At 45.9% G+C, this 144,179-nt stretch overlaps 1 protein-coding gene and 1 non-coding gene across 2 annotated transcripts; both read left to right on the top strand.

Annotated features, from left to right (window-relative positions):
- Positions 1-51,331: 51,331 nt before the first annotated feature.
- On the top strand, positions 51,332-51,402 carry TRNAG-CCC (transfer RNA glycine (anticodon CCC)). The gene has a single exon. It is a non-coding gene; the product is annotated as a tRNA-Gly (tRNA).
- Positions 51,403-51,829: 427 nt separating this feature from the next.
- On the top strand, positions 51,830-115,199 carry METTL26 (methyltransferase like 26). Its single transcript, XM_069210488.1, has 6 exons — positions 51,830-52,232; positions 60,995-61,157; positions 82,229-82,288; positions 88,728-88,795; positions 91,453-91,531; positions 114,067-115,199. Exons 1-6 carry the CDS (start codon positions 52,036-52,038, stop codon positions 114,112-114,114), a joined length of 615 nt encoding a protein of 204 aa, XP_069066589.1. The 5' UTR covers positions 51,830-52,035; the 3' UTR covers positions 114,115-115,199.
- The last annotated feature ends 28,980 nt before the right edge of the window (positions 115,200-144,179 follow it).

Here is a 144,179-nt window from a genome sequence, read left to right as displayed (position 1 = left end):
TGATAAATAAGGCACCCGGCACTCCGTGAATGTGCTAAATAAGGTTTAATGTAACCACACAGGAACGCGTTTCGGTGTCTCCGCCTTTCTCAAACGCGTTCCTGTGTGGTTACATTAAACCTTATTTAGCACATTCACGGAGTGCCGGGTGCCTTATTTATCAATAAGGTGTTGTGTTTATGTTAAACGCGGTGGCGCGCGTTGTACCCAGGCACCATTGGCGGTCAGGAGCGGCAAGGGAATTGCCGTTTTCAAGTGTTTATATATATATATATATATATATATATATATATATATATATGGGAGTTAAGGTATAAACACAAGGAAACAATGCAGGCATAGAAGGCACCCCCATATATTGCAGCAATTGGCTCTTGAGATAAAGGAACCCAAGTACATTTAATCATGATTCCTAAGTCCAATGATAATCAGATCACAAATGTATTCTGTTCAGCAGATTCTTTCAATGTACATCCCCTGCAGGAGCAGGCACATGGTGCCAGTAATTCTTATTACACACTAAGCATGCTAATGCAAATAATGTAATCAACATCCTGTGAGAGGGATGGGTGGAAATACGGTTTCGGAGGCTTTGTGATTTTGTAAATTTTGGCCGATTTATTGAATTCCTTGATAACTTGACCGGCGTAGTGATGTGCTTCTATACTTTCTTCCAGAGCTCGGAAGATGGTCTCCGCCGCCAGTACCCTCAAAAGGAAGTCAGACGATGCAGTAGGTAAATGCTTGTTTCTAAGATTTCTATTCCGTCACCCTGTAAAGATTGAGCGGAGAGCCATGCGGGCTCTCCGTGCTTAAGAGCGTGCTCGGCGTGTCCGGGAGGGGCACGGAGCACGAGCCTATAAATAAAGAAGGAACTGCGGTGACGCAGTTCCGAGTGTGGCAGCAATTAACAAGGTCTACGCGTGGTTTGTTTCCAGCGCTGCGCCACGTATCTACAGTGGCGACGAGCGGGATCCGTTGACATCGCGTTATCATTAAGCACAAAGATAAAAAGGAAGGCATAGCGGTGAATAACGTACCCGAAGCATGGTGCAGTGTCGGCCGTTTAAAAAAAAAAAAAGAAGACCACGTGGTGCGGTGTCGGCTGCGGTCAGGAGTCAAAGGCCACCGGTGGAGCCCGATCGCCTCGTGTTGCACATCGCGTCTGAAGAAGGTGGCAGCTCGGCTTCCCGGTCGGGGAAGCCTAACACGGTGAGCCCTGCCCCGCCCCCAGACGAGGATTGGCCCGTGGAGCGGATCGCTCCGTACAGCGCCCTGCCTTCGGGCGTGTACTTGCTGCTGAGGAAACAGCTGATCGCTCCGTACAGCGCCCTGCCTTCGGGCGTGTACTCGCTGCTGAGGAAACAGCTGAAACTGACGCGCTGTAGCTGACGCGCGTGTTCTCTCAGCAGAGCGCTCTGCTTATGAGCGTCTCTGTGTTGAGAGGACAAGGAAATTCGACTCGCGTCTTCCCCGAGGCCAAGAAAACCTTCGTTAAAGAAGGGGAAGGCGCGTAGAAAAAAAAAAGAAAAAAAAAGGGGAAAGCAAAGACAACGGGAGTGCAAAGGAGGGGGTGTAGCTGCCAGGTGGGCCCCCAGAGACAGAGGAAAAAAAATAATAATAATAAAGAACAGTTTAAAGAAAAAAAAACAGTTAAGGAAAAAAAAATATAAACACATAAGGAGACATCATTAATGCTTGCAAGACACGGCGTTGAGAGAGTGCGAAAATGAGTGCCCCACAGCAAGACAATGCTAATAATGCCAATCCTCCTCAACCGCTGTGGTAAGCCAAATCATTTTGCTAAAGTGTGCAGGTCCAGGAGGACCAAGCCAGGAGAACAGAAAGGAAGAGACACGAATGTCAGAGCTGTATCCAAAAGTGCGGAGGAAGTAAGGGATCATGCGACAGCGAGTGGTCCGGTCTTGGAGGAAGATGAAGAAGAGGACATTTTTGTAATATCCTTTACGGGAGGGAAACCAGGAAAAAAAAGGACCGCCGCCCATGAGTGATGTTCACGTCAATGGCACACTGGTCTCTGTACTCATTGACACAGGAGCGTCTGTCAATGTCATGGATGAAACCCTTTTCAAAAAGTTAGTACCCGCCCCGCCACTCACCTTGACAGCTACTAAAATATATAATTATGGGGGGAGAGACCCCCTTCCCCTCAAAGGAACCGTGGAAGTGGCTGTAAGCAGTGGAGATAGATCAACAGAGGCAAAGTTTTATGTTGTGGCTGGGGATCGTGGCACCTTGCTAGGATGTCACACGGCTGAAGAGTTAGAGCTAGTGTTCTTTGCGCGTCAAATATATGACACTCAAGTGGAACGCCTTCTCCATGAATTCCTGCAACTATTCGAGGGACTAGGATGTTTGAAAGGAAAACGCATCAAGTTGCACATAGACCATAACGTGATTCCAGTAGCTTTACGACATCGTCGGGTGCCATTTCATCTACGGCCGGTCGTTGAGAAGGAGTTGCAGTTGTTGGAAGAACAAGGAGTCATTGAAAAAGTGGATGGGCCTACCCCCTGGGTGTCACCTTTGGTGATAGCACCGAAACCGAAACAGCCGGGAGCGATTCGTCTCTGTGTTGACATGCGCCTGCCAAATAAGGCTATCCGGAGAGAGAGGCACATAACACCCACTATGGACGACATTATTGCGGATCTGACTGGGGCCCAGTGGTTTTCAAAATTGGATCTCAATGCGGGGTATCATCAGTTAGAACTGGAGCCTGAGAGCCGGAACATTACTACCTTCTCGACACCTGTGGGGCTAAGAAGGTACAAGAGACTACGTTTTGGAGTGTCGTCGGCTGCCGAAGTATTTCAGAACGCGATTCGAGAAACGTTGTCAGGATTACCGGGCGTAATCAACTTAAGTGATGATATCTTGATATACTCCAAAACTAGAGAAGAGCATCATCGTTATCTAAGGGCGACATTGAAAAGGTTGACTGAAGCAGGGTTAACACTTCATAAGAAGAAGTGTGCCTTCTATCAAAACTCGGTGGAGTTTTTCGGATATGTGTTTTCAAAAGATGGTCTGCAAGTGGACCCACGGAAAGCTGAAGCAATCCGTCAAGCGCCTGTTCCGCAAAATCCAACGGAAGTTCGCAGTTTTCTAGGGATGGCCACTTATTGCGGAAGGTTTATACCACAACTTGCCACCATGTCTGAACCTCTTCGACAACTCACGAAAGGGCAACACCGTTGGGACTGGACTCCAGACGCGCAACAGGCGTTTATGGATATTAAAAATGCGTTGCTCGATAAGGCGACTATGGCTTATTTCAACCCCAGTAGGAAAACTGAAGTGGTGGTGGATGCTAGCCCCGTTGGGCTTGGAGCTGTGCTCTTACAGGAACAGAGGCATCAAGAGTGGGTCCCTGTTGCATACGCCAGCCGGGCATTGTCGGCGGCGGAAACACGGTATGCGCAGATCGAGCGTGAAGCCTTAGCCATTCGATGGGCGTGCCGCCATTTCCACCTGTATTTGTATGGGCATGAATTTCAAGTAGTGACTGACCACAAGCCTTTGGTCCCATTGTTTGCAGGTAGCACACGTCTTGCACCTCTGAGAATTGAGCGATGGACTGTTCTACTTCAGCCTTATAGGTTCACTGTTGTATATCGGCCTGGTGCTAATAATCCTGCAGATTATCTGTCTCGACACCCGTCTCCGCAGGTGTTTGATGTTCATCAAGAACAAGATGAAGAAAGTACGGAAGTTTTTGTTAACATGGTTGTGCAGTCGGCATGCCCCAATGCTCTTCTCATAACTGACATTGTGAATGCTACCCAAGAAGACGCCATGTTAAGTTATGTCAAAGAAGCGTTAAGTCACCAAAGGTGGAAACATTTTTTAGAGAAGACCCACATGTCCTGTCCTGATCAAAAGGTGGCTATGCAGAGTATCTGGAAGGTGCGCGATGAGCTGTCTACCGATAATGATGGGTTGGTTCTGAGGGGAAGGCGAATCGTCATTCCACTTATCTCTGGTCAAGAGTGATCGAGTTGGCTCATCAAGGGCACCAAGGAGCTGCTAAAACCAAAGCGAGATTACGTGCTAAGGTCTGGTTCCCGGGTATGGATACTCAGGTTGATGAGATGGTAGGGAGATGTCATTCTTGCATCATTACGTCAATAGAGCCTCCGAGTTGTCCAGTGGTAACTGAACCGGCCACTATGAAACCCTGGACTAAAGTGAGCATGGATTTTGGGAGTTTCCCAGATGGGAGATTGACTGCTGTTCTGATTGATTCGTATACCAAATTCCCAGTGGTGGAAGTTGTAGCATCCACAGCCTTTGAAAATGTACGGCCAGTTCTACAAAAAACGTTTGCTTTGTTCGGTCTGCCTGACGAAATTCGAACTGATAATGGTCCTCCGTTCCAAGGGCAAGAGTTCAGGTCGTACCTTGACGGTCTATCTATTCGTCATCGGAAGATAATGCCTTACTGGCCTCAAGCGAATGGGGACGTGGAAATGTTCATGCGAACTCTGAACAGGGCTCTAAGGATTGGAGTGGAACAAAAGGAAAACAGTGAACAATGTCTGTATCAATTTTTGAGTGCTTACCGTCAAACGCCTCATAGCACCACTGGTTGTGCTCCCTCCTCTTTGATGTTCAAAGTATCTCCACGCGATTGTATTCCCGCAGGTCCTAAATGGAAACCTCCTGTTTTGGACACAAAGGCCACTCAAAACCGGCGTGAAGCTACTAATCTGCGGGCGAGTGCCCAAAGGCGAGCTAAGTATCGAGGGTTTCAAGAAGGAGATCGAGTGGTAGTAAGATGTCGGCGAGGAGGTGGGAAGTTTAAAACGCCATTTGAGCCGGATGTGTGGGAAATAATTGGCATAAAAGGATCCATGATAACTGCCGCGAGAGGGAGACAAAGAGTGACACGAAATGTATCACATTTTAGGAAGGCTGGTCTGAGAGAATCGACCAGTGAAGAAGGAGAAATCGAAGACGTAACCTATGGTTCACCGCCACTGGCTGAAGAAGGGAAGGGTGCTGCTGAGCCAATGATGATCGAGCAAACCCGGCCTAGTCATGTCCTTGAACATGGAAGTCGTAGTACTAGAAGTGCGAGATATGACCTGCGCCCTCATCCTGTGCCGAGCAGTTAGCTGAAAGACTTTGTTGTCGAATAGATTGTTTGGAAAGTAAGTGTCGGTGTTGTCTGTTGTTGCAAGCACACTGTGGGAAGAACGATGTGGACAGTGTGAACTGAACTCCAGCCGTTTAAAGCTGACTCTGTGAGCGACACGAGGATTTAGGGAGTTAAGAAACAAAAGTTAGCGGGTTTTCAGTTATTCGTTATTTGGAATATTTTCTTTCAATGTTATTGTGAAGCTTTTCGTGTGATCATATTTTCATTGATGGTTTAAGTTTATCTTGTCAATCCCTGTCCATGTGGAGTAAAACATGGGGGGGATGTAAAGATTGAGCGGAGAGCCATGCGGGCTCTCCGTGCTTAAGAGCGTGCTCGGCGTGTCCGGGAGGGGCACGGAGTACGAGCCTATAAATAAAGAAGGAACTGCGGTGACGCAGTTCCGAGTGTGGCAGCAATTAACAAGGTCTACGCGTGGTTTGTTTCCAGCGCTGCGCCACGTATCTACACACCCTTCACCCATGTATTTGTGAAGCTGTGATTCTTTCATGTCCCTGAGACCCTGCTATTGATGGTCTTTGCATGAATTCCCCCAAAGGGCCTTCCCACCCGTGCCTAATACCTTGGCAAAAGGGGAAAAAAAAAAAGATCAGAAAAACTAGAAAAAATACATATGAAGAATCAAAGTGCCCTGTGCGGAGTGAACAAAGAAATCTTGAGCGAAGAGAGTTTGTCTGTGTTATACCACGGTGTCTCCCGTATCTCTCTTTAAGACTTATCACAATCCTAAAAGAATAACAGTTCTAAGATCCTTCAAGTGTGTAACCTGTTCTCCAGCGGTAAAGGTATTCAGTCCTCTCCTCCCTTCCACCCTCCTCTGTCACAGCTCACTCATCGCATTGGGCTGCTGCGTCACTTCTGGCTGCACCCACCATTCCTCCGGCCAGGTTTCCGGGAATTCCTCTGTCCCTTGGTTTTTGGCAAACCCTCCTGTCTCCTTCTCAGCTGGGCTCCTCCTGGCGTCTTCGCTGTCCGACTCCCCTGTTCTCCAGCATGGCATCTCTGTCTCCTCACTGCTGCATGGAGTCCCCGGACGTTCTTGTCGCCGCAGGTGGCCAATCAGCTGTCTTTTCCTTAGACATGGTCCCGCCTCTATCCTGTAAAGAGAAGTCAGTTTTTAATGTCGGGTGCTGGAATATGAGGTAAGCGGAAGGAAAGGCGGGAGGCAAACCCCTCACACATCCCTTTATACAAGCTGTCACCTCTGACTAGATCAGGTAAGGAAAATACACATAGTTAGATACATAACATACAACTCCAGGTCACCGCTCTACAAACAATGTGCTATATAGTGCTGTTAAACAATGACAGTGCCGCCTCGAGCTATGTCAAAGGTAACTCTAGACCACACTCCACAACATCTCAAACCTCACCTTTCATTATTCGCATATGGTGGGGCCTCCGTCACAGGTCCAGAGCTTTTGGAGATGTTGACTGCTGTGTGGTCAAGGGGCAAAAGAAGGAGCTCTTTTGTTCCTCAGAGTTCTTAAGGCCCTGCTGTCTTTGAACCCCCTGATGATGTGACAACTCATTGCAAGAAGCTGCAATGAGTAAGCTCCTGCCTATGCCACGACTAATGGCGGCCCTCTGTTTTGTGCAGGGTACTCTAGCTCATCTGATTGCATGGAGAGGAGCAGGGCCGTCTTTAGCATATGTGGTGCCCGGTGGACAGTCTTTGTTGGAGCCCCATATGACCACCTCCTTCATGGATTCTCTCACTACCACCCTTCAATGGAACCCAACCTCTGTCCGTTGCCCCGCTCTCAAATGTATTTATTTTAATACTGCTAATTATCCCAACGTGGACTGTCACAACACTTTGTATCACAAATATATTATACAGAGACAATGAGTCACACAAGTGTGCATATCAATGTATAGGACATTTTACAAAAGACAATAAGGACTTCAAGGTGTAGGAGTCACATGTCTTTCATACTGGTGCACATTATATGTTAATCCTTGTCCGGGACTCAAAGTGTCAGATTAACTAACAGCGGGTATGAGTTCAGGCGGTCAGACCGCCCGAACTCCAATATGGCAGTGGTAAGGTGTCCGTCAAGCTGGTGGCCTCCCCACCGTCGTATTACAATGTTTCCACCAGGATGACCAGCGGAAACGTATTATGATGTTCCCACCGGGCAGCCCAGCAGAAACAATGCAGCAGCATTGGCCTTGGTTCCCTGATGGAGCCCTGCCAATGCCGTTGCACACTGCACCCTTGAAATACGCACTGTCTGTCATAGCTGACAGTGTGCATTCAACGGTGGCTGACAAGGGGCCCCTGCACTGCCCACGACTTGGCCATGGGCAGTGAGGTGGCCCCCCTGTGGCACCCAACTCTACCTTTCTGCCAGCCCTTCCCATCATGAAAAGGCTGGCGGAAAGGAAAGTCGTGATCAGCACGCCGGTGCTGAACTCGGCACCGCCGTGGTTGATGGCAACTTTCACCGACACCAACCCATCGGGATCCCTGTTCCCGGCAGAGGCGGTGGTCTCCTGGCGGTCCTAATGCCAGGATCATAATCCAGCAGTTGAATCACCAGGATTGCGGGGGTCGGACCGCCAAACCCGTAATGAGGCCCTAAGTTTTTACGATATGTAGTAACCAAAGTTGCTGGGCTGCATTGCATGAAAAGGAGGGAGCACTACAGCACCATATCTAAATTTCTCTCCTCTACTGCTGGTGTGCCTTAGGCTACCATGAGCCAATGAACACAATCATAGTGCAAGGGTGTTTGCGTGACGTCAAGCCTAGGTTTTGTACTGGAAGGGTCAAGCATGAAATTCTGTTTTTACAAAGTTTAGCTCTACCATTTTTCTGTGTACTGTACGGTGCAGGACACGTGCAAAGTTGGAAAGGTTTGGAGAAAATAAATATTTTTTCCAACTTTATGCTTGCCTTAGGGAGGTGTTATTTTTTATGCCAATCTCTTTGTACTAAAGTTAGTAGATAGGGATTAGTATGAAAATCCTCAGTGAGTGCATAGGACAGTTCACTCATGGTATGCCTCTCTGACATAAAGTAGCATATAGTGCTACTGTGTGTTATTTTATGGATGCTGTCCAATGCACTTCACGATTTGCACTACAAAGTAAGTCCCAACTTATGACCTACAAGTAATAAAAGGATCTCTGTGACAAAAGTAATAACCCATTGAGATAGCTACATAAAATACTTATCTGTATGTTATACATTGTATTTGCAGCAGGAACATTAACCCTATGTTCTACTATATCATAAGTCAAAACTGTGACTAGACAAATAGCAGATCTTTCCCTCAAGTGCATTAACCCAGAGAGTTATCATGCCGTTGTAATTATCTTCCGAAAAATGGTAGGCACACAGCGATCTCTGCAGATGTATCTTATCTTGGATCAGCTTGTCAAGCAGAGGGCTTCCCTTGACCTTGGCCCCGGGATGACAGCACCATTCACACTGCTCCAAACTATCACTGGCGAGGAGTCCCCAACACAGAAAACAGTAGACAGGTAAAGGCTGACAGTGAAGGGGTTTAACGGAAGGACCTGGGACCCTAGGAGGGGAAAAAGAACCCTGGGCCTAAGTAGTGAATTGGCAGCTATGTTAGTGTGAGCGGGACAAACAAATAGAACACAGAGAAAGGAGCACTGTGAAACCCAGGGGGCTGTTGGTGTTAAGATGTTGACCCTCCCAGTGTCCTTGGAATAATAAATAAAGATTACCTGAGCAAGCGAGGGGTTGCATTGTTGGCTAAATCATTGAAGAGGGGACACTGTGTGGCAGGCATACATAATTAACCAAAGTGAGGCTACTGGCTGAGTAATTCAATATCGGTTGATGCCCAGAAAATAATTTTTGGGGACACACTACACAAAGCTCTTAGGGCGCCTCTAGCCTCAACTAACCAGGCAGTCCATGATGGGAAAGATAAAGCAGAGAAAGAGAGAGCAGGAGATCCACAAAAGCAAGTGTGAATTGATAAATATACAAAGCGCAGCAAATATGCCCACACCCCCTCTGCATCCTCCAATATGAGGGTGACACGCAGTCCAACAAATATGAAAGTGACTACAGACACAGTCCTCAAGGGACACAAACTGGGGAAGTTGCAGTGGATGTTTCACTGCTCCAAAATGACCTGTGGGGAGTGATAAAATTGTTCACCCTGGAAGAAGAAAGATTGTCCGAGGCAGAAGACACAATTATGACCCTGCACATTAAAATAACTCACCTAAAGGCTGAACTTAAGTGAAAGACAGGCAAGGATGTGCTAGAAGAATAATGGAAGAGTTCTAGGAATCCCAGAGGGAGCAGAAGGCACTAAACCTGAACTTTTTCTGCAACTATGTCTGAAATAGTTAAAAAAATATATTTTTATTCGTTTTTACAACAAAAAACATAGGAATAATCATAGGGGGCACAAAATGGCTCTCAATTGGAAACTTGTAACAAGTCAGCGAGACAGCATTTTATTAAAGCAGTTGCTTTGTTAGTCAACATGAGTGGGAATAGCATTTCAATAAGTGGGATGTCAACATTATATAAAGCTGTTACTACTATGACATGGTCAGTCGTACGATACAGTAGCATCGTCCTCCACAGCGTCCAATCCATACAAATCAATCCAACTTCCCCAAATTTTTAGAAATTTTCATGGGCAACCTCTACTTTTCGAAGTCACTCTTTCTGCAGCCATAACAAAATCCATGGCCTTCTGCCATTCCCCCATCGTAGGTACCTCGGGTGAACCCCATTGCTTAGCAATGTCACATTTAGCAGCAACCTGACCCATGTTACACAGAGGAAGTTTCATTCTTGGTATGCCCACCTCACTCGGTATTCCCAGCAACAGATATTTAGAGTCATTCAAGAGTTGTAACCCTAGGGTGGCGCCAAGCTCAGAGAGCATGCGGTTCCACTAGGATTGTGAAATTTGACATTTTTAATTGTATAAGACGTAGTCTGGCTCTAATCACCACTTTGCGGGGGGAACATCAGTGATGCCTCCCAATCTAGATTATCGAGTGTACTGATGTCTGTCTTCGATAGAGCCCATGATTATGATGTTATCGGGCACGTTATTATTGATCGTTTTATAAGTGTAGGATGTTGCTTTCTCTGGTATTTCCACCATTAAGAGCCTATTTTACAAGATGCATACTCTGGGATGTCTGGGGGGATGTGTTCAGCCAGTCAAGCATGTGAAAATTGCAGGTATTCATAATATTGGCAGTCATGTAGTTTGAATTCGTTCTTTAGGGAAACAAATGGCATTAGGGTCCCCCCCTCTAAGACGTCTCCTACTTTAGAAATCCCTATTTGGTCCCAGGATTTGAAGCCCTTTAGCTTGGTAATTTCTTTCAGGATCTTGCTCAGCCATAGCAGGATTTTGATGGTGATCTTGTGTTTACAACCCATATACGAGGTTGCCCTATCCCAGGCCTGCAGCGTCACTTTAATGGCAGGTAGCAAGTCACTCTGCCCTCCACCTCCATAAAAGGAGTGTTGGTAGGGCCTGGGGTAAAATTGTAATATTTCCAGGGCGTAGGTGGTTGATCACCTTCTACAGAAGCCAGTCATTGATGGCTACCAGGTTGGCTACCCAGTAGAAGGCCTGATGTCAGGAAGGGTGATGCCGCTGTTGTAGGCATTTTGTTGGAGCTTACGGAGGGCTATTCGGCTGTGACCATGCGCCCATAACAGTGTCCATAATTCTCTGTCTATTTTGGAGAAAATGTCATCTGGAAGATTACAGTATATGTTCTGTAGGGCATACAGGAATTTCAGGAGGGTGATCATTTTAAATAGGGCTGCATTGGCCAACAGTGCCAGGGGAAGGTATTTCCAGCTGTGTACGTCTGCCTAAAATTCAGTTAGGATGAGCATGGCAATGCATTTCACAGGGTCTGGTGTAACATACATACCCAAGTCTGGAAATTCCTCTTTGGTTATTTTAATTCTCTGAGGAAGGGCTGTTGAGTCAAGACTTTCTCCAAGGGGAAATACTACAGATTTTTCCCAATTAGTTGTATAGCCGGAATGCGATCTATAACGCTCAAAGGAGCAGACCTGTGGGAGTGAATCCTTAGGATGGGAGACGTAGAGCAGGATGTCATCAGCATATAAAGAGATTTTTTTCTTCTGGAATTGGGAAGCCGTGGACCTGGAAGCCTTTTATCCCTGGGTGGGCACGCACCAGGCAAGCCAAGGGTTCCACCAAGTGGGCAATGAGGAGCAGGGAGAGGGGGCATCCCTGTTGGGTTCCTCGCGTAACAGGAAAGTCGGAGGACAGCCGCCTGTTCACCCTCACTGTAGCCAATGGGCCCCTTTAGAGCAAAGATACCCAATCCCTGAAGTGTGGTCCGAATCCCATTTGTGCCAGGGTCTGAGTCATAAAGGGACAGTGGATAGCATCAAAAGCTTTCTCAGCTTCGAGGGAGACCAGTAGGTGGGTATCTTGTCTAGGGATGACTGTCATCAGCCAGTTATGAAGCCTACACAGGTTTCCCCTGGTAGATCGATTCAGCATGAAGCTTGATTGGTCATTGTGTATTAGCGAGGTGATCACGCCAAGGATTCTGGTGCTAAAAGGTTGGCTAGGACTTCGGTCTCTACATTTATCTGTGAAATCGGTCGGTAGGAGCCACAGGAGGTTGGGGTTTTGCCTGACTTAAGTATGACTACAATCATGGCCTTTTGGAGGTCGGGGGGGAGTGTCCTGTCTTCTCACACTCTAGAGCAGAGGTCTTCAAACTGGGGGGTGGGCCCCCCTAGGAGGACCTCAAGGGGTCCCGGGCGTGTCGCCAAACTCTGGCCAAAAGAAGCATTAAACAGATAACAGGCCTTTGTTTTAAACAAAAGCATGTTATTGCATTTAAAAAAAGGTAACATCACCTGACTGCAATGCTTAAATAGGTCTGGACATATTTAAACATTGCCATCTTTATAAAATATTTGTGAAACATTCTGAGGGGGGGCCATAGATTTTTGTTTTTCAACTGGGGTGGGGCGCGGCATTAAGAAGTTTGGAGACCACTCCTCTAGAGTGAAGCTGGAACAGGTGGGGGCAAGTAAATCTATCTGTTTATTGAAAAATTCAGCTAGAAGGCCAATCGGTCTCAGGGTTTTCCCAGATCAGAGGTGACGTACGTATAGAAGTTTGGACTTCTATTAAGGTAATATCTCCGTCCGGGAGATCTACATCTGCAAGGTAGTCTTTGATCTGGGTAGCGTCCGCTTGTGGAAGAGCCTCATAGAGAGCTGCATAGTAAGATGCAAATGCTCTTGTGATGGCCTCATCAATCAATCAATCAATTAAAAAAAATTATAGAGCGCGTACTCACCTGTAAGGGTCTCCAGGTGCTGGTGGAGGGGGGGGGGGCGATTACTGTTCGAACAGCCATGTTTTGAGGTTTTTTCTGAAGAGCAGGAGGTTCTGAGTCTTGCGGAGGTTGGTGGGGAGGGAGTTCCAGGCCTTGGGGGCGAGTTAGGAGAAGGATCTGCCTCCGGTGGTGGGGCATTGGATGCGGGGGACTGTGGCTAGTGCGAGGTCTGCGGAGCGGAGTTGGCGAGTGGGAGTGTGGAGGTTCACTCTTTCGTTGAGGTTGTGTGCGTGGAGGAGGATTTTGAAGGTGATCCTCTTGTCGATCGGAAGCCAGTGAAGGGATCTGAGATGTGAGGAGGTGTGTTCATGTCGTGGGAGGTCCAGGATGAGGCGGGCGGCTGCGTTCTGGATCCTCTGGAGTTTGCGTTTGAGTTTGAGTGTGGTGCCGGCATAGAGGGCGTTTCCGTAGCCTAGCCTGCTGCCGATGAGTGCGTGGGTGACGGTCTTTCTGGTCTCTATGGGAATTCATTTGAAGGTTTTTCACAGTATGCGGAGGGTGTTGAAACAGGAGGAGGTGATGGCGTTGATTTGCTGGGTCATGGAGAGGGAGGGGTCCAGGATGATGCTGAGGTTGCATGCGTGGTTTGCAGGTGTTGGAGGGGGACCTAGGGCGGTGGGCCACCAGGAGTCGTCCCTTATGGTTTTGTTGGGCCCGAAGATGATGATTTCGGTTTTGTTGGAGTTGAGCTTGAGGTGGTTTGCTGTCACACATGTGGCGGTGTCAAGGATTCCAGCGTGGAGGTTGGTTTTGGTGTGGTAGGGTTTCGGGTGAGGGAGATGATGAGCTGGGTGTCGTCTGCGTAGGATATGATGATGATTCCGTGTGGTCGGAGGATGTTTGCGAGCGGGGTCATGTAAATGTTGAAAAGGGTAGGGCTGAGGGAGGACCCTTGGGGGACTCCGCAGATGATTTTGGTGGCTGTGGAAGGGAGGGAGGCAGACTTTCTGGGTTCTTTTGGTGAGGAAGGAGGTCAGCCAGTCTAGGGCCTTGTGTTGAATACCTTCGTTGTGGAGGCGTGTGTGGAGTGTTTGGTGGCAGACAGTGTCGAAGGCAGTGGAGAGGTCCAGGACGATGAGTGCGACGGTCTCGCCCTTGTCGACTCTGGTTCTGATGTCATCAGTACATGCGATGAGGGCGGTTTCAGTGCTGTGGTTCTTGCGGAACCCAGACTGGGTGGTGTCGAGTGTGTTGCTTTCCTCTAGGAAGTGAGACAGGCGGGTGTTCACTAGTTTCTCAGCGACCTTGGCGGGGAAGGGGAGGAGTGAAATTGGGCAGTAGTTGGTGAGGTCATCAGGGTCTGCTTTGGGCTTTTTCAGGAGTGCAGTGACTTCTGCGTGCTTCCAGGGGTCTGGGAAGGTGGCGTCATCGAAAGAGCTGTTGATTATGTCGCGAAGCTTGGGAGCGATGGTTGGGCTGACTTTGTTGTAAATGCGGTGGGGGCAGGGGTCCGAGGTGGAACCTGAGTGGAAGGAATTCATCGTTTTTTCAGTTTCTTAGTCGTTGGTAGGGGCCCAGATGAGTAGCAGGTTGGGGCGGGGGGTCTTTGCTGATCGAGTCGGTGAGTGTGTGGCGTGTGGTGTGAAGCTGTTGTGTATGTCTAAGATTTTGCGGTGGAAATGGTTGGAGAGGTAGTCGCAGAGGAGTTGTGTGTGCATGGGGTCGATGTTGCTGGCTTTGGGTTTGGAGAGCTCTTTGATGATGGTAAAGAGTTCCTTGCTGTTGTGTGAGTTACTGTCTATGCGTTCCTTGTAGTATGCTCTTTTGGTGGTGCGTATAAGTTGGTTGTGTTTGCAAATGGTGGATTTGAGGGTAGAGAAGTTGGTGGTTGAGGGTTCCTGTCGCCAAGCTTTCTCTGTTTTGCGGCATTCACGCTTGGAGTCTTGGAGTTCAGAGGTAAATTAGGGGGCGTTCTTGATGTTGCGGGTGGTGATGTTTTCCTGAGAGGGGCGAGTGAGTCTGCGCAGGTTGTGATCCATTGTGTGAGGTTATGGGCAGCAATGTTGGGGTCGTTGGTGTTGGGGGTTCTGCGCAAGTTGGGAGTTCAGGTGTTCTGTGGGGATCTTGTCCCACATGTGGTAGGGTGTGGTGTGTTGGTGGTGGTGTGTGGGTGATTTGGAGAAGGAGAAGTGGACACAGTGGTGGTCAGTCCAGTGGAGTTTGGTGGTGTGAGTGTAGGTAATGTGGTAGCTCGAGGTGAAGATTGCATCTAGTGTAAGTCACCGAGGAGGATGTAGTCTGTGGAGGTGAGGGCGTGAGGGCTGATGGTGTCGGCGATGGCGTCACATAAGGGGGGGCGAGGCCCTGGTGGTCTGTAGATGAGGGTTCCTCTGAGGGTGGTGTTGTCATTTATGTGAATTAGGAAATGCATGTGTTTTGCACTGTCTAGGGTGTCGTGGGTGTTGGTGGTGACCTTAATGGTGTTTTTGTGTATAAAGGCGATGCCACCTTCTGGTTTATTTAAGCGGTCTCTGCGATGGAGTTTGTATCCATTTGGGGTGGCTGTGGCTATGTCAGGCTCAGATGAGGGGTTCATCCAAGTTTCCGTGAGGAAGACAATGTCTGGTGAGTGTGATGTGATAAGGTCCCAGAGTTCAATGGTATGCTTGTGTAAGGAGCGGGTGTTTAGGAGTATGCAGTTAAGGTAATTGTGGGGGCTGTTGTTGTTGTGGTGCGCAATGGTGTTGGTGTGGGGGGGTGTTAGTGGGGTTGTGGGGTGTGTTGGTGTGGGGGGTTTTGGTGTTGCTGTGGGTTGTGAGGGAGCAGGAGAACCGGCAGGCGTAGCAGGTGAAAGGTCCTTGCGTGTGTTTGGGGTTGGCTTGGGTGCAGGCGGGGATGGTCCTGGGTTGAGGGAGTGGAGTGTGGTTGTTGAGTAGTGTTGTCTGGGGAGGTCTGGGTTAGGGGGACCAGGGGGACTGGCGCTGGGCATGGTCCAGGCGCGGACGGGCGCTGACGGGCTTGCCTCTGGCACGCTTCCGGTGCGCCCGCTACGCTCACCCGCCATTAAGAGGGTGGGGTGGGAGGGTGGAGCAGCTGGGAGGCGGGAGGGAGGGCCAATGGGTGTGCGAGGGGGGCGGGGCCGCAGGGGAGGCAGCGGCAGGGGGAACAGTGACCGGCCAGAGCCGGTAGCAAAAAACAGGCGGTGAGAGACTGCTGAAGCGTAAGATATACAGAGGGGGGCAGGGGGGCAGAGACGTGCAAAAAACACAAAGGGTCATGACAGATGCAAAATACACGGCGATAAAAATACAAATAACAGCAGCAACACAAAGGAATACTCATGCGGCAAAAATAAACGGCGATGCAGATAACAGAGACAGAAACAGACACAGAAACAAATTAAAGCAACACAGAAGGAATACTCATGCTACAAATGCAGGGAAAGCCCACCACTAGGCACCAGGGATGAGGTGCAGGCGGGTGCCTGCAGGTGGAGGAGGGCCTCAAACTGCTGTCCAGGCGGCAGTCCACAGTATCAGGGGCACGGGGCAGGCTGGTGGAGCCAAGTGAAACTCCTGGCCAGAACCCGGTCAGGGAGTTACACGAGGCTCTGCACAGCGGCCCCCATAAAGAGGGTGGGATGGGAGGGTGGAGCAGCTGGGAGGCGGGAGGGAGGGCCAGTGGGTGTGCGAGGGGGCGGGGCTGCAGGGGAGGCAGCGGCAGGGGGAACAGTGACCGGCCAGAGCCGGTAGCAAAAAACACGGGCGATGAGAGACAGGTGAAGTGAAAGACATATGGGGGGCAGGGGGGCAGAGACGCGCAGAAAACACAAAGGGTCAGGACAGATGCAAAGTACACAGCGATACAAATACAAATAACAGAAGCAATATTATAGCAACACAAAGGAATACTCACGCAGCAAAAAATAAACGGGGATGCAGATAACAGAGACAGAAACAGAAACAGACACAAAAACAAATTACAGCAACACACAAGGAATACTCACGCGACGAACGCAGGGAAAGCCTACCACTTGGCACCAGGGATGAGGCGCAGACGGGTGCCTGCGGGCGGAGGAGGGCCTCAAACTGCTGTCCAGGCAGCAGATCACAGTATCAGGGGCACGGGGAAGGCTGGTGAAGCCAAGTGAAACTCCCGGCCAGAACCTGGTCAGGGAGTTACACCATCAGTGGTGTGCAGGGAGCCCTCCCCGTCTCGTATTTGTCGAACCCATCGAGTCTCCAGCTCTCTGTGGTTCAGCCAGGCCAGTAGTTTCTCAGCATTGTCCCCTGCCTCGTAGAGGCGGTGATGGGTGGCCATCATTTGGAACAGACTGCAGCAGTGGTCAATTCCTAGTATTTGTTGCATAGGGCTTCTAGTTGTCTAGTCAGTAGTGGGTCAGGTGAAATGATATGTCTAGCTCCTAATGTTAGGAGTCTTTGTTCTATGGCTTCCACTGCTTTGGTAGCCTTCTTCCTCTTAAATGCGACAATATTTTGGAGCCTGTCCCTCATCACTGCCTTGTAGGCTTCTCGTAGCATGGCGGGGGATGTCACTGAGTCATCATTGATAGTGAAATAAAGCTTGGTTTCAGTATGCACCTCAAGCATCGTGGATTTGTTGGTAAGTTTCAAAGCACTGAGTCTCCAAACACTGGAGGTGTCCCAGGGTTTTGGCCCTATTGTCACCCATAGGGGGGATTGGTCTGCGAGTCCTTGTGCCAAATATTCTTCCCTGGGTACCGGAGCTACCTCCCTGCCCTGTGCTAGGATGTAGTTGAGTCTGCAGTAAACTTGGTGTGCCCTGAAATAGTAAGAATAGTTGTAACTATGGGAGTGGAGGCGTCTCCACTGGTCTGTAAGGCCCAGTGTGTCAGCAAAGTGAGCTAGGGGTGTGTTTCTGGGCTGGTGCTGTGTCGCAAATGGTCTATTGATGTTGGGGGATATTACCTCTTTAAAATCGCCTCCCATGATATGTAGCACTGATTGAGCTTCAAGTAGAATATTGGTGAGTTTAGTTAGTGTGTATGCTTGAAGGCGAAGGGGGAGCATAGGCACTAATCAGGGTCACTTGTCCTACCCCAGATTCCCTGGACTGCTACATAAGTTCTAATGGATTCAACCAGAGTTTCTGCACCTGGAATCAATATTACCACTCCCCTCGACCCAGTCGTAAAAGCCAGCATGTGCCAGTACAGAATATGTCCCTCTACCCAAGAAGAGACAGGGTGTTCCCTTGAGATGGGTCTCCTGCAAGAGGACCACTTCCGGTTTGAGGTGTTTAAGGTAAGCTGTGACCAGTCTCCTTTTGATCTTGCTCCCCATCCCGTTTACATTTCATGAAAGGACGGAGTGCTGCTACGAGCGCCCCTCAGTGGAGTATGCCATGGTTAGTCGGTGATGTCTGTCGTCTACTCTCAACACAGTGGCCCTCATTATGACTTTGGCGGTCAGCTGACTGTCACGCCGGCGATGGCAGTAGTACCGCCGCCAGGCTGGCAGCGAAGACCGCCATATTATGACCACGGCGGTGATCCTTCCCACATACAGCCAATGCACCGCCTGAACTGCCAGTGTGGTCCGGCCACCAACCACTGCAGTCGCCATCTTTAGCCCTGAGGAACACCATTTACCGCCCACTATATTAAGACATGGCAGATCGCCAAGATTTCTGGGGAGGGACCACCGCCACGAAAAGCCTGGCGGAAACGATCCATATAAAAGGACACACTCACCTCCAGGGACACAGAGCAGTCCGCAGCCGCCATGGTACTTGAACTGGAAGTCCTGCCGATACTGTATCACGCAATGGTAGTCCAGGAGCAGCAACACTGATGAAGACGACGACGGTGAGTACACCCGCCTAGCACACAAGGGAGAGAGGGGAGAGTGACACACCAACACCGTACACACATACCACACACGGAGACCAATCCGCTGAAAAGTACAACATTAACATAAGGCTGAAAAGTACAACAATAACATAAGCCAGAAGTAAAGAAAGCCAGGACAAATACCTGTGATTCAGCCACTGTATTCCAGTGGGAATTGCAGCCATGAAAAAAACAGAACTATGTACAAAGGGCCATTGGCCAATCCAATTGTCCATGGCAACCCACAAGGCAACAAAATAAGCCCAACTTGACTCCTGACAGCCCAAGTGACCCCACTGGGCAGGGAAATCAATGTGGAAGGCAGGCACCTGTGCTCTGTAGTGGGAGGTTTTTTACAGCGGGTGGGACATTTGCAACACCGGGGGGCCATGAGAGGACTGGGAGCTGGAGGGACTAGGCTGAGGGAGCAGGACCTTATGTTTTGGGACAACACGGGGAGGGACAGGAGTAGGGAAGAGGTCAAGGTGGGAAAGGAAATGTTTTTTAGGTACAGTTGGGCAGAGTGTTGGAGGAGGTTTGGGAGTGGAGGTAGAGGGAGTGGTTGTAGAAGGTGGAGGTGTGCTGGACTGGATTGTAGGTGCATGTACAGTGTGCATGTGTGAGGTGGATGGCTGTTGAGTGTCTGCGTTGGGAGCGTTTATGTGTTTTGGGAGAAGGGGGCTGAGAGGGAGGGAGAGGACGAACAGGTCGTGTGAATGTTTGTTGGGATGGTGTCTGAAAGTAAGGTGGGTGTGCTGCTTGAGGATGTGATGGTGTTGGTGGTGACTGCGCATGTGGTGAATAGGGTGCTAGTCTGTGTGTCTGCTGTTGTGGTGACTGTGGGCAAGGCTGAACAGGTGGCAGGATCTGTGACTGAGGATGCAGTGCTTGCAGGTGTGAGTGCTGATGTGACTGTGAGGGAGGAGGTGGAGGGGGACACAGTGGAAGCAGTGGCTGTTGTTGTGTGTGCTTCTGTGTGTTGGCTGTGTGTATGCTTGTGGTGTGATCTGTGGTGCTTGTGCTTGTCTTTGCGAGTCCTGTCTGTTGTCTTGGGTGCATGCTTGTCTGATTGTGTGCTTGGGATGGGTGGGGAGAGAGGGCTCTGGGACTGGGTTCAGGTAGTTGGAGGGGAGACAGAAGAACTAGGGACACTTGCTACCATCAAAGAGGAGGCCAGACCCTGAAACAATCTCTGTAGGCCAGACAAGCCACCGTGAATGCCCTCAAGGTAGGCATTGCATTGCTGCATCTGGGTGCCCCTCCTCCTTCACCAGATGATGCTAATGCACACAAGGACAGGAGACGAAAGGAGGGAAGGTGGGGGAGAAAGAAAGGCACAGTGTCAATAACAGCGCATATGGCATACATATCACAATGACTCACTGGTAATTACACTATGTGGTAACAACCACAATGCCACACCATTGTCTGGGAACAATGACTAAAATGAACTTTGCAGACACAACCATCTGCACACCTACTGAGACTAACTAATACATGTATGCCTGTTGACAAAGGCACAGCTACTCTACTCCGACGAACTGACTGCACAACGTGCAATTGCCAGGTCACACCACCTAGGTAGTGGACATCAGAGCATCACTCCAACACTGGTGAGTCAGGATGTAGGCCCTTACTGAGGCTGGAATACCAGCAAATGACCAATACCAATTGTACATACCACTAACCATAGTTATGCAGAACTTAACAACATAACTTATAAGGGCATACTGAGGCATACACTGACTATTACCTTGCCATCCAAAGACCATGCCAGGCATTAGGAAAGAAATGTACACTCACCCACTTGTGGCTGCTGTGCTGCCCTCAAGCGCCCATCCAACTCTGGGTTGGCCACCGCCAGTATGCGGGCCTTTAGGGTGGTCAGGGTCCGACGGGCATCCCTCCCTCACTGGGAGGATGTCCCCAGCTGGGCCTCAGCGGTCTTATGAGGCCAGCATCGCAAGTCCCCCCACCCCTTTCTACAGTGGGTGCTCCTCTGGCTATGGACCCCCAGGGTCCGCATGTCCTTTGCAATGGCACGCCATAAGCCTTTCTTCTGATGAGTGCTGACCTACATAGGAAACAAAGACAGAAGGACGCCATTAACTACACACTACATTCTGTTACAGCAATGGACGACATACTGCATTGATGCCACATTCATCTTACAGATCACTCGTACCTCTTTATATATATTTCATACAGCAAACAACCCTCCGTAAAGGACACACTGCATGCACACACATACATGTAGATACAGCCATGTTGCATCCAAAATATCTAAAAAATATCACCTGTTGATCTGGTGGCCCATACAACTGTCTATGTAAGGGTAGGACGTCATCCACAAGCTTCTCCAGTTCTTTGGATGTGAATGCTGGGGCCCTATCCCCTGTAGCACGGGCCGTTGTGAGTTCTAGACACAGGACACAGTACCTCACGCAGTGGAGGACTTGATAGGGTGAAGTCAGTAGACCAGTGACATGGGCATCTGAAAATGGCGGTCACGCCCACGCCAGTAATCACCATCACCGCCGGCAGTGATCATCATTGGCTTCTGTTCTCCATAGACTGCAATGTTAACCAATGAGGAGGTGCACGGCGGTTCAGACCGCCGTCGGCCATGACATCAAACACCAGCTGAGTGAGGTCACTTCCACCTTTCCTCTGCATGCAGGGCAGGTGGGTGCCATTTCATGATGACTGTACTCATGGTAGTCAATTAAATGTGTGTCATGGGTGCCTATGGTACACACCAAGGCAATTGCAACACGTCTAGATTTTAGGTTTTGGGGAGACTCTGGCTCTTCAACGAGAGCTCATACCAGTGCACTGCTTGCAGAGGAGTAGTTGACAAAACATGCTAAATGTGATGGTACAAATCATGTCTCACAACTCCGACTGCATCTGTGAGGCAGTAGGGCAAATGAATGAGAAAGTATGGTTTCAGAAGTCCATTTGCGTGTAGAGTACACCAGAGCAGATTCCAATCATTGGTTGCCTGAAATGTATTAGACAGCTCTATTCCAAGAAAGAGGGGGGGGGATATATAGGGATGGTGCTCACAGAAACTACACCATTAATTAGTAATCAAACAATTATTGATATCACAGTGCTCTTGGAAGGAGGGTCCTCCCAACTCCCACAAATTTCTCAAAGAGAAAATAACACAGATCAAATGAAAATCCAAGGCACTCGGGACTGTTGGTTTGGACTACGGTCAAGGTGAACATTTCAGAGAAAATAAACAAGAAATTGGACTCAAGCTGCTGTCTTTTGATTATACTTTTTTTGCATTAATTCCAATGACAAGAAGAAGATGTTTGATTACACTAGTCATGGACACTAATGTTCTCTTTATTTGCATGAGTGCCTATGATTTTCATTTCATCTGTATTAGACAGCTCTGTTTACGGTGATGTGTGTCTATCCTTCTTGCTATCACACACTTGTGATGTTTGGTTTGTTCAGATACCAACCACTTACGGAGGAGGAGGAGGAATGCACCCGTGTACAGACCCTTAGTCGACTTGGCTACACTGGAAGAACGCCATATAGTTCTCACCTGTCGTCTGGACAGGGCCACAGTTATTGAACAATTGGAGCCAGATCTCATTCCTGCTTTTCGTAGTCCTACTGCTATACCTCCTACAGTACAGGTGCTGTCAGTGCTCCACTTCCTGCCCAGTAGATCATTTCAGGTGACAGTGGGCTTGGCTGCAGGTATGTCACAGCCAGGGTTTTCTAATGTGCTGAGTAGAGTTTTGACTGCCTTGCAGAAACACATGAACAGCTATATCTCATTCCCCCAAAGTGATGACTTGCCCACTGATAAGGCTGCTTTCTATACAAAAGGACACATTCCACATGTGATTGGGGCCATTGACGGTACCCATATTGCTTTGGTTCCGCCCAGGATAAATAAGCATGTGTTCCGAAATAGGATGAATTACCTTTCTATAAATGTGCAGATGGTGTACCTTGCTGATCAGTATATTTCCCACGTTACTACCAAGTTTCGAGGATCTGTGCATGATGCCTGTGTAATGAACAGGGGGGTCCCACAGATGATGGCACAACTGCAGAGAGATGTTTCGCACAATGTATGTCACTGTATGTCACCTGGAGTTGTCCTCTATGCTATTGTACACGTGTAATGTGTGTTTCTCAACAATTTCCAGGTGACTCCGGCTACCCAAACCTATCCTGTTGACACCAGTGAAGAATCCGAGGACAGGGGCAGAGAATTGATACAATGAGGCACATGGACAGACCAGAAGAGTCATTGAAAGAACATTTGGGCTCCTGAAAGCCAGGTTCGGTGCCTCCACATTACTGGTGGATCACTACTCTACTCCCCTGGAAAGGTCTGCCAAATAGTGGTGGCCTGCTGCATGCTTCACAATTTGGCCCTCAGACGGCATGTACCATTCCTGCAAGAGGAGGGGGAGAGACAACACCTGTGGCAGGAGAGTACACTCAAGACAGGTGAGTGAAGTGATGAAGGTGGGGAGGGGGAGGATGTGGACAACAGGACACATCTGATCCACCAGTACTTCCAATGACACTCAGATAAGACTGTCTTTCTGTTTACACCACCATTCCAATGAAGAGCTGTGTGGCAGCTATGATGTACCAAGCACAAATGTGTGCCTTCTGTAACCTGACACTTCCATCTGTGGTCAGTCATGCCAGTGATATGATGATTGTGAAATTTTTATTCTGCCTATGCAATATATCATCTGTTTTGCAGTTTCAAATACATGCCCACATCAAACTGTGTCCTCATTCCATATAGTACTTAGCATTTGTTGCTGGGAATGTTGTGTGAGTTACAATGTGCTTACACAACCGCTCTGTGACTTCTTTGTCCCTGACAGTTTGGCCTGGACTAGGTGGTCCAGAGGAGGGATTGGCATAATGACAATACGGCATGGCTAAAACTGTGGTATCTTGTCTGAGGCCCTTACATAAGTTGTTTCACTTCACTTCTGGTTTTGAGTTGATGTGAGAGATGAATGTAGGCTGTTATGTTCACGGGGATCATGTTGCTTTACTTTCTTTAACTTCTCATTTGAATGTCACAAATGGTTTCCGTTTTTACAGATGTTGGTGTGGTCACTACTGTGAACTCATGTAATACCTACAGACTGCTTTCACAAAGTTTGTTGGATGGTGACTTGTGGCATGCTCTTACACTGGTAATGTATACCCCAAGCTGACTGTACATTGGATGGATTCACACTTTACATTACATTTGCACAGGATAATAAAGGTCAAGTCATTGCATGTTGATGAAATAACAGCACAAATGTTTCAGTTGTGTTTAAGTGTGTTTATTGAAATGACAAAAAGGAAAGGATAGTGCAGAAGAGTGGGGTGATGGTGGACACAGTCCTCAGTGTAGATGCCCAGTTAGTTTGTAGCACAGGTCCAGTATCCATGGGGCTATAGGAAATTGGAGCAATAGCAGTCCAAAGTAAACACGGTGTCTCAGTGGCACACAAGGGAGACGTGTAGGAGAGGCTCACTTCCTGGTAGTGGTTTGGGTCTTGGCTACAGTCTCTGGTGGATGTCTGGGTCGCAGGGAACGTTTGTGGGATGGTTCTGCTGCAGAGGGAGGGGTGCTGGTGGTCTGTGAGTCTTGTGGCAGGTCCCCCTGTCCACTAGCTGCAGCAGATGTGGAGGGCTGGTTAGTACACTGACTAGTGGAAGGGGCCCGCTGGTGTGTTGTGTACTCACGCATGATGGTAGCCATATCACTGAGCACCCCTGCAATGGAGGCCACAGTGGCATTGAAGGCCTGCAACTGTGGCAAAACCTCCTGGTGGTGTTCCCCCTGCAGCCTTGGTTCTCTTGCAAGATGGTAAGAACCTGGCCCATCCTGTCTTGGGATTTCTGGTATGCTCCCAGGATATGTGACAGTGCCTCTTGGGCAATCGGGTCCCTGGTTTGGCCGGCCCCTTGGCGTAGAGATATCCTCCCCTGGCCCTGGCCCCCTGTGCCTGTGCCCCCTGAACTGTGTGCCCGCTCAACTGACACCAGGACCTTCTTCGTCTTGCCAGTGAGCTGATGTCTTGGGTCCCTGTACAGGTGGGCACACTGTTGATTGACGTGTCCTAGGGACGAAGGTTTGGGGACGTTGAGTGGCTGCTGTGGTAGTGGAGTCCACTGTGGGGTGCTCTGAGGTGGCCTGTGGTGTCTGACTGACCAGTGGTACCGGATGGGCCAGGGAGATCTTCCAGATCCAGAAATCCAGAGTTGCTGTCATCACTGGGGCCTTCTTCTGATGGAGGACTGGGTTGACGTGGCACATGCTGCTAGGTGACATTGGCTGGGGTACCTGTGGCCATGTATGATATTTGTTTATTTCATTCTCAAATACATATTCAACATTTATGGGTTACTCTCTGGGATGGGTGTGGTTTTTCCACCTTTGGTTTGTGTATGGTGAAGAATTGTGGGATTTGTTGTGCTTCATGCTGACCATGCATTACTCATGTGTGTGAATGATGACCTTGGAGAGGTGTACTTGAAGTGGGTAGGGTATGCAGGGGAAAATTATTGAGGGTGATTATGTGGGTGGTTCTCAGTTTGGGATGGATTTGGGTGAAGGGAGATATGGTGACGGGGAGACATGCTATGCAGGTGTACGTGGTGGTGGTGAAGTAATGGTGGCTTACCAGTGTCCAGCCCTCCATTGATTCCAGTGAGGCCCTCAGGATGCAGGATAGCCAAGACTTTCTCCTCCCATGTTGTCAGCTGTGGAGGAGGAGGTGGGGATCCACCGTCAGTCTTCATTACGGCAATGTGGTGCCTGGATGCCATTGCACACACCTTCCCTCGTAGGCCGTTCCACCTCTTTCTAATGTCATCCCTTGTGCGTGGATAGGTTCCCACGGAGTTCACTTTGTCCTCTATTCTCCGCCATAGCCCCATATTCTTGGCAATGGATATCTGCTGGACGTGTGCACCGAACAGCTGTGGCTCTACCCTAACAATTTCATCTACCATGACCCGCAACTCCTCATCAGTGAAGCGGGGTTCTTTGTGGGGACATGCCGTTTGTGTAGTGTGTATGTTGTGCAGAGAGTGGAATGTTGGGTGGGGGTGCAGGTTGTGTGAGTATGTGGGATGCTGTGAAGTAGTGATTGAGTGCAGTGTTGTGTGTGTTTGGTGTTGAGGTATGATGTGTGGTGTGTTATGCGTGAAGGGTTTATAGGTGGCTGTGGTTTTTGTGTGCAGTCCTGGAAATATGTGAGCTGGCAATGTGTAGCAGAATTTTCGAGTTTGGAAATAATTGTGGTTTGTGTGTGGTTGTGTTTTATATTGCTGTTGGTGGGTGTGCACGGTGTGTGTATGTGTGTCAGGTGTGGGTTTTTCAATCTGGCCAATGTTGGCTTCTGTTGGTGTGGAGTGGCAAAATTGACCGCAGTGGTCCGCACCGCCAATGGGTAACCGCTGTTGAGTGACCCCTGTGGTAAATCGTGGGTCTTAAATTGGAGGGAGGTTTGTTGTAGGTGTGGCGGGGAGGTTGGTGGGACCGATTCTCTCCTGCCTTTGTTGGTTCTGGCGGGATTGTAATTTTGGGTGCTTTCTGGCGGTTTTGTGTTTGTGACTCATGATATGGCGGGTGGATTACTGCCTTCGCAGTGGTGTTTTGGCGGCCATCACCGCAGCGGTCTTTGGTAAAGACCGCCAAAGTCATAATGAGGGCCAATGTGTGTGAACTAAGCCGTCTTAGCAATTGTCTCATTGGTTGATGCCCCACAATACTGTTTCAACAAAACAAACATTATTGTGTAACTGAAAACCCCCACCACCCATCCCGCCCTCATGCAAAAACCCAAAACATGTAAGGGATACACGAGGCAGGCCCAACTTGGGGGATCTGTCGCCCTCCCCATCCCAACCAGTTAAAACAAAATTTTAATTACTGAAACAGAATGGAGAGGAGGGGGTGGGACGGGATCTGGGAATGGAGGAAAAGAGGCAGAGCCCGGGAAGGGAGGAAAGGCAGGAGAGGAACAAGGATGAAGTTGGTGAAGAAGTCGGGAATGGGAGAAGAAAGAAAAGCAGTGCTTGCAAGTCAACAGTGCATTGTGGCAAAACAAATGATTCTAGAGGGGAATGGTGCCTCCGAGCCTTTGGCTATTCAGTTGCCACTTCTGGAGTTTGACGCTTCGTGTCCATAAGCTGGATTTGGGCTCGCCGGGCATCCCCTCTCCACCCCCCTCTAAAGCTCCCCCACCCTGTCTTTAATTCTTTGACTGGAACTGTTGATACCTAAGAAAGAGTGTGTGAAATAGTTGTGTTGGTTGAGGAGGGTGCAAGCCCTTCTCAAGCAATAGCAAGGGTGAACCACAAAAGTCAGTAAATTAACCTGTGCTTAACCCTTTAGTAGCACGGAGAAAGATGTGGCCCATGGTTTTAGAAAAGGGCAAAGGAGACTGCCTTCTTTTCAAGGCAATAACTATCAATAATGAAGAAGTAGCAGAGGGACTGGGGCCATGGACTGTGAGGAGCCCACTACATCACAATTACAACTGTCTGCCTTTAGAAAAGCAATCAGGCTTAACATGGAGGTGATGTGTAAACTATTTCTGCAGTACACAAACAGTAATAAAGTGAAAACACAACACAAAAAAATGCTAGCATCTGTTTAGAAAAAAAGGGTAAATTTTAATGAAATATTTAACCCCAAAACGAAAAAAAAATCAATCAGTAGAAGCAGAGATATGTAATTTTAAGGATTTCAGGTAAGTATAGCGCCTAAAAGCATAACGCACCACTCTCGGTTAGCTGGTGATGCGAAACCAGGTGAAAGTCACAAGTTCATGCCAAATGCAATGGAGACGGTTGAATACAGGGACGAAGTTAGTCCTGTTGAAAAATGTACCTTCTATAGCAGAGGTCTTCAAACTTCTTTTTGCTCTGTGCCCCTCTAAGCAAAATGTTTTGGAATCGGACCCTACTCCAAACTTTTATGGCAAGTATAGTGAGAGCAGGAGGGGCCGGGCTGAGCTCTGGGGAAAGGAGTTTAGATAATTTCATGGGTATTTTATCTGTAGCTGATAATCCATACTATATGAGAGACTTATAAGTTTAGGTACATCAAACAAAATCAGAAATTGACCAAAACACTAAGCCCCATAATTGAGGTGTTGTGAGCCTGGGTCCCAAATTAAATGCACTGGGTGCACTAATGTTATCAGTGGTCCTGAGAAGCAGGCTGCCTCCTCTGTCACTTTCACGACTTTCCCTCATCCCTGGACATCACTTCAATCTTGAAACAGATTTTCTGCCTCTGAGTAAAAAATTAGCTCCCGTGTGTTTTCTCCTCCTTGCAGCAAGACTGCCCTCTGCTGTAACACTAGCAAGGAAATTAGGGCCAGATGTACGAATGTCCTGAATAGCGACTCGCAATTTGCGAGTAGCAATTCAGGATGCAGGATGGTGTCCCTGACACCAAGTGCGACTCGCAAGGGGGTCGCAAAGGCCCACCTCATTAATATTAATGAGGTGGGTCGCAATTTGCGACCCCATTGCGGCTCGCAGCACTCACAGGGATGGTGGCCTGCTGGAGACAGCAGACCACCATGTCTGTGACTGCTTTTAAATAAAGCAGTTTTTTTTTGTAATGCAGCCCGTTTTCCTTAAAGGAAAACGAGCTGCATTACAAAATGAAAAAATGAAATGTTTCAGTTTCATTTTTTCAGAGCAGGCAGTGGTCCATCAGAGGACCGGTGATGCAGTTCTTTGGTGCCTGCGGTTGCAGGGGGAAGATTCCGTCGACCCACGGGAGATTTCTTTGGAGCTTCTAGTGCAGAGAGGAGGCAGACTACCCCCACAGCATGCACCACCAGGAAAACAGTCGAGAAGGCGGTTGGATCAGCGTTACAGTGTTGCAGTAGTCGTCGTTGCTACTTTGTTGCAGTTTTGCAGGCTTCCAGCGCGGTCAGCAGTCGATTCCTTGGCAGAAGGTGAAGAGAGAGATGCAGAGGAACTCTGATGAGCTCTTGCATTCGTTATCTAAGGAATTCCCCAAAGCAGAGACCCTAAATAGCCAGAAAAGAGGGTTTGGCTACTTAGGAGAGAGGATAGGCTAGCAACACCAGAAGAAGCCTATCAGAAGGAGTCTCTGACGTCACCTGCTGGCCCTGGCCACTGAGAGCAGTCCAGTGTGCCAGCAGCACCTCTGTTTCCAAGATGGCAGAGGTCTGGAGCACACTGGAGGAGCTCTGGGCACCTCCCAGGGGAGGTGCAGGTCAGGGGAGTGGTTACTCCCCTTTCCTTTGTCCAGTTTCGCGCCAGAGCAGGGCTGAGGGATCCCTGAACCGGTGTAGACTGGCTTATGCAGAGATGGGCACCATCTGTGCCCATCAAAGCATTTCCAGAGGCTCGGGGAGGCTACTCCTCCCCAGCCCTGACACCTTTTTCCAAAGGGAGAGGGTGTTACACCCTCTCTCTGAGGAAGTCCTTTGTTCTGCCTTCCAGGGCCAAGCCTGGCTGGACCCCAGGAGGGCAGAAACCTGTCTGAGGGGTTGGCAGCAGCAGCAGCTGCAGTGAAACCCCAGGAAAGGCAGTTTGGCAGTACCCGGGTTTGTGCTAGAGACCCGTGGGATCATGGGATTGTGCCAACAATGCCAGGATGGCATTGAGGGGGCAATTCCATGATCATAGACATGTTACATGGCCATATTCGGAGTTACCATTGTGAAGCTACACATAGGTAGTGACCTATATGTAGTGCACGCGTGTAATGGTGTCCCCGCACTCACAAAGTCCGGGGAATTGGCCCTGAACAATGTGGGGGTACCTTGGTTAGTGCCAGGGTGCCCACACACTAAGTAACTTAGCACCCAACCTTTACTAGGTAAAGGTTAGACATATAGGTGACTTATAAGTTACTTAAGTGCAGTGTAAAATGGCTGTGAAATAATGTGGACGTTATTTCACTCAGGCTGCAGTGGCAGGCCTGTGTAAGAATTGTCAGAGCTCCCTATGGGTGGCAAAAGAAATGCTGCAGCCCATAGGGATCTCCTGGAACCCCAATACCCTGGGTACCTCAGTACCATATACTAGGGAATTATAAGGGTGTTCCAGTATGCCAATGTAAATTGGTGAAATTGGTCACTAGCCTGTTAGTGACAATTTGGAAAGAAATGAGAGAGCATAACCACTGAGGTTCTGATTAGCAGAGCCTCAGTGAGACAGTTAGTCATAACACAGGTAACACATACAGGGCACACTTATGAGCACTGGGTCCCTGGCTGGCAGGGTCCCAGTGACACATACAACTAAAACAACATATATACAGTGAACTATGGGGGTAACATGCCAGGCAAGATGGTACTTTCCTACACTACCCGGGTCAGTTCTAATGACATAAATTCCGCCGCTGACCCAAGGTTTTTACCGCCCACTCGAACATCCTCTACTACTATCACCCAGGCCCCTTCTTCACTGGGGTAGGGGATTAAAAATCTTTGAGCAATGGAATAGGTGGTAATGGACAGCGAGGACAAGGAGGGATTAATAGCCCCGCACCTAGCCTGCAACCCCGAGCAATGGCGAAACAGAGGCCCTGCAGCTCCTGTGGTGCGTGAGGGCCCCAAGCTCCCAGGGGCTCCCACAGAACAGTACAGTGGTCTGGGGCCTCCCGATGGAGTCTATAGAGAAGGCCCCTCGATTTATTGTGCAAAGGCCCTCCTCAAGTTTCGTTACACCACTGCCCGGGACAATTTCACAGCACTGCCTCTCCCGTATCCAGCCCTGTTTGAATCTGCCCCCTGATTGCTATCCCTACATGGTGATCGTGATTGGAGTTCCACCTCCTCCTTCTACTGGGGAGAAGTTGTCTTTACAGCTCAAAAATAAAGTATGCCACTGGTTGACCTGGTACACTGTCTTTCACATCCCAGAGTATAATGACTTTATTAGTGAGGAGAGTTGGGTGGATTGGCCCTTCAACTAAGCATGTATAAGGGGACAGTGTTGTCACAAACTGCAGACATCCAGTTTTGGCTCTGCACCTATTTCATTCTGGACCTAGGATCAGCAGTTGGGAGCCACCAGCATTGTTTCTTTAAGCTTCTTCTATAAACCTGTCTCATCCAGGCAGCTGGATGGAAGCAGGTTTTCGCCAGCTCGGATGGTTGTACATGGGGTTTTTTCTGTCTCCACTTCAAATAGATACCTTCCCTTAACAGGACTCTACAGCACAAACTAACTCTCCCCTTCCTTGGAAGAGGGCAGGATGCTGGCCATCGATGAAGTTACAGAAGTGGGTTCCTGTTCTAATGCTTCACTATGTCCAGTAGTTCATGGTCTCCCGCACTCCTTGTGTGATGCTCATAGTCCAACATCTACTGTTGACTTCACGGCCATCGCCTCCAGTCATACAAAGATTGTCTCTTTGAATCTTGCTGGCATTAGGAATAAACTTTCATGCCCAAACTGTTACAAGTTTGGCATTTGTGTATTCCAGGAGTCCTTGGCTATATCCCCTCAGTTTCAAACTGGTTTTACTAGCTTTGACTGGCCTGCATCTGCTTCTTCATCAGGAAAAGCCAGCCTTCAGGGTGTCTTGCAGTCTGGACTAAAACCCTTGTTTTGTATGACCAAAGTTATTGATCCTGCCTCCTCTGATGTTTTGTGTGTCATTCTGCAGTTCCCTTCTGGTGACACAAGAAGGGCGGAAATCCAGCTGTGGCCATACTGGCAGACGGAGTAATAATGTGGCGGTATGTACCACCAGCCTGTTGGCGGTACTACCGCCACATTTACACCAACCGCCGGGGTCATAATGACCCCCTATATTTTGTTGGATATCAGACTATGGCCTTAAATTATAGATTTGGAAGTGATCTCCCAGCAGGATGGCGATCACAATGACTTGGACCTCACCATGAGACCATTGGGTTCTATTATCTCAAGTTCCAATACCGAACCGTTTAATAGAATGCTCACACCCACCAGCAATTGCCGTAGGTTAAAATGGAGCTCTGTGATTGATTCTCCAGCTATTTTGCAGTAGATTTATGAGGTGGTCGCTTCTGGCCTGGAAGCTGTGCAGGCAAACCTTCTAGACTCTTGACTCCCTGGCAAGATTTAATGTCATCCACAATTCAGTGTTCTCTCCCATTAAGAAAGTGTTGTTGGTTGAATCTAGTTCCCTCCCCAAGAGGGCAAAATTGGCATCCTGGAATACAAAAGCATGTATAACTGCAAGGCATGCCCTAACCTATGCAATTTAGATGGGAACAGGTCTCTAACCCTAAAAGCTTGGTCCTTATATAAAGCTTTGGTATAAAGGGCCAAGAGAGATTCTGAATTAACTAAATGGTAGGCTATCAGTGGTTAAAGGGAAAGATCATTGGGCCACATGTAGGAAACTCCTAGATTGCGACTCGGAAATTGCGAGTCTGTCCGACTCGCAATTTCCGAGTCGCAATCTTGGATGCAGAACGGTGTCTCAGACACTGTCTGCGACTCCCTATGGGGTCACAAAGACCCACCTCATCAATATTCATGAGGTGGGTCGCATTTTGCGACCCCATAGCGAGTCCCTGCAGTCACAGGGATGGTGGCCTGCTGAAGTCAGCAGACCTCCATGTCTTTGACTGCTTTTTAAATAAAGCAGTTTTTTTTTTCATTTTGCAGCCCGTTTTCCTTAAAGGAAAACGAGTTGCAAAATGAAAAAACTTCCAAAACCAATTGGTTTCGTTTTTTCAGAGTAGGCAGTGGTCCATAGGACCACTGCCTGCTCTGAAAAAATATTTTTGTCGACATTCACAAAGGGGAAGGGGTCCCATGGGGACCCCTTCCGTTTTGCGAATGAGTTACCACCAGTGTGACACTGGTGGTAACTGCGAGTTGCTTTGCGACCGCATTCGCGGTCACAAAGCAATTCTGAATTGCGATACGAGTCGCAAATAGGAAGGGAACACCCCTTCCTATTTGGGAGTCGCATTCACAAATTGCGAGTCGGTACCGACTCGCAATTTGTGAATGTGCATTGCGTTAGGCCGTTTGCATGGCGCAAACTGCTATTTTCGCAGTTTGTGTCATGCAAACGGCTTGCTACATCTGGCCCATAATTCCTTTTGGTGTATTTTGGGTAACAGGGGCTCGGAGTATACTACTCCAGTGGCTAGTAATATCTCTGCAGCTCCTTTAATAGACCACTTTTCTAAGCTGCACACATATGATACGGATGTGGACCACTTTGCGTGTGAACAGTTGGGATAGCTCTTTCTGGAAGGAATAGCTGTGCAACTGATGCTCATCCAGACGTTGTGGGTGCTGTGCGCACCGAACGTGTGCCAGCAGATTTTTTGGGTGCTGATGAGTGCTGTTTTACAGCGAGTACCCACTTGGGAGTTTCCACTTCCAGGCAGAACGATCATGATGTTAGGCCCATTTCTGTTATTGAAGTTAGTAAAGCTATTGATTGGATCACCACTATAAAGCTCCAGGCCTGGATAAGGTTCCGGTGGATGTTTTTAGGCTGCAAAGGACATCCGGTGCCCCTATTTCGCTTTGTATGTCAATGCTACACTGGTTGACTCCTCCATTCCCCTTTTCTGGGAGGGGCAGCGATAATCCTGATTTTTAAAAAGGGCTTAAGGTCTCTTCCCTCCAACTACTGGCCCATCAGCCTGATTGATATATCTCAGAAACATTTTAGTCAGATTATGTTAGATAGATTGCATGATTGGATGGAAGGTGTGGAAGCCTATATGTAGTTTTTGTGGACCTTTAGTCTGCTTTTGACCTTGTACCAAAGGAGTTCCTGTGGAAGGTTATCATGATAAATGTGAGTGTTCCTCAATACCTTGCTGATGTTAACATTAGGCTCCACTGTAATAAATTTGCTCAGGTTAGATGTGGTTCCCCTGGTGAATTGACAGGTCCTATTCCAGTCACTCAGGTGTGAGGCAAGAAAGTGTGCTCGCCCAACCCTTTTTCTACTATGTATTAATTATTTGGTGGCCCAGCTCGAGTTGTGTGATGATGATGCCCTGAGCCTTGCCAACATGAAGATTACAGTGCTCCTGTTTACAGATGACACCCTCTTAGTTTCAGAATCCCCAATGGGGATCTAAAAACTTTAAAACCAATTTGGAACCTTCTGCAAGCAGAAAGCCTGGAGATTACTCTTACTTAAACTAAGCATATGGTCTTTAATCCCTCCCTCGCTCACAACTGGTCCTCAATGGTGACCCCCCTGGAGAGAGTCTGCACATTTGATTATTTAGGGATCACACTTACAGAGCAGTTTGATTGGACCCCCCTGTATCCAAAGTGTAGACTTAAGTTAGAGAAATAATCAGCGGCATTGTGAGGGTTTTAAGAGGTTCTACACTTCCCCCAGTATTCCCAGCTCTCCTAATATACAATCTGCAAGCCCTTGGAGCGTCATTATATGGTGGGGAGCTTTGGGACAATGAGAACATAAGTGATATGGAGCTAGTTGAGAATAATTACTTGTGTCTCCTTACCAATCTTCCCACCAGCACTCCACTCATTCCCCTTCGATTACACTTGGGCTACAGATTCGTACCAATAAAGTGGGCCTCATATTGTACTGGAGTAGGGTCTGGGCATCCCCAGATCTTGTGCAATACCAGTTGGGATTGAAGGATGCATTAAAACTACCTGGGGCTTCTAGGATCCTGTTATTTTGGTTCATAAAATGCCACCTAATCCAGCTGGGATGTAAGAATCTCTTTTCTACCTCGAGGTTGCATGTGATATTTTGAAGTCTACTCTTAAAGGGCTACATTGCCGTTTTATAGATGCCTTGATTTCCAGGAATGGGAGGGTGGGTTCCCTTACTACTGCGTTCCTTGAGTTCAAAGATGTTTACTCCTTAGAAAGTTTTTGGGACGAGATCGAGCCCGCGCTCGCCAAGCGTTGTGTATGAAATTCTGGTTTGGAACTGTGCCACTTTGTTCAATTACAGCAAAAAGGCAGCGCACTTATTCACAGTCAGATGTGTTCTGCCTCTTCTGTTCCTAGGTAATAGAATTCAAGAATCATGTTGCAATTTTCTGTCATGGGTACAGAAGGAACTGGATTTTGCTGCTTTGTTGCAATCTGGGAACTAGGGATTAGAGGTCGGTGATTAGGATTCTGAGTACTAATCCCAGCTAAACTATCATATTTGCTACCTCCCGTTTTTGCTAAACATGTGGAGGACCAGACTAAAAAGTCTAGCCTCTTGAAGGCTTCTATCGCAAGACTAGGTACAGGTCTAAACTACGTCCATGTGCTCCTATTGTATGATTCTATGTATTTTTTTTATTTTATAGTTTATGCACTCTTTTTACTTAGACTATGAGTGCATCTATTTATTTGATCCTGGTATTGAATGAATTTTACTACTTGATGGTTAGTTAGATAAGAGGTGAACCAAGAATATTCCTTCAATACCAGTTCGATTTTTCAGGATATTCATCAGAGCCTGGTATTTGATTGTGTCAAGTGCAGCAGAGAGATTGATGAAAAAACATGAATTTCCAGTGTCAAGGTTGCGGGAGAGCTTCATCGACAATCTGTGGAACGCAGTCTTGGTGCTGTAGCCCTGTCTGAAGCCAGATTGGAGAGTGTTTGAATGTGAGACAACAGTTGGCACAACTTCATTCACCTTACCTAAGAACGGAAGGATGAACACTGCACAGAGTTTTTTTTTTAGAAAAGAAGAAATAGAAATGTGCCCAACCTTCAGATAGTGTGAGAACAAACCATGTTTCAGAGAGGAGCTGACCACTGGGTACCAAAGAAGAATAACTGTTTGGCGAGGCTTGTACTGATGGAACCAGGGATGCGTCACATATATGGTTTTCGGGTTTTACCTTGGATACGGTCTGTAGTAGTTCTGTCACTGAAACTGTGGAGAAAGAGGGCAATGAATGCTGTGCTTTTGAAGAATTCTTCTTGACTTTATTGTCAAGAGTGGCTGGAAGCAAGATGTTTGTCTTTTACTTTTTTGGTCGAAAAATTCCACAAAGTTGATGCACAGGGTTTCGGAGGACTTTGGTAGCATATTAGAGGAAGGATTCTTAGCCTGTTTGTTTACTTTAAATGGGAGTCCAGGTCAGTTATTAGCTGTGTGTAGGAGGCATGTGATAGGTGATGACTTGACTTTAAAGCTATGGTCTTCGTAGTTTTCTCTTGCACATCTTGCGTTAGTCAGCCTCAAAGTGGAGGGTGATTTTATTCTTTCTCAAGGCTTCTGAGATGCTTCCCTCTTTCAGAGAGGCCTTTAGAAACCAAGGTCGAGAGGGTTATACCCTGCTGCATTTTCTCTTGAGGGTAGCAAATTCCTCTATCAATGAATCCATGCAGTTATTAAATGTATTTTAGGTGTCGTTGATATCAGTTTAGGGAACTATTGAAACAAGATTTGGGTGAGCTGTGTTAGCAAGGACTTAAATGCCTATGCTACTTGTGTCCCTAAAGCAGATTTTCTCATTCTTTGGTTGTCCTTTGGGATACTGATCGACTGTGCTCTATTCTGATAAGCATTTTGTAGGCAGCTTTCGGTGATCGTAAGCGAGTCACTGAACAGAACTTGTGCAATGATTTCGTTTTTTTTCCTGAAACGTGATGAAGAGGTCAGAAGTTCTGTGACAGAGGGCAATTGAGGCTCAGCAGAGCATAGGTGCTTGTGCTTCTAAAGTGGGTCTTGAGTTATGCTTTTGGTTCATAAGTACCGCTGTCAGGGCAACTGTGAGGAAATACAGGGAGGGCCCCGATTGTTAGAGGGGCAGGGGAAGGAAGACATGATGGAAGTGCGTGGTTGCCAAAGAAAGGAAGGTGGGTGAAGTAGAAGCGTTGGCAAGGGATGTTAGTTATTCAGTATCACTTAGTTGTAGGGTGTTGGTAAGGTTCTGGGAGGTTGGTTAGATAGTACCGGGTTATAGAGTGAGAGATGGTGGAGTGAGGGGATGGTGCAAAGAGTGGGAGAAGGGAGATTGGTAGACAGTTTGAGATAAGAAGTCAGTGAGGTGGTGGGGCTAGTCTTGCAGGTGTGATTAGAGAGGAGGTAAAAATGGAGGGGCTGAGTCTTGTCATGTGATTAAAGGGGAGCGGAAGGTGGAGCAGGTTTGTAGGGAGCGAATGAGGGGGTTGAGGAGCACATGGATGGGGGTTGTTGTTGGTGACAAGGGGGCTTGGGTTGAGGAGTGAGGGGAGAGAGGAATTGCCTGGTGAATTTGCTGGGGAGGGTGTAGAGGGAACGTGACTAGAGTAAAACAGGAATAGGACACGGCTGAACGGTGAGTCGAAGGTGGGGAGTTTGGGAGTAAGAATGAGATTGTTGACCAAGGCCAGATCAGGTCATTCGGTTGCATTATGATTTTTCGATAGTTAAAGATGGAGATTGAAAGGTTACTGGCCGAGTTGAAGGGAGATACACATTTAACTTTGTGTCCAAAGGGAATGGTTGTCAGTGAGGAGATGTGCAACTTAGCTTGTAAAGAGCAGGACCACAGTTTGCTGCAAGGAGTGACGAGGAGGAGGACCGTTTTTTCAGGATTCCTTTTCGAATGCAATGGTATTGGTCTACAAAAGGTATCAAGTAAACCTCTCAACTTTTGTGTTTTTCAGAGTTTTCTTCAAGTATTTATATCGATTCAGAGGTAATGTGATCTTAAAAGCATTGACTTTGGATTTGGAGAATTGTTTTGTGAGAGATGTGGGATCAGGGTGTGGCATCTCCATTGTTAGTTGCAACTTGGATTAGACGGATAACTTCAAATGAGTTCCCTGGCTCTAACCTCCTGAGTGATTTCCCTCCCGACTGTCGCCGCGAGCTGTTTCCCTATGAATGAGTGGCGGTTAGAAGACATGGCATCCACCTCGTATCATAGCTACAGTGGTGTAACTAAACTTGAGGGTGCTGCCCTGCACAGTACATGTGTCTGATTCCCCCCCTCCCCCAAAAAAGCACACAGGAGCTCTCAGGCCAGTGTACCGTCCTGAAGCACAGCGGGGTTGTGGGGGTCTTTGTTACACCACTGAGTAGATATTCAACTGTCATATGGCTTGAGCATGTGCGCTAATACACAAATACCGGGGCATCCCTCACTATAATTCAGATTTTCCTAGCTTTAGTGAAGGAAAGTCTAGATTTTATTAAAGACACGGAGGCGAGTATCATGCTTCCTTTTCTTGCTTTATTTGAATAGCAGCCAAGATAACCAAATAACCAGAACTACATATCCCATGAAACATGAAGAATAGATGTCATTGATGAAGTCACAAACAATAACCAATAGAAAACGCCCAATCACAATAATTATCTTAACTGCGAACAACAAGTCCTCTTTTCTTGCAGGAGCAGATAAAAGCGGACGGAACAAAGGAATAATAATCAAAATAATGGAAAAGGCCATTAATAACGTGAAAAAGTCCTTTGCAAAGTCCAGGGAAGACGTAGGAGACGGCTTCAGGTGGTCATCACAACCTCCGGAAAGCGTTAACTGATGATCGTGGGAAAAGCCAGAAGAAAGATCTTCCTGAGGAAGGGTCTTAGACACGGAACCAGCATCTTCAAGATGAAGCGAGTGGTGCAGGGGGAGCCGGTACTGAAAAAGAAATGGGTGGGTTAATAAAAGCAGTGGGATAATACTCGCCTCTGTGTCTTTAATAAAATCTAGACTTTCCTTCACTAAAGCTAGGAAAATCTGAATTTTATTACAAGAACGGAGGCTCCTATTATGCTTGTTTAAAGCATATTAACAACAGAATCAGCCACAGAAGAAATAGGTTTGCAATAAAAAGTCCTAAAAGTGGTAACATTAGACCAATCTGCTGATCTAAGAATGTCCTCCAATCGAGCTCCAGCCCAAAGAGCTTTAGAAGCCATAGCACCTCTGGTAGAATGTGCTCCAAAAGAAGTAGTGTTGATACCCGCAAGGGTCATAACCCATTTAACCCAACGAGCAAGGGTAGGGGAGGAGACGGGTTTAGAAAAAGAAATCAACAACTGGGGAGAGGAGGACGTTCTTAAATCTGCAGTTCTAGCAATGTAAACTTTTAAACATTTACCAACACAGAGTTTAGGATGCAAAGGAAAGTACGGGTAATGAATCACAGAAATGTTAGTCTTAGTTCTTCTATGAACCCTAAAAGACACATTAGAAGGAGAAAACTGGACAGAGGATACGTCCAAAGCTCTAACATCAGAAACACGTTTCAAAGAAACTAAGCATAACAACATAGTTAACTTTGCAGACAGACACTTCAAAGAGAGCGATTCATTATCGAGCCAAGAGTTGAATAAATCCAAAACCAAATTCACATCCCATAAATGCGTATATCTAGGTGCAGGAGGATTGGAAAATCTTACTACCTTCAAAAGACGGCACACCAAAGGATGTTCCCCCACAGGTTTCCCATCAATTCGAACATGCTCGGCAGAAATGGCAGATCTATAAGTATTCACTGTTCTGTATGCCTTCCCCTGGGAGGCTAGAGACGCAAAAAAATTAACGATTAAAGTCACATCGGCTGAAAAGGGATCTGAGTTCCTGTCCAAACACCAGCTACACCAGACCAACCAGGCAGACTTGTAAACCTTAGACGTTCCTGGGGCCCAAGAGTGGCGGATATACTGGGCAGCTTCCTCTGAAATTCCGGGGGTTCTCCAGGCTGACCCGAAATCTTCCATGCTACCAGAGTTAAAGTGTGGTCGAGAACTATATCGTGAGGACGACCCTCTGGATCGAGAAGGAGCTCTGGAAAAGAAGGAATCAGGACCGGAAAATCTATTGACAATTCCAGAACCGAAGGGAACCAAGGCTGAGTTTGCCAAAAGGGGGCCACTAATACTAGGGAGGCTCGTTGACGACGAACATGGGCCAGGACTCTGGCTATCATCATAAAAGGAGGAAAGGCATAATTGAGATGGGGAGACCAGTCCTGGAGAAAAGCGTCCGTAGCGAAAGCTTGAGGATCCGGTCTCCAGCTGTAAAACTTTGGGAGGTGAGAATTTAACCGTGAAGCAAACAGATCTATCGACATGACGCCGAATTTCGAAGAAAGTTTGTTGAACACTAAAGGGTGAAGCCGCCAATCGCTGGAATCTTTTAGGTAGCGTGAGCACCAATCTGCTATTGTATTCATTTTCCCGGGTAGATATTGAGCCGTGACCGACAATTTTCAAAGAAGGCAAAACTCCCAAAAGCTTTTGGCTAGATCCGCAAGGGGCTTGGATCTTGTTCCTCCCAGATGATTGATATACTTCACTGCGGAAATGTCCATCTTTAAAAGAATAGAACAACTTACCTTGTCCTTTGCGAATGTCTTTAGAGCAAAGGAGCCTGCAAGCACCTCTAAACAATTGATGTGCAAGGCAGACTCCCTCTCTGACCATACGCCCCCAGTCGAGACGTTGCCACACCTTGCGCCCCAACCTGTCCGACTTGCATCGGATTCTAATACTAGATCTGGGGCCGAAGAGAAAATAGCTCTTCCGTTCCAGGCTTCCAAATGATCGAGCCACCACTGTATCTCTGCACGAGAGTCTTGATCCAACTGAACTACATCCGAGTAATGAAGACCCCTGCGGAGATGGCGAATCTTTAGCCTTTGAAGAGCCCTGTAATGTAACGGACCTGGAAATATGGCCTGAATGGATGAGGCCAACAGGCCTTCAATTCTCGCTAGAGATCGAAGAGAAAGATGGGAGAGACTGAGGATCTGCCGTAACTCGTGTTTTATTCGAGTTACCTTCTGATGGGGTAGAGACAGAGATGTAGCTTTGGAATCTATGAGGAACCCCAGAAATTCCACTTGAGTCGAAGGAACCAGAGAAGATTTTTCCATGTTTACCAGAAAACCAAGGGACTGCAACAGATGAAGGGAAATATGCAAATGCTGCAACAGGGTATCCTTGTTCTGAGCCATTATGAGAAAATCGTCTAGATAGATGATCAATCTTATTCCCTGAGCTCTTAAAAAAGCTACCACCGGCTACATCACCTTTGTGAAGCACCAAGGAGCCGAAGCGAGTCCGAAAGGAAGAGCTTTGAACTGGAAAATCGAACCTTCCCATTGAAACTGTAGGAATTTTCTGTAAAAGGGATGGATCGGAATCGCAAAATAAGCGTCTTGTAGATCCAGCCGAACAAACCAATCGCCCTCCAACAGAATGTCTCTGAGATGGAGAATCGTTTCCATTTTGAAATGGTTGTAAACAACATAGTTGTTGAACAATTTTAGGTTTATCACTGGCAGAAATTTTTTGTTTTCCTTTTGGACCAGAAATATGGTACTGAGAAAACCCGAGGGATGAAAGCACATTTCTTCTATCACATTTTTTTAAATCAAAGATAAAATCTCTAATTTTATCAAACGAGATTGTTCTTGAGAAAACTTTAGAGGAGGAGGAGGGGAAGATTGACTAGGAACCTGATAAAGATCTATGCAATACCCCTGAATGGTTTGAAGAACCCAAGGGTCCGCTGTAATTCGATACCAATTTGAAAGAAAATGGGATAATCGACCTCCCACCGGAAGAGGGCCAAAATTTAAATCCCTTACCTGAGACTTGTCCTCCTCTCTGACGGTAACCTCTGTTCCTGAAACCTCTCCCTCTTTGAGGATAAAACTGAGGTCTGAATTCAGGGGAATAGAAGGAGGAGCCTCGGAAACTGCCACCACGGGAGGTGAAGCGGCCGGTAAAGCGGCTCCTTCCTTTACCGGCCCTGCCAAAAACCCTGGAAATGAAGATCTTCTTCATCGAGACTTGAGCCTTATCCAGTGTTGCAAAAGTAGAAACGTATCTACTGAGCTCTTTAATAAACGAGTCCCCAAAAAGAAGACCGTTAGCCTGCTGTCCTTCTTCTCTGGACGCCAAGCTGCCCAATTTAGGTTCTATTTTGAGCAAAAGACTCTTTCGTCTCTCCTGGGAAATAGCTGTGTTCGCATTTCCTAATAAACAAATTGCCCACTGGGCCCAGTTGGACAGGGATTCAGGATCAATCTGTGAGCCTTCCAACCTGGCATCCACAGCTAAATCAAGAATTCTGGTTAGGGGACCAACCGAATCTAATAGTCTGTCCTGGCACACAGACCACGCACGGTCAACCCCTTTCTTCGGATCTTTGCCAAACTTATAGAAAAATAAAACCATATTAGGATCTATAATAGGCGTGGAAGTGATGCTGTGCGGGAGGGAGGGACGGGGACATTCAGAGCGCAATTTATTTCTCGTGGCTTTGTCCAAGGAGTGTCTTAAATGACACGAAACATATTCCGCCACGTGATCAGACGGGAACCATTCAGTGGAGTTTGGGTGGTGTATCAAAGTGGGATCAAACATTGGTTCCCCCAAAGCATCAATAACAGTAAAATCATTAATATGTGAAGGACTTGAATCAAAAGGAGAAATTTTCTGCCTTTTCTCCAAAGGCCCTTGCCAGAGATCGTCAGAACCCTGTATATCATCATACTCCCCATCATCATAATCCATGTCATCATCAGTATCCCTCAACTGAGTTATATTAAGAGGAGAGGGACCCTTTTCCACCGTATTAAACTCCTTACGGGGGGAAGGACCAGCAATCTGGGGAGAGACATCAGCGCTCGACTTTGCTTGTACTTTAGAAAAAGTGCACTTTTTACCTTTGACTGGCTCAGAAACATTGGAATTCTGAGAGGACAATTTTTTAAAAGATAATTCAATTTTTTTTAACATTTGTAACATAGACGTTGATACAGCCTGCTGAACCGTATTTTGAATAAAAGAATTTAAATCAGCACGCAAATTGTCCATATCAACCTCACTGGTATTATCATCTACTTTTTTAGACATTATCAAATAAGAAAATAAATTAGGAAGCCAGGCAGGAAGCTCACAAATTGAAAAGAGAATGAAAATGTATGCTTAAAAATAAATCAGTGAACAAACGGTTAAATATTCTATGGGCGTGAGGAAAAAAGGGGGTCTGAAGAGGAAGACACTCCCCAACCACCAAAAAAGGACATAAAAGGCGTGGCAGTCCCTCAATTTCCTTAAGCCGGAACAGAAGGGTACACCTCTTCAGACGCGCTCAGCTCAACGATCGGCTGAGGAGCCACGGACTCTCCGATGAAAGGAGAATTTTCCGTGGAGACGCGTTCCAAACAGGAAACCAAGCTCTTCTGAGGTAAGCGCTGAAATGAAACGCGTACCTCAGGAGAGCGAGGCGGGAGAGCCGAACATTCTGAAGAACGTTCGGCTCGGCTCGGCCCGCGAAGCGAGCGCTCGATTAAAAAGCCGGCAAATGTAATAAACGCGATATTTTCAAGAAAAGAAAACTATTTAAACCATAAACATAAGTAAAATACAAGTAATTATAAAATCAATATTAAAATACTAATACTATAAACAACATACAACGACAGAAATATATGAGATGAGGTAATAGAACTTATCTTGACTGCGAGCAGCAAGAAAAGAGGACTTGTTGTTCGCAGTTAAGATAATTATTGTGATTGGGCATTTTCTATTGGTTATTGTTTGTGACTTCATCAATGACATCTATTCTTCATGTTTCATGGGATATGTAGTTCTGGTTATCTTGGCTGCTATTCAAATAAAGCAAGAAAAGAAGCATAATAGGAGCGTCCGTTCTTGTAATAAAATCTTGACAGAAGTAATGCGGCTGCCACTGCCACTAGATTTATATGAGTATTGATTGGACTAGGAGAGATATTATTACTAAATATTGGACGTTTCGAACAGCACCATCAGTGCAGCAGTGACAGAGGGAAAGTCGAGAAATGTGCTACACTAAAAAGTACAATATATGTAGGAAGAGGTTGCCCACATAAGCATGTTAAAATCTGGCACCCACGGATCGAATTCTTTGTCCTTAAGGATTAAATAGTATGACACAATTCGATTAGCTGCCTGTTAAAGGCCATTTTTTATCCGTACATGTATTAATTATTTCTGAAGTGTTGTTTTATTGTTCTGTTACAACTGTAAAATCAATATAAAAGAGTAATTAAAACAAAGTTTCTGGTTGATTTAAAGTCAACAATAAGTCAATGCTCTAATTATAGAATTGTCTTTCATATATTATTGTTTTCAGCTCGATTGAACACACAGAAGTGTGAGCCCCGACCGTTCTCTGAGTACATTAGGGGTCTAGGTTACACAAGACCCTGAAGACAGGTCTTTTAGTGCGCCAGATCCTGCCGGTCCTCAGCACTGGCAGTTCTCAAAAGTAGATGCTAAAATGGGGCTCTTCATTTTTGCCTTCAACCTCAGGATGACAAAAAAGCTTAACTCAGCAGCAGTACCACCCTGCGCTCCCTTTGATCTAATTTAACCCCTTCCCCACCACGGACGTAATGGTTACGTCCATGGCAGCGCCCGTGTGGCGCCATGGACGTAACCATTACGTCCTGAATGCTGCCCTCGGGAGAAGCGCTAGCGCTCCTCCCAAGGGCCGCCCCCCCACCCCCCTAGGTCAGGGCTGACAGGGGAATCCCTTCCCCTTCAACCCCCGAACCCCCCCCCCTGTGACGTCAGCGCGCGACAATCACACAACCTCCCCCATCGTGCTGGAAGCAAGCAGAGCTTCCAGCACGATCGAAAGAGAAATGCTCAGCATTTCTCTTTCGATCACGTGGGGGAGGCCCGGAGGGGCTTCAAAGGGAAGGAAATGTATTTCCTTCCCTTTGAAGTCTCTCCGAGGGTTTCAAAAGCCGGATTTTTTTCTATGAAATTGACAGAAGGGAGCGACCCCTTGGGCAAGGGTCGCTCCCAGGGGGTCATTTTTTTTTAAGGCCTTTTCTGCCCCCCCTGGGGGCAGATCGGCCTATTATTAGGCCGATCTGCCCCGAAACCTCTAGACACCAGGGATACTTTTTTTTGGTTTGTTTTTTTATTTGTTTTCTTTTGTTTTTTAGGTGTGGGATGCGACCCCTTAGGCAAGGGTCGCTCCCATAGGGGGAAATTATATTTAGGCCATTTCTGCCCCGTTTGGGGGCAGATTGGCTTATTTTTATGAGGCCAATCTGCCCCCAAGGGGGGCAGAAACCACTAGACACCAGGGAGTTTTTTTTGTTTGTTTGTTTTTCACGTAAGGGGAGCGACCCCTTAGGCAAGGGTCGTTCCCTTGGGGGGCAAATTTATTTTAGGCCATTTCTGCCCGCTTTGGGGGCAGATCGGCCGATTTTAGGTCAATCTGCCCCCAAGGGGGGCAGAAACCACTAGGCACCAGGGATCTTTTTTTTGCGCGTCACGCAAGGGGAGCGACCTTGTAGGCAAGGGTCGCTCCCCGGGGGGGGTGAGGGGGGCAAATTTATTTTAGGCCATTTCTGCCCCCCCTGGGGGCAGATCGGCCTATTAGTATTAGGCCGATCTGCCCACAGGGGGGGCAGAAACCTCTAGGCGCCTGGGCAAATAGTATTTTTGTGTTTTTTTTTTGTTTGTTTGTTTTTTTAGAGATGGGGAGCGACGCATTAGGCAAGGGTCGCTCCCCTGGGGGGCAAATTGTATTTAGACCATTTCTGGCCCCCTTGGGGGCAGATTGGCCGATTGTAGGTCAATCTGCCCCCAAAGGGGGCAGAAACCACTAGGCACCAGGGATCTTTTTTTTGCGCCGTCACGCAAGGGGAGCGACCTTGTAGGCAAGGGTCGCTCCCCGGGGGGGGTGAGGGGGGCAAATTTATTTTAGGCCATTTCTGCCCCCCCTGGGGGCAGATCGGCCTATTAGTATTAGGCCGATCTGCCCACAGGGGGGGCAGAAACCTCTAGGCGCCTGGGCAAATAGTTTTTTTGTGTTTTTTTTTTGTTTGTTTGTTTTTTTAGAGATGGGGAGCGACGCATTAGGCAAGGGTCGCTCCCCTGGGGGGCAAATTGTATTTAGACCATTTCTGGCCCCCTTGGGGGCAGATTGGCCGATTGTAGGTCAATCTGAACCACTAGGCACCAGGGATCTTTTTTTTGCGCCGTCACGCAAGGGGAGCGACCTTGTAGGCAAGGGTCGCTCCCCGGGGGGGGGGGGGTGAGGGGGGCAAATTTATTTTAGGCCATTTCTGCCCCCCCTGGGGGCAGATCGGCCTATTGGTATTAGGCCGATCTGCCCACAGGGTGGGCAGAAACCTCTAGGCGCCTGGGCAAATAGTTTTTTTGTGTTTTTTTTTTTGTTTGTTTGTTTTTTTAGAGATGGGGAGCGACGCATTAGGCAAGGGCCGCTCCCCTGGGGGGCAAATTGTATTTAGACCATTTCTGGCCCCCTTGGGGGCAGATTGGCCGATTGTAGGTCAATCTGCCCCCAATGGGGGCAGAAACCACTAGGCACCAGGGATCTTTTTTTTGCGCCGTCACGCAAGGGGAGCGACCTTGCAGGCAAGGGTCGCTCCCCGGGGGGGGTGGGGGGGCACATTTATTTTAGGCCATTTCTGCCCCCCTGGGGGCAGATCGGCCTATTGATATTAGGCCGATCTGCCCCCGGGGGAGGGGCAGAAACCTTTAGGCGCGAGGGCAAATTTTTTTTTGTGGGTTTTTTTTTTTGTTTGTTTGTTTTTTTAGAGATGGGGAGCGACGCATTAGGCAAGGGTCGCTCCCCTGGGGGGCAAATTGTATTTAGACCATTTCTGCCCCCCTTGGGGGCAGATTGGCCGATTGTAGGTCAATCTGCCCCCAAGGGGGCAGAAACCACTAGGCACCAGGGATCTTTTTTTTGCGCAGTCACGCAGTGGGAGCGACCTTGCAGGCAAGGGTCGCTCCCCGGGGAGGGTGGGGGGGCAAATTTATTTTAGGCCATTTCTGCCCCCCTGGGGGCAGATCGGCCTATTGGTATTAGGCTGATCTGCCCCCGGGGGGGGGGGGGCAGAAACCTTTAGGCGCCAGGGCAATTTTTTTTTGGTGTGGGTTTTTTTTTTTTGTTTTTTTTTTTTAGAGATGGGGAGCGACGCATTAGGCAAGGGTCGCTCCCCTGGGGGGCAAATTGTATTTAGACCATTTCTGCCCCCTTTGGGGGCAGATTGGCCGATTGTAGGTCAATCTGCCCCCAATGGGGGCAGAAACCACTAGGCACCAGGGATCTTTTTTTTGCGCCGTCACGCAAGGGGAGCGACCTTGCAGGCAAGGGTCGCTCCCCGGGGGGGGGTGGGGGGGCAAATTTATTTTAGGCCATTTCTGCCCCCCTGGGGGCAGATCGGCCTATTGGTATTAGGCCGATCTGCCCCCGGGGGGGGGCAGAAACCTTTAGGCGCCAGGGCAAATTTTTTTTGTGTGGGTTTTTTTTTGTTTGTTTTTTTAGAGATGGGGAGCGACGCATTAGGCAAGGGTCGCTCCCCTGGGGGGCAAATTGTATTTAGACCATTTCTGCCCCCCTTGGAGGCAGATTGGCCGATTGTAGGTCAATCTGCCCCCAAGGGGGGCAGAAACCACTAGGCACCAGGGATCTTTTTTTTGCGCCGTCACGCAAGGGGAGCGACCTTGCAGGCAAGGGTCGCTCCCCGGGGGGGTTGGGGGGGCAAATTTATTTTAGGCCATTTCTGCCCCCCCTGGGGGCAGATCGGCCTATTGGTATTAGGCCGATCTGCCCCCGGGGGGGGCAGAAACCTCTAGGCACCAGGGCAAATTGTTTTTTTTGTGGGTTTTTTTTGTTTGTTTGTTTGTTTTTGTAGAGATGGGGAGCGACCCATTAGGCAAGGGTCGCTCCCCTGGGGGGCAAATTGTATTTAGACCATTTCTGCCCCCCTTGGGGGCAGATTGGCCGATTGTAGGTCAATCTGCCCCAAGGGGGGGCAGAAGCCACTAGGCACCGGGGATTTTTTTTTTGGCACCAATGTCACGCAAGGGGGGGCGACCCCATAGGCAAGGGTCGCTCCCGGGGGGGGCAGGGGGGTTGGGGGGTGGGGGACAAATTTATTTTAGGCCATTTCTGCCCCCCCTGGGCCCGGCTGAGCTAGAGGCCAAAATCCACAGGTAGGCACTGTTTTCTATGAAAAAATGTGATGTGTCCACGTTGTGTTTTGGGCCATTTCCTGTCGCGGGCGCTAGGCCTACCCACACCAGTGAGGTATCATTTTTATCGGGAGACTTGGGGGAACGCTAGGTGGAAGGAAATTTGTGGCTCCTCTCAGATTCCAGAACTTTCTGTCACTGAAATGTGAGGAAAACATGTTTTTTTAGCCAAATTTTGAGGTTTGCAAAGGATTCTGGGTAACAGAACCTGGTCAGAGCCCCACAATTCACCCCATCTTGGATTCCCCTGGGATTCTAGTTTTCATAAATGCGCTGGTTTGCTAGGTTTCCCCAGGTGCCGGCTGAGCTAGAGGCCAAATTCCACAGGTAGGCCCTGTTTTCTATGAAAAAATGTGATGTGTCCAGGTTGTGTTTTGGGCCATTTCCTGTCGCGGGCGCTAGGCCTACCCACACAAGTGAGGTATCATTTTTATCGGGAGACTTGGGGGAACGCTGGGTGGAAGGAAATTTGTGGCTCCTCTTAGATTCCAGAACTTTCTGTCACCGAAATGTGAGGAACATGTGTTTTTTTAGCCAAATTTTGAGGTTTGCAAAGGATTCTGGGTAACAGAACCTGGTCCGAGCCCCGCAAGTCACCCCTCCTTGGATTCCCCTAGGTCTCTAGTTTTCAGAAATGCACAGGTTTGGTAGGTTTCCCTAGGTGCCGGCTGAGCTAGAGGCCAAAATCTACAGGTAGGCACTTCGCAAAAAACACCTCTGTTTTTTTCCAAAATTTAGGATGTGTCCACGTTGCGCTTTGGGGTGTTTCCTGTCGCCGGCGCTAGGCCTACCCACGCAAGTGAGGTATCATTTTTATCGGGAGACTTGGGGGAACGCTGGGTGGAAGGAAATTTGTAGCTCCTCTCAGATTCCAGAACTTTCAGACACAGAAATGTGAGGAACATGTGTTTTTTTAGCCAAATTTTGAGGTTTGCAAAGGATTCTGGGTAACAGAACCTGGTCCGAGCCCCGCAAGTCACCCCTCCTTGGATTCCCCTAGGTCTCTAGTTTTCAGAAATGCACAGGTTTGGTAGGTTTCCCTAGGTGCCGGCTGAGCTAGAGGCCAAACTCTACAGGTAGGCTCTTCGCAAAAAACACCTCTGTTTTTTTCCAAAATGTAGGATGTGTCCACGTTGCGCTTTGGGGTGTTTCCTGTCGCCGGCACTAGGCCTACCCACACAAGTGAGGTATCATTTTTATCGGGAGACTTGGGGGAACGCTGGGTGGAAGGAAATTTGTAGCTCCTCTCTGTTCCAGAACTTTCTGACACAGAAATGTGAGGAACATGTGTTTTTTTAGCCAAATTTTGAGGTTTGCAAAGGATTCTGGGTAACAGAACCTGGTCCGAGCCCCGCAAGTCACCCCTCCTTGGATTCCCCTAGGTCTCTAGTTTTCAGAAATGCACAGGTTTGGTAGGTTTCCCTAGGTGCCGGCTGAGCTAGAGGCCAAAATCTACAGGTAGGCACTTCGCAAAAAACACCTCTGTTTTTTTCCAAAATTTAGGATGTGTCCACGTTGCGCTTTGGGGTGTTTCCTGTCGCCGGCGCTAGGCCTACCCACGCAAGTGAGGTATCATTTTTATCGGGAGACTTGGGGGAACGCTGGGTGGAAGGAAATTTGTAGCTCCTCTCAGATTCCAGAACTTTCTGCCACAGAAATGTGAGGAACATGTGTTTTTTTAGCCAAATTTTGAGGTTTGCAAAGGATTCTGGGTAACAGAACCTCGTCCGAGCCCCGCAAGTCACCCCTCCTTGGATTCCCGTAGGTCTCTAGTTTTCAGAAATGCACAGGTTTGGTAGGTTTCCCTAGGTGCCGGCTGAGCTAGAGGCCAAAATCTACAGGTAGGCACTTCGCAAAAAACACCTCTGTTTTTTTCCAAAATTTAGGATGTGTCCACGTTGCGCTTTGGGGTGTTTCCTGTCGCCGGCGCTAGGCCTACCCACGCAAGTGAGGTATCATTTTTATCGGGAGACTTGGGGGAACGCTGGGTGGAAGGAAATTTGTAGCTCCTCTCAGATTCCAGAACTTTCAGACACAGAAATGTGAGGAACATGTGTTTTTTTAGCCAAATTTTGAGGTTTGCAAAGGATTCTGGGTAACAGAACCTGGTCCGAGCCCCGCAAGTCACCCCTCCTTGGATTCCCCTAGGTCTCTAGTTTTCAGAAATGCACAGGTTTGGTAGGTTTCCCTAGGTGCCGGCTGAGCTAGAAGCCAAAATCTACAGGTAGGCACTTCGCAAAAAACACCTCTGTTGTCTTCCAAAAATTTGGATGTGTCCACGTTGCGCTTTGGGGCGTTTCCTGTCGCGGGCGCTAGGCCTACCCACACAAGTGAGGTATCATTTTTATTGGGAGACTTGGGGGAATAGAGATTAGCAAAACAAGTGTTATTGCCCCTTGTCTTTCTCTACATTTTTTCCTTCCAAATATAGGAGAGTGTGTAAAAAAGACATCTATTTGAGAAAAGCCCTGTAATTCACATGCTAGTATGGTCACCCCGGAATTCAGAGATGTGCAAATAACCACTGCTCCTCAACACCTTATCTTGTGCCCTTTTTGGAAATACAAAGGTTTTCTTGATAGCAATTTTTTACTCTTTATATTTCAGCAAATGAATTGCTGTATACCCGTTATAGAATGAAAACGCACATCAGGGTGCAGCTCATTTATTGGCTCTAGGTTCCTCGGGTTCTTGATGAACCTACAAGCCCTATATATCCCCGCAACCAGAGGAGTCCAGCAGACGTAACGGTATATTGCTTTCGATAATCTGACATTGCAGGGAAAAGTTACAGAGTAAAACGTAGAGAAACATTTATGTTTTTTTCACCTAAATTTCAATATTTTTCTTTTTCAGTTGTTATTTTCTGTAGGAAACCCTTGTAGGATCTACACAAATGACCCCTTGCTGAATTCAGAATTTTGTCTAGGTTTCAGAAATGTTTAGGTTTCTGGGATCCAGCATTGGTTTCATGCCCATTTCTGTCACTGACTGGAAGGAGGCTGAAAGCACAAAAAATTGCAAAAATGGGGTATGTCCCAGAAAAATGCCAAAATTGTGTTGAAAAATTGGGTTTTCTGATTCAAGTCTGCCTGTTCCTGAAAGCTGGGAAGCTGCTGAGTTTAGCACCGCAAACCCTTTGTTGATGCCATTTTCAGGGGAAAAACCACAAGCCTTCTTCTGCAGCCACTTTTTCCAATTTTTTTGAAAAAAACAAAATTTTCCCTGTATTTTGGCCAATTTCTTGGCCTCTTTCAGGGGAACCCACAGAGTCTGGGTACCTCCAGAATCCCTAGGATGTTGGAAAAAAAGGACGCAAATTTGGCTTGGTTAGCTTATGTGGACAAAAAGTTATGCGGGCCTAAGCGCGAACTGCCCCAAATAGGCAAAAAAAGGCCTGGCACAGGAGGGGGAAAAGGCCTGGCAGCGAAGTGGTTAAAAGAGACTTGTTATGGTTCTTTTACTGTCTTATCATTGCAGAACGGAAGCATTTTCAATATTTTATACAATGAAGCCGTTGTTGTTGCTTATTTAACTTACGCAACTAACAACCATTGACAAAGCCAATAGTCCTGGTTTGTTCTAGGTGTGATGTTATTTGTTTTGTTTGTATTGTATTATATATCTGCCTAGAAAGACATACGCAGCAAAATACAAGTGGAGAGGCACACAATGCCCAGATTTGTAGCTTTAAGCCACGCCCCTTTGAGGGACCCCTTAATTTGTTCGTCCCTTTCAAAGACCTGGCTGGGGCGGAACGTGACGACCATGGTAATAGATTATCAGCAGGCGGACCATTGAGTAAAGCGCAGTTTTACCTCCATATTCTAGCTCGGTCTCTCACCACTTTACTCTGCCTGACTCTAATAGGGCGGATGCTTCAGACATACGACAATTCTGCGCACTCTTATTTCGTAAACGGAGAATGACACAGGCAGTTTTCACAACATACTTTAGAATTTGAGCTCTATGTGACAGAGCGCCGCTGGTGTAGTGGTATCATGCAAGATTCCCATTCTTGCGACCCGGGTTCGATTCCCGGGCGGCGCACTCTATTTTTGTAATTCAATGTTAAGAGCCATTTTACACCCTATGATATTTCTCATGCTTTGATTTTGTCGACGTTAAATGTATTTCAAACTTTGGAACCATTGGGATAGGCCGGTAGCACGCAAAATGAATATTGTGGTAGTGAGTTTCGACATTTATTGTTTTACTAACGTATAATCCAACACATCTTGATGATCTCTTTGCGTAAGCATATATTGGAAAATACGCAGGGTAGGGAGAAAATAATCAAGTTGTGTACATTTAATGTGGCAAGTAATTCGGGGCTCGCAATACATCTTAAACGGGTTAAATTCCGTGGACGTTGCACTTTAGAAACAAAATTTTCCACGTTTCTGTAGTTTTCTGGACGTTTTGAGTTCCTATGAACTACAATCCCCAGTAACCTTTATGGGGCGTAGCTTTTTTCAGTTCTAGTGCTAGACCCTGGCTTCCAACTGCCGCTCCTTTCGTGTCCTCTCCTTACCCTAATTATTTTGGCCTCGGGCGTGCTCTTCGACCTTCAATCTCTTTTTCACCCCTTTGCGCTTTCTTTCCATCAGCTGCACAGGGCTTCCCATAAATGTAGTATTTCCATTCACCACGGTTACTGTTTCTTTCAGGAGGACTTTCAGGATGTTGGCTGCGGCTGCCGCTGATAGAAACAAACAGCCCATCCTGGATGTCCTCCGAGGCTGTGTGGATCCCCAAGCCCCCGTTGTCCAGGTGCTGGAGGTGGCCTCCGGTTCTGGGCAGCATACTGTCCACTTTGCCAAGGCCTTGCCTAATGTAAGGTGGCAGCCGTCGGAAATGGACAAGAAGTGCATAGAGAGGTGAGCTGTATGTAGCGCAACGTTTTTTTGTTGTTGGTGGTAGTGTGTCTTGATATACAGTATACCTGGCAGTGTCGCGTTTTCCCAGTCAGTATTTCCTGTGACGTATGATTTACTTTGTGCATGTTGTTTTTAATGTTGCCATGTATAGAATACACTGAGAGAGATGGAGGGAACACTACCGCGACAGTGCAAAGATTTGAACGCGAAAACTGCGTAAAGTAGATGACGGGTAACCTAAGTCACTGATAATGGCTTCGCCCTCATTCCACTCTATTGCTGTTTTCTATTAGCATTCCGTCAGGCAGGGAGCAATATATGCAAATTATTTTTGGCCTTACCTCACGATGAACAACCTTAACCGATCTGCCAGGCCATGGAATATGTTTCCAAAAAACACAATAACCAAAGAATGGAGTAGAATCTATACTGGTACAATCACTACTAACTCTAGAATAGAGTCGTTGTGAGAAATGAATATCGAGGCAGGGGTTACTAGAGGTTGAGCAAGAAGCACACTAAAAACTGAGAAAGAGAACACACTGGAATTGGGACAGGAAACGTTCTGACACTAGTAGGAATTTACTAAAACTGGAATGGGAATCCCTGAGTTAGAGACAGGAGGACACAGGCACTCAAATGAGAAAGACAAACTCTGATACGGGGAATCCAGGTCATGTTTTGCAATATTGGCACAAGGGCACTCACTGGACAAGGAGAAGAAATACTCTTACAGGGACCAAGGGACACTGACGCGTATGATGCTGCTGAAACACAGCCAGACTCCCTCTTTGTGGAATTTTGCTAGATATAACTCCAGATAAGCAGCTGACATGGGAAATGGTTTTTCTCAGTTTTGTGGATTCTCAAGCGGGCCTATAGAAGATCTGAGAGCCAATGGAGAAATAATTACAGAGAAGTTGGTCAGGTGGGGTATATATCTCGCCTTAAATTATTCTATAAGAACTTGGGAAAGGCAATTTGAACTCCCTGAAAGATCAGTTTGACATTCATCAGCCTCCTTTACCACAGTGGAGAGTCACCTACTATTGCTTTTTACAAGGGAATCTTGAAGATTTAGGCCATTTCCATTTTGAAAAAAATTTAGTCCAGACCATTTAGGGATCTTGACAAGTGCAACCAGAATCCCATGGTGAGACAGACCCCTTCTAGTTTGTAATTTGGAGGATGCTCTTGAGTTAGAGCCTCCTTAAACCAAAATACTTGAAGCTTTCTCACGAACTAGGGAAGAGCTCTATGATTCATTAACACATTGAGTTATATATGCCATATGTCACAGCCCTTCACAACTTGTCATTCAGAGATGGGATTTTTTCACAGGAATGCAAACTTGATAATATTACCCCCTACTTAAAAAAAAAAAAAAAAAACACTTGAACAGCTGAATGGTTGATGTCACTTGTAGCGTGCAACAGAGTGCCGTAGTATCCTGCCAGAATATTCTATTTTTACATTGTCACCTCAGAATAAGGTCTAAAGTTCCAGTACTGCACAGATGATGCCGATTCTAGTTAAGATACTGGGTGGAGGGGGTAAGAAATCATTTTGAGTAACTACTTTGAAAATGTCATAGATGGTCAAGCGTTAGCTGAAACTAAATAGATAGAAACTCAGTTTATCACTCATGGGACTCCTGTCAAATCCTTCCAACTTTCCCCCAATCTTGTATTTCTGATGGATACAACTACCTGTGGATTCCTCACCCAATGAATACTCCCATGGCGCCAGCATTCGACGGAAATCTTCTTCCTAGTCTCTGCACGTCGACGAGGACGTCACTCTAGCCCAAGCGACGCCGTCTGACGTCATACAGGCAATAAGAGGTCCTCGACGACGTGCCGACGTCAGTTCCCTTTTTTCCGTGCATTCGAAACGGTTATCTTCGAGGGAGCAACTGTTACTTTCGTGGTTACAGTGTATTTTTTGCTGCGTAGTCCTTCGCTGCAGTAATAATGTCGCAGAGAAAGTCGGGTTTTAAGCCTTGTCGTGAGTGTGGGGGCAAGATGTCAGTTACGGATCCTCACTCCGACTGTCTTTGGTGTTTAAGCTCCGACCACGACGTCTCGACTTGCGATTCATGTCAGCACATGAATCCAAAGGCCCTCAAGGAACGTGAGGCGAAGTTGTTTATGGCGAAGTCGAAGAAAGAAAAACATCATAAGAAGTCTTCTTCGCCAAGGCATCGGCGTCATCAAGACTCCCGGCGCCGTAGAGAATCACGGCGCCATTCGAGCAAGGAGACTCGTTCCAGGTCTTCGGATCGGCGCCGGAGGACTTGGGAGGTCAGTCCCACGGTCACGCCGCATCCATCGACGCCGTTGCCCTCTCCGGCGTCACCGACTTCACCTGGACAGGCGTCGGTGATTGAAGTGGTGCAGCCTCTGGTGTTGTCCCCGGCGTCGCAGACGTCGAGGCCGGCGTCGGGGTCGCCTTCGATACAAGCACCCCAGTATCCGGCTTTTCCCACCCCTGGAGCCGATAGTACCGCATTCCTAAATGCGATGTATACCATCTTCCAACAGATGGCTCCAGGGGGTGCTCCGGCTGGCCCTTTGGCCTTTTCATTGGGTGATCCTGCGCCTCTACGGCCGGCACCCTTTATGCCCTTTCTCCCTTTTGGGAACGTGGGCTCGGCGCCGGTGTCGGCGCCGGTGGCCGCTCCGGTGGCTTCGGAGGGATTGGCCCCGGAGATTTCCATCCCGTCGACGTCGGGATTTCGTCCTGTGACTCCGGTGGGTCCATCCGCTCCGAGTGCTCTTTCATCGGCGCCGAAGTTACCTGTGGCGCCGGACGCGGCGTCGGTGGCTTCTGAAGATCGGCGCCGATCTTCGGCTTCGGCGGAGGCATTGTCGACTCCGCGTATCGAGCAGAGGCTTCATTCGAGGAGACGTGCTCTCCGTTTATTAGAGGAGCAGGAGTACCAACGAGTCCTGGAAGAAGGAGAACTAGAGGACTCGGTTGATGGACTGCATGGTCTAGATACAGCCAGTGGGCTGGACACTTCCCCTGAGTGGGATCTTTCGTCTCCAGGGGAATACACGGAGGAGGCTGCTTCCTTTCACGCAGTGGTACGGAAGGCAGCTAGTTTTTTTGCCGGTGGCAGAGACAAAACAGAACCTTCTGACAGAGGTGCTTCATCCGGCCTCAGCTGCGGCAGAGCCTCTATTGCCCTTTAATGACGCTTTGCTGGATCCGGTGCTAGAGGTGTGGAAGAGACCAGTATCTTCCCCAGCGGTTCATAGAGCCGTAGCCAGGAGGTATCGAGCTGCACCAACTGACCCTGGCTTTCTTTCTAGGCACCCTACACCGGAGAGCTTGGTGGTGCAGGCCTCCTGTTCATCCAAATCAGCGCCTGGTTCTTTCCCGACGGTGCCTGGGGACAGAGACTCGAAGAAACTGGATGCGCAGTCCAAGAAAATCTTTTCGTCCTGCAGTCTGGCGTTGAAGGCCACCAACGCAACTTGTATCCTGGGGAGATATGTTCATGCTCTTATGGAGGACATTTCCTCATCATTTACGGAGCTTCCCCTTTTGGATGTTGTTTCAGATGCCTAGGCTGCTGCGACCCAGATTATTCAGGCTGGGCTGGATACGACCGACTCGGTGGCCAGAGCAATGGGCACGACTGTGGTGGCAAGGAGACAGGCCTGGCTCCGTAATTCGGGGTTTTCTGCAGATGTGCAGTCAACCCTATTGGATCTCCCTTTTGATGGGGACAAGCTGTTTGGCGCCAAGGCAGATTCGGCCTTGGAACGTTTTAAGGAGAGCAGGGCCACAGCCAAATCGCTAGGACTCCAAGCTCCTTCTTCCTCTGCCTCGTCCAGGATTTTCAGGAGGTTTCGGGGATTTGGGCGTGGCTCTTCCCCCTCTTCCTTTCGGGGGAGATTCCAGCAACCTGCCTCTTCCCATCCCTATAGATATTTTAGAGGGAGAGGGAGGGCCCGCACCAGAGGAGCCTCTCAGCAGCAGCAGATGTTTCATATCAATCTGTTAGAGTTACGGGCTGTACGTCTGGCTCTCAAGGCCTTCCTCCCTTCCCTTCGTGGTCAGTCGGTACAGGTCCTGACGGACAATACTACCACGATGTGGTACATAAACAAACAGGGAGGAGTAGGGTCGTACCTTCTCTGCAGAGAAGCTCTTCGACTATGGTCTTGGGCAAAGGACCATCAGATTTGCTTGGTAGCAAATCATCTGGCCGGGGTCTTGAATGTACGTGCGGACAGTCTCAGTCGCCAATTCTCGGCCAACCACGAGTGGCGTCTCCATCCAGATCAAGTCCGTTTAATCTTCCAGATGTGGGGGTTTCCTCGGATAGATCTGTTTGCCACTCGGGAGAACGCGCATTGTCCGTTATTCTGCAGCCTCCAGTATCCGATGCAGGGAGCGTTAGGGGACGCGTTTCAAATAACCTGGTGCGGGCAGTTGCTTTACGCGTTTCCTCCCATACCCTTGATTCCTCGAGTATTGAGGAAGATTCGCCAAGACCGGGCGCTAGTCATCTTAATAGCTCCGGATTGGCCAAGGAGGGTGTGGTACTCCGACCTTCTCCAACTCTCAATGTGCCCTCCGCTCCGTCTCCCTTTCAGGGCAGACCTCCTCTCGCAGTCGCAGGGGCAGGTTTTACACCCCAACCTCCAGAGTCTGCACCTACATGCCTGGAGATTGAACGGGGCAACCTGAGTTCCTTCTCTCTCCCGCCTGATGTAGTGGATGTTATATTAGCGGCCAGGCGACACTCCACTAAATCTATCTACGCTAATAGGTGGTCTAAATTTGTTGCGTGGTGTGGAGAGAGGCAGATTGATCCCTTACATGCTCATCTATCGGACGTTTTGTCTTTTGCTCTCTCTCTAGCGCAGAAAGGTTGTGCAGTGGCTACCATTAAGGGTTATTTGTCGGCCTTGTCAGCCTTCATTTGTCTTCCAGACCAACCATCGTTATTTAAATCCCCTATTGTTATCAGATTCTTGAAAGGTCTTCTAAATAAATATCCTCCAAAACCATTCGTTATGCCGCAATGGGATTTGTCCTTGGTCCTGACTTTCCTTATGGGGTCCCCTTTTGAGCCTATGCATTCTTGCCCCTTAAGGTATTTGGTTATAAAAACAGTTTTCCTCGTAGCGATAACATCTGCAAGGAGAGTGAGTGAGTTGCAGGCCTTATCGGTAAAGCCCCCTTATACAACTTTTTATGGGGATAAGGTGGTGTTGAGGACCAAGGCTGCTTTCCTCCCGAAGGTTGTTTCACCCTTCCATTTGGCTCAGACAATTACTTTGTCCACGTTCTATCCTCCGCCTCATCCTTCTAAAGAGGAAGAAAGACTGCACCGTCTGGACCCAAAGAGGGCGTTGAGCTTCTTTATTGATAGAACAAAGGATTTCAGGCTGGAGGATCAGCTGTTCATCGGGTACGTGGGCAAGAGGAGAGGAAAGGCAGTCCACAAGAGAACACTCTCCAGGTGGGTGGTTCTTTGCATTAAAATCTGTTACTCTTTGGCAAAGAAGGACCCTCCTGAGGGCATTAGAGCACATTCCACCAGAGCTAAGTCGGCCACTTCGGCCTTGGCCAGGGGTGTTCCTGTGGTTGACATCTGCAAGGCCGCAACTTGGTCGTCCCTTCACACTTTTGCGAAACATTACTGTTTGGACTCTGAGGTCAGAAGGGACGGCCATTTTGCACGGTCAGTGCTGCAGGATTTCTTGGTTTGACCATTTAGGCACCCGCCACCGGGCGTGGTACTGCTTTGGGACTCTATTCATTAGGTGAGGAATCCACAGGTAGTTGTATCCATCAGAAGAACGAGTTACTTACCTTCGGTAACGACTTTTCTGGTGGATACATTAGCTACCTGTGGATTCCTCACGGTCCCACCCGCCTCCCCGTTGCCTTTCTGGTCTTACCAAGTAATCCTTGAGTGCGCTCCTCTTGGTCTTCAAGGTTGCAATAGATGTTGTATATATGGATACGTGTGTATATTATCTGTATATATATATATATATATATATATATATATATATATATATATCTTTGTGTACATACATGATTTGCATATATTTGTTCGTTATATTAAATATACAGCTATTCATTGCAATATTGTGTATTTTACAAGGTTATGGGATGTTGCCTTGCTCTTTCATTGCATTGGGTGGTTGTTCTCATGCACGTAAAAAATGTTGGTACTGACGTCGGCACGTCGTCGAGGACCTCTTATTGCCTGTATGACGTCAGACGGCGTCGCGTGGGCTAGAGTGACGTCCTCGTCGACGTGCAGAGACTAGGAAGAAGATTTCCGTCGAATGCTGGCGCCATGGGAGTATTCATTAGGTGAGGAATCCACAGGTAGCTAATGTATCCACCAGAAAAGTTGTTACCGAAGGTAAGTAACACGTTCGTTTGGTAATACCTTCGTAGCAGTGCCTACCTCTTTCAAAGAGCTGCAACTGTCTGGTGGCAAAGAACACCTTTTTTCTGCTTTCTTGACTATTCTCGCTAATTTCATCCAAACAAAACCAAAATAAGTTTTTACTGGCTTTTTAGATAATTCTTGCTTGGAGTGTTTTTTTGTGCCCAAGCTTCTTCAGGACCACCTAGCCATTGATATAGTGGAAAAGTGATGTTGGTTTCTAAGCCTGAATAAAATAGAACTGTCTTCCAATGGAGTCAAGCATTAATTTAAAGTCTGTGCAAATGTCTTCACTGAGAATGTAATTGTTTTAGCAAATCAGACAGCCACACCTTTATGGTGTTCTATATAAATGCATTATAACAGTGTTTCCAAAATTGCGGGATACAACTCACTGGTGTTCGCCGGGTGATTGGTGGGTTGCAAAAGTGCAATGAATAAAGAAACGATTACATTTTGTATTTATCATATCACATTTGCTGAGCGATCTTCAGACAGGAGTCAAATGTCAGGTTATATCTTCTGACAGATTGCTACATATTCTTTTATCGTGTGGACTGTTGTTTACCTTCCTTTGACTGCCAAGTGAGAGAATTTCTTTAAGTGACCTATGTGCGCAATCTTGTTAGCATACATGGAGTATGAAAGGAAAGGCTGTAGGATTTAATTTGTAACACACAACATTTAAATATCTGTAAATGAATTGTACACATATTTCAAGATACGTCAACAATTTGGAAAGCAAAAAATGAAGCTTAGAGTAACGGAAACAAATATTTTTACGGTAACAAATCAAGACACTTTTACTTGGTAATGCTAAGATAATACATTTTCACTAAAACCTGATTTCCATACAGAATCTTTTGTGCCCTATATAGGTTTGTAAAAAAAACAGTGTTTCTTTGCAAATCTAGTGGCCATTTCTATAGAAAAATGTGCTGTCTGTAAATGAGTGCGAAATTGCATAATGCTTCAGTAATATATTAGCGACAGTACTCCAAAATGTATCACCAGTTACATACTACACCCTTACCGCTCTCCTGCTGAATACGTTTGCTACACTTTGTGTGAAACTAGGACTTTTCACAATCCCTATGACTTCAGTGATGCAACACTGAACCCTATACTCTGAAAATTGTTCCAGCCCCACTGGTGCAAAGGTGCTGAACTATGTCTGTAAAGTGAGTTTTAAAATAAACCCTTCCAAGTATTCCCAAGCAAGACCCTGGGTGAACCTTCCAGTGTTTTTACTGTTGCTTTTCTCAACCTCACAAAGCCATTTCAACGGAGAATGTGTATGCTATATGTAAATATACACAAACATCCAATTTGTGTGTGACTTTAACACATAGTTCGCGAAATATGGATGTGGCCTTAATAAGAGAGCTGCTGACTTTGGATTTGTGGAATCAGGTTGGAGTCCTGGTGTTGGCTCTGGGCAAATCACTTAATCTCCTGTGCATAAAATATGAAAAATGAATCTGACCTTATGTAATGTAATTTGGTGCCACTGTTAAGTGCACAATTGCCTTTTAGATATATATAGATATATTCTGACCAAAGTACAGTTAACCATATGCCACTTTTGTGGGCAGATCAATATCTTGTCCACAGTTAAAAAAAGATATGTCGAAGGGTGTGGCCAAGGTTGTGACATTTACAAACGGCGGCAGTTAAAGAGGAACACAAAAAATTGTAAAGACTATGTTATTTTGGCAATTAACAGCATTCTGACAGCATGACTATTATTAGATTGGAAAATATCCCATCTCATGTCCATTACAGCTAGGTGGGTGGCAAAAATGTGTTCTAAAAATTGGGTCGTGGTTCCCAAAATAATGGGAAGCACCGCTCTATAAAACTAACTCGCAGTAGAAAAAAACCTGCACGAAGCTTGTAAGGAGGAGCCTTAATGCTGTGTAATCAAACAACACCAACAGGCTATTTTATGGTGATTGTTGCACTGCACAAAAGTATGTACTAAACAGCAGAAAATAGTTGAACTAGTTTAATTCTTTTTGCGTCTAACAGAACTATACATACCAAAAGCAAAGGCAAACTATTCTAAGTGAGCTGTCCACACCTGCCAGTGCAGTAGTACTGCCGCAGTTCAGTTTTAAGTTACATGGGCGGAATAGAAATTTCTCAGGTTTTGAAAATGCGCCTACATGAGCATTGACAATTACAGGCTGAAAGGTAACATCTTATTTAAACAATCATTGGCAAAAAAATAGAGAGGGGAAACCTAGCTTTTGAAATTAAATAGCATCCATTGCCTGGGTCCACTTGTTTTTGCAGTTTCTCTAAAAAAATATCTCTCCTGTGCTCCACATAGCATTGCCTCCTACACCTCCTGGATGAAGCTAAAGAACGTGCTTCCACCTCTGCTTCTGGACTCGTCCAAAAGCTGGGAAAGCTGGGGCAACCTGCAGCCAAACTCATTGGACTTAGTCGTCTGCATCAACATGATCCATATCACCCCCTTTCAATGCACGAAGGTGAGTGTGCCTGAAATGTAAATGAACGCAGGTTAGTTTTTAATTAAACCATGTTTTCTTCCCATTTATTTTAAAATTCCGTATTCCTCTTGAACGTATTCTTTTCTAAGATGCCTTCCTTCCCAACTAGAGCTTGCAGTTCCCATCTGGTGGCATCAGTGATTTCGGTGCACTGTAGCCATCCTGTGCAGACAAGCCATGGTGACCACACAACACTTTTTTTTTTTCTTTTTTTTTTACTGTGTTGATGTGCAGCTTTATGTAAGCTTTTAGATTGAAAATAAGGTTTATCAACTTTGAACAATAGAGTGATGGGAAATGTTATTAAATTAATAAAAGAAAACAGATGTTCAATTCCTGATAAAACTCCCCAATATAGAATCCCGGTCATGGGTAGGACGCAATCTGACGAGCCGGGTTCAAGGCATTCTTCAGCAGTTTAGATCATATTGAGAAAATTGTAATCCTGACTAACAGTTGGATTTTAATCTTCCACCAGATGAAAGATGGTGGATCATTTAAAGACATGATGGGAAGGGTAGCATTCAGTAGCCTTTATTTGATTATTTGTAGCATTTCAAACGCCAGATGCTCAGGTCAAAGCCCAGGATATCCCTGTAGTATTACTTCGTGGTATTCAGCTACTTTTTTCTGACACTTGGGCCAAAGTAAAACTGGGAAATAACTCAGCAGTATCTGAGAAGATAAAAAATGAACAGGCGCCAAGCAAGGGTGTATCCTACCCCTGGCATTTTTTAATATGCTCGTATGTGATTTGGTACCCTTTTGGATTCCATAATCAGCAGTGCACCAAAACTTGCATATCACTCTATCACCTCCTTGCTCTACGGCGATGTTGTAGACCTTTTAAGTTAAATGGTGATGGGGCTCCAAAGGCTGATCAACGTTTTATACCACCACAGCAGCTCAAATGGAATGATAGTGCATTTTGAAAAAACAAACATTATGATATTTGGCCATAAAAGGAAAAAATGGCACCTGGCATTTGAATAGCAGCCACCTGGTGCCCCCACACAAATACAAATATCTGGGATGCTGACTGGGCGACAAATGAGGCCATGTAACCCATCTAAATACACTAAAAGCTAAATTTGCTGCATTACTATTTACTTTTCAAACCATTTTCAAATGGACAAAACAGCCTACCCTCAAACTTCTGCTAAAGATAGTGAAGGCCAAACTCATCCCCACACTGGACTATGGCGCGGAAGCTTTTTCGGTGAAACTGAGCACTTTTTTTTAACAATGCCCAGAGTTCTGTTTTTAGATCACTGTTTAAGTTCTCTCACCACACTTCACCAACTCAAATCAGTCTAAAATGTGTGCTGCGTAATCAACATCTAGAACAGAAAGCCATTTTCATCAAATATATGCACTCCTCACGTACCGCAAAAGAAGGCTTACACAAGAATATAATTTTGCTGGCAGGACTGTCGGCGAAAAACTTGATGCCTCAGAATCCATGGAAAATGGCTCTCTGAAGCCCTGGAGCTTAAAGGTGTGCAGCAGCCCTTTGGAATCTAAATCTCCCCCATCAGAGGTTCAAAATCGCTTTAACTAAAGTGGTTCATAAGAAATCTTTTGTGTTGGACCCTTATGAGCAGAAAACACGCAGACCTTGTTGTTAGGATCTAGGTCCAAAGAGGAGAGCAAAAGTACATCACTGATTCCTTCTTCTTGCACTAAGAAGTTAAGTTCTGTCTCATTTTTATGGGCTGCTTCTCTTCATTAGATCTTCTTCCTTGGGTGAGTAGACAAGTGCTGTCTCTGTGACTTATTCTAGGAGTAACTACCCTACCTGCTCTGTATGTGTTGTGTGTTAACCTATGACTGTAAATGGATCCTTCACCACTTCTTGATTAAACAAGGGACACAGACAGTACAGGCTGCCATTGACTTTCTCCTGAGTGATGCTCACCCACATAGCAGCACAAAGTCACATGTAGTCCACATGTTTGTATTTAACTTCAAAGCACAACAATAAACATACGGCAGGGGGAGGTGTAGGCAAAACATATACATGTACTTACATTACACAGTTATAGCTGTTATGCGATTCATAATTGCCCTGCAAGTTGTCCCCACACATCCATCCTACGTGGCTGTCATCGGACGTGTCTACCTGCATTCCAGAGGGGGTGCCTCTATGAACTCATTCACACAGGTACGCAGCGCGTTATATTGAATACATATTCTCACAAACATCCATCGCCTACCGCAGGCGGATCAGAGTTGAGCAGCGCAGGTGCCAGTGGAGTGCTGAGTTCTGCTAACAGTAGCTCCCATTGTGATGCCAGGGGGTACTTGCGCAGCCCCAACACCTCCTCTTGCCGAAGAGCAGTGCGCTCTGCTCTCGCCCAAACCATTAGTGACCGTATCCATGCTTCATACGCCAGCGGCTCAGCAGACTGCCACCCGCAAGTTATAAGGCACTTGGCCACCAGCAGCCCCAGATCAAGAAAATGGGATGTTGCTTTCAGCTTTTTCCCCCTGGGGAACAACCCCAGAATGCACGTCTCACATGTCTGCAGCAAAGGTCAGTCCACACATCGCTTTCAGCTCGCTAGGATCGAAGACCAGTAGTGGCTCCGAGTGGGGCACAACCACATCATGTGTAGAAAGTCTGCCCCCAAGCCCCCGCAGTGCGGAAAAGCGGCTTCCGCACGGTTAAAGTAGCTGTTAATTTTCTCCGGTGTAAGATAGGCTCTCTGGGTGACATAATATTGTATGAGGCGAAATCGCATGTTGCGTGGAACTTACCTGGGGGTTTCTAGTTCAGTTGCCCACTCCTTATCTGTAAAGAGTCCCCCCCCCCCCCCTTCCCATCGTCCCCAGAGGGTCACGAGCGGTCTGGATGTATGTACATGCAGTGAGTCCACCATCCAATGTATTAAATGCCTCCCATCCCAAAATACATGCAGATACTGTAGTGTGTAGTGTACCTGGGGTTCCCTCGTGAGGTCACCCCATGTACATTGCAAGGCATGTTTAAGGGAGCTATACAAGAGGAAGGTACCTCGGTGCAGAACAGTGGCTTCCATCAGTGTGTCATGGTTGTGCCATCCGCTTTTAGATCCCCCATGGTGTATATGCTTGCTTCATGCCAAGTGGCTAGTTCTGGAGACAATGTAACGCATGCACCACGTGGTTTCCCCAATATTGGCATGGCCGGTGCATAGGGTGTGACACCCCTGGTGAGGTAACAGCACCTACAATAGCAGCGGTATGCTAGGTTCAATAACAGAGGTGCTGGCACAGCGGATTTTGCACAGGGGTGAAATAAGTGAAGCAATTTACTACGTGACCACGATGGGAGGTCAGTAGCTGTGTCTGCCAGCTGTCATGAGAACCAACGGGCCACCCACTGCAGCTGCGCAGCCAGATAGTAATGCTCCAAATTTGGCAGCAAAAAGCCTCACAGGTTCAATGGGTGATAAAGCTTAGCGAGGGCCACCCTACAGCGGGGGGTGTTACAATTTAAATGACACACATCTCGCTCTATAGACCTGAAAAAGGAGGCCGGGATGTATAAAAAGATTCACAAAGTAATACAGTAACCGAGGCAGCACTATCATCTTAACAAGGGCTACCCTGCCCATGACCGTCAGTGGCAATTTCTTCCAGAATGCCATCTGATGGCGCAGTCCTGACACTACACACGCCACATTTCTATCAAACAGATCAGACTCTGTATGATACACTTGCATGCCAAGGTATCTAAATGTCCTAGGTTGGCACGTTATGCCAGGGGCTATTGATGCAAGGCCAGGTTCAGACATCGTAAGCGGCAGCGGAACAACACAGGTACTTGGTCCAGTTGACACCGCAAGCCAGGGACCTTCCCATTTGAATCAAGTAATGGTATTATATCACTGGGGAAACCCGCTAGATCTCTGATATACACTAAGAGGTCATCCGCATATAGAAAGACCGCATGATGTCCATCTCCCAGTGGTATGCCCCAGGAGCATCCCGCTCTGCGAAGCGCGACCACCAGTGGCTCCACAGCAAGAACAAAAAGCAGGGGAGGTAAAGGACACCCCTGCCGTGTGCCCCTTCTAATGCAAATGGAGGGCGACATGAGGTGCCCCGTTTTGGCGTGGGCTGATGGGAGCATATATAATAATTTCACCAGTTGTATAAAACGTGGGCCAAAGCCATACTTTGGCAAAACTGCAAAAAGATAAGGCCACTCCAGTGAGTTGAATACTTTCTCTAGGTCTATCACTAAGCAGCCCACCCGTGGCCAGTAATAAGGGGGCATAGCGCAGCAAACGAAAAAATCCACGCAAGTTGAGGGACGTCATGCGGCCTGGTACAAATCCATTCTGATCTTCATGTACTAATGCAGGCACCAGTGGGGCCAGTTGTGTTACAACAACTTTGGCTAGTATTTTATAAACTGTGTTTAGAAGTGCTAACGGGCTGTAGGAGTGTAGGCTGGTGGGGTCCTTGTGCGGCTTTAGCAGGGAGACCAAAGTAGCCTCTCGCAACGTAGGGGGCAAGCGTACTAGCACCAAGGCCTCCTCGTACACAGCAAGCAACTTAGGTACGAGCTGGGCTGAGTATGCATTATAGAATTCAGCCGGTAGCCCATTTGGGCTGGGAACTTTGCCATCGGAAAGAGAACGGATGGCGGCCTGCACCTCGGACAGCGACAGAGGGTCGTCCACCTCCGAAAACCGCTCGGCCACGACCCGGGGCAGGGGCAAGTCTGCAAGAAATAGATCAGCATCATTCAGGGAAGGGTGGGAGACAGCACTATTTAGGGACTCATAATGAGAGTGAAATGCTGTATGAATTGAATCCTGCGTGTACAACAAGTTACCTGTCTGGGACCGAACAGACATTACCGAGCTAGGGGAAGTCTCTTGACGTATCAACCGGGCAAGTATCGTTCCGGCTCTATCCACCCTTGCATGCGTGTTGGCTGAGTAACCTGCATAGTTAAGGCACCTCAATCGCTCAAGGAGCTATGAATGATTTTTACGCATGGCCTGCAGTTGAGGTAAGGCATTGGGATTCCGTACCACTTCTGCCTAATGTTGCAATAGCTGCCGTTCCACAGTGAACACCTCCGCATACCAAAACTAATCCCCATGTAGTGGCCCCTCAGTGCAGCCTTAAATGCGCCCCACTCTACTGAACGAGACGAGGCCGTGCCTGCACTGAGTTTAAAGTAACCTGCTATCTGCTGGCCCACAGTCTCACGAAACGGTGGATCGTTTAGCGCAGGCTGCAGCCTCCACACGAGGGCAGAGGACTGGGTGGGTCTTACCCCGATCGAGTTGAAGGTATTGGAGTTGTGATCGGAGTGAGTACGGCCCAGATAATTAGTCCGCACAACCGCAGGGACCAGGCTTGCCGTGCAGAGTACCCTGTCACGCCGAACATGCAAATCATGAGGGGCTGAGTAAAAGGAATATACTCTGGCTGGGGCATTATAATGACGCCAGACATCCGTTAACTGCCAGTGGCACAGCCAGGTTACCAAAGAGCAGGCATTAAAGATGGCAGTGGTGTGTTCCAAGGGAGGGAAGGACCTGTCCAGGTATGGATCCAAAACACAATTGAAATCTCTCCCAGTCAGCCAAGTAACATCACTCCACCCAGCCAGCAATCAATTGAGTGCGCTTAAAAAATGAAGCCTGGTCTACATTGGGAGCATATATATTATCAAGAAGGATGTGGCGACCGCCTAGCCGACCTCAAACGAACACATACCGGGCATCAGCATCTGCAGTCTGTTCTATCAGATCGAACAGGAACCCCGGGGCGGATCCATATTAACACCCCAGCACATAGGACGAGTAGTTCTTGGAATATACCTGTCCTTGCCACTTTCTTCTTAGCGTCTACCTCTGAGCACGTTGGGTGTTATTCCTGTAACATGGATATATGAGCATTGTGCCGCTTCAAATAGGAGTATATGGCGTTTTGTCACAATGGAGTGTGCATGCCACGGATATTCCATGTCATTACGCTAACATACGCCATCATGTGTAAGACTCGTGAATGGAGGTGTTGTGCATATTTGCCAGATAGCTGATAATATCAATGGCGTGTGTGAGGGAGCAGAGTGACATGTGGTAAGTAATATCATGAGTTGCCTAGCGATGAACAGGTTATTTGGTGGGAAACAACAATCAGCATATTGTAACAATAACATAGTGAATACCAAAAGAGTACCACACTACAACCAGTGGCCACCGAGACCAAGTGAAGACACCTAAGATGAAAGATAGTATGTTTCACAGCAGGGGTGACTGGATGATGCTCAATGGCATGGAGCAACAGAGGATCTACCTTGTGCACGATCTTACAAACAGTCCAGTATTCACTGCCATATAAGGAGCATCATACATTGGCAGGAGTCACAATTACATAGAAACAAGCATGTGGATAGACAACTGAGTTTAAATAATAGTGTCTGATGTCTGTGGGGTTATATTCAAGGGAGCATGTAGGCTTTGCACACACTGCCATGTGACAACACAACTCTCTCCATCGGAAGAGGGGGAGCCTGGGTCGTCCGGGCTGGAGCAATGCCCTGCACTCGAGAGTGCGGCCGCCTGCTGTAAGGCACTACGTTGCTCCTGAATTCTCTGTTCCAAATCTAGGACTGAGGGAAGGTCCCTGTCCATTCGGACCGTCATCTGACGCTGCCCTCTGCGGCTCTACCGAGGTCTGCCCTCCCCGGTCTGCTCCAACCTCACTGGCCGGGTGGCACCGTTGTCGATGCCCTTGATCTAGTGCCATGCTTTCTCAGGAGTAGCGAAAAAAAAGTGTGTGGTGTCAGCAGCTACCACACGGAGCCTAGCTGGGAATAGGAGAGTGCAATAGTCCCATTTCACAAAGACATCGCTTTACTGACAGGGAAGTTGATACACTGCTTCTGCACAGCGACCGTGTAACCTAGGAAGGACATCACTTTGGAGCTGCCCACCCGCACTTTCACCATTAAGCGGGTCTCCTTTAACACTATGTCTCTGTCGCGGTAATGGAGGAATCGTATCACCATTGGTTGTTGTCTGGCACCCGCTAGGGGCTGTCGGGCCGGAACCCTGTGCGCTTGCTCAATAGAGAAAAAATGGGTAAGCATGTCTGGGGGAAGAGTATTGCACAACCAGTCTTCGATATACCTAACGGGATCGTGCCCTCCGGCAGGCCCACCAAGTGAACGTTAGTTCTGTGGGATCTGACCTCTGCGTCCTCCGCCCTCTGCTCCAGCATTCGCAGTCTGTCCATGAGCTCCTTCAGACAGGTTTCCTGGCTGCTTGTCTTGTGTGGCAAGGCCGTAACTATTTGCTCCACCAGTGCCACCCTGCTGCTAGCTTTCTATGGTCCGCATGCAACAGACCCAGATCCGAGGAGACCGTGTCTATCTTGGACTCTAGCGAGACAAACGTGCAGTCAGTCGCTAGTAACACAGCATCCAGCTTATCCTCTAAGGCACTGGGCCGCTCCGAATTCGCATGGCAGTTGTTGATGATAATGGAGGCCCCCTGACATTGAGATCCAGGCGGCTGTCCACCAGTTCGATGACGACCCATGGCTTGCTGCACGGCGCCACTCAAGAAGCAATGAAGCGGCGCAGCATGCCCTGCGCCCACCCACCAGCCCCTCATGCTGCAGCGTATGTTCTTATGTGGGCCTAGGGACAGTAGGGCTGAACTGCTGTTAATGCTCTTCGCTGAGTGAAGATGTAGATATAACAGTGTTGCTAGCCTGCCTCCACGCTCAGGATCGATCCGCTAGTTCGTCCTCCCCAGTTCAGTGCCTCACGTCTTCCTGCTCGTCATGCTGCCAGACACTGTAGTGTGCTATTGGCAAGGGCCAGGAGGGCCCAGCTCACGCAGCCGCCGCAAATTGTACCTCTTCAGTTGGGCGCATCAAATGGTTGTATCATTGTGTCTTTGCCACGACTGCTCATGTAGCCCACAGCGCGACTCGAATAGGCTGGGCCATAGCAGCAGTATCAACCAAGTGTGCTGGTGCAGGCTCTGAGTCCAGGCTCCCTGCGCGGCACCCCTTCCTCCAGGGAGCCACAGCGACAGATCCAGCAGTGGGCTGCGCGCGTTCTCTTCCGCCAAATAGGGAGCCTGGTCCTCTGGGCTCAGGGACTTCAGAGAGCCTCCTGGCTCCTGCCGCTACAACCAGGCTTCTCTCGCCGCCACAGCACACTCCTGGGTCCCACGCAGATTGGCTTTTTTTTAAGAACCCTGCCGTCTGCTCCACACATGCCAGATGACTGTTTCAGTGCTCCCTCTCACCCCTGCCACTCGTCACCACCTCCAGCTACACCTGCCCGGCCTATGGTAGGCGTCCGGACACCAGGTGACTGCAATCCCGCTACCGGGTGGCCGGTGCTTAGCATGCCATTTTGCCTCCCAGGCCGTGCTGCCGCCTCGGAGCACCTCGGTCGGTGGTGGTCGCTGGGGAGAACGGGAGCCGGCACTGCTGTTTTGGCTCCTCAGCTGTTCATGCACACTGCCATTTGCCTGTGACTCCTCATGTGGCGGCCGGTTCACTCGGATAAATCTGTGGAGCTGCGGAGCTCCTCTAGTGAGCGTCCGCCATGTTTGCCTCTGATAACGCGTCCCAATCTAGATAATTTACTCACTCTGGGACTCGTTTTAGGCAGATGAATCTTTTGACCCTGATTGAAGTCTCCTTAAGACGAGATAACTAGTCAACATCTCAATCAATAACCTCATCAATAATCACAGTAGCAAATCATTTAAAGCAATCAGTAACGTCAATAAGTTTGAAACACACCATGACCTTTCAGCCAAGAATAACCACACAGAGCTTGGTACGATTTATGATATTTATTCCCTATTGATTACACTCTACAAGCAAGTTTATTAGTCTCAAAACCAAGAAACACATCAACATTGTCATAATATGGCAACTTGAATAAGATTTCATCAAAGCAAAGATCATGAATATTAGAACATAGCATGACGTCAACATGGATTAACTTTAGCAGAGTCTCATTAGCGCATTATTCAACAAAGGATAGATTCAGTCATTTGTCTATTTGCGTCCGTTTAATGAACCTCTTAACCAACCTCGAATTAGTATTAGCATGTTGGGCTTCATGCAAAACAATTTTGGCAGCACAAATTTAGAAAACATCTAGCTATGGTCTCTGTCAAAAGAAGCAGTTGGTACCTAGAAAGAAAAGGCAAATAGACAAACACAATTTCATCATCATATAGTTACCCTCTGTCATGGGTCAGCATACAGAGTCAGTCTTCGTCCTCAGGACATCAGTTGGTTCGCCATCAGCCAGGAAACACAGCAAAGTTCAGCAAGACGGGGCAAAAGGGAATACCTCCCTCATAAGGAGGAAAAGTATAGAATCGGTCAAGGCAAAGTAAGGATGGTTTGAGGAATCATCAGCAAAGTCTTTAGGCAGAGTATCAAAGTGACAGCATGCAATGGCAAATTGGCTCTTAATGGCTAGTAGTAGCTGGCAATCCCTTGTGTCCATAATTTTTATATCAATCTTGTGGTACAGTCCCCTAATTTCCAATTGGGCAAGTTTTAGCACACCATCATCTCCATCCAATAATCCATCGGTCACCACCTTTCGATTGTCACCCCATAACAGTTCTCACATAGCTTTTTGGCTGCTGTGATTGACGTCCCCAGCGGGTAAAATGTCCGGTATGATTTGATGTTGTTGTGGTCCTCTCACAGACCCAGTCAGTAGTTCCATTGTCTATACCAGTTTAGGCGACCTTGTACCTGTTGCAAGTTTACACTGTTGCATTCGGCAAGAATGTCTCCTTGAGCAAGTCGAGTTTCATGAGAATGAATCTACTACGCTTACACTCATCTTCTAGTTTCTGGAAAAGTACAACTACATGTCCTTCAGCAAGTCAGCACACTGCGCGTTAGAAAAACACACTTAATATGAAACCAGGCAGCTAGTCCTCGACTCATGCTAACTAAGGCCTAGTGAATTAATTAGCAAAACCTTAACGTATAACTCTTAATACTAATACAAAATCATACATTAGTGCATTATTATTTAATTATTAGTCAATTTAATTAATCATCGTATATAATGGTGGCCACTCCCCGTGGGCACATTTCGGACTCACATTTAGTAAAACACATTAATACATTTTCTATGCGGCATTATTATGCATTAGTTCATAAACATTTCATGTTAATCCTGATTATAAAAATCACACTCTAACAAGCCCTCCTCTGATGACACTTGTCATCACACAAATCCATGCTTTACTTTTCTTTTCACTTTCTTAATTCCTGCAATTCAATTTCCTCCCCCATTTGTGACATCATATTTTCCTTTGAATATTTTCTCCCTTTTCTTTTCTTCCCTCCTCATATCGCGTTTTGCCAATTTTTCTTTAATTCTTTTACTAATTTTACATGATAACCATAGTCCAAATAAGCAAGCTAAAACAATCAGCATTCCCCCTATTATTTTTGCAAGTATCCCATTCCAAATATTACGAAACCAGCTTCCCACTTTAGCAAAACCTTTTCCCAAACTCCAGGTTCATTCAGCTCTTTCAAATCTGTACTATCTCTTGTTAGGTTAGTAAGCATACTTCTAATCTTATCACTATTATCGGGTATAAATGCACAACAGTGGCGCTCATTAAGCATCCTACAGACTCCGCCACTTTTCGCTAAAAGAATGTCTAAAGCAAGCCAGTTTTGAAGAGTCATAGCCCTCTCCGCAGCAAGTTCAGTATCCATCAGGAGTATAGCCCCTGTGAAGTTTGTCAGCATGTTATCCACAATAGTAGACAACTTCCTAATCTTTATTAAATTCAAGATAACTCCCACTGAAGGAATTATTGCTCCAAATATATCACCCACAACAGCAGCTGCTGTTTCTCTTTTCTGTCTAGTATGATGTAATTTAGACAATTTAGGAAACTTTCTTAAGTCTTCAGATTGGTAGATCTTTGGGAAAACTATTCCCAAATAACATGTCCCATACCATCCCCTTGAAAGACGGTAATAAGCATTAAGTCCACATATGTAATAGATCCCAGGGATCGCTGGATCCTGTCCATTTAACATGAACGTCTACTTACTCTGAAACAAAAACACATGTCTGCACTCACTCGTTCCCACAAATAAAGTGTCATGATCAGATTTTGGCCTATATATGCAAAGCTTTCCTACGTGTAATGCATCTGTAGCTAATTTGCCTTGTGTCTTTATTGCACTAAAAGCATAATCATTTGCAAATGTTAGTTTTTCTTATCCCTCTGCTAACATTTCCTTTAACGCTTTTCTTCTATCATCAGTGTGATCTAAGAAGCTCTTCTCTACAGGTGTTCGTAAACATGTTAGATTATTGCGATGTGCATAAGCTGTACCAAATGTCAGTGTAGGCTCAAAGAAACCCCTAACTATCTTTATACTATGATCTCTAACTATCTTACTCAAATATTCATTTATAGGCACAAAAGAAAACACTACATCTAGATTAGAATAGAAGTATTGAATATATTCTTGATCATAAAGCCTTGTTAATAGCAAACTACAGCTCATCCCGTAGGTTAGTGGCAAACTATGGTAATTAACCCCTTCTTGTACTGACAAAGGAATCTTTGTGAACACATAACAATTCTTCGCATCCATTGTTTCAACATACTCATTCAACAAGCGATAGAAGACATTAGTAGATAGTTCCCCTTTCGTGTTAGTTCCTTCATGCAAATATTTAGTATCCTGCTCATACTTCTCCCATGGTGTTAGTGTAGCAGTCTCAGGAATTGAAGCGTTGTTAGTCCCACTCTTGTCCACCAATGGCATTCCCACAATCTAAGTTATTATTACTATCGCACTCACAACACCCAAAATAATACTCCACCATCTACGAGTCCTACCTCTATTATTGTCATCTCTAGGGTTAATCATGATCTGTAATGAATAAGAAAGCAGAACAATATAGAGGTAAACAATCAACTGAGGAAGGTCTAAAAGCTCCTTTTTTTGTTTTTGTTTTTACTCTCTTAAGCAAAGTCTCTCTTTAGCAAGTATTTACAGCGTCTTCACTCACTCCCAGGATCCTTGTCAAATCAGGCTTGTCACAATCGGTTTTCAAGAGTCAATTTAGGTTAACAGCGTCACATCCAGTAATTTATCAGTCTCTTTTCTCTCAGCTTTTAAGCCTTAATTTTAATTTTTAACACAATCTTTCTTCTCTGCGGTCAAATTCAGGTGCCGTAGTATTGACCTGGAATCTCTCGATCAAAACAGAATGCCAAGAATTCTTGCTGCCACTCAGCTGATGATACATACGCCCATTCAGGACCTGCATATCTTCTGTTTGCAACTCACTTTCTTTTCAGCTTGCGATCACCCTGTAATTCTCCTTCACTCAGATTCTCTCTCCTTGTGGTATCAACTTCTTCCTCTATTGTTTCATCTATTACCACTTTCTCTTTTGCAGGTTGTGGCCCTGGCCATTTATCTCCTTTCAATGTCCTTTTTCTGTTCGATTCTTCAGTTTGCTGGTCAATGCCCTCCTCTTGTGCTATGGTGTTTTCTCTTGATGGCTCTGCAAGCGGCTCAGGAGGAGTCTGAACATTCTGACTTCCTTCTGTTTCACCTCCCTCTCCTTCCGGGTCTGTCAGGGGCTCAACTTCAAACCCGTATCCGTCTACTTCTGGGAGAGCCTCTCTTTGCGTCGGTTCCCCTGGTGCCTCAGTTGAGATAGGCTCACTGTCACCCATCCGGGTTTTGCTTGCTGGTTGAGTGACCAAGCCGTCCTCAATGGGCTCTCCTTCAGTCTCAGTTCCCCTTTGATTACTCTCCGGCCCTGAGACTTCCTTTCCTGTAGCTGTTATTTTTGACAACTCAAGTTCCACATCAGTTGGACATGTCACCTTCTTGGTGTGACTGGCATGTATCCTGTTTGGAACTCCCGCACATTTCACAGCAGTAGTAGTTGTCAGTATCACTTGATACGGCCCCTTCCAAAGTGGCTCCAAACACAACTTCCTCACTTGTTTCTTGACAACAACCCAGTCACCGGCTTTCAGATTGTGACCTGGATCACTTATCGGTGGCAGTGTGGTTGCACCGATGAGAGAAAGAGCGGACCACATCAGCCAGACCCTTGCAGTAGTCCAACACCATATCATCCGTGATATTCACAAGAGCATTTGCGGGCACTGCAGGTAATCTCATAGCTCGAACCATGAGAATTTAATGCGGAGACAGTCCTGTTTTCTTATTGGGTATACTTCTCATTGACATCAGCACTAAGGGCAACGCATCTGGCCATTTCAGGTTTGTAGCTGCACACATTGTTGCCATTCTCGACTTCAGGGTACAATTCATCTGTTCCACTAGTCCTGATGCTTCATGGCAGTAGCTACATTGCAACTTCTGTTTAATGTTCAGTGCGGCACACAAGAGCTTAACCACCTTGTTGTTGAAGTGACTTCCCATATCTGATTCTAAAGAGATCGAAAACCCGAAACGTGGTATCAACTCCCTAAGCAGCAACTTCGCTACTGTGAGACTGTCATTCCTACGTGTAGGGTAAGCTTTAATCCAATGACTGAAGATGCACACAATCACCAACACGTACCTCAAACCTCCACACACAGGCATCTCAATAAAATCCATCAGCATCCTGCTAAATGGACCTCCTGCTCTCCCAATGTGGCTCAAATTCACCACGGTCCCTCTCCCCACATTCATCTGCTGACAGATAATGCACCTGTGACAAATCACTTCTGCGGCTTGTCTGAACTTTGGGTTAAACCAATCGATTTTAAACAGCCTGATCATGGCATCTCTCCCAATATGTGCTTGACCATGGTAAAACCTCGCAAACTGTGACAGAAGACTGTTTGGCAAAACCATTTTCCCCTCATCTGAAACCCACAAATCATCAGGTCTTTGTACACATTGCAATTTGAGCCAAGAGCGTTTCTCTTCTTTGCTGGCACGTCCCTGCAACAATTTTAACTCTTCCATGGTGTCTACAACCCTCAATGCATAACCTGTGCATGTCTCATTTTCAGTTTCTGATAACAATTCCCACTGATCTTTGAACGATATACAGTTCAATGCACAAAACCTTGCGACTTGATCTGCATATCCATTTCCCATTGACACAAAGTCTTGCGACTTAACATGAGCATTGCATTTCACCACGGTAATTTCAAGAGGTAACTGAATCGCATACAGCAATTCCTTAATTCTTTCACCATTTTTCACTGGAGAACCAGAAGCGGTCAGAAAACCTCTCTGTGACCATAGCTGGCCAAAATCATGAACAATTCCAGATCCGTATCTGCTGTCTATAGATAGTCACTTTTAAGTTCTCAGCGGCATGGCCTGCCCCAGTAAGAGCAATTAATTCAGCCACGTGAGCAGAATACACTCTTTCGAGCCAAGAGGCTTCCAGGATACCGGAGATTGTACACACAGAGTATCCGGCTCTCAGTACTCCCACTGAGTCTCTCAGGCATGAACCATCAACAAAGATAATGTAATCATTTTCCTCTAATTGGGTATCTTTAATGTTAGGTCTTGGTTTGGTGCACAGTTCTGTTACCTCAAGACAATCATGTTCTACTTCCTCAGCATCATCGATATCTGTCTTCTTAGTAGGAAGCAAAGTTGCTGGGTTTAACACAGTACATCTTTTTAAAGACACATTGGGTGACCCAAGTATAATCGTTTCATACTTCGTGAGTCTTTCATTTGTCATATGCTGGGTCTTAGTTCAGGTGAGTAATATTTCTACTGAGTGTAGGACCATTACTGTTAAGGGATATCCCATCACTATACCTTCACACTGAGTGAGGCTTTGACCAACTGCTGCAACTGCACGCTAACAACCCGTTAAGGCTTCTGCGACTGGGTCCAAAGTAGCTGAAAAATAAGCTATTGGGCGGTTTTCACCTCCATGGACCTGTGTCAAGACAGACAAAGAACAAGCATCACGTTCATTACAAAACAGTACAAAAGGCTTTGTGTAGTCAGCCATACCTAAAGCTGGAGCCCTGCACATGCTCTCTCTCAGTTCAATGAATGCTTTCATTTCTTTCTCTGACATAGTCAGAGTACCTGGGCCATCTATGATCTCCTTGACAGTCAACCTTACCAACGGCTTAGAGATAATCGAGAAGTTGGGAATCCACTGACGACAGTAGCCCACCATTACCAAAAATATCCTTACATCTCTCTTGGACGTCAGTGGATTCATCTGTAATATGGCTGTCACTCTTTCTTTAGAAATTTTCCTCGACCCTTTCTCAATTAGATGACCTAAGTACTTCACCTCTTTCTGACAGTACTGTAATTTCTTTGGGGACACTTTATGTCCGTTCTTTCCCAAATGATTCAGTAAGGCAATGGTGTCATAACTGCAGTCGTCTTTTGTCTTGGACGCAATCAACAAGTCATCAATGTACTGCACTAGAGTCGAATTAAAAGGCAGTTCCAGTGATTCCAAGTCCCTCTTCAATATCTGATTGAAGATGGAAGGAGATTCTGAAAACCCTTGAGGAATTCGACACCAACTGTGAACCTTGTCCAAGATTTTGAAACTAAAGAGAAATTGGCTATCCTCATGAAGAGGCACCGAAAAGAATGCTTGTGACAGGTCCACAACAGTGAACCACTCTGCATCACACGGAACCTGAAACATGATCACGGCTGGATTTGGCACTATAGGGCAACACTTTACCACTATCTTGTTGATTTTTCTCAGGTCTTGGACAATTCGAACTTTCCCACAAGGCTTTCTCAGTCCCATTATTGGCGAATTACATGGACTGCTCAAAACTTCTCTTTAGACCCCTTGCTTCACAAAGTCTGCAATTATCTGCGTCACTTGTATGAGGACATCTTGTGCCATGTGGTACTGTGGTACCTGGGAACACACGGTATTTGGCTTCACCTCTACATTGACTGGTTCTACTCCCTTTATCAATCCCACTTCTTTTCCTGTCAAGTCCCACACCTTCTCTGTCACTGTTCCCTGTAATTTGGTTGGCAAATCTGTCATTGTGAACATCGGGAAGAAGCTTATCAAAGGGTACTCCTCACCTACGGTCTCCGTCTCTGAGATCTGACCATCGTGCCCCTCGTCATCACTGTTTGTCTGTACCTCAATCCCTTCATTGGAACAGGTAATTGAACACCTTGTCTTACACAGTAAGTCTCTTCCCATTAGGGATACGGGACTTGAATCACAGACTACAAACCTATGTAATCCCTGGAAGGTACCAATCTCATCTTGGACCGGATTTGTAATCGGATTTGTCAGGAGCTGATTTGCTACTCCTACCACTTTATGGTACGTCCCGAAAGCGGCAATTTTGGAACCTCTGCACTTCTCACTGTAGAGCATGTCGCTTCTGTGTCAACCAGGAACAAAACCTTTTGACCCATCACCTTCCCCTGCACATAAGGTCCCCTCTGAACTACTTCTAGGGACGCTGCAAGCCTACACTCCTCACTGTCTGAACAATCATCCAACCAATCATCGTTTATTCCATCCTCACCACGCAATGGGAACTGCTGTCCTGTATTATTTTGACTCATTGGTTGGCCTGTGACCTGTTGAGGAAGCATCACCTGTTGCTGCCCCATCGGAGCTAAGGGCAACTGCATTTGCTGTCTAGGTACCATGGGAACCTGCTGTTGTATTTGCTGCAACTGTGCTGGTTGAAGTTGTGGCATTTGCATTTGTTGCATAGGCTGGAGTCCCTGCATCTGAACCATATTATTCTGGAAGTTCGGATTTTGACCCCTCATTCTTGGACCCCTCATATTTTGAAATGTACTGATACCATTGCTTTGTTGAATAGCACCATCCTGCACCATCATTGGGCACTCCCGCTTCCAGTGTCCCACGCCCCCGCACGCATGGCATGGTAACATCTTTTTCATCCCTTGCACATCATTTTGAACCACAACAGTATTCAAGTCTGGACCATGGTTCACAAAACCTCCTCAACCTCTGCCTCTTTGTTACATCTGAAACATTCTGTTTCCTTGAGGTGGCTGTTGTATCACCTGCTGTACTCCATTTCCCTGCATCCCTGCCTGAGCTGCCTTAATTTGCATCACCATCGCCTTCTCTTTGAGCTTTCTTTGTTTCAATTCAATCTCATCTCTACAGTATTTCGCATACTACAACACCTCATCAATCGGTTTAGCTTGCCAACAGATCAAATGATTCTTAATCATCTGGCTAATCTCTGGCCTCAGTCCTTCAACAAACCTGAACACAAGATGATTCATATCTTTCGGCTCTATAATCTCTGTACCACTGTAATGTTTGAACGCCTTTAACAACCTCTCATAGTAAGCATGTATCGATTCTTTGCCTTCTTGTGCCGTTCGATCAATTTACTGCAAATCAGTGACTTTCGCCGACACCTTTTGTTTTAAAAACTCAATCACCTTATGGTAATACCTCATCATGTCAGGAGACGGCGCTCCAGTAGTCTGTCCCTTGCCGGTTTCTCTGTCGGCCAATCCACACCCCTCTTGCACTCAAGCCACAAATCAGCTGGAACTATAATCTCATACAGTGTATTCAAGTCTTCCCAGAGACATTTTGCAAGCTTCACAAACCTGTCCGTCTGCTGATACTACTCTATCGGCTTTTCCCTCAACCTGGGATAATCATTTGTGAATGACAGAATGTCACAACTAGACCACAGTACATGGACTAGAACCCCTCCAGCTGTTTTTCTCATTGGTAACATCTTTATTGTTCCTGTGTCTGGCGCAACTTTCGCCTGCTTCGGTTCCAGGCAATCACCTTTCCCTTTATCTCTTTTCTTTGCCCATCTGCCTTCCCACTTCTCTAATGCTCCCCAAACTTGAGAACTCTGTAGTATCTCTTTGAGGTGTGCCTTCAACCAAGTAGTCCTCATATGGTCAAAGTCCTTGTTGTCAAAGTCTAACCTATAACTCCTCTTCAAATGCTTAGTATTGTCTAAGTCTATGCCGTATTTGTCCGCTACATTCGCTAACCTCTGGTGCTCCTTACTCACTTCTTTGGTTATTTTCGGACACAGAAACCTCAATTCCGCTTCATTGTATGATTCTAATCTGTTCACCCCCATAGATCCTTCAACTAATTCTGCTGCTTCCACACCCAACCTTATAAAGTTCAGGTATTCCTATCTCTCTGCTCGTTCTGTTACAGGAGTAGTCTGTGGAGTGCTAAGCTTGTCTAACCACTCAGTCAACTGTTGTGCTGTCAAGCCCAGCAACAAGATATTCCCAGCCTGCACTGTCGGTGCCTATGATGTATTTACACTCAGCACCTGTGGTGTCAGTAAACCCAAACCTGCTTGTCTCATTGTCTCTATAAGAACCCCCATCGGACTAAAGTCCAACAAGGACCTAGATCCCTCTGCTGTCTGTTCTCCCAGTGTCATACCCTGGGAGCTTCCTGTGAACCCTCCTCTTATCACCTCCTGAGTCATTACTCCTTGATCACATACACCACGCTTTGCCTGCGCATATAGGGGCACTGGCGGGCCAACAGTAATCGGCAATGATATAGCAGCTGGTGCCTGTCCATTTCCCAATCCCTGTGTAGCATTAACTCCCATAGCTTGATTCATCATAGGTGCTGTAACTTACTGCGGGTCTGTGACTGGAACATAATTCGGGACTGTCTGTTGCTGGGGCAGCAATTGTGGAGTTGGCTCAATCTGCATTAATTTTGATCTCGTGTATACCGGATCAGGCAGCACCGTCAAACTCGTAGTTGTCTCTAGTACTGGGACATCGGGGTAGAGCCTTTGAATTGGTGGTGGCTGCAACTGTATCTGTGTGTCTGGTGCGGTAGATACACTAGCACCATTCTGTATCGGAGCTGATGCGGTAACATTATTTGGCTGTGCTGCACTTGTAGTTCCCCGATTCTGTGTCGTATTTGCAGGACCTGCACTAGTACTCGGTCTATTGTCATTTATGGCATATGGTGGCAGTCGATCATGTAACAGCTGATTTTAGAAACTCATCGTCATCTGCCCAAGATTTCTGAGTCTCCTTTTGCTTACTAGACCCCTTGTCTGTTTTACAAGTTGCCTTTCTCCCTCGTGTCTCGGCTTCTTGAGTTATTGCCGGAAACATCCTAACTCCGTCTATTATTTCCCTTCTCCACATACTGGTCTCACTATCCCATCTAGCCTCTGCTAGAGTCTTCTCTGCTTTCTTCATTCTCCTCTCAGATTTTTGTCGGTCTTTCTGAATTGCTGCCAGTTCCCAAATTGCTAACGCCTCAAACTGAGCTGGTCTCGGAGGCAACTTCCGCTCACTTAACACCCTCCGCAAATTTTCCAGAATCCCTATATTGAACGTTCTGTGCTCCGGAAACGCCAAACATCCCTCCTTTTTCTATCATTTTGCACCATTGTTTTAGCCAAAGACAAGGCGCAACTCCCTTCTTCTCCATGACCACATAAGCTGGAGTAGCCTCTGGCGGTGTAGGCTCCCCGACACTCGCTGTAATGTATGTATCTCCTCTCCAAGCACTCTTTAGAGCCCTGAAAAACTTCATTTTTGCGTCTTTTATTTTGCTTAGTATCTAATCAGGAAGTGACTTTAATTCCCAGATCAATCTTCGCCTACCTTCTCAACCAATTGCCTCTCACGGACGGCTGCCAATCCGTGCGCGACCCCTCTTGGCAACTGACCTATCCCAGCATGGCTCCAATGACGTCACACTCACACACACTTGCGGCTTGTCTTCCTTACTCTCTATTCACACAAAACAAATGCAATATATTGCGAGCACCTTATCGACAAAAACACATTTGCCGGTTTACTACAGGAAGGGTAACTCAATCGCTTCAGAACTTTACAGAGATTTCACTTGAAGCCTCGGCCGCTACTCTCCTTCTCAGATCCCGCACTCTCAAGCAGAATTCGACCTGCAAATCCTACTCTCGACTTGTCAATGGTTCGTTCTAGTGCACTTTAGAACTTGCCAAATCTCCATCGCGCAAATTACAACATAAACGAAGTGTCTCATACACTTATCGATATACTCCGGAGTCTTAGACCACGCCGGGCCCGTACATCACCAACAACCACGTGGATCATTTTTTAGCACAAAGTGCCACATTCACATGAAGTTCGCCGACTTCCCTACTCTCATACTCCGGAGTACGCCCACTCCTACTAAAACATTACTTGGCCTAAATTCTCACAAACCTCACAATTCACCTGCAGTATGCATAAACTGAACAAGCGCACATTCTACACCACACATACTATCACTAGAACGCCAAGAACATACCCAACTCACTTCGGCAAGCTCCGAGATTCCGGGAAAGTCATTTGGGACTTAGGGGCACATCATACCTCCAATTTGCATTATTTCAAGTATTTAAATAGTTTCCCAATACGCTATCTATCTAGGCAGGGCGTCTGTTGATATGGAATAAAATGTAATTTCCCCAAATTTGCCTGTTACAAGAGATACAAAGTACATGAGTAAGAAAAGTACAAAATGAGTTACATTTATGGCAATGTCTCACAGTAGATTTAAATAGTTAAATGATGTGTGAGTCAGTTAATTCAACACATTTTAATGATAAGATTGGGTCTAATTCTTCATTATTCGGTCTAGGTGAGCTTTAGGAGAAGCTTAAGAAGTGTTACAAGATGCTTTGGAACATTTATTATTGAAATGTCTATAATTTGATAAATAAGAGCAACGTTTCTGAGTCCTTTACTAGAGAAATGTGATGTAAAACGCGAAAGAAAGCTATAATCTTTCTTTTGGGAATACAGAATCAAGAAGTTGCTGCTGCAGTGGTTGAGAAGTTGCTGCTGCAGTGGTTGTCCTTTTTATAATTAGTTTTGCATTTAAGTTTTCGTATTGGTTTTTAATTTGGTTTTATTCTGATTTAATTTATCTTTGATATATTTAGCATTTTAGCGCTTCAGCGCACAATAGTAATTCTTCTCTATCAAAGTAATCTTTGTGATATTCCTCTGATTCTTTCATGCTTGTGTGTAAATGTTGATTACACTGTCTCCTTTTCTAGGGATTGTTTGAAGGAGCGGGGATCCTGTTGAAACCTGGTGGTGTCCTCTTCACATATGGGGTACGTTTTTAGAAACTCCCTGTGGTTCTGAGAAACTCACTGTCTGGCTCCATAGCAGGGGCAGTCAGTGCCAGATGGGAGCTTGAATGATGAAGGGTTGTTTGATAGAAATTGATCTTGCAGGGGGTAGTTCAAGCATGGTTAGAATTTCTGGAAAAGATGCAGGAAATATTGTCTTGATAATTAGAATTTAGGTAATTGACTCAAAGAGTGGGAGGAAGCATGCCACAGAGTATAAGACCCTTTTCTAAGTTTCTGGATAGAGGTCTTGATTGAAAGCCCCAGGGTATGTCTGTTGGGTGGTGATACGATGATGCATGCGTTTTTGAGTGGTCTTGGGATAATGGGCCCTACTAAGTTATAGAGGGATGAAGGTTCTTGCTAGTGTGTCTCAGACTACTGGCCCTTTAATGATACTCTCTGGGTGTAGGACTGTGTTCTGTGGTCTGGGGATATGACACCTAGCTTGGTAGTATGCAGCTACAAGGGTTTACCGGTTTATCTCCGGATGCAGGACATTACACAGTGGTCTCAGAATGCACAGTGTTGCTTGGAGATTCACCTCTGGGCTTCATTCATAGAATATTGGTATAAGTCTGGGTTTTTACCAGATAGCCTAAATTCGGGAAGTGCATCATTTTATTTCCATCAGTGCTTCCTTTTCTATCAGGTCTATAGCAGAACTCTGTATTTGTTAATTGTGGTTGGGATCATAGATTCAGGCGTGTCACCTAAAAATCAGCTCTTCTGTTCTGTAGGTGGTGCAGTAGGTAATGTGAGAGATCTTCTACTAATTAGTAGGGTTTAGTACAGTTGCGATATAGTTTCAAAGACACATTTTTAGTTTTACTTCCTACATGGACCCAAGGAAAAAAATAAGTCTAATGATGAGGCTGCTGTCTGACTTTGGAGAATTGCATAGCACTTGTTCGAAACGTGGTAGATCCATAATTATGCAAAAAGACATAGCAAAATGTAAATAACTATTAATGAAATTTACAAATATTTTAAAATGTCAGCACTTAGGAAACTACAAATTAAGCCCTTTTTAAGTAATTGTAAAGTGATATGGAAACAAAGATTTTATTAGGATCAAAGCTATTCAATACTCTACTTGGTGTTTCCTAAATGACATTTGCTGAAACTCGATTTCCACCCATTATAGTTTGTGCGCTGTATAGTTTTATCAATAGAATTGTCTGAAAAAGTTAGTGGTCATTCAAATGGAAAATGCGCTGTCTGTAAATAGCAAGCTACCATACCATGATTTAGTAATACATTTGTAACAGTGTGCTACATAATTCACCATCAGCTGCATACTGCACCCTCACCACTCTTACTAGATGGGGACGGATCATTTGCCACACTTGTTCTTTGTGTAACACATGGACTTCACAGTCCCTGAGAATTCATTGATATATTTTTGATGGCAGTACTCCCACTCTGAAAATAGTTCCACCACAACTGGCCTCAAGTGAATGATTCTGCATTGCTGCAAGCTTTCTGCATTGCAGCCTAGGCATACTGCAATGTTGCCTTGTTGATAGTTTTGGAGTGTTTGCCCTGCTGGACTTAAAAGGTATTTTGTGGCCAGTGGTGTTTTGTGGCTTTCTACATATGGATTTCATGCCTACCTCCAGAGGTAGTGGACCAACGAAAGGGTTCACACTACACCATTAAAGATGTGCATTTAAAGATACACACCCAGACTGCACATCTTGCTCTTAATTGGGGAAAGCAGGAGGGAGAAGGAAGTGGGTGTTTCCCAATAGGTTAAGTGACTTAATTTATTGTTCTGCTTTGGAATCATTTTTGTTATCCTCTCTCTTGACCTACACCCTACTCTGGTTTAAGTAGCATGGATCAGTGTTGTTGATTGCCTTCAGTTTAACCCCTTCGCTGCCAGGCCTTTTCCCATCCTGTGCCAAGCCTTTTTTTGGCTATTTGGAGCAGTTCGCGCTTATGCCCTCATAACTTTTTGTTCACATCAGCTACCCACGCCAAATTTGCGTCCTTTTTCCCCCAACATCCTAGGGATTCTAGGGGTACCCAGACTTTGTGGGTTCCCCTGAAGGCGACCAAGAAATTAGCCAAAATATAGTGAACATTTTTCTTTTCTTTTTTTTTAAACGGGGAAAAGCACTGCAGAAGGTGGCTCATGGTTTTTTTTCCCTGAAAATGGCATCAACAAAGGGTTTGCGGTGGCAAGATCACCAGCTCCCAGGAACAGGCAGACTTGAATTAGAATACCCAATTTTTTCAATGTAATTTTGACATTTTACTGGGACATACCCCATTTTTACTATTTTTTGTGCTTTCAGCCTCCTTCCAGTTAGTGACCGAAATGGGTGAGAAACCAATGCTGGATCCCAGAAAGCTAAACATTTCTAAAAAGTAGACAAAAATCTGAATTCAGCAAGGGGTCATTTGTGTAGATCCTACAAGTGTTTCCTACAGAAGATAACAGCTGAAATAAAAAAATATTGAAATTGAGGTGAAAAAAACAAAAAAAATCTCCACGTTTTACTCTGTAACTTTTTCCTGCGATGTCAGATTTTTTAAAGCAATACACCGTTACGTCCGCTGGACTCTATTTGTTGCGGGGATATATAGGGCTTGTAGGTTCATCAAGAACCCTAGGTACCCAGAGCCAATAAATGAGCTGCACCTTGCAATGGGTTTTTATTCTATACCGGGTATACAGCAATTCATTTGCTGAAATATGAAAAGTGAAAAATAGGTATCAAGAAAACCTTTGTATTTCCAAAATGGGCACAAGATAAGGTGTTGAGACGCAGTGGCTATTTGCACATCTCTGAATTCCGGGGTGCCCATAGTAGCATGTGAATTACAACGCATTTCTCAAATTGACGTCTTTTTTACACACTGTCTTACATTTGGAAGGAAAAAATGTAGAGAAAGACAAGGGGCAATAACACTTGTTTTGCTATTCTGTGTTCCCTAACGTCTCCCGATAAAAATGGTACCTCACTTGTGTGGATAGGCCTAGCACCCGCGACAGGAAATGCCCCAAAACACAACGTGAACACATCACATTTTCACAAAGAAAACAGAGCTGTTTTTTTGCAAAGTGCCTAGCTGTGGATTTTGGCCTCTAGCTCAGCTGGCACCTGGGGAAACCTATCAAACCAGCGCATTTTTGAAAACTAGACACCTAGGGGAATCCAAGATGGGGTGACTTGTGGGGCTTTGACCAGGTTCTGTTCCCCAGAATCCTTTGCAAACCTCAAACTTTGGCCAAAAAAACACATTTTCCTCTCATTTCGGTGACAAAGTTCTGGAATATGAGAGGAGCCACAACTTTCCTTCCACCCAGTGTTCCCCCAAGTATCCCGATAAAAATGGTACCTCACTTTTGTGGGTGGGCCTACTGCCCATGAAAGGAAATGTCCCAAAACACTATCTGGACACATCAAAATTATCAAATACAAAACTACATGTTTTTGCAGGGGGGCACCTGTGTTTTTGGTCCTGGGCTCAGCAGCCTTCTAGGGAAACCTACCAAACGCAGGCATTTCTGAAAACGAGACACCCGAGGGAGTCCAGTGAGGTGTGACTTGCGTGGATCCCCCAATGTTTTCTTACCCAGAATCCTCAGCAAACCTCAAATTTAGCTAAAAATCACTTTTTTCCCACATTTCTGTGTGGGATCACCGCACTGGGACACATTTCATACCACCCAATATTCCCCTCAGTCTACCAGTAAAAATGATACCTCATTTGTGTAGGTGGGCCAAGTGTTTGTGAAAGGGAAGTGCAAAAACATGTCGATATTGAGGGGGAACAAAGATCTAAAAGGGCAGTTTGCAAAAAAACATTTTTAGGCTCACAAGTGCAGCAGAATTGTTATCGGTATAGATGAGACAATGCTGGGTGGTAGGAATTTTGTGGATTCCTGCAGATTCCGGAAGGTTCCATCACAAAAACATGGGAAAATGTGTGATTTCCAGCAAAGTTGGAGGTTTACAGGGGATTGAGGGTACAAAAATGGTGCGGGTGCATGTGAAACACACCACCCTGGAATCACCCAGATGTTTAGTTTTCAGATGTGTCTAGGTCTTGTGGATTTTTCTACATGGCAGCGTCCCAAAGTCCATAAAGTGCAGCCTTCACCATTCCAAGTGGGACGATTTTGAGAGTAAGCCAAGCTCTCATGGCCCAAATGTAAAACTAAAACCTAAAATAATCAAATGTCTTCTTGCTTGCTGTGGGATAAGATGTTTTAGAGTGCGGGGGAGAGCTGAAAGACTGCTACCCCCTTCAGTTGAGGTGGGGGCGTAACCAGGCCCATACTGGTTGGTAGCCACCACCCAAATATTAGTTTTTTAAAAATTCCCTGGCATCTAGTAGACTGTCTGCCCCCCCCGTCCCCCAGGGTGTGGATCAGGGGTAATTGCCCCATCTACACACTGGTGGGCGGAACAGCTTTGGCACCATTTATTTGGGGTGGGGGTATGGCCATACCCCCACCCTCTTATTTTTGAAAAAAAAAACTTACCTGGCCTCTGTTGGGCTTTCTGCCCCCCCCCCCCCCCTTGAGGGCAGATGGGCCTTCCAAAAATAGGCCCATCTGCCCCCAATGGGGGGCAGATATGGCCAACAGTAATATGCCCCCATGGGGAGCGACCCTCAAGGGGCTAGCCCACTAAAGAAAACACACATACACACACCAATCCCTGGTGCCTAAGTGGTTTCTGCCCCCATGGGGGCAGATTGGCGTAACAAAAATCAGCCGATCTGCCCCCAAGGGAGGCAGAAATGGTCTAAATACAATTTGACCCCCAGCGGAGCGACCCTTGACTAAGGGGTGGCTCCCCACCTCTAAAAAACAAAACAAAAAAGAAAAAACAATTTTTCTTTTATCCCTGGTGTCTAGAGGTTTCTGCCACACCTGGGGGCAGATTGGCCTAATAACAATAGGCCGATCTGCCCCCGGGGTAGAGCAGAAAAGGCCTAATATAAATTCCCCCCCCCCCCCCCTCTCCCCCAGGGAGCGACCCTTGCCTTAGGGGTCGCTCCCCACCTCTTAAAAAAAAAAAAAAATAGCAAACGTTTTTAGCCCTGGCGCCTAGAGGCTTCTGCCCCCCCTGGGGGCATCTGCCCTTGGGGCGGCAGAAAAGGCCTAAAATATATTCGCTCCCCTGGCGTGACATTGGCGCAAAAAAAAGATCCCCGGTGCCTAGTGGTTTCTGCCCCCCTTGGAGGCAGATTGACCTAAAATCGACCTATCTGCCCACAAAGGGGGCAGAAATGGTCTAAATACAATTTGCCCCCTGGGGAGCGACCCTTGCCTAATGGGTTGCTCCTAATCTCTGAAAAAACAAACAAACAAAAAAAAAAAACACCCCAAAAAAAATTGCCCTGGCACCTAGAGGTTTCTGCCCCCCCCCCCCCGGGGGCAGATCAGCCTAATACTTGGGGCACATTGACCTAAAATCGGCCGATCTGCCCTTAAGGGGGGAAGAAATGGCCTAAAATAAACTTGCCCCCAGAGGAACGACCCTTGCCTAAGGGGTCGCTCCCCTTGCGTGAAATTCACCCAAAAAAAAAAACTCCCTGGTGTCTAGTGGTTTCTGTCCCCCTTGGGGGCAGATTGGCCTCATAAAAATAGGCCAATCTGCCCCCAAGGGGGTCAGAAATACCCTAAATATAATTTTCCCCCTAGGGGAGCGACCCTTGCTTAAGGGGTCGCTCCCTTTATTTCAATTTCCTATAAAAAATAAATCCCTGGTGTCTAGTGGGCATTTTAGCAGCCGGATTGCTTCCCAATCCGTCTGCTAAAACGCTCAGAGTGACTTCAAAGGGAAGGAAATTCCTTTTCTTCCCTTTGAAGCCTCTCAGGCCTCCTCCACTTGATCGGAAGAGAAATGCTGAGCATTTCTCTTCCGATCAGCTTCCAGCGCGATGGGAGGAGGCCTCTGTGATAGTCAGCGCGCAATCGCTTTTTGACATCACGGGGTGGTCGGGGGGGCTGTCGGGGGTGGCGATGGGAGGAGGCCTCTGTGATAGTCAGCGCGCAATCGCTTGCTGACATTACAGGGGTCTCTGGGGTCGGGGGGGCTGTCGGGGGTCGACAGGGAAGGGCTTCCCCTTCCATCCCTGCCTTGGAGGGAACCCCACAGAGGAAGAGCTAGTGCTCCCTCTGGGCTTTGTGCCCAGGACGTAATGGTTACGTCCTGGGCACACAAGCACTGTGCCGCAGGACGTAACGATTACGTCCGCAGCACAGAAGGGGTTAATATGCTGCTTTTCGTGTGCCCGTCAGGAGGTACATTGTTGTTTACTTCAAGCGTGGATGAGGGTGACTGGGTGAGAGCTGCAAAGTTATTGGCTGTCTACTGTCCTGTTCTCGTACTAGTGCAGGCGTTTTGTCTCTGATCCCTTGCATCTGCCTCACCTTTCCATTGTGTTCTTACAGCCGTATGCTATCAATGGAGTTCTCACCCCACAGAGCAACGTGGATTTTGACCGGAGTCTGAGGCACAGGTAGGAGGTGGAGTTGGCTATTTTTTTACATTGCAATTAAACTTCTGTTTCGGTGGGTGACGTAAAGCTCCTGCTATTGTAGGAGACAAACTACTCCATCCCACACATGATCTCTCTCACTCTTTCTTGCTCTCGCGCTCTCCCGCCAACACTCTTGCTGTCTCTCTCCCCTCAAGATGATTCGATTGGGAAGCTATTTACTACCTTAGCGGCTGTCACAGGTACACAATGATGAATGCATTTAATCCGTTGAATTTCTTTTTTAAAAACTTTTTTTATTTTTTATTATGTCCTTGAAACCTTGGAGCAAAATAGTGGCACTGATGTCCAGAGTTTGTCTAAGTGGTAAAATGCTTTAAATGTGGATGAGGCAGTATTTTATGTGAAGCCAAACGGCTGTGATTGTCGAAATTGAGGTTTCACATTCATGAGTAGTGTGAAAGGGTGGTAGTATGGGTGATAAATGCTTTGAGCTTTATACAAGGGTTAAAAGAAAACCTCAGATTCTTGTTGATGTGGCATATTTCATTGACTAGGAGGGATTGAAACAGTTGGAAAGAAAATTTGGTGCAGAGGGCGAGCGAACAAAGAGCACCCTGTTGTTTTTTTTTGTTTTTTGTTTTTGCAGAATTGTCAGAATGCACGAACCTGAATTTCCAGATCAAGCTTTAGTGATGTACCTTGCCATACATTTCTGTATGCAAAGCCAGCTGTTTACAATAGTAATGTGTCAGTTAGCATTCAGCCTGGGAAAAGGGAAATCTAAACACGATCACCTCTCTGGTTCGTCACTCAGCCAACCTTTGACATCTTCTCCGCAGATGCTTACATCTGCTGGTTCATAGTATATTTTTAATACCTTATCCTTGTGCACAGTCCTCTACACTAGCTGTGACAAATTATATAACTCTGGAATATTTCTGTCTCAGACTCTCTTGGATATTGGTGGAACTCTGCCATTCCTGGAAATGAACCACAAGTAATTGTATACTTTATTTTGACGTAAGCTCACTCCATTTTCTAAGTAGCTACCTTCCATTGTTTGGATACACGTTTTGTGGTTCTAATACATATTCATGGTTGTGTAACTCACTGCAATATAAATACTCATTCATCATAATTATAAAGCTCCCTCTGATATCAATGAATAGTTTTTCCCTAAGATACAAACACTGCCTTATTTACAATATACATATCATGTAAAATCAAGTATTTTAAGGTGATAAGGGACCATAGTGCTAATAAATTTGAAGTATTGCACTCGGACGTCTGCTGAGTGCATGAGGGTGAAATTGCGGCACAGATTATGGCAAGAATTTTGCATCAGTTACCATAGATTCATCCATTGATGAATGACTGGAAGAAAGAGATTTGTACTTGAATATTAGATGTGAGTTTGAAAAGCAGAATATCTGGTTATTGTCAGCATAGAGGAGATATGAGAAGCCGAAGGAGGAAATTATATCACAGACCGCGTTAGTTTATAGAGGGAGCATAAAAAGTCAAATTCCGAGCCTTATGGAACACAGGAAGAGGAGTGGGTGTGTAGAAATCTTGGGATCCTAGGCAACTGCAAGTGAGAGGTTATAGTTATATGAATTGATCCAGGTGTGCACTGATGGAATGCTGGGTAAGTGATTAAATGAATGAGTAAGGATGGTGTTGAAGGCTGTGCAACCATGTCGAAGTAGGTGGTTTGGGTGGCAGTTAGTCATGATGAACAAAGATAAATGAGTCCGAGCTGCTTAAGTGGAATGATAGGTTGAAAAACCGAACTACTGGGTCGAGGAAATTTTTTTGTGTCTAAATATAATGAGGTGATTGAAGACCAATCTTTGTAATATTTTTGAAAAAAAGGAAGTTGAAATATTGGTCAGTAGTTCACGGGGAATGAGGAATTAGTGTTAGGGTTTTGATGAAAGGTAAGGCCACAGTCAATTTGAAGCATGTGGGAAATGTACCAGGAAGAGAGTGGTTGAAGAGAGGTAATGCATAGTGGGATGTTGGAAGTGAGCATAACGGTTTAACTATTAGACAACAGAAATGGTCAAATTGTGTGCATGAGTAATTACCATTTTTAATGAAAATGATGTGTTCAGGTGGTAAAATTGCTATGGATTAAGAGGTATGTCTGGTGGGTAATGAGTGTGTGGGTTTTTTGAGGGATATAGTTGCCCCAGTTTGATTGTCATGTACACTGTGCAGTTGAGATATTCTAGCCTTGTATAGAGTGTCAGGAAAAAATATCCTGTCACTTGGGTGCTGCAGCCTCAGATGAAAAGTAAAAAGTGATGATAGGAAGTGCTGGAGTTTATCTGAGCCACTGGTAATCCTTCTGTGTGCATGCCATCCCATCACTTTAAGGCCATTTGCCCCTTTAAACAAGTTGTCCAGCATCAGATGTAGCAGTCCATCCCAAACAACTAGACCATGAAACATTGAAGGAGAGCAAAAGTAATCCTAGACGTGTTTGGGACTTGTTGGGCCTCGTCACTGAAGTGGAGTTTTAGTATCGGTGGCAAAGCAAGTTGGTGACCCGTCGCTTGCCTCAGCACAAACATAAAATAAAGGAAATGCTTGAAAATGTTGATGCCTGAGTGCTCCCAAGACCATTTTTATTCTACTGCTTTGACTTATGCTGTTTAATTTATTTCTAGCAATCCTGCATGGGGTATACGGGACACAAATGTTCTGCAGCAGCAAGCTGAATTAAACGGGATGCGCCTGGAAAAAATGGTATGTTTCATTTGCAGGCTCAGCTGCTCCTGTAAAGATGGTGTTATGAGGGACTGCTTTATATCTTTTGTTTCTTCCTAACTAACTTGTAACTCAATTTCTGCTCTGCCTCTCCACCATCACAGTTCAACTGTTTGCTGATAGTTGTCTGCGTTTTAGGTACTACTAGTCAATTATAAACTCCTTAGGAAAATATTTTGACTAAGGTTTTCAGGTCTCCAAGAAGTTCTGAAAAGTTTGGATAGTTGCTTGGGGCAACTTACAATCATTTCTTACCAAGGTGGGTTGGTAGCAGGCGATCTTGGAAATCCATATCCTCTCTCTGAAACCCTCAGATATCAAACTTTGTTTGTAAAGATCACACCTGTATCCAAAAAAATGGAAGCAAGGGTCTAGCTTATTTACTTTCAAAATAAAATGTGGCCAAAAACATTTGCAACTTGAAAAAAGATGGACAAATCTTGCAGATAATGTTGGTAAACTCTTCATTTTTTAAAGACTGTTTTAAATATTATTTCTCTATAAGAAATCATTAAATAAAACATGTTTGATGCATGCCAGTATCTTAAGACATCGATGTAAGGAAATGCCTTCTTGGCATGGTTACCCCCTGACTTTTTGCCTTTGCTGATGCCAAGTTATGATTTGAAAGTGTGCTGAGGCCTGCTAACCAGGCCCCAGCACCAGTGTTCATTCCCTAACCTGTACCTTTGTTTCCACAATTGGCACACCCTGGCATCCAGGTAAGTCCCTTGTAACTGGTACCCCTGGTACCAAGGGCCCTGATGCCAGGGAAGGTCTCTAAGGGCTGCAGCATGTCTTATGCCACCCTTGGGACCCCTCACTCAGCACAGACGCACTGCTTGCCAGCTTGTGTGTGCTGGTGGGGATAAAATTACTAAGTCGACATGGCACTCCCCTCAGGGTGCCATGCCAACCTCACACTGCCTATAGGTATAGATAAGTCACCCCTCTAGCAGGCTTTAAAGCCCTAAGGCAGGGTGCACTATACCATAGGTGAGGGCATAAGTGCATGAGCACTATGCCCCTACAGTGTCTAAGCAAAACCTTAAACATTGTAAGTGCAGGGTAGCCATGAGTATATGGTCTGGGAGTCTGTCAGGCACGAACTCCACAGCACCATAATGGCTACACTGAAAACTGGGACATTTTGTATCAAACTTCTCAGCACAATAAATGCACACTGATGCCAGTGTACATTTTATTGTAAAATACACCCCAGAGGGCATCTTAGAGATGCCCCCTGAAACCATACCCGACTACCAGTGTGGGCTGACTAGTTTTAGCAGCCTGCCACACACCAGACATGTTGCTGGCCACATGGGGAGAGTGCCTTTGTCACTCTGTGGCTAGTAACAAAGCCTGTACTGGGTGGAGGTGCTTCTCCCCTCCCCTGCAGGAACTGTAACACCTGGCGGTGAGCCTCAAATCTCACCCCCTTTGTTACAGCACCCCAGGGCACTCCAGCTAGTGGAGTTGCCCGCCCCCTCCGGCCACAGCCCCACTTTTGGCGGAAAGGCCAGAGGAGATAATGAGAAAAACAAGGAGGAGTCACTGGCCAGTCAGGACAGCCCCTAAGGTGTCCTGAGCTGAGGTGACTGACTTTTAGAAATCCTCCATCTTGCAGATGGAGGATTCCCCCAATAGGATTATGTATGTGCCCCCCTCCCCTCAGGGAGGAGGCACAAAGAGGGTGTAGCCACCCTCAGGGCTAGTAGCCATTGGCTACTAACCCCCTAGACCTAAACACACCCCTAAATCGAGTATTTAGGGGCTCCCAGAACACATCAAGATAGATTCCTGCAACCTAAGATGAAGAAGGACTGCTGAGCTGAAAAACCTGCAGAGAAGATGGAGACACCAACTGCTTTGGCCCCAGCTCTACCGTCTCCCCACTTCAAAAGAACTGCTCCAGCGACGCGTTCCACAGGGTCCAGCGACCTCTGAAGCCTCAGAGGACTACCCTGCATTTAAAAGGACCAAGAACTCCCGAGGACAGCGGCTCTGCTCCAAGAAAGAAGCATCTTTGCAACAAAGAAGCAACTTTGAAAGAACACACGCTTCCCGCCGGAAGCGTGAGACTTTGCACTCTGCACCCGACGCCCCCGGCTCGACTTGTGGAGAACAAACACTACAGGGAGGACTCCCCGGCGACTGCAAACCCGTGAGCAGCCAGAGTTGACCCCCCCTGAGCCCCCACAGCGACGCCTGCAGAGGGAATCCAGAGGCTCCCCCTGACCGCGACTGCCTGCTTCGCCTGGTAAGGACACTGCACCCGCAGCCCCCAGGACCTGAAGGATCTGAACTCCAGTGCAGGAGCGACCCCCAGGTGGCCCTCTCCCTTGCCCAGGTGGTGGCTACCCCGAGGAGCTCCCCCCTTGCCTGCCTGCATCGCTGAAGAGACCCCTTGGTCTCCCATTGAACTCCATTGCAAACCTGACGCCTGTTTGCACACTGCACCCGGCCGCCCCGTGCCGCTGAGGGTGTACTTTTTGTGCTGACTTGTGTCCCCCTCGGTGCCCTACAAAACCCCCCTGGTCGGCCCTCTGAAGACGCGGGTACTTACCTGCCGGCAGACTGGAACCGGGGCACCCCCTTCTCCATTGAAGCCTATGTGTTTTGGGGCACCACTTTGACCTCTGCACCTGACCGGCCCTGAGATGCTGGTGTGGTAACTTTGGGGTTGCCCTGAACCCCCAACGGTGGGCTACCTTGGACCAAACTTTGAACCCCGTAGGTGGTTTACTTACCTACAAAATTGACAAACTCTTACCTCCTCCAGGAACTGTTGAAAATTGCCAGTGTCCAGTTTTAAAACAGCTTATTGCCATTTGTGTGAAAACTGTATATGCTATTTTGCTAATTCAAAGTTCCTAAGTGAAATACCTTTCATTTAAAGTATTGTTTGTAAATCTTGAACCTGTGGTTCTTAAAATAAACTAAGAAAATTTATTTTTCTATATAAAAACCTATTGGCCTGGAATTGTCTTTGAGTGTGTGTTCCTCAATTATTGCCTGTGTGTGTACAACAAATGCTTAACACAACCCTCTGATAAGCCTACTGCTCTACCACAAAATAGAGCATTAGAATTATCTCTTTTTGGCACTATCTGACCTCTAAGGGGAACCCTTGGACTCTGTGCATGCTATTTCTTACTTTGAAATAGTACATACAGAGCCAACTTCCTACAATGGAGAATGTTTTTAAAAACCGGCATGGACAACATGTAAAGCATGCATTGGTAAAACCAATAGATCAGCGTTTCATGAGCTAACGTGTTGTATTAGCACATTAGACTGAGACACACTGAGGGGAGCCAGCAAAAGCAGGCAGTGGCAACTATAATTGTAAGCAAACCCTGGTTTCTGCTGATGAACAAAAGAAGCCTAATTAAATATTGAAAAAAGCCTCTGAACAGAGACTCCCATGGAACCCAGCAAGGTAGACCTGTAGAGGTTTTTGCAGGGCCCGGGTCACACGCTTAAAGCGTGGCCCCTCTGGCCGCTTCGTTCTTAATATAGAACAAGCACTGGCAAGGCGCCATTAGGTCTGGGGTTAATTTGCTCATTCTTGCAGTGTAAGCAAATTAAAGCTGAGCAAAAGGCGAAACTCGGATCGTACTGAAGGCTTCCTTGCCTTCAATATAATTCTCTTTTTGTTTCTATGCTAGTTAAAGGTTCGATGGCAAGGGACTGTTCTTTATAATCATTCTTTAGTTTTTATGACTTAGCAAGAAAAGCACCATAATGCAGGCTCCCATACCCCTCCCCCCCCCCCCCCACATTCTTTTGACATAAAAACTAAGAGTACTGATTTCAAGGCAAGTCAGCCTCAGTATAGCCCATCTTTCATTTCTGTGAAACGGAACATAGTACCAAGTACCAGCTGCACTTATGAGAAGTCGCTGGGAAGGAATAGCAGGCGAGGGGACTATGGGGCACACAGGATGGCATGTGAAAAGAGCACTGAGGAGTGCACAGGCGAAAGAGGATGGAGCTGGAAGGAGCTACACAATGGTGGCAAGTGGAGGAAACTATGACAGCACTGAAAAAGAAGGGAGGGATGTGAGGGGGTCACAGAAAAGGAACTTAGTGAGACACACGAGGGTGCAGTAGGAGCTGACTGAGATGACTGTTATGAAGTAGTTCATCCTTCAGATCACTGCACTCGAGTGGTGGTGAAGTATACACCCAGTAGCAGTGAGTAAAAGATAAACACTCCCCAGAGAGGAGGAGCTAAGACGTAATGCCAAGGTCTAATGCAATGTCTAAAAGAGACAAGTTAGAAAAAACAATGAATGAAAGGGGCAGATGCAGAGGCCACTGTATTTATATTTTAATCAAAAGGTCTGTTCGTCTATGTGCTGTTAAAACAGAGACTTAAAACAAATGTCCTCAAGAAAAGAAAACGCAGCAGTTCTAGCATCTTTTGTCATCTACTAGTAGGTCATGGTAGATGCCTTGACCTAATACACAGTGCACACCTGCCTCAGAAGTCAAATTATGGATGCAGCAGACACAGGAGGACTATCAAAGTGTATGAATAGTTAGTTGTGTCCTTCTGAAATGCTGCTATTCCCTCGCTGCCTTTCAGCATAGTGTATCTTGATGAAATTCTGGTGTTGTCAAAGGACCTAGAAGAACATAGAAAGTTAATTTGAGATTTATTCCTGCATTTAAGAATTATATGCTCAGGGAGAAAACAAAATGGCTACCTGCCTCTTGGAATAGTTTTCAACTTGATGAATTTTCTGGATTCACATGTTGTGTGTTATTCTGGCATTTATTGGTTGGGTCTGGAATAGTTTCTTCATCCTCTGCCCCCACCCCCAAAAAAAAACAGTGTCATCGTTGACCACCATTTGGTTGTAAGTCTGTCCTCTGTGACATCAGACAGGCACCCCGGAAGTTACTGTGAGTAGTGGCCATCCTCAGATTCTTTCTTCCTCTTTGGTGACTTGTATATGACTTATGATATATTTGACCCTTTTGTCTCTTCCTGCTGTATTGTGGTCTTGCCTTTTCCCCGTTGTCATTTCAGGAAGCTGGTAGGTCACTTGTGAAACCAGAAAACTAATCAAGCTGCAAAACTACTCCTACTCATAAGTAACCATTTCTTTTGCAACGTTAATCCTTTTCTGGATGCACATGTTGTGCATTGATTGACAGGTGTTTTAGTCCTCTTTATCCAACCTCTGATTCCTGTGTATCTGAATGCCCACGTGTGGGAAGCTGGCTCTTTATATGGTATTCTAAAACAAATTACACTGTGTAGAGTCCAGTGGTTCCCTTACCAGTGGACAGGGGCTTGCTTGAGCAATTCCAAGGTGCTCTTTTAGGAGTAGTGTGGTCACGCAAGTTTAGGCTTATGAGAGAGGAGTATTAAACATCTGCAAATACACACAGTCAATAGATGACACACAACCCAATAAGGAGATACACACCAATTTACAAAAATAACAAGTATCTTTATATATATTTAGGCACCAGAATCAATACTATCGGTTGAGTACGTTTTGTAAGAGAAATACTTTTAGGTTTCAAAAGTCGACAGTGCATTTTTCAGACGTGGCAATGTTATCCTATGGAGGAAACACAAGCATTGCATACAGGTATAGTACTGTGACTCACGGACCAATCCCTTGGACTTAAGGTAATTATTAGGCAAGGGTCAGGGCCACACAACAGGTCACACTGGGCAGCACTAAGGCTGCCCGGTGCTGTGGTGTAGTACTGCGTTGGGTGCCCAATGTTAGTCAATGGGGATCGGTCTGGCTGGAAAGAAGCTGCAGGCAGAGACTGGAGGTGTACACCCACCTAGTCAAAGTGAACAAACAAGAGGACAAGTCCCAGGTGGTCTTTGTCTCTGGAGGGCCAAGGGACCACTTGGCACGATTGGCCCACTTCAGCTCCAGCTAGACGGTACAGGTGCAGTGGTGCTTTCATGTGGCGAGTTTTCAGCGGTCAAGAGTCCTCGCAGTTCTCTAGGGGTGCCTGCGTGATGCAGGGAAGCAGCTCTGCTGCGCCACTGGAGTTTCTGAGTCTTTGTTGAAGGCTGGCAGTCCTCCCGGGCTTTTGTTGGCACAACATCTTTCAGGACAAGTCGACTTTGGCGCAAGTCAGCAGGAACGGCTGTCAGGCCGGCAGGCTTTGGTTTTGCGGCTCTTGATTGTCCTTATTCGTAGGTCAGCAGGAATCAGATTTCCTGGTGCCAGGAGCTCCCCTAAATACTGAATTTTGGGGTATTTAGGGTAGTAGCCAATGGGATACTTACCCCTGAGGCCACTACGCCCCCAATAAGACCAATTCATGTGGGAAGTGGGCTAACGCTGTTCCAGAGTTCCTAACTCTGCCAACACCAAATGTCAGATTTCAAAATGTTGGGTCTACATCAGACAGCTCTCCTCCAGGAGGGCCTTGCCCGAGGGGTCGACACTCCTCTCTGAATACTAAATTTCCCACCTGTCCTGATGCCAAATGGGCCCTGAGGCATGGGGGGTCGGAATCTCACCTTTGAGTGAAGCCAGCTCTGCACACCAAGGGCAATGGGCTTCTTTGGATGGTATGCAGATTTTCAGGTCATTCTGTTGGGGGGGGGGGGGGGGGGTGCTAACACCTCTGCCAGAGCAGGCTTTTGTTCCTGTCTGCCCGATGGGAGTCCGAAACGTGTCTGTTGGTAGCAGAATAGTTAGAACTAGTCAGCCAGCACATGGATAAATGGTAGGTTTTTCAGGGGGCACCTCTAAGATGCCCTAAATCCATTACTGGCATCAGTGAGGGTTTATTAACACATGTTTGATACCAATATGTGAAGCCATTATGTAGCTGGGGAACTCGTATTGACCAGTGTCCAGCACATGTACTTAAAATGGCTTCTTTGTTCACTCACTATGTCTATGAATTGACTAGAGAAAGCAGGGGCATATCTGCTTGTGCAGATATGTCCTCACATGCAATACAGTGCACCCTGCCTTAGGGTTGTAAGGCCTTCTTAAGGGATGACCTACATATATTGCAACATATTTCAACAATACAACCCTTGGGTACCCTCTTTGGTACCCATGCCCTGAGGACCAGGGGTCACATTTACTTGGAACCTGTAGGGGGACAAAGGTATTGTCAACTGGGGGACAATTGCACACTTTTTAGGGAAAGAGATCTGGTATTGGGGACCTGGTTAGCAGGAACTCAGTGCACTTTGAGTCAAGATTGGATCATGTACCAGGCAAAAAGTGGGGGCGAGCATGTCAAAAAGCGACACTTTCCTAGTCCACACAGTAATTTTTTGTGAGGACGTGTATGAAGGACCAGTAAGATGCAATACAAAGGCGGTTTATGGGCACGTTTTCCCTTTTTCGTTTTGGAAGGTAGCCTGGGCTTTCGTGGTAATAGTTTTCCAGCTTTGTCTTAACATGTTTGGATTGTTTGATCACTCAATCGTGTAATTATTTCCTTGGTTAGTGGCATACCCTTGCTTACTCTTGCAAAGGAGATGAAGACTTGAGTTTGTCAGCTAGAAATAGTACATGAGTGTCCTTCTTATGTCCAAAGTTAGAAACGCCCATTCAGTTTGTGTTTTTGAGTACTGTAAGAAGGCCAGCAGTTGTATGGGTTGGTTTAGGTGGAACTGTGACACCAACTTAGGGAGGAACTGAAGGTTAGTTCTTGTCACTAACTTGCCCTTATGTATTTGTAGGTAGGGTTCTTGGGTGATGAACACTTGCAAGTCATTGACTCTTTACATATAGTGGTGATGGGTATTAGAAAGGCCTTTTTTTTTTAGGTTTGGGAGCTTGTGTTCTGCTTTGTGCATGGGATCAAAGGGTTCTATCTTCAGTTTAGTGAGTACTGTGTTTAAGTTCCACATTGGTATTGGTACATACTTTGGTGGAGTTATTTTCTTTGATCCTTCCTGGAATCTGTTTGGCTGTGCAAAGGTAAAGAAACAGTTCCCTGTTAGTGACCTGTTGTAGGCGACAGTGGTGGCTAGGTGAATCTTGAGTGATGCTTATGTTAGGCTGCTATCCAGGAGATAGGTAAGATACGTTAGTACTGTGTTGCCCTCTGTCCTTCCTTCTAATACATTCTGCTTCTTGCATCAATTTATATACCTGCTCCTCTTTGAGGTTTAGCATTTGCATGTACTTGGGGTCTTCCTGCTTCTGTGAGGATTTCCATTGTTCTCGATGGAAACTGTTGGTGGCTGAATTCTATGTTCTCTGGAGCTACACTGCTAGACTGAGATTAGATAGTTCTGGGTGACTTATCATTACTCTCTGTTTTTTTAGGAGGTCCTGTGTTGGGGTTAGGAGTATCCTCTCCTCCTGTGAGATCTCAAATACGTCTGAAAACCAGGTCTGCTGGCCCGCTGTGGGGCAGTGAGAATGGGGTCATATAGGAGTGCCTGCACTTACCTAGTGCCCTTGGTAACAGGCAAATCATTAGAAAGGCATATGCAACTGTCCCCAATCAGTCTATCAACAGGGCAGTCCCTGTGTGCCGGTGGTGTGGATTCCTGGATACAAAGTCTTGGCATTTAGCATTTTTTGAGCTTGCGAACAGGTCTGTTTGGGATGCCCTACCTCTTGAAAATGTTTGCCAGTGTTTCCTGCTTTTTTCCTATTCATGGGATGCCTTTTCTTGCCTGCTTAGTCTGTCAGTTTCGACGTTTAATACCCAGCAGAGGGTCGCACACTACCAGGGTTGTGTTTTTGAATTGTCCATTTACATAAGTCCTATGCTAGTTGCAACATTTGGAAAGATCTTGTTGGCCCTGTTTGTTGAGGTAGAAGATTGTAGCCCTGTTATCTGTCTGGATCAGCACTGTCTTTCCTTTTACCTGTGCCTGGAAGGCCTTCAGCGCTAGGAACACTGTCTTGAGTTTCAACAGGTTAATGTGTTTGACCGCCTCTGCTCTTTAAGTAGGTCCATGTGCACTCCTCGTTCTGTGTGGAATGTGTCTGTAGTGATGGTCACTTTAGGAGGTGGTAGCTTTAAGAATGTACGCATGCTAACGTGTTGCTGTTCCACCAGTTTATCTCCCTCTGAATCCTTCCTGTGGCAACAAGTAGATTCTTTCACCTCTGTATCTTGTGACCATCTCATGATCAGTCACTCCTGGATTGGCAGAATGTGTAGTTTGGCTTCCAATACGAGCTACATGCATGATGCCATCCTACTCATTAATTTCATTACTTTCCTCACTGTCTGAGACTAATCCTTCAGGTAGCAGCAAGTTTAACCTGTTGGTGCTGTTTCTGTCTTAGATTGTGAGTAGTCTGTTGCTGTCCTTCTGTTCAGTGTCGCTTCCCAGGACACCTTTTCTTGTTCTGAGTGTGGGGATGACTTTTCCTTGTTTATTAAGAACCCCAGTTTGTGCAGTGTTTAGATCATCATTTGTATATCTTGTAGACATTTGCACCTTAAGTTTGCCTTTACTAGCAGTCATCCTTGTATGCCTTGTCTTTTGAGGTGTTCGGCTACTGCTGCTAGGCATTTTGAGAACACCTCTTTGCAGATTTTATATGGAAGAGGGGCAACTGGACCTAGTAGTTCACTTTGTCCGTGAAGAATCTGAGTTACTGCTGGTGACTCTTATTTATTGGGAAGTGTAGGTAGGCATCTTTTAGATCTTTTGTGGTCATGTGTTCACCTTTCCTTGGCAGTTGAATGGCTTCTTGCAGCATTGCTATTATATGTACTTGTTTAGTTATCTGAAGTCCAGGATTGGCTTAACATCTGATCTTGCTTTGGCACTAGGAAGTGTGATGATTGAGTGTATTTTCCAGCAACCTTTTGTGGGATTATTTCTGTGGCTGGTTTTTTGATGAACTCTATCACCACCTGACATTTTTATGAGTTCCACTTTGGTGGTAGCAGAGTAGGGCTTTTAATGAGTTCTGTGCTGCAGCCGTGTTTTATTATATTCAATATCCATTTGTTTGAGTTGATTAGACCCTACTCCTGGAAGAATTTTCCTGTTTTACCCCAAAGATGTTTTGTGGGGAAGGGGTGGGGTCAAAGTGACACTTGCTTGTCAGTACGCTCCACCCCTTGTTTGGTTAGCCTTTCCCACTTGCCCTCTCATCAAAGGGCAATAATATGGGATACTGCCATTCTTGGCATTCTGTTTGTGTTGATTATCTGAGGGAATTCTATTGCTGAGAGGCTGTGCTATGTTGGGAGCCACCTCCTGGCTGCTGATTTTCTTTTCAACATGCTTTCCCCCTTGAAGGACCCATTGAACTGCAATGTACCTATTGCTTTTGCTGCCTATAGGAAACTGAGTTCTGGTTGCAGAAGCCCCTCTATCTACTTTTTTGCCTGGTTTTGGTGCAACTTTGACTGAAGTGCACTGGGTTCTTGCTAACCAGGTACCCAGTGTCCGGGTTCCTTCCCCCCCCAAAAAAGACCGCTAATCACATGATTCCCCCAAGTGACCAGGCCCTTATCACCTTTTTGTATGCTCCTACTACGGAGCATACAAAAAAGGTAAGTGGTACCTCTGGTACATAGGGCACAGGTACCAAAAAGGGTCCCTAAAACCTGCAGCTTCAATTGTGCCACTCTAAGGTACCCAGCACCAATCTCATACAGACTGCCACTGCAGACTGAGTGACAAGGTGGTCCAAAAAGTGAAAACACGACATGGCACACACTCTGTTGCCATGTACCCTAAACACTGCATGTAGAATTTGTAAGTCACCCCTACAGCACGCCTTACAGTCCCAAGGCAGGGTGAATTATATTGCATATGTGGACACATCTGCGAGAGCAGATATGCCCCTGCTTTGTCTTTGTTGATTCTTAGACTGGGTAAGTGAACAGGAATGCCATTTTAAATATGTGCTGGACACTGGTAAATACGAGTTCCCAAGCTACATGATGGCTTCACTGAAAATAGGGATGTTTGTTATCAAACATCTCATATTAATAAACCCTCACTGATTCCAATGATGGGTTTATTAATTCATGCACCCAGAGGGCACCTTAGAGTTGCCCCCTGAAAACCTACCAACTGCTGATGGGCTGACTGACTGGTTTCCGTCAGTCTGCCACCAGTGGATGAGTTTCTGACCCATAGGGTGGAAGCCTTTGCTCTTGGGTGGTCAGGAACAAAGCCTGCTCTGACAGCGTGTTAACACACTCCTCCCAACAAATCCTCTTTTTAAGCAGGGATCTTTAGGAAGCCCACCAACCTTAGTATGCTGGTCTGGCTTCCCTCAGAAGGATCCTGATCTGTAACCCTATTATTGTGAGCTTTGTTTGTTTGATTGAGAACTAGTCTAATGAGTTACAACTAGAGTGGGACAGAATACAATCACCAAAGTGATCTCTACTCCTCTCTCCATCTTTGTTTCCTGCAGTGTTGTTAGCATGCAATCATGGGTGATTCAAAAAATAAAGTAATATTTTCAGTTGGTCCTTTGGGAGTTCTTTGGACGTCCCACATTTATATAAATTTTAAAAATAAAGCGTTGTGATCAGCCAAGCATGCTCTTTCTCCTGTTGGTCATTTGCTTGTTTCACGGGAGGGAGCTCTCTGATTGGCGGGCTACAGCATCTAAAGAAATGTTGAAACCACTATTACAGGACACTGGGTTTCTGATGGATACAACTACCTGTGGATTCCTCACCTAATGAATACTCCCATGGCGCCAGCATTCGACGGAAATCTTCTTCCTAGTCTCTGCACGTCGACGAGGACGTCACTCTAGCCCACGCGACGCCGTCTGACGTCATACAGGCAATAAGAGGTCCTCGACGACGTGCCGACGTCAGTTCCCTTTTTTCCGTGCATTCGAAACGGTTATCTTCGAGGGAGCAACTGTTACTTTCGTGGTTACAGTGTATTTTTCGCTGCGTAGTCCTTCGCTGCAGTAATAATGTCGCAGAGAAAGTCGGGTTTTAAGCCTTGTCGTGAGTGTGGGGGCAAGATGTCAGTTACGGATCCTCACTCCGACTGTCTTTGGTGTTTAAGCTCCGACCACGACGTCTCGACTTGCGATTCATGTCAGCACATGAATCCAAAGGCCCTCAAGGAACGTGAAGCGAAGTTGTTTATGGCGAAGTCGAAGAAAGAAAAACATCATAAGAAGTCTTCTTCGCCAAGGCATCGGCGTCATCGAGACTCCCGGCGCCGTAGAGAATTACGGCGCCATTCGAGCAAGGAGACTCGTTCCAGGTCTTCGGATCGGCGCCGGAGGACTTGGGAGGTCAGTCCCACGGTCACGCCGCATCCATCGACGCCGTTGCCCTCTCCGGCGTCACCGACTTCACCTGGACAGGCGTCGGTGATTGAAGTGGTGCAGCCTCTGGTGTTGTCCCCGGCGTCGCAGACGTCGAGGCCGGCGTCGGGGTCGCCTTCGATACAGGCACCCCAGTATCCGGCTTTTCCCACCCCTGGAGCCGATAGTACCGCATTCCTAAATGCGATGTATACCATCTTCCAACAGATGACTCCAGGGGGTGCTCCGGCTGGCCCTTTGGCCTTTTCGTTGGGTGATCCTGCGCCTCTACGGCCGGCACCCTTTATGCCCTTTCTCCCTTTTGGGAACGTGGGCTCGGCGCCGGTGTCGCCGCCGGTGGCCGCTCCGGTGGCTTCGGAGGGATTGGCCCCGGAGATTTCCATCCCGTCGACGTCGGGATTTCGTCCTGTGACTCCGGTGGGTCCATCCGCTCCGAGTGCTCTTTCATCGGCGCCGAAGTTACCTGTGGCGCCGGACGCGGCGTCGGTGGCTTCTGAAGATCGGCGCCGATCTTCGTCGGAGGCATTGTCGACTCCGCGTATCGAGCAGAGGCTTCATTCGAGGAGACGTGCTCTCCGTTTATTAGAGGAGCAGGAGTACCAACGAGTCCTGGAAGAAGGAGAACTAGAGGACTCGGTTGATGGACTGCATGGTCTAGATACAGCCAGTGGGCTGGACACTTCCCCTGAGTGGGATCTTTCGTCTCCAGGGGAATACACGGAGGAGGCTGCTTCCTTTCACGCAGTGGTACGGAAGGCAGCTAGTTTTCTGGACCTGCCTTTGCCGGTGGCAGAGACAAAACAGAACCTTCTGATAGAGGTGCTTCATCCGGCCTCAGCTGCGGCAGAGCCTCTATTGCCCTTTAATGACGCTTTGCTGGATCCGGTGCTAGAAGTGTGGAAGAGACCAGTATCTTCCCCAGCGCTTCATAGAGCCGTAGCCAGGAGGTATCGAGCTGCACCAACTGACCCTGGCTTTCTTTCTAGGCACCCTACCTAGAGCTTGGTGGTGCAGGCCTCCTGTTCATCCAAATCAGCGCCTGGTTCTTTCCCGACGGTGCCTGGGGACAGAGACTCGTAGAAACTGGATGCGCAGTCCAAGAAAATCTTTTCGTCCTGCAGTCTGGCGTTGAAGGCCACCAACGCAACTTGTATCCTGGGGAGATATGTTCATGCTCTTATGGAGGACATTTCCTCATCATTTACGGAGCTTCCCCAGGGTCTTTTGGATGTTGTTTCAGATGCCCAGGCTGCTGCGACCCAGATTATTCAGGCTGGGCTGGATACGACCGACTCGGTGGCCAGAGCAATGGGCACGACTGTGGTGGCAAGGAGACAGGCCTGGCTCCGTAATTCGGGGTTTTCTGCAGATGTGCAGTCAACCCTATTGGATCTCCCTTTTGATGGGGACAAGCTGTTTGGCGCCAAGGCAGATTCGGCCTTGGAACGTTTTAAGGAGAGCAGGGCCACAGCCAAATCGCTAGGACTCCAAGCTCCTTCTTCCTCTGCCTCTTCCAGGATTTTCAGGAGGTTTCGGGGATTTGGGCGTGGCTCTTCCTCCTCTTCCTTTCGGGGGAGATTCCAGCAACCTGCCTCTTCCCATCCCTATAGATCTTTTAGAGGGAGGGCCCGCACCAGAGGAGCCTCTCAGCAGCACTCTGCCTCTTCCTCGTCCTCTGGAGGGGTGCAGCAGGGAAAGCAGCCTTAGGCTTCCACCATTTCCCACTCACTCCTCTCCTGTAGGGGGAAGATTACAGCATTTTCTCCGCAAGTGGAAGACTATTACAACGGACACTTGGGTTCTCAGTATTGTGGGAAAAGGCTACACCCTTCCCTTTCGGGAGTTCCCGCTCTTCATCCCGCCCCGCCCATCTTATTGTTCAGAAGAACACCTCCTGTTGCTAGAACAGGAGGTACAAGTCCTCCTTTCAAAGGGCGCGGTAGAGTTGGTCCCAGAGCAGGAAAGGGGTCGAGGTTGTTACTCAAGGTATTTCCTGATTCCCAAGAAGGATGGTCGGTTGAGACCAATCCTGGACCTGAGGATCTTGAATTGGTTCCTCAAACAGGAAAAGTTCAAGATGCTGACCCTAGCTCAGGTGCTTTGGGCGTTGAACAAGAAAGATTGGATGGTGTCTGTCGACTTGCAGGATGCTTACTTTCATATCCCGATACTCAAGTCACACAGGAAGTATCTCCGGTTTATGGTGGGATTGCAGCACTATCAGTTTGCGGTCCTTCCGTTTGGTCTTACTTCAGCACCTCGAGTCTTCACGAAGGTGATGTCGATGGTTGCGGCAGAGCTCAGAAGGAAGGGGATAGCAGTATTCCCTTACTTGGACGACTGGTTGATCAAAGCCAAGTCGCCGGAGCTTGTGTCGCATCATCTGCAGTCAACGACTCAGTTGTTGTTCGACCTGGGTTTTTCGGTGAACGAGCCCAAATCTCACCTGGAGCCCTCTCAGCGCCTCCTGTTCATAGGGGCAGTACTGGATACAACATTGAGTCGAGCCTTTCCTCCGCCTCAGCGGATTCAAGATATTCAGGAATTGGTTCCAATGTTTCGAAATGGAGCGGTAGTTCCAGTCCTCAAGGTCCTTCGTCTGCTCGGTCTGTTTGCCTCCTGCATTCTGTTGGTCACGCATGCTCGCTGGCACATGAGGGCGCTTCAGTGGTGCCTCCGAAGGCAGTGGTCTCAACACAAAGGAGATCTAGAAGGTGCTGTCAAGATCTCCAGAGATGCTGCTGTGGACTTGAAGTGGTGGATTGCGAGCAACAATCTTTCACAAGGAAAGCCGTTCGCGCAGTCGCCACCAGTGGCCACGGTCATAACGGATGCTTCCACTCTAGGGTGGGGAGCTCATCTGGGGGATCTGGAGATCAAAGGCCTTTGGTCTCCAGAGGAGCAGATGTTTCATATCAATCTGTTAGAGTTACGGGCTGTACGTCTGGCTCTCAAGGCCTTCCTCCCTTCCCTTCGTGGTCAGTCGGTACAGGTCCTGACGGACAATACTACCACGATGTGGTACATAAACAAACAGGGAGGAGTAGGGTCGTACCTTCTCTGCAGAGAATCTTTTCGACTATGGTCTTGGGCAAAGGACCATCAGATTTGCTTGGTAGCAAATCATCTGGCCGGGGTCTTGAATGTACGTGCGGACAGTCTGTCGCCAATTCTCGGCCGACCACGAGTGGCGTCTCCATCCAGATCAAGTCCGTTTAATCTTCCAGATGTGGGGGTTTCCTCGGATAGATCTGTTTGCCACTCGGGAGAACGCGCATTGTCCGTTATTCTGCAGCCTCCAGTATCCGATGCAGGGAGCGTTAGGGGACGCGTTTCAAATAACCTGGTGCGGCCAGTTGCTTTACGCGTTTCCTCCCATACCCTTGATTCCTCGAGTATTGAGGAAGATTCGCCAAGACCGGGCGCTAGTCATCTTAATATCTCCGGATTGGCCAAGGAGGGTGTGGTACTCCGACCTTCTCCAACTCTCAATGTGCCCTCCGCTCCGTCTCCCTTTCAGGGCAGACCTCCTCTCGCAGTCGCAGGGGCAGGTTTTACACCCCAACCTCCAGAGTCTGCACCTACATGCCTGGAGATTGAACGGGGCAACCTGAGTTCCTTCTCTCTCCCGCCTGATGTAGTGGATGTTATATTAGCGGCCAGGCGACACTCCACTAAATCTATCTACGCTAATAGGTGGTCTAAATTTGTTGCGTGGTGTGGAGAGAGGCAGATTGATCCCTTACATGCTCATCTATCGGACGTTTTGTCTTTTGCTCTCTCTCTAGCGCAGAAAGGTTGTGCAGTGGCTACCATTAAGGGTTATTTGTCGGCCTTGTCAGCCTTCATTTGTCTTCCAGACCAACCATCGTTATTTAAATCCCCTATTGTTATCAGATTCTTGAAAGGTCTTCTAAATAAATATCCTCCAAAACCATTTGTTATGCCGCAATGGGATTTGTCCTTGGTCCTGACTTTCCTTATGGGGTCCCCTTTTGAGCCTATGCATTCTTGCCCCTTAAGGTATTTGGTTATAAAAACAGTTTTCCTGGTAGCGATAACATCTGCAAGGAGAGTGAGTGAGTTGCAGGCCTTATCGGTAAAGCCCCCTTATACAACTTTTTATGGGGATAAGGTGGTGTTGAGGACCAAGGCTGCTTTCCTCCCGAAGGTTGTTTCACCCTTCCATTTGGCTCAGACAATTACTTTGTCCATGTTCTATCCTCCGCCTCATCCTTCTAAAAATGAAGAAAGACTGCACCGTCTGAACCCAAAGAGGGCGTTGAGCTTCTTTATTGATAGAACAAAAGATTTCAGGCTGGAGGATCAGCTGTTCATCGGGTACGTGGGCAAGAGGAGAGGAAAGGCAGTCCACAAGAGAACACTCTCCAGGTGGGTGGTTCTTTGCATTAAAATCTGTTACTCTTTGGCAAAGAAGGACCCTCCTGAGGGCATTAGAGCTCATTCCACCAGAGCTAAGTCGGCCACTTCGGCCTTGGCCAGGGGTGTTCCTGTGGTTGACATCTGCAAGGCCGCAACTTGGTCGTCCCTTCACACTTTTGCGAAAAATTACTGTTTGGACTCTGAGGTCAGAAGGGACGGCCATTTTGCACGGTCAGTGCTGCAGGATTTCTTGGTTTGACCATTTAGGCACCCGCCACCGGGCGTGGTACTGCTTTGGGACTCTATTCATTAGGTGAGGAATCCACAGGTAGTTGTATCCATCAGAAGAACGAGATAGTTACCTTCGGTAACAACTTTTCTGGTGGATACATTAGCTACCTGTGGATTCCTCACGGTCCCACCCGCCTCCCCGTTGCCTTTCTGGTCTTACCAAGTAATCCTTGAGTGCGCTCCTCTTGGTCTTCAAGGTTGCAATAGACGTTGTATATATGGATACGTGTGTATATTATCTGTATATATATATATATATATATATATGTATATATCTTTGTGTACATACATGATTTGCATATATTTGTTAGTTATATTAAATTTACAGCTATTCATTGCAATATTGTGTATTTTACAAGGTTATGGGATGTTGCCTTGCTCTTTCATTGCATTGGGTGGTTGTTCTCATGCACGTAAAAAATGTTGGTACTGACGTCGGCACGTCGTCGAGGACCTCTTATTGCCTGTATGACGTCAGACGGCGTCGCGTGGGCTAGAGTGACGTCCTCGTCGACGTGCAGAGATTAGGAAGAAGATTTCCGTCGAATGCTGGCGCCATGGGAGTATTCATTAGGTGAGGAATCCACAGGTAGCTAATGTATCCACCAGAAAAGTCGTTACCGAAGGTAAGTAACTCGTTCTTCTGTCCCATTGACTGTGCTCGGTGGGAGGTTGGTCGCCAGTAGGGTGTTAAAGGCATGGACTGCCCTCAGATCAGGCCCTGCGCCCAAGAAATGCACAGCGGAAGGCTTGCAGAGTGAAAGGCCTTGCTTGGTGCCAGGCTCTGTGCCCAACTCAACAACGTGGCACAGCCAAAGCCAAAGCAGTTGACCGCCAGCTGGGGATTGGATATGGTGAGAAGATTTTAATTTACGTTAAAAAACAAACGAAAAAAACCCTAGAAATTAATTAACCCCTTCTGTGCCGCGGACGTAATGGTTACGTCCTGCGGCACAGTGCTGCTGTGCCCAGAATGTAACCATTACGTCCTAGGCACACAGCCCATAGGGAGCGCTAGCGCTCCCTCTGTGGGGTCCCCCCCCCCCACCCCCCCTGTGACATCCGCGCGCTGATTGTCACAATGCCTCCTCCTTCGCGCTATGATCGGAAGAGAAATGCTTTGCATTTCTCTTCTGATCACGTGGAGGAGGCAGAGAGGCTTCAAAGGGAAGGAAATGTATTTTCTTCCCTTTGAAGTCTCTCTCTGCGTTTTTGCAGCCGGATTGAAAGCAATCCGGCTGTCAAAATGCCCACTAGACACCAGGGATGTCTTTTTCAAAATGGAAAGTGGCATGAGGGGGGGGGCATCTTTTTTTAAGGCCTTCTCCGCTCCCCCTGGGGCCAGATCGGCCTATTGTTATTAGGCCGATCTTCCCCCGGGGGGGCAGAAACCTCTAGGCGCCAGGGCCAATTTTTTTTGGTGTGTTTTTTTTTTTTTTTATGTTTGTTTGTTTTTTTAGAGATGGGGAGCGACCCCTTAGGCAAGGGTCGCTCCCCCTGGGGGCAAATCGGCCGATTTTAGGTGAATCTGTCCCCAAAGGGGGCAGAAACCACTAGGCCCTGGGGATCTTTTTTTTTGTTTGCGCCGTCACGCAAGGGGAGCGACCCCGTAGGCAAGGTTAGTTCCCGGCGGGGGGGGGGGGGGAGCAAATTTATTTTAGGCCATTTCTGCCCCGCCCCGGGGCTCGCTGAGCTAGAGGCCAAAATCCACAGGTAGGCACTTTGCTAAAAACACCTCTGTTTTCTGTGAAAAAATGTGATGTGTCCACGTTGTGTTTTGGGCCATTTCCTTTCGTGGGCGCTAGGCCCACCCACACAAGTGAGGCACCATTTTTATCGGGAGACTTGGGGGAACGCTGGGTGGAAGGACATTTGTGGCTCCTCTCAGATTCCAGAACTTTCTGTCACCGAGATGAGAGGAAAAAGTGTTTTTTTGGCCAAATTTTGAGGTTTGCAAAGGATTCTGGTTTACAGAACCTATTCAGAGCCCCATAAGTCACCCCATCTTGGATTCCCCTAGGTCTCTAGGTTTAAAAAATGCACAGGTTTGGTAGGTTTCCCTAGGTGCCGGCTGAGCTAGGGGCCAAAATCTACAGGTAGGCACTTTGCAAAAAACACCTCTGTTTTCTGTAAAAAACAAATTGAGATGTGTCCACGTTGTGTGTTGGGCCATTTCCTTTCGTGGGCGCTAGGCCTACCCATACAAGTGAGGTACCATTTTTAGCGGGAGACTTGAGGGAACGCTGGGTGGAAGGAAATTTGTGGCTCCTCTCAGATTCCAGAACTTTCTGTCACCGAAATGTGAGGAAAATGTGTTTTTTTTTTTAGCCGAATTTTGAGGTTTGCAAAGGATTCTGGGTAACAGAACCTGGTCAGAGCCCCACAAGTCACCCCATCTTGGATTCCCCTAGGTGTCTAGTTTTCAGAAATGTGCTGGTTTGCTAGGTTTCCCCAGGTGCCGGCTGAGCTAGAGGCCAAAATCCACAGGTAGGCACTGTTTTCTGTGAAAAAATGTGATGTGTCCATGTTGTGTTTTGGGCCATTTCCTTTCGTGGGCGCTAGGCTTACCCACACAAGTGAGGTACCATTTTTATCGGGAGACTTGGGGGAACGCTGGGTGGAAGGAAATTTGTGGCTCTTCTCGGATTCCAGAACTTTCTGTCACCGAAATGTGAGGAAAATGTGTTATTTCTATTTTTTTTTTTTTGCCAAATTTTGAGGTTTGCAAAGGATTCTGGGTAACAGAACCTGGTCAGAGCCCCACAAGTCACCCCATCTTGGATTCCCCTAGGTCTCTAGTTTTCAAAAATGTGCTGGTTTGGTAGGTTTCCCTAGGTGCCGGCTGAGCTAGGGGCCAAAATCTACAGGTAGGCACTTTGCAAAAAACACCTCTGTTTTCTGTAAAAAAAAAAAAAAATGGGATGTGTCCACGTTGTGTTTTGGGCCATTTCCTTTCGTGGGCGCTAGGCCTACCCACACAAGTGAGGTACAATTTTTATCGGGAGACTTGGGGGAACGCTGGGTGGAAGGAAATTTGTGGCTCCTCTCAGATTCCAGAACTTTGTCTCCGAAATGTGAGGAAAATGTGTTTTTTTTAGCCAAATTTTGAGGTTTGCAAAGGATTCTGGGTAACAGAAACTGGTCAGAGCCCCACAAGTCACCCCATCTTGGATTCCCCTAGGTCTCTAGTTTTCAAAAATGCACAGGTTTGGTAGGTTTCCCCAGGTGCCGGCTGAGCTAGAGGCCAAAATCTACAGGTAGGCACTTTGCAAAAAACACCTCTGTTTTCTGTGAAAAAATGGGATGTGTCCACGTTGTGTTTTGGGGCATTTCCTGTCGCGGGCGCTAGGCCTACCTGCACAAGTGAGGTATCATTTTTATCAGGAGACTTGGGGGAATATAGAATAGCAAAACAAGTGTTATTGCCCCTTGTCTTTCTCTAAATTTTTTCCTTCCAAATATAAGAGAGGGTGTAAAAAAGACGTCCATTTGAGAAATGCCCTGTAATTCACATGCTAGTATGGGCCCCCTAGACTTCAGAGATGTGCAAATAACCACTGCTCCTCAACACCTTATCTTGTGCCCATTTTGGAAATACAAAGGTTTTCTTGATAGCTATTTTGTACTCTTTATATTTCAGCAAATGAATTGCTGTATACCCGGTATAGAATGAAAACCCAAGGCAGGGTGCAGGTCATTTATTGGCTCTGGGTACCTAGAGTGCTTGATGAACCTACAAGCCCTATATATCCCCGCACCCAGAAGAGTCCAGCAGACGTAACGGTATATTGCTTTAAAAAATCTGACATTGCAGGAAAAAGTTACAGAGTAAAACATAGAGAAAAATAGAAGATTTTTTCACCTCAATTTCTATATATTTTTTTTTCAGTTGTTATTTTCTGTAGGAAACCCCTGTAGGATCTACACAAATTACCCCTTGCTGAATTGAGAATTTTGTCTACTTTTCAGAAATGTTTCGGTTTCTGGGATCCAGCATTGGTTTCATGCCCATTTCTGTCACTGACTGGAAGGAGGCTGAAAGCACAAAAAATCGTAAAAATGGGGCATGTCCCAGTAAAATGGCAAAAGTGTGTTGAAAAATGGGGTTTTCTGATTCAAGTCTGCCTGTTCCTGAAAGCTGGAAAGCTAGTGATTTTACCACCGCAAACCCTTTGTTGATGCCATTTTCAGGGAAAAAACCACAAGCCTTCTGCAGCCCCTTTTTTTTAACGCAATTTTCACTGTATTTTGGCTAATTTCTTGGCCTCCTTCTGGGGAACCCACAAAGTCTGGGTACCTCTAGAATCCCTAGGATGTTGGAAAAAAAGGACGCAAATTTGGCGTGGGTAGCTTATGTGAACAAAATGTTATGAGGGCCTAAGTGCGAACTGCCCCAAATAGCCAAAAAAAGGCTCGACACAGGAGGGGGGAAAAGGTCTGACAGCGAAGGGGTTAAAATAGAGAAAGGTGAAAGTGATGTTATAGTTCAGTATAGTAAAAGTATCTTACTTTACGTTTTAAAAAAAGTACAAATTCTCTGAAAAAAACAAAAGTAAAAGAGATGTTATAACTAGGTGGAAATATCAGTTAAAAAGTAACATTTAAAACTTAACAAAACACTGAAACCCATCAGCATTGGTTTTCTGAGCTAATTAAAAATTGTATCCTCGCCATGCTCTGCTTATTGCTTCATAGTTTGCAGCTAGCATGACATGTTTAATTACATTAGTGATAACATCACTGATAACATCTCAAATAACATCATTGATGACAATGCAGGGCATGGTGTGGGCACATGTTTGAATTAGCTCATTGAAGTAGAACTGGTGAATTTCAGTGTTTTTTTTATTTATAATATTGGATTTTAACTTGTTTCACCTAGCTATAACATCATTTTAGCCTTTTTTTCTTTTCTGTCAATATATATCGTGTGTGTGTCTGTCTGTCCCCCACGCTGTGATGACCGGTTCGGGTCCTCATAGCGTGGGTGAACACTGTCCCTTCCAGACAAATATTATGCTTGTGAGAATCGGTGCAATGGGAGAAGCGGTCCCCGTTGTGTGTTTAGGTAGTTTAGAGCAAGTGCATCAAAAAACTAAAAGTGCAGTTATATTTGCCTGGGTCCGCTTTATAACCTTCCCTACTATTAAAGCGAGCGTGGAGTTAGATTTGTAAATACACACTTCATTACGGTCAATGGCAGGTCCTCATGTTTATAGGTATGTCATGTTTTGTTTGTGTGTGTATGAAAATGTGTTTTGAAGCTTTCAGGCAGTTCTCTTTTTGTATGGGGGTGTCAGTGTATCATTAACAATTTTGTTGTGTCTTCTTACACACATAAAGTAGTTCCCTTATAAAGTTTTACAAAGCTATCTACACATATTGGTAAATCCAAAAATGTGGCTGCCAACACTAAATCTTTTCGCTTTGCCAATGCTTGTTATTATTTTAGATCTGTGACTTACCATGTAGTCATCGCTAACAGAGGCCGCGTGATATTGCGTTCTGTGATGTCATCAATATGCCAATCAGTTGGTATTCCTAAAATTGTAAAAGCTGCTAACGCAAGTCTTTTTCCGACTTTCCCCTCAGGTGGACATGCCCGCTAATAACAAAAGTCTGATCTTCCGCAAGCTATAACCGGTGCGAAAAGCAGATGTTGATTCCCGGCCTGCGGGTCTGCCTCATTTTTACTGTTCGTCAGCAAGCAACAGAAGGTGGACAATTTTCTCCCTGCACGACTGTCTCCTTTGGTCACACGAGAATATTTAATCATTGACGCAGATTATATAAAAAAATACCTGGTTTCTCTCCTTGCCCAATGATGCTACGCGGCACAATGGCGGGGCACATTTAATTCCATGCTTGTCCCCTGATACCGCACTGCACAATTGGAAGTCAAGTTTAACCAGTTGTGGAAACCCTATGCAGTGACTACAATAACCTCCACACCTACTTGCTTTTGTGTCTTGCAATAGAAGATTTTGCCATACAGAAAGTTGACCAGGAAAGTTGACCATGTTCATAGAGCCAGCGGTTTCCCAACAGTCCTGTTTGTACTTCACACAAAGAACCTCTCCATCCGAACAAGAAAATGAGCACCATTGAGTATGATAACGTTATAGTAAAAAAATTCAAAGTTTACTATGCCATGAACAAGCAATTGCTATGTAACAAGCTAGTTATTTCCTAAACACAAGACACAATTTACAATGATCCTTTTGTCTATGATCGTTCAATTTCTGACCTGGATAGGCCTGTATTTCATAGTACAGAGTCTGTGGAGCTGCAGCGTTCTCTAGTGGCCAAAAATGGTTTAGGGCTTTTCTGGGAGCAGAATGACAGTCGATAGCTGGCCTGGGCTTTCATATTATTATGGTTGTGGCACTTTCGTGTTGCTACTTGGTACTAGTTTACCAGGACATCTCTTCCTCCTCGGGTCCAATTTCAGAACATAAATTATGAGCGAATTTGGTTAATCTATGGGCACCATTTTGTTTCTTGTAATTCAGAATTGTGGCCAACATATTTGCATCACTTAAGAATCGAGGAAACACATTAAGTAAACACAATTAACATACCATCTTTATATATATCAGAATAACAAAGATATATTAGAATATAGATACTAGTCTGTTTAAAACCTATTGTGAGAGAGAGCAAGTGATAATTTTGCTGTATTTTTACAACTTTTGTAATTAAAAGGAAATTTATTTTTCCCTCAACTATGGTCCCATCTTTCACATTTGAATTTAGAAAAGTGTTTTTCCACTTCGTGAACACAACGTATATGATGATTTGCCTAGCTCTTCTTATCCCTGTTAAGGACATAAAGCATTATGATTTGCATTGGTACCTGGGTGCCTTTTGAGAAATTATGGTTGGGAAGTTTTGGGGCGTAGATTGACACATGGGGTGTGTTGGTTGACAGTGTTAATCAACTTGCGCTATATTTTCTGTAGAGCTTATACATTTGTTCCATTCCCCATTACACAGGCTGGAAAAATTAGGTAAATTAATTTTCCCAGTTAAGTTTTGTCTTTGCACCACTGTATCCGGGCCCTACTGTCTCAGAGCCAAGGACATTACCCCCTCATCCCTCCATCGCTTCCATCCATTACACAATGAGGCAGGCCGTGCCACATAGACCGAATCGCCTCGCCTGAATGAAAAGCCCATCCACCTACCAGGTCCTGTTTTTGTTTGTCTTTTCCCTAAGACTCACCATAGTGGCTGTGTGCTGGTCAGTGGCTGCCATCTCTGTTTCTGTGGGGCATGGGGCTCCCCCTCTCAGACACCTCTCAGTGAGGCTGTGGTAGTACTAAGCCGCACAAACCTTTCTGGAGCGAGCAGAGATGGCGCCCGTCTGACCCAAATGTGCTGGGGTTTGACCTTCCAGGTCTGGGAAGGTATAGTGGCATCTTGGAAATGCTGCTTCCATGAAGTGAGGAGTGGGACTCTCCCAAGCAGTTTTGAAGCCAACAAGGAGTCTAATAAGTCACTTCTCATTGGGCATTATTTGATACAGTTTTGTGATACAGTTATGTGACTGACAACACTTTTGCTATTGGTTGCTGTGTTTGGGGGTGTTTTATTGGTGCAGTGCGAAGAGATGTCTGGTTTAATGGTAAATATAGCCAGCTATTAATTCTTATTGTAGGTGGTTGCTTCCCCTCCATTCAGTATTTCTTGAGTGAAGGGACAAGTAGTGTCAAAAGAAAGCATATTTCAATAAGTTCCTCTTTTTGAGGATGAGCGTATTCCAACCAAGAAAAAAGACCTTGGGAGTCTTTAGATTCTCCTCCTAATGTGCCTGCATTAATGTTGGCTGTGTAGGTGCAGGACATGATGCAAGCGGCAGTGGCCAAGGCTTTGGAAATAGAAAGAAAGGACATGCTAAGAAAAAATATGCAGAATCTACAGGGACTTATTGCCACAATGTTTATTCCATTCCAAGCCTAAAGCTCCTGGTTCATTGGCACCAGAGGAGTATTTGTAGACAGCAGATGTCAGAACTATTACTTATAAGGGACAGCTTGGGCTTCCCTCAGTTTCCCCCCCCCCACTGAAAATGAACAGGGGTTGTTCCTTTCTGATAGGGCGTTTTTATTATTGGCCATGTCTCTGCATAGGAAGATAAGACTTCATTTTTAGTGAATTGAAGGAGGTTGATAAAGCAAATATACACAAGTTCATTCACACTTTATCCATTAGAGGAGATAAAGTTGCTACCTCATAATATAAAGGCAAACTCTATTCTGCCAACTGATGCAGTTGACATAAAAGGTAGCCAGGTATCTAAAGAGATCACTCACAACCAAGAATCTATGCCTTAAAGCTGCCACTTACTCAGCCTATGCGGCTAAAGCTTTAGTTAAAGATTTTGAAGCTCTTTCAGTGAGGATGCAGGAAGACGTGGACTGCTCAAACTAGATGGTTTAGATGGAGCAGGAAGCTAGGGGCCAGATGTAGCAAAGGGTTTTTCCCATTCTATGTCAATGGGAAAATGTGTTGGTACATATGGCCCTAGGTTTGTAGCCAACATCTCTTCGAATGCCCTAATATCATCCTCAGTACTTGCAGCCATGTCGGTTTTAAGCGGAAGAAACTTGAGGGGTGCATAACTGGAAGTCAGACACTACAGAGTACTCTTCACTTCTGAAGAGCGTTTTTGATGGTAAGGAACTGTTTGGTGATCATTTAAATGTTGTGATCAGCAGAGCCTTTAAAGGCAGGAAGCACACACTACACTACAAGGGCAGAACATCAAATCAAATTCTTAGAAGTCTTGGGCTGTTATTTGTAGGAGTCCAGCAGAAAGGACTACAGCTCTCACTCATCTAGGAAGAAGACATTCCAGCAGCCAAGAAAAACAAATTCTAAGTGAAAGTCCTCGCAACTATCCTTCTCTGTTTAGCTATATTTCCAGGCATGACAAAAAGACATGTCAGACCGATAGGTCTTCAATATCATAAAGAGAGACTTCTCAGAGCTTCCTCCAGACTAGGAACCCATCCTTAAACCTGTCCCTAAAGATCCTTCCAAATGCAAATCTCTTTTGGAAGGGGTTTGGACTCTTTAAAAAAAAAAAAAAAGAGCCATCCTTCCTGTTACTGAGGAGTAGACTGGACAAGAAGTTTAATCCATCCAGTTTTTTTTCATCATAATATCTTTGGGGTCATACAGGCTGGTCCTGTGATATCTTGTAGTGACTATATTTCAGTTACCTGGGGCAGATTTCATCTTCACAGAGTCATGGTTCATATTTTGAGACACTGGAATTCTGCTCGCAGAAGCCATCTCTTCATAGTTATCAGTCGCAGAGGGTACATAGGGCATTACAGTGGTGGCCGGACACCTTTCTCCTCCAGGCCCTGTAGTGATTACAATGGATGCCAGTTTGTCAGGCTGGGGAGCTTAGATGGATCCCACTGGACAAAGGAACTTTGGTCTCTGTTTCAAAGCCTCAGGTCTTATACCTGGAGGAAGTTAGATGTAGTTGTCTCGCCCTCTTGGCCTTCTCCCAGTTTCTGGGGCGAGGGTGGTTCTGATCAAGACAGACAACATGACTGCAAAGTTGTAAGTAAACAAACAAGGAGGGACAAAAGCACCATTCCTTTCCAAGATAGACACGATTTTTGCTTGGGCATAGCTGAATGCAGTTTCAATCTCAGCACTTTATATCCAGGGGAATTGCCACTCATTTCCAGACAACGTGAGCAGGTCTATTCCTTCATTCAGGACTTTCATTTACACACACAAACATTTGTTCTGATTTGTAGACTTTGAGGGGACAAGTGATACATCTCCTTTCCTTCTTGAGATCTATCCTTAGTGTTGGAATCTTTGAAAGATTCCCCCCTTGAGTCTCAGGAGTCAGTCATATTAGGGGTCTCCAACATTTTCTGTTACGAGCTACTTATGTTCAATGAAAATCACCTGAGACACTAATATTTAGTGTTGTAATAGTAAGCACATCAGACAAAATAGATCAGTGGCTACTCCATGCAAGATTACTAGCAGTGGTCGCCTTGGTGAATCGGTTAGGTTTGCCAGCAGTAATGTGAAAAATACTTTATCAGTTTAGAATGCCTTTAAATAGCTACTATACGACAGCCATAGCTGCAATTCCACTGGCACCAAGGAAATATAAGCTATACATCTCTCTACTGCTCCATGATTTATCACTCGATCAACCTTAAATATATTTTTGAAAAGTCAACCATTTTTCTCCATACATCAGCTTATGAGTTCTGAAAATGTACGCATTTTCGTCTGGATTATAGGCTTTTTAATTTGGACATACATATATCAATTCAACAAAGCAAAGGTTTCTCTTTTATCAGGCTGGTCTGCACATAGGAGAGCTACTTACAGGTAGCTGGAGAGCTACCAATAGCTCATGAGCTACTCATTGGAGAAACCTGGTTTATATCAAGACCTTGACACTTAAATCACTTTCTTGTGGCAGCCACTTCAGCAAGAAGGCTTGGTGGTTGAGCTTGCTATCATGTAGGCATCCCTTCTGTAATGTTTTTGAACATAGGATTCTTCTGTGCCCAGGTATAGCTTTTGTGCTGACAGTTCAACCTTTTTCATAAAGATCAGGAAAAGATTTTTCCCCAGTTCGTACCTCACCCGGACTGAGTCGGAGGAGGAGGTAAGGCATCACAAATTGAGTTAGACGGGCTTTTCTCATATATATTGATGGAGCATCCTCCTTCAGAGAAGCCAACTCGTTGTATGTCAAGAGTTAAGACGGCTGAAAAAGTATCAGTAGCCTCACTCAGTATATCCCTGGTATCTTTCGATTATAGAGCAATGGGAGTTCTAGGCAGTTCCACAAGGGGTATGTCCACCTCTATGGTAGAGGTCCAGGGGGCTTCTAATGTGGAAATTTGCAGGGATGCCACCTGGTCTACTCCGTGCACGTTTGTTAAACATTACAGGACTATGATGTAGTTGGATGTTAAGAACATTTTTGGTTCCAAGGCCCTTTCCTCTGTGGAGTAATAGGGGAAAATGTCTTGCTGTGTAAATACAATATAATGTTTCAGTATGCATCCTTGATTGTCCTGGACTCTTGCCTTGTTGTATCTCATTGTTTAAGGAAGGGAAACGAGAGCGAGAAATGGGGTGTAATACCTCGGTTACTACCAGTAATTGCATTACTTTAAGTCCACTCTCTCACTTACATCCATTTCCAGCCCTCCCACTCAGTGCCTTTCAGGTCAACTGGTAATGTTGTGTTTTTTAGCATGGAATTAAAAGGATGAAATAGGATGTAAGGAACTTTTTATTCAGGAGACTAAGTGGAGATTGGGTCTATGGAGGCAAGCCTGCCTTATTGTGTGTTGGATGGAAGCTAGGGATAGGACTCTTGAGTAATGCAAATACAAGTAAGTAATTGAGTCCGTACAGCTCTTGACTTTGTCACTCTTTGTTGTGTCATCCATACAGACAACATCCACACCGGTAAAGCATCCACCACTCGAGTTGGAGACATTGTTGATAGGACTCTGTCACTCACTGTCTGAAATCGCACAATTCTATCACTAGGCTCAAAATGACTTAACCCCCCCCCTTACACTCTACCCACCCCAATAATTCAGCAGTAGAGCTCCCAGAGTCCTATCTGCTTTTGGGACAGGATAGATTAATCTCCGCAGTGCAAAGGTTCAAAACTAGTCGGTTCAGAAACCAAGCCGTGCCTGTCTCCGTACAAGCGGACGCATATATCACTAGATTGTGCTGCTTGTGTTTCGTTCTAGTGACAGTAAAATCTTTCTGTGGGGGTGACTGTGCAACTGTGACATAAGGAGGCCAACGGCTGCCTTTTGACTTTTATTCAAATTGACTTGTGGTGTTTTTTGGTGTGTGTTTGTAATAAAGGATTGTTTGTTTTAAAAAAAACTTGTGTTCTTTTATAAACATTGAAAATATTGTTTCTGGCAGTTCTACAATGTCCCAGCATCTAAAATACATCCTCAGACCCACAAGACTTAGTCTGTTGCTTAAAATGAATGTTTTTCTTAAAGCACAGGCAGGATTAACCTTATTTTAGGAAATTCACCCTCTGTGTTTTTGACGTTTAATTGTCCATTGCAAAGGTTCTTATGAGATTCTACATGGCCACTTTTTAAAATCCATGTGCAGTCACTTTGTCAGGTAGTACGTTTTAAGTACTTTTAGAAAACCATTTTAAGGGTCAAGTTGCACTTAATAATACAGTTTCCACAGCCTCGTTTCTTTTCTCGGTCATGTTAATCCACAGTTACATTCCACACAATGGTCTTAGATTTCTGTCTGTGTTCTTTTTCACCATTTCTTTTTTTTCCAAGACATTTTATTGTTTTCACTTATGAAAACAAACAATAGATGGCGCAGCACTTCAAGAACCTCTCTGGCTTGTAGTGTTACACATTTGTTTGATAGATTATGCGACCCGTCTCACAAATCCTAATAACCCCGCCCCCCAATACCCACCTACTTAACCCTTTAGTCTTTACATTGCAGTCATTACATCGGAATTACCTTTACATCTCTGTTCTTTACATCAGGAGTAACATATATAAATATATATGCACACAATACATATGTGTGTGTGTGTGTATATATATATATATATATATATATATATATATGTGTATATATATATATATATATATATATATATATATACATATATATATATATATATGTTCGATGGCATGTGTAGCTGCAGATACACATGCTGTGCATTATCCTGCTATCTAGTGTTGGGCTCGGAGTGTTACAAGTTGTTTTTCTTCAAAGAAGTCTTTTCGAGTCACGAGACCGAGGGACTCCTCCCTTTCGGCTCCATTGCGTATGGGCGTCGACTCCATCTTAGATTGTTTTCTTTCCGCCATCGGGTTCGGACGTGTTCCTCTTCGCTCCGTATTTCGATTCGGGAAAGTTAGCTAGTTATCGAAAAATTTGATGGTACTGTTCGCGCTCGGTACCGGTTTAGTGTTAGTACATCGACACAGATTTTAGAAGCGCTCCGGCGGCCCTTCGGGGCTTCCACTCTTCAGCGGGGCCTGGTCGGCCCGACCACGTCCATCGTGGAAACTCATGGACTGGACCCCCTTCCGCTTTTGCCCGAATTGCCACGCCAATTATCCTTATACAGACCAACACTTGGTCTGTAATCTGTGTCTATCACCGGAACACAGGGAGGATACTTGCGAGGCCTGCCGGGCATTTCGATCGAAAAAGACCCTACGCGATCGAAGAGCCAGAAGACTTCAGATGGCGTCGACACCGGCCGAACAGATCGACGTCGAGGAAGAGGAGAGAATCTCCATACAAGAATCGGACTCGGACGACTCCGAAAGTGAGCAACCGACAGCACAGCAAAAAACTGTGAGTAAGACTGCCCTGCCAAAACTCACTCCAAAATCATAAAGGCCAAGGGGATGCCACTGCCAACAGGCCATGGCTTAACCCGAAAACACGGTGACCAACCATCAGCACCGAAAAAGCCTCCCAACAGCAGAAGACATTCGACTCCGGTCGAGATACCGGCTCCGAACCATCTCAGCACCGAGAGTTCGACACACCCTAGGTAAAAAAAGGTTTCCTCAGAGCCGAAAAAGACTGTTCTGATACCTTCGGTGTCGAAAAAGGCAGCCTCGGAGGCGAAAATAGGCTCCTACACAGAAGAGCACGGACTTTCCAGCCAAATGCAAGAGCACAGATTTGAGCAGGAATTAAGTATGGGAGAGCCAGACCATACTCAAAGAAGGCTGCACATCCAGAAAGAGACTGGTAAAATTCAAACTCTTCCTCCAATAAAAAGAAAGCTAGCATTTCAGGAGTCGGAAATACAGCCAAAGGCAAAGGTGGCAAGAGACAAAACACCACCACCAAGGTTTTTGCCACAGCCTTCTCCACTGCACTCACCACAGCTGTCCCTGGTAACAACACCCCCAATGCAGTCACCAACACTCACGGGGATGACACAGGATGACACAGAATGACCAGGATGCATGGGACTTATATGATGCACCGGTCTCCGACAACAGTCCCAATTGTTACCCGGCAAGATCGTCACCTCCAGAGGACAGCACTGCATATATGCAGGTGTTATCAAGGGCAGCTACTTTTCACAATGTAGCAATGCATGCGGAGCCAATAGAAGACGACTTCTTATTTAACACCTTGGCATCCACCCACAGCTCTTATCAAAGTTTGCCAATGCTCCCAGGCATGCTCTAGCACACCAAACAGGTGTTCCGGGACCCAGTGAAAGGCAGAGCTATCACGCCTAGGGTGGAGAAAAAATATAAACCTCCCCCAACGGACCCTGTGTTTATAACACAGCAACTAACACCAGATTCGGTGGTCATGGGAGCGGCCAGAAAGAGGGCAAACTCCCAATCATCAGGTGACGCACCACCGCCTGACAAGGAAAGTCGGAAGTTCGATGCTGCGGGCAAACGAGTGGCGGCACAGGCAGCCAACCAATTGCGAATTGCCAACTCGCAGGCTCTACTGGCTAGATACAACAGGGCACACTGGGACGAGATGCAACATATAATACAGCACTTGCCCAAGGAACACCAGAAACGTGCCCAACCGGTTGTTGAGGAAGGACAGGCAATTTCCAACTACCAGATAAGATCTGTACTGGACTCGGCAGACACAGCAGCACGGACAGTGAACACTGCGGTAACCATTCGCAGGCATGCATGGTTACGGAGCTCCGGGTTTAAACCGGATATCCAGCAAGCTGTGTTAAACATGCCTTTTAACCAGGAACAATTGTTTGGGCCAGAGGTGGACACGGCAATCGAAAAACTAAAGATGGACACAGACACGGCCAAAGCCATGGGCGCACTCTACTCCCCACAGAGCAGAGGCACTTTTAGAAGACCACAGTTTAGAGGGGGGTTTTGTACCCAAACCCCAGAGCCTTCCACCTCAGAAGCCAGACCCACCTATCAGGGGCAGTACCAAAGAGGAGGGTTTCGAGGATCATACAGGGGTGGACAATTCCCAAAAGCAAGGGGGAAATTCCAAAGCCCTAAAACACCTCAGGCCAAACAGTGACTTGAATGTCACAAACCCCCAACACTCAACACCAGTGGAGGGGGAGACTTACTGCATACTACCAAAACTGGACAAACATAACTACGGACGCATGGGTCCTAGCCATTACCCAACATGGTTATTGCATAGAATTCATAAATGTGCCACCAGATGTGCCCCCAAGAGCACACAATATGTCCAAACAACACTTAGACCTGTTACAAATAGAAGTCCAAGCATTGTTACAAAAACAAGCAATAGAACTAGTACCCAACCATCAAAGAGGAACAGGTGTCTACTCCCTGTATTTCCTAATCCCAAAGAAAGACAAAACGTTGAGACCCATATTAGACCTCAGAACGCTGAATCTCTACATCAAATCAGATCACTTCCACATGGTAACACTTCAAGACGTGATTCCCTTGCTCAAAAACAGGACTACATGTCAACGTTAGATCTCAAGGATGCATATTTCCACATACCCATACATCCTTCTCACAGGAAATACTTAAGGTTTATTATCCAAGGTGTGCATTACCATTTCAAGGTGTTACCATTCGGGATAACAACAGCCCCAAGGGTATTTACAAAATGCCTTGCAGTAGTAGCCGCTCATATAAGGAGACAGCACATGCACGTATTCCCATACTTAGACGACTGGTTACTAAAAACCAGCACTCAAGAAGAGTGTCTTCTTCACACACAATACGTTATAGAAACTCTACACAAACTAGGGTTCTCTATAAATTACCAAAAATCACATCTACAACCATCCCAAATACAACAATACTTGGGAGCAACACTCGACACACAAAAGGCGATTGCCACTCCAAGTCCACAAAGGGTACAAGCCTTCCAAAATATAATACTAAACATGCAGCCAAACCAACACTACCAGGTGAAGTTTGTAATGAAACTTCTAGGCATGATGTCTTCATGCATAGCCATTGTCCCAAACGCAAGACTACACATGCGGCCCTTACAACAGTGCCTAGCAAGACAATGGACCCAAGCACAGGGTCAACTCCAAGATCTAGTGTTCATAGACCGCCAGACACACTTCTCGCTTCAATGGTGGAACCCTATAAAATTAAACCAAGGGCGGCCATTCCAGGACCCAGTTCCTCAATATGTGATCACAACAGATGCTTCCATGATGGGGTGGGGAGCACACCTCAACCAGCACAGTATACAGGGACAATGGAACATTCAACAAAAACAACTGCACATAAATCATTTAGAACTGTTGGCAGTGTTTCTAGCATTGAAAGCATTTCAACCACTGATAGCCCACAAACACATTCTTGTCAAAACAGACAACATGACAACAATGTTTTACCTCAACAAGCAAGGAGGGACACACTCGTCACAACCGTGTCTCTTAGCACAAAAAAATTGGCATTGGGCAATTCAAAATCACATTTGCCTGATAGCACAATACATCCCAGGGATTCAAAACCAGTTAGCCGACAATCTCAGTCGAGATCACCAACAAACACACAAATGGGAAGTTCATCCCCAGATCCTATAAGATTACTTTCTACGCTGGGGAACACCAAAAATAGACCTATTTGTAACAAAAGAAAACGCAAAATGCCAAAATGCTGCATCCAGGTACCCACACCCCCTGTCCAAGGGCAATGCGTTATGGATGAATTGGTCAGGGATATTTGCTTACGCTTTTCCCCCTCTCCCACTCATTCCTTATATGGTAAACAAACTGAGTCAAAACAGACTCAAACTAATACTCATAGCACCAACCTGGGCTCGCCAACCATGGTACACAACACTGCTGGATCTATCAGTGGTACCTCATGTCAAATTACCAAACAGACCAGATCTGTTAACTCAACTCAACACAAACAAATCAGACACCCGAATCCAGCATCGCTCAGTCTAGCAATCTGGCTCCTGAAGTCTTAGAATTTGGACATTTAGACCTTACACAAGAATGTATGGAGGTCATTAAACAAGCTAGGAAACCTACTACAAGACATTGTTATGCAAACAAATGGAAAAGATTTGTTTACTACTGCCATAATAATCAAATTCAACCACTACATGCTTCCGCAAAAAACATTGTAAGTTATTTATTACACTTACAAAAATCTAAACTAGCATTCTCTTCTATTAAAATACATCTCACAGCAATATCTGCCTATCTGCAGATTAGACATTCAACATCGCTTTTTAGAATCCCAGTCATCAAAGCATTTATGGAAGGATTAAAAAGAATCATACCCCCGAGAACACCACCAGTCCCTTTGTGGAACCTCAATATTGTATTAACACGACTCATGGGACCACCATTTGAACACATGCACTCTTGTGAAATGCAGTACTTAACTTGGAAGGTAGCCTTCCTGATAGCTATCACATCTCTTAGAAGAGTAAGTGAAATACAAGCATTTACTATACAAGAACCCTTTATACAAATACATAAACATAAAGTGGTTCTCTGTACTAATCCCAAATTCTTACCAAAAGTTATATCACCATTCCACCTAAACCAACAGTGGAACTCCCAGTCTTTTTTCCACAACCAGACTCAGTAGCAGAAAGAGCCTTACATACGTTAGACATCAAAAGAGCACTAATGTATTACACTGACAGAACAAAACAGTTCCGCAAAACAAAACAATTATTTGTAGCCTTCCAAAAGCCTCATGCAGGGAATCATATATCCAAGCAAGGCATTGCCAGATGGATAGTGAAATGTATTCAAACTTGCTATATTAAAGCAAAAAGGGATCTACCTATTACACCGAAGGCGCATTCCACTAGGAAAAAAGGCGCCACAATGGCTTTTTTAGGGAATATACCTATGACAGAAATTTGTAAGGCAGCCACATGGTCTACGCCTCATACATTCACAAAACATTACTGCGTAGATGTGTTAACAACACAACAAGCCACAGTAGACAGGCTGTATTACGAACATTATTTCAGACAACTTCAACTCCTACAGGCTAAGCCACCGCTTTTGTGGAGGCACTAGATGGCAGGATAATGCACAGCATGTGAATCTGCAGCGCCTCATGGCACGAACAGATGTACACTCGGTAAGTGAGATTTTCCATATATGTTCAATGGCATGTGTAGCTGCAGATATACATGTTGTGCACTGTTCCTGCCATCTAGTGTTGGGCTCGGAGTGTTACAAGTTGTTTTTCTTCGAAGAAGTCTTTTCGAGTCACGGGACCGAGTGACTCCTCCCTTTCGGCTGCATTGCGCATGGGCATCGACTCCATCTTAGATTGTTTTATTTCCGCCATTGGGTTCGGACGTGTTCCTCTTCGCTCCGTGATACGAATCGAGAAAGTATAAAAATCTTCTAAAAAAGCATCTGTATTGTTTTTGCGATCGGGAACAACACATCAACACCGACGAGACAACCGTTTCGGTGGGTATACGCGCCCAGCCGCGGCCTGGTCGGCCCGACCACAGAAGTCGTCGAAGCCTCATGGACCGGACCTCCTTCCGTTTCTGTCCAGAGTGCCACACGAAGTATCCATACACAGACCAGCATCGGGTCTGTAATCTGTGCCTGTCACCGGAGCACAGAGAAGATACTTGCGAGGCCTGCAAGTCCTTTCGGTCGAAAAAGACCTTGAGATATCCGAGGGCGAGGCGCATGCAGATGGCGTCGGAATCATCGTAACACCTCGATGTCGTAAAGGAGGAGATGGCTATCTCCATCCTGGGATCGGACTCGGACGACTCAGACGGAGACCGACCGTCTATAGCAGGCCAAAAAGTACGCCTGCCCCGACCCAACCCCAAAGTCAACCGAAAAACATAAGGCCTCGGGAACGGCACTGCCTGAAGGCCATGGCTCGACCCATAAAAAAAGCGGTGACCAAGTAACACCTTCGGCACCGAAAAAGGCCAAAATCGTGCCGAAGTCTTCCGACTCAAGCCGAGAACCCGGCATCGAAAAAAGTCGACATCGCCTTGTCGAATCGACTAAGTCTCGAAAGAGCCTTTCGGAGCCGAGGCCAACCATCACCATGGGCATTTCGGTGCAGAGAAAACCGGCTTCGGAGCCGGAATAGACCTCTTACACAGAGGAACGTGGGCTCTCCGAACAACTAAAGGAGAGGCACAGATTTGAAGAGGAGCTGGACATGGAAGCGTTTGACCAACCGCAGGCACGGATACAGATCCATAAGGATACTGGAAAGATCCAAACTGCCCCTCCTCTCAAATTCAAGAAAAAGCTGGCTTTTCAACCACAAACAGAGACTGAGACTGATCAGCCAAGAGCTAATGTGGCTAGGGAGAAATCACCAACTCACCATTTTTCTCCAGAACTTTCTCCCCCACATTCGCCACAAAGGACAGGGTTACCAATTGGCACGGCCACTGCACAGTCACCCACACATACTGTACAAACGCAAGATGACGTAGACCCCTGGGACCTCTACGTTCCCCATGTCTCGGACAATAGCCCTGAGTGCTACCCCTCAAAACCATCTCCACCGGAGGATAGCACCTCGTACACCCGTGTCTTGGCCAGGGCTGCTGCATTTCATAATGTTAGTATGCATTCTGAGCCATTGGAGGATGACTTCCTCTTCAATACCCTGGCCTCCATGCATGCATCATACCAGAGCCTGCCTATGCTACCAGGCATGCTTAAACATGCACAGCAAGTGTTTCAAGAGCCGGTAAAGGGAAGAGTCATCACACCACGGGTGGAAAAAAAGTACAAACCACCCCCGTCAGACCCAGGGTTTATTACGCAACAGGTCCCACCGGACTCTGTAGTGGTTGGTGCCGCAAGGAAACTGGCAAATTCACAATCATCGGGAGATGCACCACCTCCGGATAAAGAGAGTCGCAAATTTGACACAGCAGGAAAGAGAGTGGTGTCGCAAGCTGCCAATCAATGGCGTATCGCAAATTCACAAGCCCTCCTCGCCCGTTACGACCGAGCTCACTGTGATGAAATGAGTGACATCATCCACCATCTACCTAAACAGTATCAAAAACGGGCTTTACAGGTGGTAAAAGAAGGGCAAGCAATTTCGAACAATCAAATTAGTTCGCCATTGGATTCCGCTGACACTGCCGCAAGAACTGTGAACATGGCAGTCACAATTAGGAGACATGCTTGGTTAAGATCCTCAGGATTCAAACCTGAGATACAGCAGGCAGTATTGAACATGCCATTTAACCAGCAACAACTGTTTGGGCCACAAGTGGACACAGACATCGAAAAGATGAAGAAAGACACTGACACGGCCAAAGCCATGGGCGTGCTCTACTTGTCCCAGTATAAAGGGACATTTAGGAAACTGCAATTTAGGGGAGGTTTCAGAGAGCAACCTTCAGAGGCATCCACCTCTCAAGCAAAACCCACCTACCAATCCCAATATCAGAGAGGGGGGTTTCGCGGATCCTTCAGGGGACAATTCCCAAGATCAAGGGGGAAGTTTCAGCCCACCATGCAGGCCCCTAACAACAAACAGTGACTTAACTGTCACCCTTCCCCATCACACATCCCCAGTAGGGGGAAGACTAACATTTTACCACAAATATTGGTCAGACATAACCACGGACACATGGGTCCTATCAATTATCCAACATGGTTACTGCATAGAATTCACACATTTCCCTCCAGATATTCCCCCAAGAGCGCACAAACTGTCAGCACAACATCTAGATATGTTACAAATAGAGGTACAAGCACTATTAACAAAACAAGCCATAGAACTAGTCCCTCACCAGCAAAAAAGGAACAGGGGTTTATTCCCTATATTCCCTTATTCCCAAAAAAGACAAACCATTAAGACCAATTTTAGATTTCAGGACATTAAACCTTTTCATCAAATCAGATCACTTCCACATGGTCACACTACAAGATGTAGTCCCCTTACTAAACCACGGAGAATACATGCAACACTGGATCTAAAAGATGCTTATTTCCATAGACCCATCCATTAATCTCACAGATTACCTCAGATTTGTCATACAGGGCAAACATTACCAATTCAAGGTTCTACCCTTCGGGATAACAACAGCACCCAGAGTATTTACAAAATGCCTTGCTGTAGTAGCAGCTCATATAAGAAAACATGACATGCACGTATTCCCATATCTAGACGATTGGCTAATAAAAACCAACACTCAACACCAGTGTCAAAATCACAAGCAGTATGTAATAGATACCCTACACAGACTAGGATTCTCTATAAATTAACAAAAATCTCACTTACAACCATCCAGACTACAACAATAATTGGGAGCAACACACAAATAGCAATTGCCACTCCAAGCCCGCAGAGTTTTCAATCATTTCAAACTATGGTGTCAAATATACAACCAAATCACCATTACAGAGTTGGATTTGTCATGAAACTCCTAGGCATGATGGCATCATGCATCGCTATTGTCACAAATGCCTGGCTACACATGCGGCCCTTACAACAGTGCCTAGCAAAACAATGGACGCAGGCACAGGGTCAACTTCAGGATCTAGTGTTGATAGACCGCCAAACACACTATTCGCTTCAATGGTGGAACCCTGTAAATTTAAACAAAGGGCGGCCATTTCAAGACACTGTGCCTCACGCCATTCTCACAACAGATACTTCGATGATTGGGTGGGGAGCACACCTCAACAATCAAAATATACAAGGACAATCAACAAAGACAACTACACATAAATCACTTGAAACTGTTAGTGGTCTCCCTAGCACTAAAATCTTTTCAACCCCTTCTAGTTCACAAACACATTCTTGTCAAAACAGACAATATGACAGCAATGTACTACCTAAACAAACGGGGGGGGACACTCGTCACAACTATGCCTCCTAGCACAAAGGATTTGGCATTGGGCAATTCACACCAACATTCGCCTGATAGCACAATATATACCAGGCATTCACAATCAGCCGACAATCTCAGTCGAGATCACCAGCAAACTCACGAGTGGGAAATACATCCCCAGATTCTACAAGAATTCTTTCACCACTGGGGAACACCAGACATAGATCTGTTTGCAACAAAACAAAACGAAAAATGCCAAAACTTTGCATCCAGGTACCCACACTCAGTCCAAGGGCAATGCTCTATGGATCAATTGGTCAGGGATATTTGCTTATGCTTTTCCCCCCCCTCTCCCACTCATTCCTTTCCTAGTCAACAAACTGAGTCAAAACAAACTCAAACTAATATTCATAGCACCAACGTGGGCTCGCCAACCGTGGTACACCACACTGTTGGACCTCTCAGTAGTACCTCACATCAAACTCCCAAACAGACCGGATCTGTTAATACAACACAAACAACTGATCAGACACCCCAATCCAGTATCGCTCAACCTAGCAATCTGGCTCCTGAAGTCTTAGAATTTGGCTATCTAAACCTTTCAAATAAGTGTATGGAAGTCATTAAACAGGCAAGAAAACCGACAACAAGGTATTGTTATGTTAATAAAAGGAAAAGGTTTGTTTTCTACTGCCAAGCAAACCAAATCACACCGTTAGATGCCTCCATACAAAACATTGTGAGTTATTTACTACACCTACAAAAAGCAAATCTCGCTTTTTCTTCCATCAAAATGAATCTCACTGCAATCTCTGTTTACCTGCAGATTAAACATACAAAGTCACTTTTTAGAATACCAGTTATTAAAGCCTTTATGGAAGGACTAAAAAGGATCATACCTCCAAGAACCCCACCGGTGCCCTTGTGGAATCTTAATATTGTACTTACACGACTCATGGGGCCATCTTTTCAACCCATGCATTCTTGCCAAATCCAATTCTTAACTTGGAAGGTAGCTTTTCTAATAGCCATCACTTCACTACGAAGAGTTAGTGAAATACAAGCATCCACTATCGAAGAACCCTTTATACAAGTACACAAACATAAAATAGTTCTCTGCACAAATCCAAAATTTCTGCCAAAAATAATGTCATTGTTTCATTTAAACCAAACTGTGGAGATCCCAGTCTTCTTTCCACAGCCAGACTCAGTAGCAGAAAGAGCACTGCATACATTAGACATAAAGAGAGCACTAATGTATTATATAGACAGAACAAAACCATTTTGTAAAACTAAGCAATTGTTTGTTGCTTTCCAAAAACCCCATGCTGGTAACCCTATATCCAAACAGGGCATAGCCAGATGGATAGTCAGGTGCATACAAACCTGTTACCTCAAAGCTAAAAGAGAGCTACTCATTACACCAAAGGCACACTCCACAAGAAAGAAAGGAGCAACAATGGCCTTTCTAGGTAACATACCAATGACATAGATTTGTAAGGCAGCCACTTGGTCTACACCTCATATGTTTACCAAACACTACTGTGTAGATGTGTTAGCAACACAACAAGCCACAGTAGGACAGGCTATACTAAGAACATTATTTCAAACAGCTTCAACTCCTACAGGCTGACCACTGCTTTGGGGAGGATTACTGCTTTGTAGTCTCTGCACAGCATGTGTCTCTGCAGCTACACATGCCATTGAACGGAAAATGTCACTTACCCAGTGTACATCTGTTCATGGCATGTTCCGCTGCAGATTCACATGCGCCCTCCCACCTCCCCGGGAGCCTGTAGCCGTTTAAGTTGCAATTAGAAATTGTATTTATGTAAATAAACATTCATTTAGACAGATCTATTCCACTACATGGGCATCTTTAGTATTCTCATTCTACAACTCCTACCTCACCCTATGCGGGAAAACAATCTAAGATGGAGTCGATGCCTATGCGCAATGGAGCCGAAATGGAGGAGTCATTCGATCCCGTGACTCGAAAAGACTTCTTTGAAGAAAAAACAACTTGTAACACTCCGAGCCCAACACTAGATGGCAGGAACAGAGCACTGCATGTGAATCAGCAGTGGAACATGCCACGAACAGATGTACACTGGGTAAGTGACATTTTCCATATATATATATATATATATATACACCCACACTTATTCACACATCCAATTTAATGTAGTTTTATAATTAATATATTTTATCTACAAACTTAATTTTAAGTTATTATGAAATAATAAACTCATTTTATTTTTTTAAATATAAATTAGAATTACTATTTTATTTTATGTTCTTTTAAACTAACCATCTCTGTGCCCTAAAAACTTCATACTATCCCAAGAAGCTACAATGTATTCTAGGGAATCCAGAATGGCGGCCCAGTTCTCCTTTCTCAGCCCCCAACAAGCAGAGGTGTCATTTCTAAGAGAGGACTAGACAGCTTGTCTTTTCCTGCTGGATTGCTTTTTGATTTGTGGGGCCACCCTCGTCGGGGCAGGAGACGGCAGCATAACTATGCTGGGATGTCTTATGCTGCTTGCCATCCCCCTGTGGTCTCTGTCTCGCTGGTCTAGAATTGAGAGTCGAGATTCTGGTATATCGCCCAAACAGCTCGGGTAGCCCAAGCCACAACCACTGTCCAATCTACTAAAGCTACGCTCTGCTGGTGACCCTATACAATGGACCAGAGGTATTGCAGCTGATTGCTCTATAGATAGGAGGAAAACTAACCCTGCAGCGGTGAAGTAGCTGTCAGTGAAGCCTAAGGCAGCCTAGATCATTGGCTTCTTCTCAGAATCCGCAGGTATGCCGTCTCCAAGGGGGCTCTGGGGAAGGGAACTGCAGACTGGGCACCATAACATAAGAACTGGAAGCTGAAAGACCGGTTTGCAATACAAATGGAGCTGCCTGCATGCTAGTCGCCGGCACCAGTCCCCCATGTCTCTGGGGGAAGGATCAGGTGAGGCAGAGACCGATTAATCTGTGTGTCAGAGACATCTTGAATGTCTGGAATAGGATGGAAAAGGCTGATTCAGAGGTCGGCAAAGCCATACTGGGCACAACTCAAACTGAGCTTGTCTATCAAACGGTGCTAGTACAATCTGGAGCCTCTTGGTGCTCCTACAATCAAGTCCTTTAAACATACCTAATATAGCATGTGATGGGAGGGCTAATGAGGGCGGTTTAGGTGTAGGGAACCCACAGTATGATAACCTAGCCGCACCTGGGGCATCCCACAAGGCTAATGGCTCTAGAGAGAGCCCTGTCTGAACTAAGGCGACGCAAGGCAAAGGCATAAAGGGAGAGGCGGCAAGAAGTCAGACATTTGTAAATCACAACAGGGTATTATGGATCAGGATCTTGGCTAGCAGTTGTATTCCCTCGCTGATGTTTCCACAGATCAGTTGATGGAAACGCAAATTCAGACAGAGATTCAGACTGTTGAGACTCAGAAAAATCTGACTTCAATTTGATAAGATGAGTAGATAACCGAGAGGTTCCCCAGACGGTCCACAAGTCAGTCTTGAACACATGCAGCAGTGCCATTGAGAGGGTACGTTCCAGTGCTTTGAAGTGGGATTGCTCTTCATCTCAAGCATTGATGAATGACAATCATATGACACTTAGGGGCATATTTACAAGAAAGTGGCGCATCAGCTGTGATGCGCCACTTTTCTTGCACTCTCCTAATGTCACCATGGTAGCGGTGTATTTAAAATACAGCACACCATGGCGCAAATTAGCGTACATTTTTTGATGCTATTGTGGCGCATTGGTTGCCTAACGCCAAAAATTATGGCGATAGTCCAGCAATTCGTGGGGAGGCTCATTGGAAACAATGGGAGTGTCACTTTAACCACCTGCCTTGGCTTGGGCCCCCCATTGCATACATTATGCTTTGCGTGGGCATAATGAGGTGCAAGGGGTTACAAAGTGGCGCAATGCATACAGTGCAGCACTTTGTAAATATGCTGCTGGGAAATTGCCTTCTTAATGCCACATAAGCGTAATATATACCCATTGGTTTCTCTCCTGCATGGCTCAAGAGTGAAGATGTCACACCTATAGCCACATAGAGGAAAATCTATGAAGCCCCGCACAGCGACAAGGAAACTTTAAAGTGCAGTTCTAAAACCATCCAAAGACTAATGACATCTTGGATTGCCTGGTGTTAGTTGAAGAGCCGACAGCAGCTGTTGAGGCATATGTCGCCAGGATGCAAGTTCAAACCAGGGATCATGACTCCGAGTTGGTGGATATACAGTGGAAAGTTGAAGATTGAGGGAATCGTCATCGCAGGAATGAGCTGAAGCATGGCGCAGAAGGAAACGACGCTCGGGATTCATTATACAACTATTCAGGTCTGCTTTTTCCGAACGTGGATATTGGACCTGGGAGACTGAAAAACAGAGACCACATAGGTTCCAGCTCTCAGTGAAACGCTCCGCATCAGAGAAGTCTGCCTCAAGTACTGATTACAACCAGAGTGCTATTATTTCCTTCTTTGGGAACTTTTTGTTAAGACAAAATATATTTGAGAAGGCACGACCTGATGCAAAAAAAAAAAGAAGCCAACATCATGTGTGTTTCACTAGACCCCACGTCTGCCACGCTACAGAGGAAAGGCATTGGCAACTCTTATCAGATGATTAACGCTTTTTAAGAGAAAGGTTGCGAGCATTCCTTCTGAGCATGGCCAGATTGAAGATCATCAAAGATGAGAGTCCACATTTTCAACTCTGAGAAAGTCTCAAGAATTTCTCAAGACACAGCACAGTTCATGCACTGATAACTCGGTCGAGTCTTGATGGAGATCAATTTTGAATTACATTTCCTCTTCAAGTATACTAAAAGAGGATAAGGGTTTGGCCAGATGGTGGAGGGTAAATCAACAGGATGTGCATTTGAGGTTTGTTGAGTGGGGAACTGGATAACGCATCATAGGTAAAACCAAGGATGTCTTGACTGTGCATGTTACCTGGCAAGGGTGGGATGGAGGCTTGGTGGTGGGTTGGGGGGGCTCAGAGGAGTGGGGAAGGGGAGAGGAGATCAGTGAGGTCGGGCTGTAACAGGGTTGAAGAAGGGGTGTGGCAGAAGGGTCAGGTGTGGGACGGGGGATAAAGTCCAGACAAGAGGGTTCAGAAATAGGAGCAGAAGAGAACTTTCTAGTTAAAAAAAAAAAAAAAAAAAAAAAAAAATCACTTGAACTCAGTTCTAGAATAGACAACAATCAAATGGTATCCTAGGACAAGTGTTGGTGCGAATCGGCTAAGAGTGGCCGCTGTATCACTTTTTATCCTGTGCTAATATGTGGTGATGTTAAACTTCGGGTTGTAAATGCGAACGTAAGGAGCCTGAACGATATTAAAAAAGAAATATGATGACAGAGGAATTAGGATAATAAAAGCCTGACCTGATTTGTATCCAAGAAACTCCTGTTCAGCATACAAAAAACACTTCTTGAATGGCCTGGGATGTGATTTGTTAACTTGTACTATGCAAGAGAATTCCACAAGGTGTGTGACCGTATTGCCTAAAAGAAATGTATGCAATGTTAAACGAAACGTCTCAGTTAGAATGGGGAGATGGGTTATATTTGAGGTGGAATTATCATGTAACAAGTGTACTCTCTGTTCTTTATACAACGCTATTACAGATGACGCCTCAATAGTTGCACATTCGACAGGAGAATTTGTACAGTTGCCGACCCTAATTACAATATGTGGTGATTTATTCTAATGTGAATTGTAGTCCTGATGTTCTCTGTATGGGCTAAAAACCCAAAATGTATAGGGAACTGCTAGATTTAAAGAAAATGCATGGTCTAATTGAAGCCTCGGCAGAACTTAACAGTATTGCACCGAGGTACTCTTTTTACTCGTTTTTATATAAAAATATACAAGATTGGATTACTTTTTTATTATCTCCAAGTTTATTAAATGGAGCGCAGCTGGTAAAGAATCCCACAATATCAAGTGATGATAATTTGTTGGCGCTAGATATATAGGTTTAACAAACGGACAATTGTAGATCATCCTGGGTGTGCGAGCTGGACATGCGAGCACGCTGTATTAGTAGACCCTGGGCATAGAGAACATATGAACTGATAAATTCCAGACTTCATCAGATGGAAATAGGACAGCGCTCTGCAGGAATAGTCTGGGATGCATTGAATGCTGGAATCGGGGGAGAGACATTGAGCTACTCACTGAAGAGAGGAAGCCATCAAGTAGGCTCACCTTATGAATTACGGGGGATTTAGCCAGGCTAGAAAAAGATTATAGAATAACAGCTCTACAAATAATTTACAAAATGATGGCAGAGGCTCAAATTTTCCCGCTTGATCACCTTAGTAGCTATCTAGTAATTCACTCTTTATAGACTGGTGCACAAGTTTGGGAGACCAGCCAACATAAGCCCTCATGTAGGATCTAAGTATCACACTTCAGACAGCGCTCCAAATGGTGTTATTCATAAATCCGAGTATGACAATGAATGTCCCTAAACAGTTGATGACGTAATTCCAAAATGTGAGATGATTTCTTTTAAAATTATTGCTCCTTTATTGAAAAAGTCTTCTTAAAAAAAATTCCTGTGACTGTAGCTTATGCGTTTTGTTATATAAAATACAAATTCATACAGACAGCACTAAACTCCATGACACATTTAAAACCTTCATTTTTCAAACAACCATAGACTCAATTCCAGGTTGAATGAATGATTTTCTAAATTCATGTTTGAACTCTGCAGGAAAATTTCATGTATTGATCCACTTAACTTACAACCTATACGGGCAAACATATAATTTCATCGACATTCCCATTTGTCGTCCTATGGAATTATGTAACCAAAGCAATTCCTTATTCAGTTATCACTGTCTTCATTATTAAATTAATTTCTATATTCTATAATATACCAGAGACGTTTACAAATACCATTTGTTAAACAAGATTCACTTCAAATTTACAAATTCCTTTCACCCAGTCACCATTATCATCATCAAATTGTCCCCAATACCCCTTAATATGCCACAGAAGTTTTGTTTTTTTATCATACGAGATGGGATCACATGAATATGAACTTTTGTGAAATGAATCAAAGAAAGAAACCCTGTGCTATTTTTTGCTACATTAAAAAAACTGTCCGGTATTAATATTTGTAAACTTTCGTGGCATACTATGGTGGTAATGGAGCCAATTTTATCATGGCAATGGTGATTGAATGAGAAGAATTAGTCAATTTCATCTGGATCTTGTTTAACAAATGGAACTTGTAAACTGCTCTAATATATTATAGTATATCAAAATTCTTTTAATAATGATGATGGTGAAGATTGTATAAGGAATTGTTTTGGTTATATAATTCAATAGGGGGGAGCGAATGGGAGTGAATATATGAAATTTTCCTGCATAGTTCCAAAATTTATTTAGAGCTAACCCATTCAATCATTAATTGAGCCTATGATTGTTTGAAAATTGAATGGTATAAATGTGTCATGTGGTTTAGTGTTGTCTGTATGAAATTGTATTTTGTTGATTTTAATATATATATATATATATATATATATATATATATATATATATATATATATATATATATATATATATATACGTATATATTATATCGTTTTATAGCCCTGAAGAAGTCCATTGGTGGGATGAAACGCCTTGACTACAGTCAAAGGAAGTTTTTAAGAAGAGGTTTTGAAAAAAAAGAAGCAAGAATTTTTAAAAGAAATCATCTTGATGCATTTTGGAATTATGTAATAGTTTATTGTAATTTATTGTCATACTAGGATTTATAAATATGATTAAAGCAATTTGAAAAATAGCATTTGAAGTACTAAGTCTTAAGTGTTATAAGAACAGGTCAGTTAGTAGTCGAAGCCACGGAAATTTTGCCACAGATTGCAGTGGTTAAAGCTCAGATCCATAGTTTCTGTAATGAAAGGGCACTATGGAGATATCAGGCACAGGGTTCTAAGAACTAGGAATCAAGCAATAGTGTTGTATGAGTTTTGGCATGGAAAATATACCATTGAGAAGTGAAGAGCACGAACACAGGATTTTTAAATGCTCAGGGGGGATCTACAGTTGGGCAGGAGTGATTAATAAAGGTGTTCCAGGACTACTATCAGAATCTGTATTCGGCGGAAGGTAATGCTACACAAGCTTGATTGATTATTTTCCCGACTGGGTACATCTGGATTCACTGCCTGATGGAGTAAGAACAGAAATGGAATGCTTTGTGACTCTCTCAGAAATTAGTCATTTGTTGTCATAAAAAATGTACCATCTGGGAATGCTGTGAATTCTGACTGGATTCTGATAGTTCTATTCATATTTTGGATCATTAATACTTCCTACGATGTTAGCGTTATTCGGAGCAGTGCAGCAAAACCAGGTAGTGCCAGAATCATGGTACTTATCACATATAGTAGTTTTCATTACAAAAGGAAAATGTCTCGTGTGCATGGGGTCATAACAAACCATATCTTTGATCAATAGTGATAAAAAGATATATTCTAAAATTCTTGCCATGCACATGAGCAGGGTTATTGTGAGATTATTTACCCCGAGGCAGCACAAATGTATTCCATTATTCCATAGAGAGGAACAGTGAACTTTTTGATGTTGCTGATACCCAAGGCACACTGCTTGCAGTGATCCTGCTAAACGTGGGGAAAGCTTTTAATAGAGTGTCCTGGTATTACATGTGGAGGTTTCCAGTTAAAAACTGGATTTGGCCCTAAGTGTGTTTGATATATAAAAACTCTCTGTATGAATCCTAGAGCCAGATTACAGCTGTTGGGCAGGAAACCAGTGACATAATATCTTGAGGTGAACAGAAGGGGTGACCCTGTTCACCACTCCTGTGTGCACTTTATATCAAGCCTCTTCTGCAGAAGTTAGTATCAAATGTTAAAATAGACGCTCCTTCCTATGCAGATCATTTAGCTAAAGTACCGTCATAGCCAGATGGTGTTGCACAATTATGGACAAATTCAAGTGTAGCTATCAGCAAGATTGAGAGTGAAGCACTGCTGTATGAGATAATATCGGATGAATTGTAGAAAACCGCAGATAACAGGCTACTGTTGTCTAATGATAGACAATTCATAGTAGCAACATATCTTGTAGTAAAAATCTTATCTAATATAGAACAAATTATTTTACAAAATTATGACTCCGTGTTAGACAACATTGCAAGGGATTTAAAGTGCTGGGATAAACTTAAGCTCATGATCATTGGGCTTTGTAATATTATCAATATGGTGCTCCATGTATTTAGAACCATACAACTGTAAGTGGGTGTTAAGTGGTTCCAGAAGCTAGACTTGGTTTGTAATATCTTGATAAGGGGATACAAGCAACCAAGAAAGGCTCTTAAATATTTGAGACTCCCACTTGGGAGATGAAGATTGGTCTTTCCCTAATTTTCGGTACTACTATTTTAGAGCAGTGATGATACACATCCCTTATTTAATTGTAGTGGTTGATACTCTGGATGATGACTCTACTAATCTGCCATCAATTTATGAATACAGGTTTGGTAAAAACGCTTCTGGTTTCTTCTTAAAATTTGTTGAGCAAAGCTATTTCAGATACTATTAATAATTATTGGAGTTGGGCAGAAAAAAAGCTACTCTGATGAAAATCACTAAGTACAACTATTCCACTCGTCTGTTTCCGTCTGTATTTCATGATACTTACTGTAAGCAATGGGAGAAAGATGGGATATGGAAATGGATGACCTCTTTTTATAGAGGGACACCTACTATTTTAAGTTCCTCCAAGGTATTTTTAATTTGGGAAAATAGGACTTTTTAAAAAAATATGTTCAGTTTAGACTCTTTTTTTTGCAGAAGATGAATTAAAAGCAGATTAATAGGGCAGAAATCCCTATGATACACTGAGTACTAGCCAAGAAGAGATTTACTGTTGAGAAATTATATTTGCAGCTTTTTGAGTTAGAGTTTGATGATACTGAGTAACAGTCAGTGAAGTTGGTAAGCAAAACAAATAACGATGGGACAGCCTATTTGCAAGACTCTTTAGTCATGGGACATAAGGATTTGTTATCTTCTAAAAAACGCGACACTTTAAGACAATTATTGATCTGTATTACACTCCGGTTGACTTACACGGATGGGGATGATGCCCCCCACCACAGTGTGGTAACCCAGAAGCAGCCGCTTCACACATGTTCACTACCTGTGCGACTTTGACCTTGTATAGGACACAGATTTGGGACTATTTATTTACTATTACAGGTGCACAACTAAATATTACCCCACAGTTAATATTGTTAGGTTCGGACAGCCCGACAGCTTTAAATGTGGTTATTAGGTTACCATTGATTTTGGGTATGGTTATCACCAGAAACTGTGCAGCATGGGAATGGCTAAACTCGGATCCCTTACTCCTTCTTCAGTGAATGGCACTGTATCTTTCATGTTACCACACAGAAATTAGTCGGTTTAAATGTAAAGGTAGGAAGTCCTGGACGATGGGTTTAAAAATCTGGAATTCTCTTGTGAATTGGTTGGCGAATACAGGCAGGAACAACATAAACTAAGGGGGGGGGTTTAAGAGGCTAGGTTCCTATAAGTAGTGCATTTGTTAACTATTTGTGAGGTCGGAACAGGTTATCAAAAATAATTTAGCAACATGAATAATTTCTATTCTTAAATTAATTCGCAGTTGGGTTAAATCTAATAATTATTTTGAACATGTTACTCTGTGTATCTGTCTGCGATTTTTTAACCACTTTAAATGTACAATTGTTTTTGATGTTTTGGGTAAAACAAATTAAAAAACCAAGTAGTTGCTGTATGCATGTCATTTAAAAATACATTAGACATAAAAGCTAGTGTTGCTCACTACTTTCTAGTAGAGGTTGGGGATGTGGGGAGTTGTTGTGTAAGTCTGTCAGGCTTCCTGGTCCCCGCAGATTATTCAAAAGGCTGCATGGCACAATGACTTTGAGGGGAGATGTACTGATATTCTAACCTTGAGATCTGATGTGCCAAGGTTCGCCAGATGTAGGAGAGTTTCCGATCGGATTGTGCTACAATATGCATGATCTGTTCCATGGCGAGGGGATGCCAGGTCTGGTGGAACAAAAGTTCTGTGGGGTGGGGCTTTCGTTCTTATTCCAGAAGAGTGCTATGAGCTATTTGGTGGCTCCTGTCATGTGGCAGCTGAGTATGCTTCCTGATCCTGTCATGCCCCTCATGATTGGTGGAGTCCAGCTTAAGAGTACTTTTGTCCGACCGGTTAGCTCAAAAACCCTTTAATGTGGACCAGTATCTCCATGCATAATGACTGGATTATCGCACAGTCCATCATATGTGCATGAATGCCCCTTCTTCTGTCGCGCAGGGCCAGCACAGAGGGAAGGATACGGGAAACATTTTGTGCTGGCACGTTAGGGTGGGGTACCATTGATACATTACTGAATATGTGATTCTCTCTGGGGGATACTGCATAGTGCCTTGGGAATGTAGGGCCAAAACCGCTACCTGAGTTTATACGGTATATCATTATGTATGTCTTTCTCCCATCGAGATTGATAAGTGTGTGAGGTTGTGGGTTTGAAGTCTTGCCAGGCCCAGTATATCCAACTGATTAAACTTTTTTGAGAATGTACAAACTAGGTTCTTGAAAGGTGTGAGTGTTCTTGTAGGTGTGAAGTGGTTAGGGAGGTGTAAGGCTCAGTGTTGCAGTTGGCAGTGTTGAGTTGAGTCGGTAATGTGAAAATCCATTTTACATTGCTCAAGGTTTTCATGAAATAAGTATTTTAGGGTCCTGCATTCCTCTGGGGTCCAATTGGAGAATAGCTTGGGGGTCCAAGGCCGAAGCTAAGTCTGGATTGTTAGCTATCAGATTGTTCGGGAGGGGAAGCTTGTGAGGCCTTTCTTCTTGGATAGATGGTCCCATATTCAAGGACTGATTTCGTGAGGTTGGCAATGTAGATGCTCTTTGGTTTTGACTGATGTGGGAGCCACACAAGGCCCCACAGCAAGTGGCAGGCCTCTGCATGGTCCATATGGAACCAGTGCTTCATACTTTCGTGCACCACCATTTCGAAATGTATCGTAGGCAGGCTGTCCGGTAGTAGTTCAGGTTTGGGTAGGTCTCTCTGCTTTTATCCGGGGAAGCATGAGAAAGTCATTCGAAATGTGAGGTTGTTTCATGTTCCATATGAGTGAGCTTATGTGGCTTGAAGTTGGGAGACATCTGGTGTGGGAGTAGGCTTTTGAAGGATCTGAAAGTGGCAGAGGAATTGAGGGAAGACATATATCTTGATAACATTGGTACGGCCCATCCATGATAGCTTTAGTGGGTGCCAACCCCAGCGATCTTCCAGAATTGCTTTAGACTAGGTCACCCAGTTTGCCCTATCCATCCCTCTAATTGGGCAGCGATGTGCAGGCGCAGGATCGAGGTGGCGGCCCATTGAATAGGGGTTTGTGTTTGCAGGGATGGTAAATGCTGCGGGAGTACTGTGAGGTTAAGGATGCATGACTTATCTGTGATAATTTTAAAGGCAGACACGAGTTTGAACAGGTCAAGTTTTGAGACTAGTGCCGGTAGAGAATCTAAAGGCTTAACTAACGTTGGAAGGATGTCACCTGCAAATTGAATGAGTCTAGTTCTCAACCTCTGAATGCAGTTCCTGCAGTTGCTTGTGTTTGGCTGATTTAACTGCCAGGAATTCTACTACTAGGGCAACATGAGAGGAGATGGAGCGGCCCTGCCTAGTACCCCTGGTGTGTTTAATTGGGGCGTTGCGTTGACGATTGATCCTTTGATTGCGGTGGGGGTGGCATACATTTCCATAATTTTACCCTATATGTTGGGCCCTATTTGGATTTTACTGAGCACTGCTTCTGAGAAGGCCCAGCTCACTCTGCCAAACGCTTTTTCGGCGTCCAGGGAATCCAGTAATGCAGGCAGTGGGTACAGAAACTGGAGGGAGCCCCCCTGCAAAGAACACAGAGTGGGGGCCCCTCTGGATTCACTCATGTCAGATGCTGTGCTGAGGGCCCCCCCTGAGGCTCAAGGGCATGCGGTGGCCTTTGCTAAGCTCCTAAATGCAGGTATATTCCATTTATGCACGTATTCCACCAAGTGGCCCAGGTACCTGATATTATCTGCTCCTTGTCTGTTGCGGATTAAGCCAATCTGATCTGGATCTATCAAGTGTGGGAGGAGATATTCTAATTGGAGTGGTAATAATGGTAGATGCTTTTTTGCATCGCTTTTATTAGGACAGCTAACACTGGTGGGATGACAGGTGGAGGATAAAATCTCTTTACACCATGTAGGAAGTGTTTGATTGCTATGTATTAATAATACCTTTCGTACAAGCAGCAATGGCTGACAAATGCACCCTTAAGAGGAATAAATAAGCTTGCAGTCTAATTAGTGTAAGGTATCTTGAGGAACTGTGATTTGATCTCTACTACAAAATGTGGGCTTGGTCTGATGCGACTGCTGGCTATGTGAAGGCTGATTGAATGACACTTCGGGTGAGTGCCACTGAAAATGGGTTGTAGAAGGATGTCTACATTGTGTGGTGTGTGAGGGACCTCCACTATTATATGTCTCTCATGGTTTGTAATGCTCATGTCACTTTAGCGGGCTCATTTGTCTTCATTGTATCCTTCTGAGAGTGAGGGATTTCTGATCCAAACAAAAGCTTCCCTTTAAAAGGCAAATCTATTATATTAATTGGACCTAAGATTTAAAGCCCGATTTGCAATCATGCATTCCTAAGCAGGATGGTTCATTTTGATAGCAGCCTACTTGCTGTGTCAGCAGAATCTAGTGCTAACTTTAGACAGGAATTGCAATTAATCTTAC

The sequence above is a fragment of the Pleurodeles waltl genome, chromosome 10 (assembly GCF_031143425.1).
Source record: "Pleurodeles waltl isolate 20211129_DDA chromosome 10, aPleWal1.hap1.20221129, whole genome shotgun sequence".
NCBI classification, from domain to species: Eukaryota; Metazoa; Chordata; class Amphibia; order Caudata; family Salamandridae; genus Pleurodeles; species Pleurodeles waltl.
This window is presented reverse-complemented; position numbering and strand designations above follow the sequence as displayed.

Bases quoted from the DNA above. Each gene is read 5' to 3' on its own strand.
- METTL26 (XM_069210488.1), top strand. From the start codon at position 52,036: ATGTTGGCTGCGGCTGCCGCTGATAGAAACAAACAGCCCATCCTGGAT. The intron at 52,233-60,994 runs GTGAGCTGTATG...TGCTCCACATAG, and splicing joins GACAAGAAGTGCATAGAGAG to CATTGCCTCCTACACCTCCT. The intron at 91,532-114,066 runs GTATGTTTCATT...CTTTCCCCTCAG, and splicing joins GGATGCGCCTGGAAAAAATG to GTGGACATGCCCGCTAATAA.